This window comes from Alosa sapidissima, chromosome 1 (genome assembly GCF_018492685.1).
Source record: "Alosa sapidissima isolate fAloSap1 chromosome 1, fAloSap1.pri, whole genome shotgun sequence".
In the NCBI taxonomy this organism is placed as follows: Eukaryota; Metazoa; Chordata; class Actinopteri; order Clupeiformes; family Clupeidae; genus Alosa; species Alosa sapidissima.
In genome coordinates, this window is record NC_055957.1 from 15,692,416 (window position 1) to 15,836,594 (window position 144,179).

At 44.1% G+C, this 144,179-nt stretch overlaps 2 protein-coding genes and 2 long non-coding RNA genes across 27 annotated transcripts; 2 read left to right on the forward strand and 2 right to left on the reverse strand.

The window, feature by feature from the left end:
- Positions 1–5,134: 5,134 nt before the first annotated feature.
- LOC121709136 lies at positions 5,135–6,451 on the forward strand. Its single transcript, XR_006031846.1, has 4 exons — positions 5,135–5,335; positions 5,407–5,475; positions 5,557–5,618; positions 5,703–6,451. It is a non-coding gene; the product is annotated as an uncharacterized LOC121709136 (long non-coding RNA).
- A 15,785-nt stretch (positions 6,452–22,236) lies between these two features.
- dlg1b (discs large MAGUK scaffold protein 1b) lies at positions 22,237–112,299 on the reverse strand. 23 transcript variants are annotated; one of them, XM_042097230.1, is made up of 26 exons: positions 111,602–112,299; positions 111,013–111,144; positions 102,447–102,613; positions 72,724–72,888; positions 68,347–68,457; positions 54,997–55,098; positions 54,179–54,232; positions 49,148–49,198; positions 46,286–46,410; positions 45,360–45,529; positions 44,280–44,416; positions 43,975–44,119; positions 39,460–39,586; positions 36,219–36,375; positions 35,409–35,511; positions 32,740–32,854; positions 32,280–32,456; positions 31,363–31,429; positions 28,772–28,871; positions 27,139–27,180; positions 26,026–26,076; positions 25,809–25,910; positions 25,486–25,658; positions 24,968–25,077; positions 24,574–24,665; positions 22,237–24,296 (listed from the first exon to the last, which is right to left on the reverse strand). In XM_042097230.1, the coding sequence occupies exons 1-26, from the start codon at positions 111,618–111,620 to the stop codon at positions 24,190–24,192; spliced, it is 2,901 nt and encodes a 966-aa protein (XP_041953164.1). In that variant the 5' UTR covers positions 111,621–112,299; the 3' UTR covers positions 22,237–24,189. The 23 variants fall into 23 exon arrangements, with proteins under 23 accessions (XP_041953164.1, XP_041953326.1, XP_041953071.1 ...); XM_042097392.1 differs by lacking the exon at positions 28,772–28,871 and adding an exon at positions 28,337–28,370 and having other exon boundaries at positions 54,997–55,101; XM_042097137.1 differs by having other exon boundaries at positions 28,772–28,868; positions 54,997–55,101.
- A 19,338-nt stretch (positions 112,300–131,637) lies between these two features.
- Positions 131,638–135,379, reverse strand: ptmab (prothymosin alpha b). 2 transcript variants are annotated; one of them, XM_042104438.1, is made up of 5 exons: positions 135,226–135,379; positions 132,901–132,966; positions 132,701–132,785; positions 132,415–132,500; positions 131,638–132,311 (listed from the first exon to the last, which is right to left on the reverse strand). In XM_042104438.1, the coding sequence occupies exons 1-5, from the start codon at positions 135,268–135,270 to the stop codon at positions 132,267–132,269; spliced, it is 327 nt and encodes a 108-aa protein (XP_041960372.1). In that variant the 5' UTR covers positions 135,271–135,379; the 3' UTR covers positions 131,638–132,266. The 2 variants fall into 2 exon arrangements, with proteins under 2 accessions (XP_041960372.1, XP_041960363.1); XM_042104429.1 differs by having other exon boundaries at positions 132,415–132,503.
- Positions 135,380–138,723: 3,344 nt separating this feature from the next.
- On the forward strand, positions 138,724–141,847 carry LOC121718971. The gene is made up of 3 exons (XR_006034061.1): positions 138,724–139,053; positions 139,413–139,470; positions 139,790–141,847. It is a non-coding gene; the product is annotated as an uncharacterized LOC121718971 (long non-coding RNA).
- The last annotated feature ends 2,332 nt before the right edge of the window (positions 141,848–144,179 follow it).

Genomic DNA, 144,179 nt, shown 5'->3' on the forward strand with positions numbered 1-144,179 from the left:
AACCCCACACTTTGAGAACCACTGGGCTAATGAATCTCTGGCCACTTGCTAACATCTACCCATTCTGTTATCAACTCAGGCAGACAATCGCCATTAGCTACTAATTATGACCGCCACACAGTCATTGTTTTTCTTTGGATTTGTTTTTTGTCCTGTAATTTTCCCAGGATACTGAAAGACCGGGGTGCACAAAACTTGTTGGGAATGTAGTCCCACAATGATGACACAAAACCATTGTTTTTCGTTTTGATTTGTGTAGGATCATTATGACACCCTCTGAATGCACTGGAATTACGTTCATGGGGTACCATATATAATACATTAATATAAGTGTACATTTAGTGCAGTGGTGGAGGAAGTACTGAAACTCAGTACTTAAGTAATTAAGTACAAATACACAGAGAAATATTTACTTTAGTAAAAGTAAAAGTACCACAATGACAACCCTACTTAAGTAAAAGTAAAAAGTACCTGCTTTTAAATGTACTTTAAGTATTAAAAGTAAAAGTATTTGCATAATGATTTATTCTCTTAATCTATATTCTAAAAGGAAAAATCAGTATGGGCTGTGGCATTTTAATTAGTTTTAGGTTATACTCGACTAGATAGTTTTAAGTTAATGCAATTGTGCTTACCATCTGTGGCCCAGTTTACATTCTGACCTACAATTCTAGAGACTGTAATTCTGGTTATCTACTAGGGTGATCTGCTGAGTAATATCATTCAGCAAAACACGAGAGCCTGGAGTTTAACGGGGTAGACAAGGGAAACGTCGGGTGGATCGTAATGCCAATTATGCTGATTGAACAGAAAAGTTGCTGAGAAAGGTGTCTTTATGATTAAGTTCAGTTTCACTTGCGCAGACGCATTGAATGAGCGCTCACGTTACTACCCCCCAATTGTAGGCTATGCATCTTTATTTAATCACACACAATTAAGGAATATTTCCTAATCTGGAAAATGTTACGTTTTTTCCGGCCACCGGTTCATTAATAGTCTACCATTCATTTGTGCCGCAAATGATCAGACGTGTGACAGAAGCATGGGCATAGCCTGTAACTTCGCTGATCCGCGGATAGCAATCTCATCGGAGAGGAGGCCCTAACGCTGCAGATAACAGACAGAGACAGGCACAGCACACAGTTGCATGTACAGTGTAGCCATGGGTCTGGTGAATATAGCCTACCGAATGCAGATGGCTACAAGCTCACGCTTTGCCTGGTATAGACTAGAAGCTTATGTTTCTAAGAATGCCCGTAGCGCTCCAGAATCTTTGGTAGCAACCCCCCGGTAAAACAAACGTGTTTGTCAGAGAGAGAGAAAAAAACTGATTATAAAATGTATCGTAAAAAGGAACGATGGTGTTGTAGAAATGTAGCGGAGTAAAAGTACAGATAATTGCTGTAAAATGTAACGAAGTAAAAGTCAAAAGTATGCACTATAAATTTTACTTAAGTAAAGTACAAATACGTGGGAAATTTACTTAAGTACAGTAACGAAGTATTTGTACTTCGTTACATTCCACCACTGATTTAGTGACTACACTGCATGCACACAAACACACAAAGATACATGCACACACATGCAGGCACACACACAAACACACACGCAGGCGCACACACACATTAACACACACAAGCACAGACGCAAACACACACAAAAGCACAGACAGACACACACACACAGGTATGCACACATACGCATAAACACACATATAAAACACAAACAAACACAGTAGACATGTAGGCATACACACACATAAACATGTACACGCACGCATGCACACAAACAAACACACACATGCAGGCACACGCACAGAGTTCCTTTGAGAGAATGAGAAAAGCGTAAAGGACAAACATCAGTGCATTACTCCACCAATCAGGCCTTTATGGTAGAGTGGACAGATGAAAGCCATTTTTTGCCGGAAACGCACTTGAACGAGACTCAGACCATGAGAAGTAAAATAATCTGGTCTGATGAAACGAAGACTGAACTATTTGGCCACAATTCCCAACGGTGTGTGTGAAAGAAACCAGGCACTGAGCTGCACTGATGTTTGCCGTCCTTTGCACTTCTCTCATCCTCTTAAAGGAACTTGGATCTCATTCTTAGTGACCATTGGGTCCTTGGTTACCTGTCTGACCAAGGCCCTTCGTCTCAGATTACTCAGTTTGTCTGAGTGGCCAGATCTAGGAAGGGTGTTGGTTGTTCCAAACTTTTCCATTTGAGAATGATGGAAGCGACTGTACTCTTGGGCACATTCAATGCAGCAGAAATGTTCTTGTATCCTTCCCCAGATCTGTGTCCTCACAAATCTGTCTCTCAGGTCTACGGACAATTCTTTCGATTTCGTGGCTTGGTTTTCACTCTGACATATACCATCAACTGTGAGACCTTATATAAAGTGTTGTGTGGCTGTCCTAATAATGTCCATTGAATTAATTTAGACACAAGTGGACTCCAATCAAGTTGTAGAAGCATCTCAAGGACCATTGATAGAAGTAGGATGCACCAGAACAAAGGGTCTGAATACTTATGTAAATGGAATATTTGTGTTTTATTTTTTTATAAATTTACAAAACACTCCAAACACCTGTTGGAGTATTGTGTAGATTGATGTGAAAAAAAAAATGAATTGAATCCATTTTAAGATGAGTCTGAAACATAACAAAATGTGGAAAAAGTGAAGCGCTGTGAATACTTTCTGTATGCACTGTATTTTTGGGGAGAGAATGTGCAAGACTGAGTGGCGGTCATATCTAGTTTATTAAGGTACGGTTTGCGGCCCTTGGGTAACAATGTCAGTGCATACCTCGACAGCTCAACATGCCGCTTTATTAACTGCGCCATTTCTCTGACCCCATGCTGCGTACACACCCAACCTAGGCTCTGGATGATAAAACATTGAAGGGGTCTATTGTAGAGTCCTTATTTCGGAAATCAGAACAGGCTGTCAGTGGCGGATTTAGCAAATTTGGGGCCCAAGGCGAAGGTATGTATGAGCGCCGTGATGGCCGTGATGCCCCTTTGAAAATCAGAGGTTTACAGGCCACGGTGGCGTTGGTGCCCCCTTCTTTCAATATTCTGCTTTGCGTCCTACTAATAGCGATTTTTATTTAGCCTGTGGTCTGTCAAAAAAATCGTAGCATTCACAGCGAAAATTAATTTAGTCTTTTACGCAGTGGAGAACGTGACAGCGCAAGAAAGAAAGTGCGTCACAATTCTTCTCAGTTGAACTACTTGCGAAGTAGCCTACTCATCATCACACAGACATCACAAGTATCACATGAAATAGCTTTTTCTCAGCTTTTAAATGATGTTAGCCGATAATTGCTGTGTTGAACGGTTCGCGAGAAAAGTAAATAATATAATTCAATATAATCATACATTGTACTGAAGGTTTTGCGTCCATGATCTCCCTACCCATTCATCTCTTATACTTCACGAACCCTTCTTTAACACATGACAAACCATATATCAGAATAAACAGAAGACCGATTACCGAACACAAAGGTGTAAAGCAGTTGTACAGTTAACCCAGAGTAATCCAGTTTTGAATTTGCAGTAAATTTCGACATGCATGGATGTCTCCAAATTTGGGCTTTAAGTTTTACAATGTGTTTAAATTGTTCCACATGATTTCATAACGGGCCGAATACAAAATAAATGTTCGCTTAGATATTGGTATATCAGAGGGCAGCTGACTAAGAGTTTGTGCCTTAATGATCACAAAATGCTAAGCATGCATCTAGGCTATTTGAGTTTCTTAAAGCTGAGCTGTGCTTAAATTGTTCAATACATGATTCCATAGCAGGCCAAATATAAAATAAATGTTATATATAGCCAGATATCTGTAATTATTAGATGATCAGATGATTTACAGTTCTATGTAATATGTCATGTTTCATGTTTTTGTAATGTTTCATGCAGTGATGCAGGTCTACTGCAGTGAATAGGCTAAATACAACTTTGATCATTTTTATATGCTACTACTGTATAGTTAACTTTGGCCTTGGTGCCCTGACATGTGGCCTTTGTGCCCCCCACCAAATATGCCCAACTGAAGGCCAAGTGGCCTTGCCCCCAGAATGGTGAAATTCCAAGCCTGCTTACGAGTTATGCCGTAGCTGGATAGCCTAAGACATGCTGTAAAACTCTTTAGATACGGATTTTTCCAAACGTCAATGGGACAAATGAATGGGAATCTTACATCCGGCACCTAACCGCATTTTGGCTGTGGGCGGGACTGTGCAGCTCTATACCACATAGGGAGGGAAAGTGAAAACCAGCGCCCCAAGTGGTTGCGTTCCTATCGAAGAGCAGCTCCAATGTTAAGTCCCATAGACCTATTTTTAAAAAAATATTGTGAAGCCAAATCAGCGATGTTATCCACCAAAATTTTTTTTCAGTGTCCATACAGTAATAATCTTCTAACTGTGAAAATGTCAGACACTATTTTGCCTTACTTAAAAAAATCGAAATTGCTCCTTTTGTTTCATAAACGAACTACAAAAGAAGTCACGTGACTTTACCCTTCGACGTTACTCATGGTAGCATGGTTTGTTTATTAGCCTGGTTAGCATTGACACTTAACACTTACTGTCAGCTCTTCATGTCAGTAGAAGCACAACACCAGTTATCCAGACATAAAGGTTATCACCACGCGGTTTACATCACGTTACGTTATTACAAAAATATGTTAAGCCAGTTAAGCAAATTGCCGTATTGATCAGTTAAAGATTAAGCGCCCAAACCTGTGACGTCACATGCAACTGTAGTCCATTATCACCATGTTACGACAAAAACTCAAAACAATTCAACTGATCCTAAAAATAAGGTATGACCACTTGAAGCAATAGAGGTGACCCCAGTGCCTAACATATGGAAGGCATTAAATTAAGATCCCAATGTTTCTAAAAAAAAAAAATCCCATCCACTCCGCTAAACTCTAGGAACGCAACCACTAGATAGCGATGAGATTACTTCTATAAGCCAGTCGTAACTTTTATAATTGTGGGGCAACGCGATGTAGGCCTAATTCACTAACAAAACTGGCATGAGAGGGGATATTTTCTGACGTTTCAACAACGAAACAGAGTTTGCCATCGTTGTGTAGCCAGTTCACCTTGTTTCTGTCTTTTCCCCATGTCTCCCTGTTTTCCCTACATGTCCCACACTGGCCTGCTCCCGCTAACTAAGGGGGCGTGGTGATTAGTTACACACCGGAGTTCGTTCGCACTGATTACTGGCCGGACAGTATAAAACCACCCAGGTACGAAGAAGCGTTGTAAGCTCTGCCTGTTTAACCCCCTAGCGTGTCGGATTTAGTCATCAGGTATGTTGCAATACTCCCGTTTGCTGCCAGACTAATAACATGGTTTAATCAATGTTTGTCTTCACCTGTAGCTTCGTGGTCACCGGCTAGTCTGCTCCTGCTGCCCGTGTGTTAGACACCATCCCTTATTCATTCTACAGGTATGCACCTATGTTTGTCTTAAATCTCTCGTAGTTTATTTTCTGTTTTGAGTCGTAACACTTTCTCTTGTATGCCTGTAGCTGAACGTGGGTGAGTGCTCCCCATACGGCGCTTTGTGCACTAATCGTAGTTACGAACATAGGTATGTACGATGCTTGCTTTGATGGGTAACTTTTTAGGCGGCAGTAGAAGGCTTTATGTTCAATGTCTTTTCTGTCCTGTCCAGGTAGCGCGGCCTTTTCCATCTACGCGGGGTGCATAGCGTGGGTCGTGCTGCTGTCTTGTCTGTAGTTATTTTATTTTGGTGTAGCCTAATTGTGTGCGGTTTTTCAAGTACGTTCTGTGTTTTTCTTTTTGTGGGCATTAATTTAGTGTCTACGTCTGCCTGTGTTTGGGTTTATTTGGCGTTTATGTCAGCCTGCATGTTGCTTGCCGCATTAGTAGAGAGGAACGGGGCATAAGTGGCATATGCTTCATCCTGGTAACTGCTTAGGTTCTGTCTGGTGCTGGCTGTCATTTGCGTGTGTTTGTATTTCTTTTGTCCTGGTGTGCCTGCATTATCTACCATAACGTCTGTATTGGCTGACTGTATTTTTGCCCCCCCCCCCCCCTCTCCCTTGTGGTGCTGTTTTATTTGTTTGTTTGGCAGATGTGGGGCCCTCTTTGAGGGAGGCTAGTCACCTGGTGGTGGGACCCTGTAGCTGCACATTTGTGGTGTCATTGTTGCTTGCGGTGGGCTGCTGTGTCACTGGTAAGTCACTTTCTTGCAGTGTGTATGCACGTGTGATGGCTGGAACTTAGAACACACCTCCAGTTAGTCTGTCTCCCTCAGGTAAGCCCCCATCTGCTGTATCTTTTTAGCTCCAGTGGAGCCTGGCCCCACTTTAGAAATCACCTGTTCATATTGTATCATAATAAAAGAACAATAATAAATATTTTTGTACTTTCATAACCTCTGACTCGTTTCAGGTATTATTGCAGGACACTCCTCCCCCCCCCCCCCCCCCTTTGGTTATTTAATAAACTTATGATTTGACTGGAATTCACGTTGTCTGCTTGGTGCTTTCGGACCTGTGTCAAACCTTCCTTAGCAAATTCTCTTAAAGAAGTCCCAGGGTACTAAGCCCAGGGTGGCGTAGTCGGGCTACTGGGAGTGGCTTATAGCCTCTCTCTTTCCCTCCTTACTGCTCTGGTCACAGTTGCAAGAAGTAAGCAAATTTGTCGCTAGTCGCTAGATGGCATTTTCTCTTGCTAGGGATGGCCAAAAGTCGCTAAATTGGCAAAACTTTCCCAGACGTCCTTTGTGTTTATCTTTCGCGCAACGCACGTTACAGACTAGTCCATTTCATTGTGGAAGTAGGGGGTGTATGTGTAGGGACATATACCATGAACTGGACATTTTAACTAGCCTACTACGTCAATGTTTTAACGTATTTCTTAAGAATATTATTACAATTTACCATACTTTTGAGGCGTTCATGATGACAAGGGGTTTTTATTTATTTATTTTTTTAGGTTGGTTGGGGGCCCCCCTACTAAGACTACTGGTAGGGGGCCCCAAGCAGCCGCCTACCTATGCCTCTATAGAGTGTCCCAGTGACTTCCGTTTTACTTCCGCTACAAGCCCAGAGGAAAGAAAATGTTAAAATGAGGGCTCCTCTCTTTCTCAATTGTTTCTCCTAGACAATAATGAGATCACAGTGATATAAAAATGAGATTATTGCCTTTTGTCTCCCGCTTCTCAGGTTTGTCTCTGGAGCAAAAGAGTTAAGTTATCTCAGTGTAGACTCCCTTTAATCTACAAATGAGATCTCATCAATATTTTAAATAATGCTCAGTGTTGTCTAATTTATACATCTCATATTTTACTCAGGCTGATCCACCAGAGAGCTCTCTCTGTAAACTCATGCAATTCTCATTTCAGATCTTTTTGGTAAATCTCAGATTAGGCTCCATCAGTTCTGTAAAAGAGATCTCTTCACAAGCTTGAACCGTTCTCATTCTAGTCATCTCAGTTTAGTCCTTTTTTGATTTACAAAAGAGATCTCAGCAAAGGCTTATACAATACTCAGACTTGCTCAATTTATATATCTCATATTTTACTCAGGCTTATCCATCAGAGAGCTCTCTAAGTGAACTAATGTAATGCTCATCCAGACCTATTTGTTTTATAAATTAGTCTGATCTGTAAGAGCTCTAGCTGTTGTACAACAATTCTCAAATGATTTTCATTGGCTTATTTGTTTTAATTGCACATATTTTTAAGTTCACATTTGCAAACAGTAGGCCTAACCATGTGATGTGACCACCACACATGACGATGCTCTGACAGACCTCTGAAGTTCGTCTACAAGTGCTCTCTTTGAGCAAGCATTTTCACTAAAGTCAAGTCAACTGTCAGACTCTGTAGAAGACTTATTTGATCACTTTAATGCAAAAATGGCAAACATTATGGATGACATTGCTCCATTACAATTCAAGAAAGTTAAGGACAAACAGAAAGCACCATGGAGGCAAAATCCAGCAGTTAAACTTCTAAAAAGAGAGTGTAGGAAGACTGAAAGAAAATGGCGTAAATACAAACTTCAGATCCACTATGAAATCCATAAAGAGATGCTCCGCACATATAACTCTGAAATATGCAAAGCAAGACAGTCCTTTTTTTCTAACATTATCAATAGAAGTTCAAATAACACTCGTATTCTATTTTCAACTGTTGATAAATTAACAAATCCCCCCTCACAATTAGCACCTGAACTTCTCTCAACTAATAAATGCAATGAGTTTTCATCTTTTTTTCAAGGTAAATTTGACAAAATCAGACTCAACATATCTGCTCAATTACAAATTCAACAACCTGAACTTCAGCAACAAACAGAGGGAAACTAAACTTAATGTCAGAGTTCAGCTTGATAGACTACGAAACACTTAAAAAAACGGTACAGAATCTCAGCTCTTCCACATGTGTCTTAGACACTCTGCCTACCAATTTCTTCAAAACTGTTTTTCATCTCATAGCGGCGGATGTCCTTCAAATTGTAAATGTATCACTGCTGTCTGGCACTTTTCCTAAGTCACTGAAAACAGCTGTTGTAAAGCCACTTCTCAAGAAGAATAACCTGGATGCCTCCATGCTAAACAATTACAGGCCCATATCCAATCTACCTTTTATTGGCAAAATTATTGAAAAAGTAGTCTTTAATCAATTAACCACCTTCCTAACATCAAATGGGTATTTTGATTACTTTCAGTCTGGTTTTCGGGCAAATCACAGCACTGAAACAGCTCTCATTAAAGTTTCCAATGACATACGCCTAAACACAGATTCAGGTAAAACATCAGTCCTAGTGCTACTGGACCATAGTGCAGCATTTGACACTGTTGATCACAATATTTTACTACACAGGCTAGAACACTGGGTTGGATTTACAGGCATAGTTATCAGCTGGCTAAAATCATATCTACAAGAAAGGAGCTTCTTTGTTGCCATTGGAAACTGTACCTCAACACCAACGTTCTTGACCTGTGGTGTTCCCCAGGGGTCGATCTTAGGGCCACTATTATTCAACCTCTATATGCTCCCACTTGGACAAATCATCCAAAATAACTTGATTTCATATCATAGCTATGCAGATGACACACAAATTTACTTAGCTCTGTCAAACGACTACGGTCCTTTTGAATCTATGTGTCAGTGTATAGAACAAATCAACACCTGGATGTCTCAAAATTTTCTTCAACTGAACAAAGAAAAAACTGAAGTAATTATATTTGGTAAAAAGGAGGAAAGACTTAGGGTTGCCAGTCTCCTTGACACAAAAGGGTTGAAGGCAAAGGATACAGCTAAAAATCTTGGTGTATCAATTGACAGTGATCTAAATTTCAACAGCCACATGAAAGCGACAACTAAATCAGCTTTTTACCACCTCAAAAATATTGCCAGACTCAGAGGGCTGATGTCAAAATATGACTTAGAAAAACTCATTCATGCATTTATCTCCAGCAGGGTTGATTACTGCAATGGACTGTTCACAGGCCTTCATAAAAAGACTATTAAACAGCTTCAGATGATACAAAATGCAGCAGCTAACAAAAACTAAAAGAACTGACCACATTACTCCATTTCTTAAGTCCTTGCACTGGCTTCCAGTAAGTCACAGAATTGACTTTAAAGCTCTATTGCTTGTTTATAAATCAGTAAATGGAGCAGGACCTAAATACCTGTCAGACATGTTTCAGCAGTACACACCTTCGCGTCCTCTCAGGTCCCAGGTGAAAAACCTGCTAGTAAAACCTACTGTTAGAACTAAACATGGTGAAGCAGCTTTTAGCTGCTATGCGGCTCAGCTGTGGAATCAACTTTCGGATGACATCAAAAAGGCCCCAACTGTAGCCAGTTTTAAATCTAGACTTAAGACCAAACTGTGCCGCGTTACAAATTCTGAATCTGCCTTGATAATTATTCTACTTTATCTGTTATTACTTCTTTTTACTACTTTTGCCTTTGTTTTATGTTTTCTTTTATTATGATCTTTACCTTTTATTATTCTTTGACTATATTGCCTTTCTATGCTTTTTATTTGTTATTATTGTTTGGTTTTGTTTATGTAAAGCACATTGAATGACCTCTGTGTATGAAATGCGCTATATAAATAAACTTGACTTGACTTGACTACAAAAAAGCTACCATCTATGCCCATATAAGGAGATCACCTGTTAAATTCTCGTGCAGGGAGACGACGAAATCGGAGACGCAGACGTTTTCCTGAACGCACTTTTGTCTTCAACCTTCAGTAGATATTATAATCAATGGTACGTGAAGGCGGCACAATTTGATTTTTGCTACCCCAGAGCTAACTTGCGACTTGTATCTATCTATCCATCTATCTATCTATCTACAACTAGGCTCCATCCATCCATCCTAATATACAAAGTGGCGATTCTAGACATTTTTAACAAGGGTGGCACTAGTGAGGCACTGATTCAAGGGTGGCATGAGGCAAAACATCCAGATAAACAGAAACAGGCTCAAGATGTGAAATTAGCACAAATACATTAGGGAACCAGATGCAAACACCATACTCATAAATTGAAGGACAAAAAAAAACACAAATACCTTACTCTCACATAAAATGTCTTTGTATTTGAATAAAATTTAATACAAACATATTAAAGTTAATTATCTAAGTTGTCTGTCACTGGGCTATGCTGTTCTAAAACAAATTCCATCATGGGGACATTAACATATAATCAATTTTATTATATTACTGTAAATGAAGATATACAAAATATAATCATCCAAGACATTTCCCTCACTCTATGGCCATCTATTTTTGTAGCTGTTACAATAATTTGACCTGCTTTTTTGTCTATTTGTTTTATTTTCTCAAGAAACTTGAGGTTGGTATGAAGGAGTGTATTGTGTATGTGAGCAATTTCATCTTCCTGAATCTCAATATTATGATCACAACAAGTCTGGGCCAATTATTAATTAAATTTTCACGTGGGGTAACTTGTTGCAGGGCAACCATAACCGGTTCCATGTCTTCAGATTAGATGATTAATCATCAGTTTCTTGAGAACTTTAAAGTTCTCAAGAAACTTGAGGTTGGTATGAAGGAGTGTATTGTGGATGTGTGCAAACATTGTGCACGTGGCACATGGTGCAACTTCTTGCAGAGCAACCACATAACCGGTTCCATGTGTTTGAATTGGATGACTTCCATGTGTTTTAATCGGATGACTAAAGTTCTCAAGAAACTTATCTCCCTGAATCTCAATATTCTGATCACAACAACTCTGGGCAAATTACAAGTCAGCACCAGTGCTGCATTCATTGTTTTGCACTTTTATAATCACATCACCAAAAGTAGGTTATTGGTTTTACCAAAATAATTTGGCACTATTTTTAAACTACAAACCTATAAAGTATTTTGATACAAAATATGATGCGATTTTTTTCCAACTAAATAAAATAAAAATGACAACATACTATTTTGTATTTTACATACATGTATCAGACATACTGCCTATCCCTGGCTGTTGGCTGCAGCAACTCAAGCTAGGTAGTACTGATTGTTTTGTGTTTGTTTTGTGTTTATGTTAGTTTTGATCCAATTTGACAGCTTTGCTATGTTGCCCACCCAAAATTTCTACCAGCCCACCCAAATATAGTAGCCTAGCCTAGGTTAGAACCAGCCCTGCCCTGCATGGAGACATATTTTACGATAATAATGGAGAAAATGTTAGCAAAACTTTAGGTTTTTGTTAACGGAATCTCCCGACCCTCATTCATCTATTTGCGCAACAGCCCACATTCTGCCTTCAATCCAGCGAGACAAGTGAAATAAATGTTTTTTAAAGCTGTCATCGTCATAGGCACGATATTTAGGCTACCTCTGTTAAGCCTACACAAAGTTGCGTATTAAGGAGTATTTCCTGATCGGGGAAACCTTTCGTTCCGCAGTTCAATTGTGCCGCAGGCCAATAAAGGCAAGTGTGTTTGCCACTTACATTTCTGACGTCTGACACTTCACACTGCTGCAAGTGCATCAAGAAAGGTCCCGCCTTACACCATGTTAATGGCCAATCGTAGACTAGGATTTGGGGTGGCACCTGGGGTGGCCAATCGAATCTCAAGGGTGGCCTGTGCCACCCGGAGCCACCCCTCTGGCTCCGTCCCTGTATATATATTATACATACATACATATACATAGCCTAAACATTATGATGCTCCGGACCTTTGCTTGAGGAAATCTTCCGTAACGACCTCGCTGAAGATTAATTGAATACCCCTGGTGTATACTGTATTTTCTGTATTTTGTTTTTGTTCTTGACAATTGTCAGTGTCTCTTGAGTGATCAGAGCTAAATGTTTTGGGCTAACTTAGATGTAATATTGAGTCATTGTCTTTGATTTACCGGATTGACCCTAAAGCACTCCTTGTTTACAAATCACTTAAAAGGACAAATCCGGTATGAATTGATCCATAGCTCTTGTTGGAAATCACTGTGTGCTGTTCATAGGAAAAAGAAAATGTGGCACAGCCAATTCTGAGTTATGGACAGGGAAGTATAGCCCAGAGCCGTATAGAAGTACTTTTGGTATTCCTGACATAATGCAGGGTAGCCGCGGGGTCTTAAAAGTCTTTAAACGGTCTTAAATGTCATGTTCCTTAATTAAGGTCTGAAAAAGTCTTAAATTCCGTTGCCAAAGTCTTAATTTTTTAAACAAAGGTCTTCAATTTGAATTATACTAGCCTGCAAGCAAGGTGAAATGGGGGAAAAAAAACTAGCCTGGCGGGCCATCCTATATCATTGAAATGTATAGTCTGGAATCGAGCCATTCACCTCGCTTAATCCAAGGGGCGGGCAGAGAATTGTCTTTCAAACTGCCTAGGCATGCAATAGGCCAGCGCTACGACCATATCCGTATCCGGTCGGCAAAACGGCAAATACATCCTTCTTCGAAAGGAATGACTTAAGTGCATTGTGTTGCTCAACTTTCAAAGAAAAGCACAAGTATAAGTATAAGTATAAGTATAGTACAGTATAAGTATATATACTCTTTTGATGTGAGGGAAAATTTGGTCTCTGCATTTATCCCAATCCGTGAATTAGTGAAACACACACATCACACAGTGTACACACAGTGAGGTGAAGCAAACACTAATCCCGGCGCAGTGAGCTGCCTGAATCAACAGCGGCGCTCGGGGAGCAGTGAGGGGTTAGGTGCCTTGCTCAAGGGTACTTCAGCTGTGCCTACTGGTCGGGGTTCGAACCGGCAACCCTCCGGTTACAGGTCCGAAGTGCTAACCAGTAGGCCACGGCTGCCCTGTCCAACTCCTCCAAAGTTGACGCCAACACCGATTCAAACAACCGCTCTTCGTTCGCCATAGCCACCTTCCTTGTTGTTCACTGTCGCAGGACTGTCGCCCACCTGTTAAGCCCGCCTTAAGACTCTCTAACAAAATAGAGTGCTGTGATTGGATGACGTCCACGGCGTCAGCCAATAGAAATCCCTATGGTTTGATACTAGACGTACAGGCTGAGCAAATTAATTTGCCGCTGCTAGGGTGCGTCTAGATTTCTAGGCTAGGAAAAAACAATGTGAAAATTCAACAGGGGGTTGATTAACGTCAGAGATCGTCTAATTTAGTGTTGCACGGTACACCGATACTACAAAAGTGTCGCAATAGCTATTAGCAGTTGTCACAATACCTAATTTTATTAGAATCAATACTTTTAAGAATGACCGTGTTCTTGTTTGTGTGCACAAGGCATGCTTCTAGTGCCTCCTCCCCAAGCCTGTGGCTGTGCGTCTTTTCTCCTCACACACATATGCGCAGCTGTCGTGCCATAAACAGCGAGACATGGCTGCTAGTTTAGCTTAAGTGATTCTGTGGTAACACATAATAATAGGCTAATATCAAGTTGATTTGCTCACTTGCACCTCTCAACTCTGTGTTGCTAACCTACCTAGGCTATGAGATGTACGTAGGTCTACTATTGGGTTTAATGTCATTTAGAAATAGGCAGCGCAACCTTTGCAAACTTTTACATCTGGAGAGAGCTCCTTGCTAACTAATTCTGCTAGCTCAGGTCATGTATGCCATTCATAATTAGTGCTAAAATCATTATTGAACATGATCCCTTCTATGAACTTGATAGTTTTTTTTATTTACATTTATTTTATCTAATGACAGACAACAATGAATTGCATCCACATATCCTTATGCATTATTCACTAGCCTAAAACCGTGAGACTGAAGGCTACAGTAATTACTCACGTATTTCTTAAAGTGACAAACACTCAATTACACCTAGGCCTACACACCACATTAAAATTTGCCTAGGTGTAATAGTTTAAAAATAAATATTAAGTATTCAAATGACTAAATATGTTTAGCAATCAAGCAGATTAATAGTAATTATGCAGATTAAAAATACTATACATTAACTGTACACTTTATATGAATTCGAAGGTATATGAAATAGAAACATATGAAATAAGCCATAATTTTCCGTGTGTGTGGAAAGAGTCAAGCAGAATCTAGGATGCCCACTGGTGTGAATGATAACACTATATTTAATATTACTGATGATGTCATGGTGGTCTGGGCCCCCAAATCAAATACATTTTTTAAGAATTATCGAAGAAGTATCGAAATCGCAATTCTTGATGTGGTATCGGTATCAAAACAATAATTTTGGTATCGTGGCAACTACACTAGTCTAATTTCTTAGGATATGCGCAAACAATACTTTGGGTTTTCGCACCGGCAGCAATGAATCAACATAATCAGTCGAAAGGAGAGGACAGCACATCATGGGGAAGTGTTGTTTTAATTGTCATTATGGATTTGATCTGGTGTTTTACAACCGCATAATGGGTGTGATGTAGGTCTTAATTTTCATGTAAGTGGTCTTAAAAAGGTCTTAAAAAATGTCTTATTTGGGGTGGTCAAACCTGGGGAAACCCTGTAATGGAAAGAAGATACCGAAGGCTTTTTTGCCATTTTGAGTCAGCTTTACTTTCTTGTCCATAACTTGTCTAGGTTATGACACATTTTATTGTTCTTTGTCCTTTGGACAGTGCCTGGTGAGCTCGAACAACAAGGCTTTGAATCAGTTTACACCAGATTTGCCCTTCAATGAGACTGTGTGACATGTTCCAGCAATACTCATCACTTAAACCTCACTGATCACAGGAGAAATGTTCCTGTTGAAACCCACTATCAGAACTAAACAAGGCAACGCTGCATTTAGTTGTTATGCGTTCTGACTATGGAGCCAGCTCCCAGATGACAAAAAAAAAATGTCCAAATTACTTTTTTGACATCGGGACTCTGAACTAAACTATTTTCAGATGCCCATTTTTTTTTTTACACTGAATAGGCTTAGTCCAACCAAAACAAGGTTTTGCCTAGTGGTAAGCTGGATAGGGGTTAATCCTAGCCTGACAATACAGTTTACTCACTAGATGAGGTGAGGGAATTCAACAAACTTGTTTAAGCTTGATAAATATGTCAATACAATCTGTTTTTCAATTGGGCAACATATAGCAAATGTGAGTGGTAGCTATCACATCCCCATTCTGTGTTTAAGTGATTAATAAGGTGTGTCTGATCTTTGTACTGTATCAAAATCCCCACAGTTATGAAAGCAGACAGTCAAACAAATGTCTTACTTTGTATTTTTGAGTGGCTCACAAACTAACAATGTTCTATTTTCTGCTCTTCTCTCCCTCCTCCCTTTGGTTGGTTCCACCACCAGGATAAAAGACACAGATTGACCAGCCCACGCTTTCATCCACCATTGTACACAGTATGGCACGCTTTGGCACAAGTTCAGTTTGTTTATGTTATTGTTTATTAGTTCATTTCTCCATGTTGTATGATTTATAGATAGACTTAAATTGTCATTGCAGTTGGTCCGTACAATGCAATTTGCTTGTGCAGCTTTTAAAAATAATACTCACATACACACTCACACACACACACAAAAAAAAAATAAGAATACACATTATGGTGTGTGTCTACCTGTGACGGTAGATCGGTAGTTGTAGACCGCATAAGTGAATGATCGATAAATGAAACGCCTGCATTAAACACTACGCCAAGAACCAGTCACAAATCGGTGAAAGTAACACCTCAATTTGTCATCTAACGTCCATGATCAGTCATACTGATAACGTTATTTTTCAAGCTGACGTAAGTTGATAACATTCACATATTTAAATATAGAATTTAATATTAAAATCGCATGTTTAAACGTGCAGTTAACATTAGGTAGGCAGGGACATTTATTGCACACATATATTTAATTAATTGGTATTACTAGTGTTGTTGAGTGCCTCATTATATGCTTTGTAATATTGTAAAATTGTCTGACTAACTTTATTGTAACTTTCCTTTTTGCAGATAAGGTATGGGTGATGGCTGTATGTACTGGAGGTGGCGGCAAGGAGGTCTCCATTAGTCTGCAAGGGAATGCCTACGTGAAGTGGTTTGGCTGAGGTGGCATGTCCTCCCCCTTTCTCCAAGTTCCCAGACATTCATCTCCCTGACACCACCCACTGTCACTGGATCAACCTGAAGCCCCTTATACATGGGACATGGCACAGCACCACTACGAAACACATGACTTTCAATAACTTGCGTGGCACCAAGATAGGTCTGCTGCTGCTCTGAACCTTCTGTTAACTTGACATCATTCATACTTGAGGCTGTACACATCACTTTGTTTCTATTTTCTTTATTGATGCCACCCAAACTTCAACTTTCTGTATGCCCCTGGACTCACACAAATTGTAAATTGCAATGCGCCATTTAACCAGTGGTGTAGTCTAGTTAGCTGTAGTGGTGGGTATACTGTGAGCATTCCTTGCCTATTTTAAATGGGTATCCATTCTTTCACTTCTGAAATAACATTCAATGTTCTGCATGTAGCCTAGACATAATTAGATTTGGTGTATAGATGTAGCATATTAAAATGCAATTAGGTCGTGCAGACAGTCCGAACTGCACGCTCATGGAGCTGCTTGAGTATCTACCCGGGTCAGTTGAATCAGCCGGGCAGGCCGGTTACGTTGTTATTACATTACATTACATTACATTACATTACATTACATTTGGCTGACGCTTTTTAACCAAAGCGACTAACAACATGGTAAACAGTAAGTTTTAGAACAATTCTCACAATTTTAGGACAGTTTAAAAAACATTAGAGTACAGTAAGAATAAGTGCGTCGGTGAGTGCTGTTTTTAGCAGTTACTTGTCAGTTTAAAACGGCTGGTGAGTGCTAGGATCAGTAAGACTTGTTGTAAGTGTTGCTATGAGAGTAGATGTTCTCTAAAGAGCTGGGTCTTCAGGAGTTTTTTGAAAGTGGAAAAGGATGTCCCTGCCCTTGTAGGAACTGGCAGTGTGTTCAACCAACGAGGGTTATGAGTGCGAGTCAGCCGAATCAGCCGGCTACGTTGTCATGAGTGGATCTTTAGAGCAGCGAGTAACTCCTTGTCAAGGTGAAAAACAAATCCACAACAAAAGCCATGCTTTCACTTCTGAAATAACATGTTCTGCACGCATAGCCTACTTTAAAATGCAATTAGGTCGCGAAGACAGTCCAAAACATTGCAAGCTCTGTATGGAGAGTAGGCTAGCCTACCTGGGTCAGTCAGATCAGCCAGGCGGGCCGGTTACGTTGTTGTTATGAGTGCGAGTCAGCCGAATCAGCCGGCTACGTTGTCATGAGTGGATCTTTAGAGGAGCGAGTAAATCCTCGTCAAGGTTAAAAGAAAATCCACAACAAAAGCCATGCTTTCACTTCTGAAATAACATATATTCTGCACGCATAGCCTACTTTAAAATGCAATTAGGTCGCGAAGACAGTCTGAAACATTGCAAGCTCTGTATGGAGTTACTTGAGTAGGCTAGCCTACCTGGGTCATTTGGATCAGCCGGGCGGACCGGTTACGTTATGTTGTTTTGAGTGCGAGTCAGTCGAATCAGCCGGCTACATTGTCATGAGTGGATCTGTAGACGAGCGAGTAGCCTAATTTCTACTCGTGTCAAGGTGATAATAATGATAGGCCTAATGAGAATAGTAGTAGTAGTAATAATAATAATAATAATAATAATAATAATAATAATAATAACAATAATAATAATTTATTCACTGCAGGGCATTTCTACGTTCCTGTTTCTATGTCTGTGAAAGTCAATTGCTTAGGCTAGGTTAAGACAATAAATAAACAGTCTGGCTCAAACTGCTTTCTTTCACGTGAGTGGGTGGAGGTTTTGATGCTATTATATTAGGCTATTTTATATTATATTATATTATATTATATTATATTAGGCTACCTAACAGTATAGCTATGATTAATAATAATATTAGTTGCCTAGTATTAGCAGTCTATTAGAATAGATTCCTAGTAGCCTACTATTAGTATATAGTAGTGGTAATAAACATTGTAGCAGAGTAGCATTAGACCTAGGCAAACTTTTCTAATGTTAACAAAACAACAACAAATAATTAATTATTATAATATAGGCTACCCTCTCTGTCAATAAGATCAAAGTTTCTGAACATGAGCACCAAAAAGAGGAACAATGTTTGGATGCACTTTGACCAGGAGAGCAAAACTCTAAAGGCTAAATGCAAGTACTGCAAAAACCTGGTTTCAAATCATGGAGGATCCACATCCAACATGAGAAGGCACTTAACGGAATGAAGCACCCCACTGCATTGCTTGAACGTAGGACTGAATTTCTTTGCGATTTAGCAATGCTGACTCAAGTGACTCATTCAACCCGGATCAGTTTAGTGAGTGACTCAGAATAACCCGGATCCTTAAAAGGAATCGAGTTTGACAGGCCTACTGTGAATGAGCTAACGTCACTAGCGCGACTGATGGGTTTGTAGTCGTTGGAATTACGATTTCACAATGTTGTAATTCAATAGTTACGAAACAAACTGCAAATGTCTTTACATGAAAAATTGTCTTTAAAATTGACAAACATCATATGGGTAATTCAAGGCACAAGTCAACCGGGACCAGAAAATAATTTATTTTTCGACATAGACTGGCGTTCAAATTTTTTTGAAAGATAGGTCCCATGGAGGCAAGTGGAAGTGGCGTCACTGGGACACTCTGAGGGTTAAAGCGGAGTAATCAAGTATCTTTGACTCTATGTTAAGACCCCTGCAGGCTGTTAACAGAGAATGTCCGTAGACGGGCTCTGCTGTTAAAGTTTAAGTGTAGCCCAAGGGCGCGGGAAGGGGGTGCTGGGGGTATTTTGCTATATAAAAATATATATTTTTAAATAATTACTAATTCGCTGTCTGACATTATTTATATTTGTGTATGTGAAATGATGAGTCAAATAGCTAAAAAGGGTTATGGATTGGTTGGAATATAGGCTACTAAAAATTAACAGTTATAGAGATCAACGTGAACGTGAGTCAGTTACTGTAAGAACCGTAGCGTGGTTTCAGCTATGTGATAGCCAGAGAATGTCTAATCCGTAAACGGGCTCTGGTGATAGCGATCAAGTGTGTAGGCCTACGACTGATAAAGGCCTACATATTCTATGCGATTTACACGTTCAAAAAAGCATGGATAAGCTGAAAGAAACTTTAATTGTGTTGTACAGTTTTGCAAAATTAATAAATTATAGCTAGTGAAATCATTTCATTAGTCGCTAAGATAGAAATTATTAGGACACATTCTTGCTGTGGAGACGACACACTTTAGGCTATTCAGGAATTATTTGCGAGATCATTGCAGCCTGATTATTAGCCTATATTTAAAGCCAAACATCTCTCGTGTGGTTTTGACGATCAGAAAAGTAATTTTCCTTAGCTAGAGGGCCTACTGAAATAGGCTGATGTCAAGTGCGCTTCTGTGGGGTTAGGGTGGGTGCAGTGGAGTCGGAGTGCTGTCGCGGAACATTGGAATTTGTGGCTGCCCAGGACGTAGATAGATAGATATACTTTATTGATCCCTAAAACTTCTCTCTATCACCCGCACACCGCACTAAAATTATGTATTTAGCAGTCAAAATCCGAAACATGTCCAGGAGGGGAGATCCATGGACATCCATTATTTTTGTTATTCAGCACCCCTGGTCAAAAATAGGTTCCCGCGCGCCTGGTGTAGCCTAAACGTATCTCTAAACAGGCTCTGGTCTAAATACTCAGTTGCATGGACTGTAGGTTGATACACAATCCTAGGCTACAGTTCATGTTTGATCCTGTTGGCAATTGTTTGTTACAACAATCTGATATCTTCACAACAGCACAGAGATGAGCTACACAGTAGCCTACCTTTCAATTGAGCAACCTGCATGCTTTAGCACCATTCTGTAACTAAACAACTTCCTTGGCTTTCCCATGGTGCTTTTCTGCCAGCCTAGCTAACGGCAAAGTACAGAAGCAGCGATACCGTATTCTTTACTAGAAACCGCTATGTACTTTCATGTTGGGGTGAGCAGTAGGCTATGTCATAATTTCAGATGTGAATGAAACATCAATATGCTAAATTTGAATATTGTTTTATGATCACTAAATGATTTTGTGATTTCCACTATTAATAATTTACAATGAAACATTGCAAGTGAAAGGAGTGGTGTTTGCACGACTGACAGCTAGCCCTTGGTGAAACACAAGCAACATATTGTGAAACTGAAATGAAAGTATAATCTCATCACGCTGGTATCTATACCATACTAATACCAACGTTGGTATCGATACTATCTATATTTGGATTGACATGCCCACCCCTAGCAGCAGTAGCCTAGGGAACACAATTACTGATAAAGTATTCCATTTACTTGGGCTGTAACATGCTGTGTCAAAACATATTTTAATATAATGTCAAACACCAAATGCAATTCATGGTTTCCAAATGACCATGACATAAGGTGAGATATGCATGATCATTAAAGCAACACCAAAGAACTTTCCTTGTCGCACGCTATTTGTTTATCCAGCACCGGCTTTGTAAATAACGATGTCCACAGACAAGGTAGAATATGTTGCACGATTTATGAAAGTACGATGTATTGAGACATCAGATGCAAGTCAAATTTGTAGTTTCTTATGTCTCATTCCATCAAACTACAGATCCGCTACCCGATCTGGCAAACTTACATAGTGCGGTTATAGCCGATAAAGGCCGGCAAAGCGAATGCAGAAGTGCCGTTCACCCTGTTACAAGTTGATGAACCACTGAAACGATTTTGGAAACATTATTTTAAAGTACAAAAACTCTTTGGTGTTGCTTTAACAGCAATTAAAACCAGGATCATGAAATAATAAACTTGCTGTGCCTGTTGAGCTCCAGAAATACACTCCAGAAACCAACTGTCCAATTCAATGTTTAAAACCATGATTGTTTATCTTAGCTCTCAGGGGCAGAGAGTGAGAATGAGCCACACAGCCTCGTCTGTCTGGACTGCATCAACTAATTGTTCCCCAACTTTTTCCACTGAAAGCATAGCCTATTTCAGCATGGCAGGGCCAATGCTCAGGGGACTACTGTGTATATCAGGGGCTCGGGCAATGATGTCCAAAAGATGTCCTGAGGTTTACACAGTGATTCACTCCACTCGTTTTTGTCAAAATGTTGACCCAGTTGTCTTCAATTGCATGCAGGTAAGTGCCAATGTCAAAACACAGTGGATGGACACAGATCCTAGTGAAGCCTGGCTAGACAGACACCGATACAGTAACAGAATGCATGGTCACATTGGAGATGGCGTCTGTACACCATGAATGGCTGTCTATGTACCTGCAGTGATTCCAGAGAACAAATCCTCCAGGCTTTGTTTCAGTGTCTGGTCACAGCCTAAGTAGCATGCCAGAGTGGTGCCATCTGGTGAGAGGAACTCCTAGAGGCAGCTGGTCCTGGTGAGGATGTATATTAACCCGGTCACCGGCAGACTCCACCATGCATGCAGTGTGCTGTAGAAATCACAAAGCCATTTAGGATGGAATGTAAATGTAGTCAACAAATGTCAGAGTGCCGCTATTTTAATTATACACAGGGTAAAAATCTCAATCGGTCGGGTACTTCACATAGCGATCGACAACCAAGTCTAACAAAACAACAAACAAAATCATGACAAGTTTTTTTTCATCTCCAGGCTTCACTTGCATGCTGATAATGTTTTGATACGAATAACAACAGGACATTTATGATTCATCAACAAACTGCATTAAAGAGACCCAACAGAAAAGAAGTCACACTGAAACTGAGCTGTATGAGAAAGTTTTTTTTTTTATTTGTTGAATTAGCTGTTCTCCTCTTTTTGATCAATGGAATGAATTAGATCAGTAGGTTATTTACATGTTCCAGTCCCAAAGTGTCCCTAGAAAGTGGAGGTGAGGTGGTAGAAGAGGCAGTCTTAGTATAGAAAACAATCATCTCTGAGAAGACCCGGCAGGGCTTCCTCCGCTGGACGGTTTACAAAACAAAAGAAAAAAATGCAAGAAAGAAAAGAAATGAAAACAAGTCTTTGAATTTCCAGCTTACATGAAGAAGAACCAGCATCACTCCACACCACAGGAAACAACAGCTTTTCCGAGGAAAAGAAAAAAAATCCAACAGCTGAACTCGCCCTTGTATAAAGATGGTTTGCAATGGGTAGGAGTGCAGACAGGAGAAAAAAAATCTTGTCTTTCATTTGCTTTCTTGCACACGAGAAGGACATATACTGTAGCTGTACCGTGGGTGATTCACAGGAGCTGAGACGGAGCCAGAGAGGAGGAGAACTAGCTGCCAGAGTAGCGCTATGTGTGACTGCTTTCTACCCCATACTGAGTTACTGTACCACGAGTCTCCATGACATGCTCTCAAACAGGAACCTTCCTACCTTTCTTTTTTTTTTTTTTTTTTTTTCAATTTTCCTGTTTGTTTTTAGTACACTTAAAAAGAGGGAAAATAAATGACAAAAAGAATTAGGTGGCAAAAGGAAAAAAATATATTCATATTTAAAGATATTTAATTATTTTCCTTGATTATAGGTTTTACAATGTAGAGAAAATAATTCCCATCGTAGTAGTGCTTACATAAATCTCAATATAGACTTTCATTATAACAAAATAGGCAGTTCATGGAGGGCTAAATATCTGTTAAAATCTCATTGTACAATAAATTCTTTCAATGTACTAGAACTATCCGCCCGTGAAACTTGGGACATCCTTTTTAAAAATGGCAGTTCCTTACTTATGCAGATGAATTATGTTCCTAAATGTAACTTGAACAAAAAGTATCGACGTAAGTATAGAGTAATGTAAGACACTGATCAAAGCTTTAGAAAAACCAACTGAGAAACATTCTAACATACACTGTACTTATTTGTTATCACTGTACAGTAGTATGTGAAAAATAAAACAAAATTGCTTCCTTACACAGATACCTTCATAAGGAGCCAATATGAGTATGTGAATACAAGTGTTATAAAGAAAAAAGAAAGAAACAACTGGTAAATGTTCTGAAACTCAAGGGATTACAATGGTAAAACAGACAACAAAGATCAAAAGGTCAAACAGACATGCTCTTAAAGCTATAACGTGCAAAGTTTTGCTCTGTGTATTTCTGAAGGTGTGTGTGTGTGTGTGTGTGTGTGCTCGCGTGTGTGCATGTATGCTGTTTTAGTTTCAAACTTCTTTTCTGTATGACCCAATGCCTGAGACTTGACTTCCATCCACCAATTTAAAAAAAAGAAGAAGAAGAAAAAAAGTTAAATGGTATTTTCTTTTCCATCCTTTAGTGTTTTCCAAAGTACAACTGACCATTTACTTCCTAGAAACTTCCTTAAACATTAAGGAACAGTACCGTTTGAAAAAAAAGAAAACAAAAAGCCCTCTCATTGTAGCTGCTGGTCTGCCTTCCACCCCCCCCCCCCCCTCCTTTTAACAAGCAGGTAGCAGTGATCATGGAATTTAGGGGCGTGGTGTCTGTTGACATACCTACTGTACTGTCAGGGGTGGGGGACACTGAAATGAGGTCACTGTCACAACCTCAGAAGGGACGGGCTAGTGTGTGCTTGTTTGTGTGTGTGTGTGTGTGTGTGTGTGAGCAGTGTGGGGGATGGGAGGGAGTAGAGGTGTCTGGATGTTTCCTGCAGACCAGCTCCTAAAGAAAGTGATCAATAAATTAAACGGAGATAACGTGGGGGAGGGAAAGGATGGAGACGCACTGCCCCCGCTCACAGCTTCTCCTTGGACTGTACCCATATGTATGGCCCAGACTGCTCCTCGATAATCTGCTTCACTTGATCGTAGATCTCCTCCAGCGTGTCCCCTTGGACAATAGCTGGAAGACAGAGAGGGGGGGGTTTGGGGCAGATCAGCATGACTTGGACATTTAAGATTCACCATACACATCTTTTAAGGCTTAACTAGGGGCAAAGGCAAACGCGGCCTCTGTAGACAGGATACTGTGTTGAGTCAGGTTGAGTTTCACACAGGCTTCTCTTTGAAAAAGTGACTAAGAAGTCAGAGCTCCCCCAGCTGTGGCTAGTAGCTGCGGTTGCTGTGTCTGATGTTATGTGGTGGAGCAGCTCAAGTAGACAGCTGCTGGGGTCACTGACCTGTGAAGTGTTCTGTGAATTCCTGTTCCAGTTTGGTGGCTCGGTCAAACGTCTTCCTGCCCTGCTCCTCAGTCAGCCGCTTGTTCATCTCCCTGACAGGGTAGAGGGCACAATGTTTCCAGTCCACCACACACATACAAATGTATATGTACTTTATATACAATCATACACACACAATCACACGCTCTCAGAAAAAGAAAGGAGCCAACCAGTTGACATGCTCAGGTGTAGAACAGCACATAAAATAGAAACAGAACTAGTGCTCACATAATTTGTCAACCATTTAATCTCATTAAAGATCATCACGACATTTATGAGCTAAAACACAAACACGCATCAACAAAACACTTTTTATGACAAAAAAGTTGTTATTGGTTGAGGGGGGCTGACTCACATAATGTTTTCAACTGATTTCGGTTTGATGAAGATAGCGATGGGATAGAGCACTGCCACCTGCAGTCTCTTGATAGCATTGCCCGACACATCGAGGATGCAGTGTTTGCCCTACAGACAGAGGGAGCACAACAGACACATGAATCCCACTCATTCTCACAGTCAGTAGCATCAACTGACATAAGCACACAAGCACATGAATACTACAACTTATTATCATTTGCCCAGTAAATTATTTGCAGTCTTTGGATAAAAGTGTTATGCTAAATAAATAAATGTATCTGTAGTTAAGGTCATAATGAATGCTTCAATATTAACATTTCGTCCAAAAGTCATGCACCACTGAGTGTGTAAGTGTGTGCTACTAATGGTATGGGTACGTTGTTACTGTTGCCAGTCGTGTCACTTGAGGCGTCCAGGATTGTTGTTCAACCTGTGAGTAAGCTTTTTCACACCTCCCCACACTGTCCACCACAGCGATTGGCTGATTCCTCTCTGAGGTCATGCCCTCGGCCTCACCTTCTCGGCCACCTCCCGGACTGACTGCACGCTGGTGCCGTACAGGTGGTTGTTGTACTGGCCCGCCTCGATGAACTTGTGGTCCTGGATGTCCTTCTCCATCTGCTCTCTGGAGATGACGAAGTGGTAGTCTCTGCCGTCCACCTCATAGTCGCGCTTTGGTCGGGTCGTATCTAGCATGCAGAGCGTTGCAAACAAAACCCTTACTTAACCATGAGAGCAATACTGGTTCAAAATTTCAAAGTTCAAAATACTGTGCAAAACGATATAACATAACTGTGAGGGGTTGAGGAAGTAGGGAGATGGCCAATGGAGATACTCACGGGGTACGCAAGAGCCAAATTTGTCCGGGAACTCTGATATCAGGTCATCATTGACGCGGTCTTTCATTGGGCCCAGTATAATTACTGGGCGTGTGTAGTTCACTGGAAAGCAGCATACAGTCAAGTCATTTCTTTTTCCTTCCAGCCCAGTGATAGCTATGGGTAATTATCCACTCATAACAGGAAGCACACATACAGTACAGTCGGAAAGACTCACCTTCTTGTTGACTGACTGGCTCGTACGACAGCACATACTCCTCCTGGCCACCTACAAATACAAATGTAAAAACTATCATAGCTGGAAACCATTGTAGGCTATCTCTAGTTGTTTCACTAAATAGGACTCAGGGACTCGTACACGTCTGGATGTGAAAACACCGGAATCATGCCAGAGATGTGCTCACAGATCAGATTCTCTTTTAAGAGAGCTGGTGCTCCAACATGCATTGCTACAGAGCATACCAGTTTGTTTATCAGTGAACAGCACGTGCAGATATTAGGAATTAGTTCTTTATCCAAAAGTGAATATTAACGTAATTTGCTATTATTTGTTAAAACAGGCTTTGACGGAATTTTTGCATTAGTTGTTAGTCTGGCATGTCATGACATTGGCTAAAAGTTTTTTTTTTATTTCTTTATTACTACACTGTGGAGAAGCTGCGAGTCTGCAAATATTTATTTATTTAGTTATTTTGACTAATTCCATTTAGACTCTCTGTGAAGGCCTTTGGTCCTGCATTGCATAATGCACATTCACAATATAACCGTAATGTTCAATTAACTGGATTCTGAGGCCTAAACTCACATTCATTAAACACATTATGATTTAAGCGCTGATTGGAGCCCTATTCAGACAAAGAGAGAGTGTGGCTTTGAACTGTTGCCCAGTGAGCTGGGCAGGATATTAATTATCCAGCAGAACTATCCTGCTGCCATGGCCAGCCCATGAAAGAGAGAGAAAGAGAGAGACAGGGAGAAGAGAGGAGAAAGAGAGCACTGTTGCTATGGAGACCACAGCCGTGGGCAGGCTATGTGGTGTACTTTTTTTTCCCGTCTGATTGATTTTTCGACTTCTATCAGAGTAGCTGTGTAGTCCTGGGCTTCTAGAACCTTCACTGCTAAACTCACTGCAGATATTTGTTTCTGTTTAGCTACCAAATACACATTCCCAAAGTAATTAGTTTGTAGTAACACTTACATTTGCAATTTATGTGTGTGTGAGAAAGTCATCTTAAAATGTTAGCGCAAACATACGGATAGGAGGCAGGAGAGGAAGAGAAGAGGACAGGATGAAGGGAGGAAATGAATGGGGGGAAACAGAGAGACTTACGGTAACTACTTTCACTATCGCTGGCATTAGAAGTGACATGCTCTGAAATCACAACAAAGGGGGGATGGATGGTAAGCACCAAAACCACAATGATATGCTGACACAATAACCACGCATGAGCTGCGGACCTCCGAGTCAGGACAACCCATGAGGCGCACTACAAAGGCCTGACCAGCAGAGGGCCCTTCACGTGGCCTGCTCCACACTCACTGAGCCCTAGCCTGCTTTAGCAGCTCAATAGCTCTAATCAGACAGGTACAGCACAAGTGCAGGTGTACAGCACTCCTCAAACACTCAATCCTTCATGTCTGTACACAAGAATATCAAAAATACATTCAATACAGTGATGATGATACAGTATATGCCAATCTATTCAGTGTCTAGACAGTGACTCTCTGTTCCAATGACAATGATGCATACTGACTGCTCTAGACTGAGTTGCTGATGAAACTGCATACAGCAGTAATAATTGAACTCACTAGGCTATACATGACCAAGCATATGTCCAAAAAACATGCACCAGCTAATCATTACCCTCACAGTTTGGGTTAGGGTCATGGGTTAGGGTCAGATGGACCAGACTGCCCTATACAAAATATACTCAAAAACATGAATATACACTGGCCACATTTAGGTTAGCTGCACATATTTTTTGCCTTAAAAAACACCAATGGTATGTGTGTGTTGTTTGGAGATTGTGGGCATCATGTTGAACCCTAAGGCCAGCGAGACAAACAGTCTACCCTCCACCAGGACACTCATGAGGCCAGGAGAGAGAAGGAAGAGCACCAGAGAGATGACGAGCAGGAAGAGTGGGCAGGCCTGCCCTTCATCATCCTATAGTGTCAGCAAGAGTTGGTGAAGGGACACCAACCACCACTGAGTGTATTCCAAAGTGCACACGTGTGTGTGTGTGTGTGTGTGCGTGTGCGTGTGTGTGTGTATGTGTGTGGTATGATGTGACACAGAGAGATGCACTGTGGGGAGATGAGCTTAACAGATCTCTAGCTGTTCTGTTGTAGTAGAGAGAGAGAAGGAGAGTGTGATAGAGAGAGAAGGAGAAAGAGGAGAAAGTAAAGAAAAAAAATGAGTGGTGTGGAGTGGTGTGATGAAGGTGGAAGGGTGAGGTTGGGGGTGGGGGGCTTCGGTGCGGTCCCAGATGGAGTTGGGGGTTGGTGGGGTGAGCTGTGAGACTTACTCAGGCCTCTCGAGAGCATGTCGTCTGGGTTCTCCTGTGGAGCGGTCAGCAGAGAGAAGCAAACGGGAGAGAGAACAGACAACCACAAGAGCACACATGTTAAACTGGAGCAGCTTCCTCACAGGGCTGGGGTGGGGGGTAGGAGCAGCTGCGGGTAGCGTACCCACACCCCTCTCTCCACCCCACCTCCAACACAGCGGGCAGGGCCTTCTCAGGACCACGTCACTGCAACACCTCGCTTGTGGTCCTGATACTAGGATGCCCGCTGTGCTTTTGTGGAGAGGGGGAGGAGAGGGGGGCTGATCCCCCCCCCCCGGTCCGGTTCACTACTCCCTGCCTGCTGACCTGGCCTCCCTGTCTCTGCAGCATGCTTGTGACTGAGGTGTGGGGAGGGGTGGGGGTGGGGTCAACAGCAGAGGGCGGTGCTCTACTTACGGTCCACATCGCTGGTTTCCAGCTCGCTCGCCTCCTTGTTCTTGTAGAAAGGGAACTTTCGGGAAAAGAGGTTCTTTTTACGCTTGTCATTGATTGACTGCTGAAGAAGAGAAAAGGGGAAAGGGAGGGAGGGAGGAAGGGGAGGGCAAAAAGAAACAAACAAGGAGGGGGGGGGGGAAGAGGGATGTCTAATGATCGCATGGAGAAAATAAAGATGAAAACCCGTCACCTGAGGCACTGGCTCTAGGACTCCTCCTGCTGGACAAACAGGGACTGGCTACTAGACAGCTCTGTGCTTTGCTTGACTGAATTTGGCTAAAAGTAGGACAGCAACACTAAACTGATATTACATAGTCTCTTGCCTAAGCTTTGGCTCTTGCTGTTATGCCTGTGAAATAGTTCATAGATACTGAAGAGATTAATTAGTTAGTATGAGAGACTGCTGTTGCTGGTGGTCAGTATGACACTACTGTGGCACGTCATGCATTGGTTAAGGTGACCAGTCCAGCCATTAAGCACACTGCCAGGAGAAGGAGCCCAGAGTGTGCAGGATGTGCAAACAAACAAACAAACAAACCAAAACAATAACAACAAGCCATCGTTGCCGTGGCCAGAGGCCTTCAACAGCCTAGACACAGTGATAAGGGAGTAAAGCGGAGTAGAAGAGGAGGTTGAGCAGGTGTAAAAAACTTAATGCTGAGGATTTTTATAGTGGCTGGGGAACAGACTTGCATGCACGTAGGAAGGAAAGGAAAGGTGAGCATGCTTGGGCTAAAGGTGTCACTGTTGGCAAGACAACCGAATTGTGTGGCCGTCACTACCAAATAACATATGGAATGGCAGTGACACTGCAGACAGCAGAAGTGCACACACCATTCCATAACACTGCCCACTCTGTCAAGGTATAGGAGAGGTCAACGCAACGTAACGTTCACGTAGAGAGTGATGGATAGAGAAGAAGTTAAGGAGAGGAAATGTTTTATCTGCAAAAGAGCAGGAGCAAAAGAGCAGACAGAGGAGAAGAGCAGTCCGGCATCAATGGCAAGCGTATCCGTCCTCCTCCGTCTTCCAGTCATGCATGTGGTGGCGCCTCAGTCGGAGGGTTAGGTGGTGTGCGCAGGGAGGGGAGGGGAGGGGAGGGGGTGGAGGGGAGGGAGGGAGGGAGGTCGCTGGAGAGCGGAGCAACCCCCTCAGCTTGTTGTGCTTTTTAAGTGCTGTTACTTAACCGTGAGCCAAATGGGCGCAGCCAGTCGCAACTTGACACACACTCAGCAAATGCATGCTGTTAGGACTGACAGAACCATTCATCTATTAGACTGATTAGTGCGGTAAGTCTGCCTGACTGCTGTGAACTAGGCCAGAAGTAATAGGCAGAGGGGAATACCAGTACTTTTACAAAAAGGTAATCTGTGACATCCTGAATAACAACCGGACAGACATGGGCTCAAGTAGCATGTGTTTGGGTGTCTGGGTGCTCGCTGATGATTGGCTGCTTTTACAGTTTGGTGCTTATGGCTGTTTGTGTAGAGTGATGTGTAAATAATCATCACGGCAAAGTGGAAAGTGCTGACAATGTTTGTGTTTACAGAGATTACAGATTTCCTGGGGAGGCACATACTAATTATAATTCTGAAGGAAGTGAGGTCATCAGAAATCTTGTCTGGGTGGTCTAATATCACTGGGAACAGTTAAAGGGCCAGCTGACTTCTAGCTAGTAATGTGCATTAATAGGCTACCTAAACAGCTGGCTTCTCAGCCATTAAGGGAATGCTTAAGGTCAACATGGCTACAGAGGAACGTAGATCTGGGTCACCAGACATCACTGTCTGGAGATATCCAAGGCCTAATGCTGTGAAACACTGACAGGTTGATGCCTATTTGTTAACCTGTCAAACAGTCAAACTATAAAATACTTTAAAAGTGTTTGATGATTAATGGTGCTGGAACTCTATCATTTGTGTATGTGGCATTTTCCATACTACACTGATATGCTTAGAAACATATCTATATCACTTTCAACACTGTACTGCTGACATAACTACCATCTCACACCATTCTCTACAGTTTGCCACTTTTAAGTATTGCCATGAATCTAACAAGCTAAATAATGTGTATGAAATACACATGCAAAATGCTATTTGTTACCCATGTCTGTCAGTTATCTACATCAAGATTTTGACAGTTATCTACATCGAGATTTATACTTATCAACATAATAACTTACTATTATTCTTCGTCACAACATAACATCTACACAAGGACATAACAGCACTAGCCATTATATGATAATATAGCAGTTTGGTTGTGTGAAAAATAGTAAATAAAAAAAAGCAACTTTTAAATTTGAAATTGTGGATATGTGTGAGAAATTTACTCAAATTGAATTTTACCTTCTTTTCAAAAGCCTGAATTAACTGTTCTCAATGAAATATATATATATATATATATATATATATATCCTGACATAATGTGAACCCTATTTGAAAACAGTTCCTTAATGTACAGTACTGCAACGTATATCCACATGGTCATGGTATAGTGTGGTGCACTAACTGCATGTGAGAACACATACTATGTGTGGAGGGACTCACCCCTTTGTCTCGTGACTTGGCGTTGAACTTGACCGTCTTTAACCGCGCTCTCTCCTTCTTCTCCACTCTGCAGGGGGAGGAGGGAGAGAAGGCACAGGACAGGGTTTCCCATGAGATCGCCTCCATTAAGGTATTTTAATCCCCACAAGCCCCTCTATCACAGGACACAGGACACATATTTCTACAGGTCTATACATCATGGCATTTTACTAAAGAGAGCTGAGCAACATCATCTCAAATCGATTCATTGTAAACATGTAGCGCATTTTTATTTTTTATACAGCAATTTCCTGTGTATTAGCCACATTGTGTATAAACCGCAGGACAGTGTTTTATGCAAGTTAAAAAAAAAAAAAACAACATTCAATATTAATACCATAATAACTGCCCCTGTGTATTAACCTCATAGCTGAATAATCTTTGCAAAATCAATGTATAAACCATGGCTAATAATTGGGAAATTACGGTATATGGTATATGTAAATTTAATTTATTGATGATTGGTGGTTCTATGTAGCTGGTAGGCAGTAAACATACATACATGGCTAGCATCCCTACAGAGGCAACTGCAGCACTGATAAATACTGACAAATAGTTACTAGGCATATTGGAGATTTTGGGGCGTGCATAAGGAACTGGTGCTGTAGATGAACGGTATATTATCTTACAGAGCCCTGAATAAAAGCTAGCATCATGCATTCAAAGTCAAGGTACCCAGTGTACTCTGAGAGGAGTCAACTGCTGACAGGAAAACACAGAGGTGGCAATATACAGCTTTACTTAGAACAGTGTCTGATTGATATTATTATCTGTTTATTAAGTATTGATCTGAATACGTCTTTACATGTCCAGCACCCTAAGCACACAACTTAGCCACGGTTTAGTGCACAGAGAGTGTTTTCAGCATCTAATCGTACCTTCTCTTGCTGGGGATGACCCCGAGCTCCTCCACCTCCCCGTCCAGGGTCACCTGTCGGGCCTGCCACCACTCGTCGTCGGACGCGTTCACCACGTGCAGGATGTCCCCGAACTTAAAGTTGAGGCCCTGGCTGGGCAGCCCAGAGTCCTTGGTTTTGTCATAGTCAAACAGCGCTCTGCAACACACAAACCTCAGTGAGTTAGCACACCAAGCCTCATCACCTACCAGCCGGTGTCCCGACACGTTCAAGGCACAACTTGGAAATGAAGAACAGAAGTAAAAGAGCCCAAACACAGCAGCCATAAGGCATTGCCGTATGTATGAAAGCAAACAGGTATAGTCTTAAAAGGGCAAGTGATGTATGATTAAAGTCCATATGTGGTGCAGTGCACGGTCTTCCGTCTCACTCAGGATGGTGTATACCAACATGTCTGTAGTGGAGAGGGTAAGCATCGTACCGGACGTAGAGCGATCTCTTCTGACTGGTGCGCAGAGAGCCGGAGCCGGAGCTGATGCTGCTGTTCATCATCTGTTCCCGCAGGTCGTGGATCTTGGCCTCGAAGCGGCTGTACTCTGCAGCAACACACACACACACACACACACACACACACACACACACACACACACACACACACACACACACACAAGATGCACACTTTGTCTTCAGACCAATATAGTCTCAGTTCAGATCAGTATGCACACAGCATCACAGAAGTCACCAGAGTCGGCTGTGTCAGTGAGAGTTTGAAAACAGAGGTATGGAAAACGGCTGCAGTGAACATTTTTAATTTAAATCATAAAAAAATACAATAGATCACGTTGCAGATAGTGTGTGTAAACAACACATCTCCATCTCGAGGTGGAAAATGTATTCTGGTCTGTTTATCAGTGAACAGACATGACACCCGCTCATCCATTTTGCAGCGATTCATCTGTGCAACTAGAATGGAACCAGCACCAGAACCGAGGAGGGCCTTTCCACTGCTGCGCTGGCTGCTTGGGGGGGGGGGGGGGGGGGGGGTTCTCTCTCCCCCGTCTCTCGGCGCCTGCGGTCTGCGAGCCAGCGACAAGCGCCCTGGCAGAGGATCTCCTAAGGGTTTTTTTTCCAATGGAAAGAGTGAGCGGACACCGCATGGCTGTAACCTGAGTTGCGGCCACAGGCAGGGAGCACAAGGGCCGCTGATGGAGGGACAGAGTGGAGCCCAGGGGGAGGAGTGGGGGCGAGGGGCGCTCAGGGGGGGGGGGGGGGGCGAGGGGCGTTCAGGGGTGGGGGGGGGGGGGGGGTGAGGGGCGCTCGGGGGGGGGGCGAGGGGCGTTCAGGGGTGGGGGCGAGGGGCATTCAGGGGTGGGGGGGGGCGAGGGGCGCTCAGGGGTGGTGGGTGGTGGTGGGCGCGAGCTAGAGAGAGCCTGATACACCTACAGCACTGTGAGCCCCGAAACGACGGCACTGATGAAAGAATGATGACATCACGCTGTGAAACATGAGAACGTGACGGTGTTGGATTCCCCAGGAGGGCCAAAATAAAAAGAGACATCAAGACAACATCGCAAACAAAGATAAGCCCACCAGGTGCCTCGGAACACCGAACGGGAGAAACAACATTTTTAACATAACTTGCATACAAAGCACAAAAGATGCATGGAAAAAGTGAAAATGTATGTCTACTGATAGGTATGTTTTAAAGACCACAAGAGTCTGTTGCCTCAAGACCAGGAATTGTGGTGATGGGAAAGCATACTGCATATGCCAGTAGTTTAGCTGCTGTAGCTAGATGATGTGAAAAGACCACAGCTTGGCAGAAAGCGCACAAAGCCTAAACCACAGCTTATGAGGCAGACAGCATTTCCACATGCATTCAAATACACTCAGTGTACTACTATACTTTTAAATACTTAACAGAAAACAAAGTCACCTTCCCGAATAGGATATTCCCTTTCAGTCTCGGCATCATCTATAAAACAGTACTTACAGAAGCACCAGGACAGTCGTGTCACAGAAACTCATTGGCTGCCGGTCAGTGGCCAAGCTGGAGCATGTCCATTAGCGTGCCGTGACCGGGAGGACCCCAGCAGGACAGAGAGAGAGTGCAGGAGCCAGACAGGCTGATCACAGCACAGCACAGCACGGCACACACTCACGCTGCAGCGGCAGACTCCTGGACACGCCCTCACCCTACCCTCCTCCTCCTCCTCCTCTCACTCCTCCCCTCTAGCTCTGCTCCCACATTCTTTCTCTACATCTCTCTCTCCATCTCTCTCTCTCTAGCCCTCACTTCACTCTCTGATCTTCTACCTGTCTGTGCAAAAGTCCATCTTACTCTCCCCTGTTTCTCTGCTTGCTTCTCCATCAGTTAAGTCTGTGCTGGTTCTGCTCAGGTCTCAGCAGGTTACAGCAAGGCACATCAAAGGCCAGAGCACACACACAACAGTAGATGTGCACATGCCAGCACACAGACAGGGAATCAGACCTATCAGATCTAACTGATCCTTACTGTACCAATCCTGAAAAGTACTTTAAAAATATGTCCAATAGCAATCACTGATATTTAAAAGAAAGCAGAAACTTTGGGGTTCAGGCTCTTTCTGGCTAAATAATACACATGAACCAAAGGCCTGCCCTGCAGGAAGGTTGAATGCTGTGTTCCGGAGCCTGAAGGTGCATCTCCCACCAGCTGGTAGATGCAGCTGGAGTCAGCATAAACCCCAGCCTGTACTATCTGTGCTGAGGCAGACGCAGGGGACCGCAAACGGGCAGTTTCTGAAGTGAAACTGCTTCAAGCAGGAAGTCTGCGTGCAACATCAAGACAGGCTTTCGTGTCAGCCAGCTCTTGCCTGTCAGCTCCTCTTCTACAGAAACCCAGAGCAAAGCCACAGTCGCGTGCCAAGCGATGACGGCACTGAGGAAGGAGCTGCACCATCCTCTGCCTCGCTTCCACGCTACTGGCTGGCACCTAAGCAACATTACAGCTGACAACATTACAGCTGAGATGCAAATGCTACAGCAAATGCTACAGCATGTTTATTTCCTTGACTGTGTGGTGTGTGCAGTACCTCTCTATTAAGTCATGATGGGAGCAGCATAATGTGAGTGCAGAAGTGGGTGTAGATATACATGTGCTCAACTCACCCTCTGGTCTGTAGTGGGCCACGATAGTGACCGTTTGCCCAGCATTTTTGAGCGCCGCGGCGGCCTGCTCGTGAGTGGCGTCGCACAGGTTCACTCCATTTACCTACAGAACCATGCAACACACACCTTCAACATCACACACAACACACCAAGCTCCAGACCACATTCACACAAGCATGTACATACACACAGAGACTCATAATTTCACCCCTCACAATCTCATGGGATGGGGGAAAGAGTTAAATCTTATTCTAGAGTGAAGACTGTATGTTTACAATAATACCACGAAAACCACTAACTGGCAACTAATGTATGTTGTTTGTTTAACATTTACATTTACGTATACAATCAACAGTAGTACAAAAAGGATTAAAGGGGTGACAAATATACAAACATATAGCAGGAATAGAAACTTCTGATAAACTATACAAGTGTGGGGAGCTGAATTAGTATGTTTATAACATGGATAGTTTATGTTTAGGACAGGTGATGCAATTCAGAGGGAAGTATTGGTTGTGTGTGTGTGTGTGTATGTATGTATGTATGTGTGTGTGTGTGTGTGTGTGTGTATGTATGTATGTATGTATGTATGTATGTATGTGTGTGTGTGTGTATGTATGTATGTATGTATGTATGTATGTATGTGTGTGTGTGTGTATGTATGTATGTGTGTGTGTGTGTGTGTGTGTGTGTATGTATGTATGTATGTATGTATGTGTGTGTGTGTGTGTGTATGTATGTATGTGTGTGTGTGTGTGTGTGTGTGTGTGTGTGTGTGTGTGTTGACGGGGCATTGGGGACATCACTCACAGACACCAGGCGGTCCCCTTTCCTCAGCTCTCCGCAAAGGTCAGCGGGGCCTCCGGCCAGGATGAAGGAGATGAAGATGCCCTCTCCGTCCTCTCCGCCCACGATGTTGAAGCCCAGCCCGGTGGAGCCGCGGTGCAGCACCACCTTACGGGGCTCCCTGCGGGCAGGCGACGGGGGTAGGGGTTAGCGCTTCAGCGGGCACAAAGAGGGCAGACGTGCAAACGCGTCCCGAGACTCTGAGCGACCCCGGTGCCCCTTGGCTCTCGGGCAGAGTACAGGACTACTGCACAGCAACCCCTCTAACCACCTCACAAACACCAGGGAAGCATTCATGACTCCATTTCTGGTCCAGGGAAGCGCATGCAAAAGGGCTGGGCTCCAGAGAGCACCCCGGCTGACAGCATCTCTGTCCTGTAGATGACTACTGATAAGGGCCTCTGTTACATTATTAAAAGTGATTGGGATCTGCGCTGGTTTTTGTTGGCAGTGGTAATCTGTGCTGTTATCTCTTGTCTTCCTGCAGATGAGTTTCCTGTGCTGCAAAATGCCCTTCGCCTGGAGGAGGAATGACAAGGGTGTGTGCAGGATAACAGAGGATGTATCGATCTCCCCAAGAGCTGTTTTTCTTCTGCTCTTTTGACTGCAATTTGTTTTTCCCACTGGTGGCCTCTAGAGGGCAATCTAACGCAGTCAGTGTCACAGCTCTAATAACCACACACACACACACACACACACACACACACACACACACACAATGACCAGAGCCAACCAGACCTACAGAGCACTGCCATCTAAGCCCAGCCAAACAGCGTCACTGTAAAGTCGCAGATTAACTCCCACAAAGTGAGCGATTACGACTGCATGGTGTCATAACCAATGCACAATAATAAAATAAATCTTCTGTGACGTAGAGCCATTTGATCAGTCAATAGGATGCTGGTCTCTGTTTGACGTGTCTAAACACAAGAAAAGTACATGGGAGAGGTCAAAAATGGCCTCACTGTATCCAAATGGATAATTGATTTAATCTTTTTCAACAATCTTATTTGTTCATTTTGGTCAAACTCTCTTAAGTGGCTTGACACCCTGGCAAAATACTATAAATGGACATCCAGTGTGCTTCAGCCAGCCTCATTTTAGGTCTGGTCAGGCTGCCTAGTATGTTGTTTTCATATGCAAGTGAGTGTATCCAACACTAGGATGTGTTTATTTCATTTAGGGATCCGGTGTGACGTCCTTGGAGATTTTGCTTTTTTTTCTGAGCAGAGCAAATCCTCTCATTAAAGTGGATTCCGGGTAGCAAAGTGCTCACAAAACGCATGTCACCCGAGACCAGAAAAAAAGGAGAAAAGAGGGGGAGAAAAGGCCAGAGAGAGAGAGAGAGAGGAGGGGAGAGAGAGAGAGAGAGAGAGAGAGGAGGGGAGAGAGAGAAGAGAGAAATAGATGGACAGACAGATGGATGGGAAGTACTTTTCTCACTAGTGACTGGCCATCTGTCCAAATATTTGCCCACTCTCATCTCTCAACACATCGTGCCACCATGGCACAGCCACATTGAATGAGTGGAGGAGATGAACTCAATTACCTAGCCTTTCCAGAAAAATGATAAGGAAGCGGCACAAAATACTTCAACTTAAACAAGCATGTGGATTTCATAACTGACTCTACAAAGAAACACAAAGACAGACTCAAAACTCCCCTAATAGTTCTCTGCCATCTCCACCACACCCGCCTACGCTATAAAGCATCCTCCACCTGACCATCCCGACCCAGTAGCTCCTGCACCCTGTCTTAGCCGTCCCCAAGCCCACAATAAGCTTGATTAAAATGGTGCCACCTCTGAGCGCTCCCCTCCTCCCGATTTACAACCAGCCCTAAATTGGCATGGAATGGAGTCATGCCTGGCTGGCGAGGGACAGGATGAATGGCATGGCCCGTCGGAGCTCCTATCTCCTCGCCCCTCGCTGCCTTGACTGGTGCCGTCGGCGGCCTGCCACCCACCCCTCCCTCCCTCCCCCACCACCTCGCTCCCAAGGTCCCTGGGCGGAGGAGTGGATTGGGAGCGGAGCCGTAGTTCACTCTGACTGACAGTTCCTCCATTCTATTATCATACGAGGGCAGGCTGCACTGAGGGGCGCTGCGATAAAGAAAAACGGCGCGACCTTGAGCAGGTGCCGGATGCTGCCAGACAAGCAGAGAGGAAGAGGGGGAGAGAGAAAGAGAGAGAGAGGGAGAGAAGCAGAGAAATGAGAGAATGAGAGGGAGAGAAAAAACAGGAAAGTAACAGAGCAAGGGAGAGATGAGCGAGACCAGTAACATTAGAGAAAACAGGGAGATAGAAAAAAAAAGTCAGAGGGAGACAGAGCAAGATAGAGGGGAGGGGGGGGGGGGGGGTCTTTGGGAGCTTAAATTATGGAGCCTCTCCCCTCTGCTGCTGCGTATCTGTAAATCTTTCATAACTTTATCTTGCTTTCCTGCGGTGGTGCCAGGAGCGGAGCGCTGGGTGAGAGGGAGCCATGGGGAGCCGCCCACCCCCCCCTTACACAACCACCACTTTACACAACATCTCCCACAGCCAGAGACACGGGCCGACATGAAAAGCCTTTTAGCAGAACCAGCACCGTGCGCCACGCTGCCACCACCAGCGTCAGGAGTACAGTACAGGACAACCACTCCGAGTACAGGACAACCACTCCGGGTACAGGACAACCACTCCGAGTACAGGACAACCACTCCGAGTACAGGACAACCACTCCGAGTACAGGACAGCCACTCCAAGGAAGCCTGTGGTTCACACTCGAGAAGTACAGCGCAAGATGAAACACGCTTCGCCTGGATTTACGTGTTCCTGCCCGATACAAGAAATGTTACCAAAATGTAAACGTTTCATTAAGTATATCTACACACTACACATTCCATGTCCCTATACTATAAAAGGATAAATAAACGACCAATAAATCTGCTGCTTTGCCCTTAAGGGATTAAATGGAACATGTACGGGGCTCTGCATGAGGACCAGGTGAATATATTTAAATAGATTTAAATGTTTGCTCACCCAGAGTCTGACAAGGACACATGTCTGTTTTGCAGCTAAATACATTTCACTTAGCCATTTTAGTGTATATAATCCTATGGTGGTCAGTGGTCTGTGAAAACGTATGAATTTATCGTATCAGTGCACCATCTTTGTGATCAGGTGTTTCGTGTGTGTGTGTGTGTGTGTGTGTGTGTGTGTGTGTACCTGGTGATGTCGTCATCTCCCAGCATGGCCTTGGGGGTGGGCGAGTAGTGGCCGCTGGCGATGGGAGGCAGGGGCTGGCTCATGTAGCTGGGGGAAGTGATATGGTTCTCCACGTGTTGGGTATAGGCTGAAAGAGAAAAGTGGGAGGAAGGAGAGCAAGAGAGAGCAAGAGAAAGAGAGAGAGAGAGTGAGAGAGAGAGAAAGAGAGAGAGAGAGAGAGAGAGAGAGAGAGAGAGAGAGAGAGAAAAAAAGAGGGAAAGAGAGAGGCTTTACAAAATATCTAAGGTTTATATATATACAGTAGTGCAGTGTTGAACAACAGTTTCAAACATCACACTCCAAATCCAGAGAGGAGGTACATCTAGAAAAAGCAAACACTCCATGCTAATATTAGCGCATCATGTTTAGCTGTGCGACATGTTTGAAGCTCTGGATGTCTGTCATGAGCCTGGCTGGCTCTGTGAAGGCCAGAAAGTGATCCACAGTCTGGATCTGTTCTCACCTCACCCCGTGTGGTCCTGCTCTCCTGTTTCAGACGGCACCCTGGGGGGGCAATACCACCCCCGGAGACCTGACGGCTCTACCCCACACAGGGGCATATCTCTCTCTTTCTACCGGCCCTAAACAAACACAGTCTCCATGACCACACAAATACACGCAGGCATTTCAATGAGAGCTATAAATGTGCCCCCCACCCCCACAAAACCCTTTCTTCTCCCTCTGCCCATTGCTGGTGGTGACTGTGAGACTAACCAGCATTGATGTAACTAGACTACGCAGCCCATTTGCGACGTGATGTAATGATTTTAAGTGGGGCTGGGAGCTTTTCTGGAGGAGGCTGGGGACTCGGTCGCGAGTGGCACTGCGCAACGTGGCACGGCACAGTGACTAAGTGAGCGACGGCTAGCGTGCCACGGTTGCTAACGCACTAGCTCTACCGTTTTCACAGCCCACTGGCTATCTGTGACGCTAGCGCAAGCAGCAGAGAGCCATGGGCCAGCAGATAGCGGAGAAATCAGCATACAGATTAACACTTTTTTTTCCAATTATTAAGATCATCACTTGCTTGATGCTGACGGCACCCTGTTTTTCACACATTTAGTAAGTGAGGGAGCCACGTAGCTTAGCGTGGGAGGTGGTCTGGGACACAGCTGGGAGAGAGGACGTGAGAAACATTTGGGAGGCACTGGTGTGGATACTGAAAGAAAATAAATAAATAAATAAATAAATAAATAAACAAACACCTTCATGACATCAAACTGGCAGCAAAAATAAATGGTAATTTTTGTGCTGCCATCCTTGTGCCATGTAATTACAACCAGTTCTGGTTTGCGTTTTGCCTCGGCTTTGTGGCATTTTCACACATCCTTTGTTTTTCATGGACAACAAAAAAAGAATACAGTATAAAACACTGCTCTGTCCAGTCAATCAAACAGATGGCTAAGCCTGAGCCTGACTGCTTGTACATGGTGATTCCATGGGGTGGCATCGTGGCAGTGGCGAGGGCCAGGCGGAGAGTCATGACTCGAGCCAGCAGAGATCTGTCAGTGACGTGCTGTGCAATGCTGGACTGTGTCGGTCACAGAGCAGGGCTTAGCGAGGACCTCGTTTTACCCGCGGGCAGTCCACCAGGATGGAGGGGGGGAAACAGAAAAGGCTAACAGATGGTGGAATGCACGCTTGCTGCCTGGGCAGGGTTATAAAAAAAAAAATTATAATCTTCCCAGATGAGCGCTCCCTTGAACAATACACTGACTCTATCAATCAGATGGATGTCACGACAGTCAAACTGCACACGTCTGGACTGACAGGAGGCAACAGAAACATTTGTCAAAGTGATACCAAAAATGGCACAAAGACAAAAACACAGCGCATTACATTGGCCAGGTTGGATCAGGGCAAAGCCACTGCATGACTGCAGCATCAAGAGAAAACAATTGCTCACATGGCCATTTATACAGTACCTGTATAAGGGGACATTACAAAGAGGAACTTCACATTGAGGTCATCCAGTGTGATACTTGACTTCACGACTGCCTTCCACATTTCAGTCCAAATTTTCCTCAGTGGTGTTTTTTCCCTTGGTCATTTAGTAAAATGAAAAACTTGACTAGAAAACCAATTCAGACCCAGGGCTCTGACGTTTGGACTTTGCGGCTTTGTGGGCACTGCTCCTCCTTCATGAACCAGGGCTACAGTTGGTCCCTGGGACCTCTGGCCCCAACCATTACGCATATTGCACCCTGCTGTGCATTAGGATATTGCTGCCTTGGATTAGCAATACCAGCACTTCAGCAGCACGTGGTTGGGGACTGTGATTGAATTTGTCCTTTCTCCTTCACGCCTTCCAGCCAGCACTGCGCAACATCCTTGTCTGATGGCAGCAAAGGGCCCTGGTCATTAAGCAAACTAAAGCTAGACGAGGTATCGTTATGATGATGAGCTAGCTACCACGGGGGCAGTGAAATCCTGTCAATTACACAGACATTCACAGGACTCACAGTTACAAACTGGCCTGGATTCAACTTCATGTGTGAAAGCATCTCTCCAGTCTGTACTGCAGTCTATAGTTGTCAGATGTGCATCATGAATCATACATTTTTCTAGCAGAATTTGTGTGACCACAACCCTCAGGTGTTAAAAATCTTCCTTTGATGGTACACAACATGGCACAGAGTCTTCCAGTTTTTGTTGCTGTTGTCATTTGTTTTTGTTTTTTTCCAGTAAAACCTCCAGGCTGCTCCATGAAGATCCACTGCCTTCATCCATTTAATTTCATTATGAAACTGTGTCTAATGCAGTGCCATTATTCTGTGCAAGTCATCATGATCGCTCAAAGAGATCAAAGGAGACCTTGGGTCCCAAACCCAATGTGCATAAAACGAGTTGTGGGCAGCAAGGGCATATTTCTCCCTTTCAAACCACCCTCCCACCCCCGCTTTCAAATCACCCCCCCACCCCTATCCCCTTTCAAACCACACTCCCACCACCTCTTTCACAGAACCAAAGCAGCCACACACTGGAGAATGGACCTTTTATTTTGAAGATGAAAGGTGCCTGATTGGAGTAGTCAGAGGAGTGGTGATGGAGATGATGATGAAGATGAAGATGCTGCTTTCAAACCGCGACTCGCACGTACGTTGGCTAATGAAATAAGAGTGATGCACTCCTTCACGGAATTATTCAAGTCACTAATATACGCACCACTCCGCAGCTGGTGGCAGGGTGAAGGCGGGTATTATGTCGAAGCCATAAATATTAATCTTCATGTCTTGTTTGATTGTTTTGTTTACCACATTGGAAAGTAACGACAAGCTAAAACACCGTCACATCAACGCACTCACTATTCCAAAGCCATTTGTCGTTCACGCCACTCACAACACTCTTACCAACCTCGGTAGATCCTACAGGCCATTTATCTGGCTTTGCTAAATGTACAGCTCTCCCAGGAGACTACGGAATGAGCTTCAATCAGTTACGCAGCCTTACATCACAATAATGAGCAGTATTTCACATGAGTGCCATCATGCCATTCACTATCTTGTCATCTCATTTAGCTTGGTTTACTTTCCTAAGTAAAGAAAATAGGAATGGCTGATGGGTGCTTCTGCTTTATTTGTACACACACACACAATCCAGTCAGCTCCCACGCTGAGTTTGTGTCGATCAGACATGTGTTGATAATCTATGCTAGTCCAAACTGTGCAATGTCAGGAGTGTGTTTATGCCATGAAACTCATGAGCTAATAGAGGTTGAAAAGAGTGACATCCACCTCCACCCTCCCCTGCTGGCAGTTCTGCCTGTCCTAATGGCTGCAGGGGTGGGACCTTCAGACATGAGTAATCGATAACGCTTGTGTGCTCTGCTCGGCATGCGGTTAGTGCTGCCTCGGGCCAGACTGGGAGAGGCCACAGATCAATCAGTGGCCTCAACACTGGCCAATCAGCAGGCTGTAACAGAACCAATCTGACACGCTTGTCAGCACCTACCAGGAAATGCAGTAGAACGCCTGGTCCTGCTGTTTTTTTTTTTGTTTCTGTTTTTCTTTCCTCTCTACAAATCACCACCCCCACAACTGAACTATGGTGACACAGCAGCTCTGGTTTTCTATTCACAGGCATTGGTTTGGATTTTGCTCTCCAAGTACTACTAGGTGCACACCAACAGCATGTGAAGAGGGACCACAATTCATATATTTAAAAAAAAAATAAATAAATAAATAAATTAAAAAAAATCCGGACAGTTAAATTAGAGCTCAACACTTACCTACATTAAACAACATACTTGCACAGCTTGAGTTTAAGATGTATTTTGCGACTGGGAATTAATTGTAATGATGCAAAATTCTCAAATATTCCCTTGACAGATGTCAGATTTGGTTTAGCATGACAGCTGCAGAAAACACCAGAAGCCTTTATTGTGGACTATGGACAGCCTCAGTCTCAAAGACTGCATGTGAGACTGGTAAAGGAGATGGGGGGATGGAACCTGGGGTAGGCGCTACGATCACTCACAGTTGGTGATGTCTGGTGGGGCGAAGCTGTCGTTCATGAAGACACTGTTGGGTTTTGCCACTTTCAAGTAGACCACGTCTGGGGTGTTTTTCAAGGCAGTCACGGCATGCTCATGGGTCACCTCCTCTAGACAGGCGCTATTCACCTACACACACACACACACACACACACACACACACACACACACACGCGCGCGCACACACACACACACAGTGCAAGAAAAGAGAAATTGTTCACAAAACAGTACTTTAGGCAGTTCTGTAAAGCAGTCTGTGAAACGACTGAAAAGAAGAAGCCGCACGTACAGCCAGAAGCTTGTCTCCTATCTGCAGCCTGCCATCTTTGTGCGCGGCTCCTCCCTCTATGATCTTGGTGACGTAAATGCTGTTGTCCCCTGGGATGTGTTGATTACCTACACCGCCTGCTATACTGAAGCCAAGCCCTGAAACAACAAATCCAGACAGACAGACAACTATAAACAGACTATTAACAGACAAAATAATTTGCTTGTTAAAAATGTACTTCAAAAAAAAAATGTATGTCAAAAACAGGCCCCTTTTATGCTGATGATCAAACAGTAGCATAATTACTGCAATCGCAATAGGAAAAACAAACAAACAAAAAAAAGTATGAGCAGGAGCAGCTGCCTAGACAAGACGAAAAGGCAAATCTCTGCAAGGGCCAAGTCCCGGACGACAGATCCCAGCCCTGACACGGACATTAATCTGCAGAGGTGATTTTTTATTGCAGTGTCTTATTAATTATCACATGTGCGTATTGTGTCCTGATTATGTGCCGACACGCATCGCAGCAGGGAATCAGACACAAGCCTGTGCTTTCGGATGACCACTTAATTCGTTTTCAAAGCCACCAAATGGCATGTCTTAAAAAAACAATTTCTGTGTTTCAGCAGATGAGGCATTATCCTCCAGCCTCCTGATGTCCATACTCTGTGTGACAGTCTGTGAGAAAAGATACAGCTTAGCCTTGAGCACAAGTCAGAGACCAGGGCTGGACCTTTATACCCATGTAATGATAAAGCATTGATGTCACTGAGGCCAAAATCCCTTCAACAGTCATTATCCAGTGATGATCCAACTTGAAGACCCCGAGTGTATATAAAATTCCCCCATTTTAAAATTCTATAAAATTCCCCCATTGTTGTTTCACCAGCTGTGTTATTGCTTCAACCAGTGTCTGGTTTAGACAGGAGCTTGGAAACAGAGAGAGAGAGAGGAAGAGGGACAGCGAGAGAGAGAGAGAGAGAGAGAGAGAGAGAGAGAGAGAGAGAGAGAGAGAGGGACAGGGAGAGAGAGAGAGAGAGAAACCCTATTTCTCAACTGGCTCATAGATGACAAGCAAGTGAGAGAGATGTTAGACTGTACCTTTGGGTCCTTTGACCAGCTTGATCTCCACCACCTTGTCGTTGCCCGACTTTCTCCTGCGCACGTATAGTCGTACTAGCGAGCCAGCCTCCTTCAGCGCCTCCACTGCCTTGCTGTGGGTCACGTCACGCACCTCCACCTCGTTCACCCTCAGGATCACATCATTTACCCTGTACCACACACACACACACACACACACACACGTTAAGACTACTACACTCCACTAACCACTAAGATATCCAAGTCGCTCACATGCACACAAATACATGCTAACTCCAAAGGCCTGTTCTATACCACCCTGCACTTGGATACATTTATAGCTATGTATTTACCTATGCACACACACGCTTAATGCACACAGACATATTACTACACACAAATGCACATTAACACACCACCGCACAACACTCATTGCACTCACTCGACCCACTCATCCACCTATCAGCCCTGTGGGCAGCACACCCTGACACAAGCAGAGGAAGTAGAGCAGCGCTGGGCCTGACCTGGCCTGACCCCACGCTGCACTGCTCTGTTGCCACGGTCACCTGCTCCAGCACCTGGGTCTGTTGCTGCTGCCGCTACTGCTCCACTCTGAACTTATCAGGCATTAATGAGCCACTGACAGCTCTCGCAAGCCCTGTTTGTGAGTGTGTGTGTGTCTGTGTCTGTGTCTGTGTGTGACCATGCGTGTGTGTAGTTTTAGCTCAATAGTGAGTGTTTTATGCATAATTATGAGTGCAGTGGTGTTTGTGTCAATAAGCCTGCAGGTGAGTGTAGCTACAGAAACATGCTAAACATGAGTTGGGTGGGTGTCTGGTCCTGTTGTAAAAGCTTCTCTGGGAGCAGAGCAGAGCCTCCCTGCGGTCCTGATGTACTCCCCTAACCCCCCCCCCCCCCCCCAAACACACACACACACACACACACACCGAAGTCTCCCATCCTGCGCTGCCGCCCCCCCGGGGATGACTTTGGTGATGAAGATGCTGGGGTCGTCGCCGATGTGGGGGTTATCCGTTCCCCCTGCAATGCTGAAGCCCAGGCCAGAGTTGCCCTACAAAAAACAAAATCACCATATAAACATACACATACTATATGCATACATATGTGCACACACACACATGTATAACAGGAAAAGGGGCTTTGGTTGTCTGATCTGTCATGATACAAATAATGATAATATAAAATAAATTATATAAATGAAATAATAATAAAAAAAAAAACGTGACTCCAAACTGGGCTAAAGTGTTTAATGGTATATTTCCTTAATTCTACGACAACATGTTTACGAGGACAATCTCTTATTCCAAAGGGAGCAAAATGACTTGGACTGAGCTCTCATTCCAGGTGGTGAAACATCACAGAAAAGCTTCTTGAGCTTTAACGATCAAAGGAGGAGAAATTAGAATGCAGCCCCCCCCCCCATCCCTCGGATGTGTTGAGCTTGAGACCGAGAGGCGCACCCAGCAGCTTGCGGAGCAACATTGTTTATTTATGCGCAGTTAATAATGTGCACTTGAGAGCGCACAGCCGAATTAGGTCACATAGAAGACGATAGCCAAAAGAAGAAAACAAATAGGGAAAAGCGCATCGGCGGGATTAAGACTCAACTGTGTGTGCTAGGAAAGATGCTGCTTTATTTTATTCTTCTCAGAATCCATGTTAGAATCTGTCCACACTTGAAAGTGCTGGCTTGGCTCACATGCCTTTTAGTGAAAAAAAAAAAAAAAATGGTTTGCCGTCATATTGAAATCCTGTCTAAAAGCAGGTGCTCTCGAAAAAAGATCCATCATTCAACAGATGGCTTTCCTTCAAACCACTTAAAAGATGGTTTGTTTTCTCTGGTTTCCTTTATGCTAAATATCCCTACAGTTTGCAGAGATGATATTCATCAGCATGTTTTTTTTTCTCCTGAACTTTCCAATTGGAATAGCATGACGGCAGGGGATTCCCAAACACATGAACATGAGAACTGTCTTTCTGATGTCAGTCCAAACCATCATGTTAAACATTTTTAGTGAAATCCTCTGACATCAAACACGTATACTTTTGCATCCAAGTCTCAGAGTACTCCGAGGACAGATGAAACGGCAGATTAACAACAGCGTCAAAATACCACATCACAGTGATCATGATGTGTCTGTGCTGGCTGGTATGGTCTTTGATATCTTTGCTCTGCAGTAGCTCACTTCTCAAGAAGCTTTGGACAGTAAGACAACAAACTATCATTTTTCCTCTGTACATCACCACAATGTGACGACACGGAACGCTTGTTATTCTGAAGTTCATTCCAAACATTTACAAATTTGCATTTGGTGACTGTTCATTGGTATTTTTAATATGCGGTCCAAAGAGGAGCTGATGCAAGTGAAAGAGGCCATAATTAGGCTGAGAAAAATGAAGCAAAACTATCAGACAGATAGCAGGAACTTTAGGACTGACCAAGTCAACGGTTTGGTACTTAAAAAGAAGTAACACACACTGGTGAGCTCAGCAACGCTAAAAGGCCTGGATGACCATGGAATTCAGATGGTAGCAGAATTCTTTCCATCTAGCCAAGTCAAGGACACTCTTGAAGAGGTAGGCTTATCATTATCAAAGTCTACAATCAAGAGATGCCTACATGAATACAAATAGAGGGTTTACAATAAGGTGCAAACAGAAACTCAAGAACAGTAAGGCCAAATTAGACTAGACCAGAAAACAAAGAACAAGATTCTTTGGACAGATGATTAACTTATACCAGAATGATGGGAAGAGAAAAGCATGGAGAACAAAAGTCTCATGATCCAAAACATACCACATCATCGCTCAAACATTGTGGAGGTAGTGTTATGGCATAGGCATGTATGGTTGTTGGAACAGGCTGCCTATGGAACACTAGTGTTTACTGTGTTTGCTGATAGAAGTAACAGGTCCTGAATTCTGACTGGTATAGAGCTGAGCTCTGCGTTTCTTGGTGTTTTAAGTCTTGTTCTTGTCTTCAAGGCAGCGCTGCCTGGAAGGCGCTATGGTTAAGGTTAGGGTTAGGATAAGGTGCCTTTAAGTCGACAGTGGCAGCGCTGCCTGAAAGACTACGTTGGGGGCATAAAACACCATCGAGCCTACTCTGCACAGAGAATGTTATAGAATGCACTTTTGAAGTCCAACCACTTGATAATTTCTTATTATTACTAATTTGCTTAATGTAGGCTTAACAACTTTTTAAAACGTTTTTTACTGTTAATTTTAACTATTGTAATGTTCATATTCTGTAAGCCGCTTTGGACACTTCCATAACCGTAACCATTTGAAGTCCAACAATTTGACCTTCACACGTGTCTCTGGGATGTGAAGTAAAACCAATTCAGGCGGGTCAGTGCACATATGGCGGTTACCTACTGTTTGGGCAGCCCTGCGGCAATGTGTCGGCTATAGACCCTTTCAACAAGGTAAACACAAACAATGCTTGAACGTTCTATTTGGGCCCCAATCTACTTCCTCTGCATTAAGATAACATATGGAATGTTAAAAAGGAAGTCTTGTGGGGCCAACTATGATGCTGATAATGGAACTCTCTTGAAAGGGTCCACTATGATGCTGATAATGGAACTCTCTTGAAAGGGTCCACTATGATGCTGATAATGGAACTCTCTTGAAAGGGTCCATATAATTGAGGCGCGAGAGGTAATAGGAGAGGAGTCTCATGCCATTTGATGCAGGGGCCCGTGGAGCTGCTCAGAGCATGCACATCAAGCATGTCATTACACAGACGAGGCGAGAAGAGCCCTATAGGAGTCCAGTGGACTTACCCGCTCCAACGTGATCTCCTCATACTCATAATCTGCCTCTGTTCCATTGACCTGAGGGAGGGAGAGAGAGAGAGGGGGAGAGAGAGAGAGAGAGAGAGAGAGAGTCAGTCTTCAGTCACATATCTTGGTCATTTCCAGCAGTTGTAACAAAAACCTGAACCTAGTCCTAGATGAACTAAAGACCACAGTGCACACAGTACACAAACCCCTGACAGCCTGGAGACATGACAACCCCTCCATGTAGACCTGCTGGTGACACTGTGGGCGTGCTGTGCTGTCGGTGGGCTCCAGGTCCTCAGTCTTCCAGCCCAGTGAGCACACAATTTTGGCCAGGCATAGTGGGACCATGGCTTGGCACTGCTAGCATATCCTAGGCTGGCCTACTGGGATGCCACATGACAGTCCACTAAGCCCTGACCAGTACAGGAGGCCCAGGCCAGAGTGTATGAGTGACAGCTGGATCTTTTGTACAGCACCGCTGGGCCATCGATCGTGTTGACAGAGGGACATCCGGCAGTCAGATTCGGAGCCCTGAGGGCTTGACCTTTGCCATTACCCCCCATCCCACCCCACCACACACACACACACACCCACACAGTTCGCAAACCATCTACATCACAAAAAAGCAGCCCAACCACATGGAACACGCCATATAGAACAATCCACTCCACTGCTAGAGTCAAAGAAACCTGTGCTCACGAGTTACTGGAACCAGACGGCCGCACACAACAGTCTACCCACAGCTTTGGCAGATAGCTCCTTAAAAATAGGTCTGCATGTTTTCCATACTTTGAGATCACAGCATTTACAAACAGGGCAGTAAATAGAGTAGAATAAAAAAGTCTACTTCATTTACATAATACAGATAGCTTTACAAAGACTGGTTTATGATGGCTTTTTACTCAACAGTTAATTATAGAGCAGTGAGTATTTTATTACTTCAAGTCCTAAATGCAGTTTTACAGCTATTGCTCTTTCTAACAGCAGTAGGGCTGCATAGTAATTGTTGTGCCAGCCCTGCCTGCTTAAAAAGGCATGTCAGTGGAATTGATTTAGAGAACTAATTCAGGGGATTTTTTTTTTTGGTCGCTGTAATGAAATGAGCATGGCTATTTCAGGCAGGTCTAGCCAGTACTGTATGTGTGTAAGTGTGTGTCTGCACGCGTGTATGTGTGTGCGTGTGTGTGTGTGTGTTTCAGCTTAATCAAGGCCATTATCAGACAGAAAATCAGCTTTAATCGCCGAGTATGGCTGGGTGGCTTTAAGAATGAGTGTGACTGAATGTGATGGGTCAAGCCATGGTCCTGCTGAAAGCCTTTCCCTCAGCCTTACATGGTAGAAGCTCAGCAACACGCACGCAATACACGCACACACACACACAGGGGTTTTGTGTTGGTGTTATTTCCTCCCAAAAAACAAAAATAAACCGAAAGAAAACCAAGCTAAATCTCAATCTGAAAAAATCAAAATATCTACAGGCCTCGTCATTCCAGATGCACCTGTCCCTTACATAATCAGACTGTGCTCAACAAGAGCATGCGTTTTACACTCAATCTCTCGGACATTTTTAATTACACTACATGCAGGCCGCAGGAGTGCATCTACACGCAAAAGTGTACGCTAAACCGATTACACACACGGAGTCCATCTCTGACTTGGCCCTCATTTTTGCTTCAAAGTCACTCTGCTCCAGACGGCTTAAGATGGGGAAAGTTTGTCCCGCGTCTACGAGTGAGTGAAGTGTGACTGAGGACACGCTGACCTCGACTCACCCACACTCCGTCAGAGGCGCTCAGAGGTGCCAGACAGCTGCTCCAGCTGGGGGCTTAATGAAGCAGCGACACTTCTCTGCACACACACACGCACACACACACACACAAGCGCACACACAAACACACAAATAATTACACAAAGTGACCTCAGTAACCTGTGGTTACTCAACAGCAGCACCTCCAGTGGCCCCAGGTTCTGGGCATACCCATCTGCACGGCACTGAACAGACCTCAAGTGCCACAAGTACATGGGCCTGGCAGGGGGAAAAAAACAAGCGAACTCCGAAAACATGAATAATGCACACACATTTTGTTTTAAAACACATCCAAGTGTTCCAAACATGTCTGAGCATTAACATAGTGGGTGTTTTTCTGCCTGAGCTAGCCATTACAGCGTTTAAGCCCCAAATGTGCTTTACACATTCCCAAGCAAACTGACAACTAGGGATGGAACTAAACGTGTATGTGTGTGTGTGTGTGTGTGTGTGTGTGTGTGTGTGTCTTCCACCAGCGCTGCTACTACTGCTGTGTGGCCGCTTTTGGCTGAGTGACACACTGCGGATGCTGCCTGCCTGGTCACAGCAGAAGTCCCAGGTGGAGCAAGAATGCCTGGTAAGGTTAGTGTTCAGGGACAGGAGAGACAGGAGAGAGAGAGAGAGAGAGAGAGAGAGAGAGAGAGAGAGAGAGAGAGAGGGAGAAAGAGAGAGAGAGAGAAAGAGAGAGAGATGGACAGAAAGAAAGAGAGAGAGAGAGAGAGAGAGAAGGGATGCAGGCAGACAGTTGGTGGAAAGGCCCTGGGTGCGACCCCTGAAGGAAGCCTGTGGGCTGGAGGGTTTCCAGGTCACTCGGAGTCTTCATCGGCCCCTACTGTGGGGGTATGGGCCGGGGGGTTGGGATAGGGAAGATGGGGGTGGATCTCTAGCACGTTATGCAACCCAGCGGACAAGCAGGAGAAGTTGTTTTACACTCCTCTGCTCTTGAAACAATGGCCGCACACTAAATGAAATATTCAAATCAACCAGCTTCTGAATATTTACTGAAGCTTCATAAATGCTGCTACTGTACTTGGCCTCCCAAAACAGAGCGACATGGACATGAACAACATGCCATACATACTCCCTTTGACTCACACACACACACACACACACACACACACACTGAACCAACTCTCATCTTTACAGTGGTGGGGCCTCAGAGATACAGAGTTTTCAAAAAAGGAAGGAAGAACTAAGAACAAAAGAGAGAGTGACTCAGGAAAGGAGGAAAGGTGATGGCTATAGGCTATAACAGGGGTTCCCAAACTTTTCCACGACAAGGCCCCCCAAATACCACTAGGTTCTGGCCTACAGTGTGTAAAAATTGCATTTGAAGCTTTCTGCTATATGAGAGATATAACTCTACTATTATTCCCAGTCATTATCATGGAAAATATAATGTTCAGATATGCGACAAATTATTCTAATGGTATTGTATAACAACCCTCATAGTAATAGGTATATTTAAAATTTTTCAAATGTATTTATTTGTTGCTTTTATTTTTCCTTCCAAATTGCTGAGGCCCCCCTGGCACCCCCTCGCGGCCCCGGCCCCCACTTTGAAAACCACTGGGCTATAAGATAAAGACACAGATGAATGGGAAAGGGCCGAAGATGTGGGACTGCGGAAATGTGGCATCCCTCTCCACACACTCACTGTGCACAGCTGATCTCTTAATGCTGCAGACTAAAAGCAGAAGGGTTAGGCAAGGCATGGTTAACTACCGATGAAAGAAGTGGCCCATAGTAAAGCCAGAACATGCACACACTGACACACACACGCACACACACACTGTTCTGCAGTGGAGCAGTGTTGATTGCATAATGCAGGGGTGGGGCCTGATGTACTTAACAGACAGTTGTGTCTGAATTCAGCACCATGGACAGCAGTGAGCAATCAAAGCCCTAAGATCATTTGCTCCTTTTTTTTTTGGTCTACATAGAAAGTATATTAATTTCAGCAATCACTCTTTTCCACTCATTGCCATAAAATCCTGCATTGAAACACTTTTCCAAGTTTAATAATACCTCTTGATTGCTTTTTTTTTTTCAAATTCGCATAATGTTGATGCAGAAAGATACTATTTAATTTTGGCCCAATGGCCCAATTGTGGCTCCAAAATGTGCTACTGCCAGAGGGAACAGAAATGTGCTGATTCACACACCAACTCTCTACCACCCTCCACACTCTCTCCAGCCTAATTAAACACTCCCCCACTGCCAGTCCCCTGAGAGCTTACACTCCATTTGTGAGGCCTGCATTGCTAACGCTAGCGAGATGGGTAGCTACGCCCCTATGAGATGGAAGGGGGGGATTGAGGGGTAACTCCAGCATCTGTGGCCCCCCGCTGGGGCAGATTAACAGCTCAGCCAACCTCTGACCTTTCCTGCTGCCACCTGGGAAATCAGGGTTTTTGCAGGCTCCAACTAGTTAAATTTCATCCTCATATTTTCATATTTTAGACTTTTAGGACCCAGTGGAAACCTTGAACATGAAGGCTAAGGAGGAGGCTGACGCAGACCCATGGTGGCCACCGCTGGCAAAGTTGACCCTCCTCCAACAGACTCCAAGCAAACAAAGTTAACACACACACACACACACACACACACACACACACACACACACACACACACACACACACACAATACAGCCAAACAGACAGGATGCTGCATTCTGAGGATTTAGCAGTGACAATGTTTCACGAAAGCACTCACTCATGTTTGCATGCATACTATCTTTAGCCTGACATTCATACACACACACACACACACACACACACACACACACACACACACACACAATCCACACTTGCAAAGCCAGACACACACACAGACACAACACACCACACACAGACACAACACACCACACACGCACACACACACACACACACACAGACACACCACACACAAATCCACACATTCTCATTCTGACTTGAAATGCTCCAATGATGCAAAAAAGTGAAAATTAAATGTTTGGACAGGAAATGGATTTAACATAACTTTTGTCAATAGAAGCAACCAAGTAAGACTACAGTAAAAGTGAAAATTTCAGCTAATGTCTCTAATGACACCTGAAGGATGAGTCATAACATTTATTCATCTTTTCACGTCCACACACAAGGAGACTGGTCAGTACGACCTGGTCATCCTTTATACATCAAGTCCTACCAGCTGCCAGTCTGAAAGCTGAAATGCTGAGAGCTGAAAGAAGGTGGCACACTTACGTATGGAGCGGAGTCCAGACTCTCTGTGTTCACCACGACAGGGGGCGGATTCGCCTGCACGGAGAAAGGGACAGACAGAACAGAGTGAGACATCGGTGCGATGGAGTTAGTCCCCAGAATCCAAACAAAACAAACAAACTGCCTTCGAAAGCAACCATCCCAAACCCCCCATCCCCCGTAGAACATTCTCCTGAGGGGGTAAGCACCCCTCACATCCCGCCTAAAATCCACCGAGCAGCGCCCTGGACAGGACAAGAGGTCCACTTACTCGCCACATGGCTCTACACACAGCTAGTGCCACTGGCTCTCAGCACAGATTAGCATACGTACGTACATGGCATTTTATACTGCAGAACATGCAATGGTGGAGCATGAATGCTATTAAGTATCCAAATAGCCTAAATTAATCTCTCTCTCTCTCTCTCTCTCTCTCTCTTTCTGCTTCCGTTAGTGCTATTCACTTCCTTTGGCTGGTGTTTTACATGTAACCCCCCCCCCACACACACACTGTATCCATCCCTCCCTCCCTTCATCCCCCCCTCTCTCTTTCTCTCTCTAATCTCTAACTCTGTCAGAGAAGCAGGGAAATGGCAGGGATCAGAAAAGAGGAGAGAGAGAGAGAGAGAGAGAGAGAGAGAGAGAGAGAGAGAGAGAGAGAGAGAGAGAGAGAGAGATAGAGAGAGAGAAGAGACAGGGGGGGATGGCCAACAGAACATGTGCGAGTGAGCATCAGTGGAGTGGAGGGCTGTTGGAGAGGAGAGGAGGAGAGGAGGAGAGGGGAGGAGAGGAGAGGGGAGGAGAGGGGGGAGAAATAAAACCTGCGGTGACGTTGGTGGAGTGATGGCAGCGGCGGGCTCCGCAGGGACAGGCGAGATTGGGATCACAGGGATTATGGGAACGGAGGGTGGGACAGCATCTGTCTGCTGAACAATAGCAGGGGGAGTGGAGAGGTCAAGAGGCACACACACACACACGCATGAACACACACACACACATACATACACACAGAGACACATACATACAGAGAATGAGGGATATGGGTATGGTGGGTGGGTGTGCTTGTGATGATATGGTCATTTGTGTGTGTGTGTGTGTGTGTGTGTGTGTGTGTGTGTGTGTGTGTGTGCGTGTGTGTGTGCGTGTGTGTAAGTGTGTTTACACATAGAGCATGGAGAAATGCAATGTGGCTGTGACAGCTGAAGAAAAACAAAACAATCAATGCAATGAAAACTCAACAGTAACAGAATATACCCCTGGTTCACCAACTGTGCTGTGCGGTGAGAGGCAGCTAAATAACTAAATAAAAATAGACGTACACACACCAAAACACACAACCATGCATTCTGTCGACTCAATCAGAATGAAACACAACCAGGGACAGTGGAGTTCTGCAGATTGATATTTCACAGAAGCACACGGTCTCCTATAGTGGGATGCTAAAAAGAGCTATATCCAGCCATAACACCATTGTAAAGCATCATGTGTGAGCGTGAGTGTGAGCGTGTGTGTGTGTGTGCATGTTTGTGTCTGTAAGGAGGCTGCCACACATCGGTCTTGTGATACTAAGGCCACTAGAGCCTGCAGATCCCTGGCTTTAGGCTGTGCTGGGTCCCATATGGGCCCCCATGTCTGCCACAACCCCCCCCCCCCCCCCCCTCCTGCCCGCCTCGCCCCCCCCGCCCGCCCGCCTCTTCTTCTTTCCTTTTGCTTCCTTCAATAGCACAACTTGCAGAACAAATTCAGAGTATGTATGTCAAATTCAGAGTAATGTGTGTCAATGTATGTCAGCGTGAGCTCCGCGAGCGTATGGCAGCAGGGGATCTGCACAGCCTGATCACAGAGATGGTGCGGTTAGTCGCCCATGCGTCCCCATCAAGTCCATGCGTGCTCAAAAGGAGGAGAAGGACTGCTGAGCTTTGGAACCCATCAGCGCAGCATCATCTGTGTGTCTAAGCACTCACTCATGTTAGGATTGCATGCATACTATATTTAGCCTGACATTCATACACACACACACACACACACACACACACACACACACACACTGTGTGTCTGCTGTACCAGCGCTCTGGGCAGGCGGCCGTCCAGAGGGGAGCGGGTGTGAGAGCACTGGTGACTCCTCACCTGAGCAGGCAGGCACACCTGTGCCAGCTGTGGCCTAATCACAACCGATTCAAATCTACCACGTCGGCGACGGTCTTTTGCATGACACTGCCAACCTATACTGATAGTTTCTGGATGCCAAACAAGAGAGTTCTCTCCAAACACTCAGAGATAAAAGATGCACACAGCTTGATACTCTGCATAGTGAGGTTGTAGTATACAGTACATAAACACAGTCTCTCTCTCTCTCTCACACCCACACAGCTTGCCATTTTCTCCCTTCAGTACGCTCTGCTGCGTGCCCAATCAAGTGTCCCAGGGCATGTGCCCTTAGTGAACAAGCAGAAGTGTTTCAAAGCGCCCGGGATCCTCCCACATATCTGACTGGGTGAACACACACACACACACACACACAATGAGGTCTTCACAAACAATGTCAGGTGCAGTTCATGCGTGAATCCATGAGCTTTCTTAAATAGTAAGCAGGGCATTAAAGACCCAAATGCAAAAGGCACCACGGCGTGCTCACCCACCCACGGTCAGCCGTGAATTCAGTGGAGTGAAGGTGATCCCATGAGATAGCCTTACATTGAGTGGACCAACTTCACAATGCTTATGTGCGTGACTTACTGCCCATAGAGAAGCCAGCGAAACACATACTACTAACTGCCATGGCTGCACGCCAAAGACACAGCACAGCACCGCACAGATCCAACAACACACATGCAGCAATGCAATACAAAAGCTCACACACAGAGGCATACCCTTAAATGCATAAACACACAAACACACAAACACACACACACACACACACACACAGTATAGCCTACAAACAACATTGTGCATCTACGAGGTGTGCAGTGATGCTCCGATTTCAGGGTTTAATTGTTGTTGCACAGCACTCGGGGCCAAGAGGGGAGCAACACAGCAGCAAGGCTAAAATTAGCACACGTCAATAGCATTGACCACGCTCCCAGTTCTGGGAGCCCAGCTCTAAACCTCTAAATTTGGTTTTAATTGGTCTGAACGAGAGTGGACCACACACGGGCACACAATGACAGACAGACATGCTAGATGCAGACAAAATCCATTCCTGTTGATCACAACACTCATTCACTCACACTCACACACACACAGAAAAGCGCCTGGCCTTTAGCCTTGGTCTTAAGTGTGAGTGTACTGAATGCGGAGCAGTGGAGGGTGGGTAGGGTGTGTGTGTGTGTGTGTGTGTGTGTGGGGTGGGGGTGGGGGTGGGGCAATCAAGAGCCTCGGAAAGAAGAGGGAGAGAGGCAATCAGCTGAGCACAGGAACAGAGCAGCTCAACCACATACAGACAGAAGATGACAGAAGTCCCAGGCAAGGGATGCGGATACAGCTAAATGTTTAGAGACAGGGAGAAAGAGGAGAGAAGGAGGCAGCTAGTCAAGTTCTTTACAACCTACACCACAGCATTTGGCCATTACACAGACCCTAAACACCTCATACGATCAAACTAACCCTACACAAAGTGCAAGCATCATTCATGACCATGCTTCAGCTAAGGAGTGCCTGTCATAGTCTGCACCAACCCTTGTTCGGAAGTCCAAAGTTCCTCCGCTTCTCCGTCCAAGACCGGGACTTGCATACTCCTGTACCTGGTCAAAGGAAAGTTTGCCCCAGGGGTAGTCCAGTCGGGCGCCCCCGGGGCCCGTGACTTTGGCGGTGCTCTTGGTGGGGCTCTTCTTGACGCTGTCGCGCAGGTTCATGAACTTGGCGCGGCTCTTGGCCATGGAGGCGGGCAGGGTGGCGGTGCTGTAGCACGCGTGCGGGGCCTGATGGTGGGGCTGGTGCTGCTGCGGTGGCGGCAGCGGCCGCTGGTGCGCCGGATGGAGGGGCTGATGGAGGTGCTGCTGCGGATGCTGATGCTGCGGATGCTGATGCTGCGGATGCTGCTGCTGATGATGATGCTGCTGCTGCTGATGATGCTGCTGCTGCTGCTGGAAGCTCATCTGCTGCTGGAGTTGATACTGCTGATGAAGCTGGTGGAAGTTCGGAAGACGGGGCGCCGTGACGGGACCGGAACCGGGACCAGGGCACGGAGCAGGCCCAGGCTGGTACTGCAAATGCTGGGGACGCAGCATAGTGCCCCCCTTTGGTGGGCAGCCACCTTTGCCCGCGCCCCGGTCGCCTCCCCTCCCTTCCATAGTCTGGCAGGCGTAGTCATGGTTGTTGTAGTAAGTGGTCATGGTTAGCTTGAGGGCCACCAGGGGCAGAGGAGATTATGGATGAAGCCCGGCGAGATGCACAGTCTCTCCTCCGGTGGATGAAATGACTAAATTCACAATTTGAAGAGACGAACAGAAGGAAGAGCAGGTGCAGTGGTAAGGCCAGTTCTTGTTCTGCTGCCTCTTCCGTGGTTTGGGTTGTTATCTCAGCAATGCTGAAGCGGAGCCGGCAGCTGGCTGATTGGTTTATCTCTGCGCGGTGGGTAGCGCTAGCGCGTGCGCGTGCGCTACGTGGCGACGGCAGCAGCGCTGTCAGCAGCCGTGAGAGGCGAGGGAAATCCAGCCGAGCTTCTCAGGCTTCAGTGCCCGTCCCACCACCATGCCTGCACTGCACTGCACTGCACGCTCCGAGCTCTGCGGCTGCCTAGTGTGTGCTCGCTCCCTCGCTCTCCTGCTTACTCAACCCTTTCTCTCTCTCTCTCTCTCTCTCTCTCTCGCTCGCTCGCTCGGTCACTCACTCTCTCATCCCTGCTTCCTATCCCTCTCTCTCTCTCACTCACTCTCTCTCTCCCAACACTCATCCGTTTGCTCCTCTCCCCCCCCTCATCTCTCTGTGTATTCATGCCAATTAGCAAGCTCCAATGGGCCAGAGCACCCCCCCCCCTCTCTGGCATGAATAATCGATGCTAGGCTCCAGTTCAGATAGGAAGCCATATCAGCATCAGTGCACTGACATGCTGGGGGTGGTGGGGGCTCTTGCTACAGGCCTCAAGGGAGATGGGGGGGGGGCGTGTTCTCATATCAATGGTCAAACACAATTTTTTCAGTGTTCTATGGAATAGTATGGTACATGCAGTACACAGCAGAAAGGATACCATGGTAACATGCTTGCAAGCCTTATCCGTGTACAATATCCCTTCCTTCCACACAATCAGAGCTCAGCAGGGGGCTCCCCAATACTTCCTGAGCCAGCATACTTGAGAGTGTCTGGAGAGTTTGCTCAGGCGAATTTTGGATAACGATGAACAGTCATTTGCATGAACTTTGCATTCCATTTTTCCATGAGCGTGTCGAGTGAGATCAATCGGGCCATTAGTGATATTGTTTCCTGCAGAGGACAGATGGCTCCATATGGATGGTCTTTACATTGCTTGAATTATGAATGGAATAAACTGAATAATACACATGGCTAAAAATAGCACCGCTTGCTTTGCCATGACAGTGTGGGGATCTAAGCCTGATTTTCTAAGTGGATTGAGAGGGGACGAGCATCGTAAAGGATCACTGCCCGGGCTGCCTTCGCCTGTCGTCCCTTTGGCACCACGTTGCGCCTACAGGGTCCAGTACCCCCTGTTCATACAACACATACTGTACACACAAGCACACACATGCTCTCATACACATACTGTAAGCTTAGCATACACATGCTCTCATACACCTATTGAGCACAGTCTATTAATGAATTTGGGATGAGGGGAGAGGTAGGCAATGAGATATTTGAGATATTTTATGACTGTGGCAGAGCGAGAGAAAAAATCCTTTCCACTAGACTAAAATGTCTATTTTTTTTATTGAATGCTTTTATTTCAGATGCTTTTGGTAGCTATTAATTGCTATAATTGTTATTTGCAAAATCCTGCTGTGAAACAAAGCTTAGTAGCAAAACACAAGCTGTAAAAAGCAAAATAGGAAAATATAAATGTGAAAAATATTCACAAGCCCGAGCAAAAAGAAAAAAATAAATAAATACACAGAGCTTAGATAAAAAGAGCAATAATACTAAATTCTGCCAGGATTTTGAGAGAATTACGCTCAGATGGGACTGCAGAGCTGTACTGTGTGGAGCCAGCGCCATCTACAGGCATCCCTGGAAGCACACACAAACAAAAAAAAACAGCTTGTAGCATGCAGGTTCAGCTGTTGAAGCTTGTTGATCACTACTGATAAGTAGGCTCTCAGAGTCCAATCATCATTCTTAAGCCAGCATTTGTATAAAAAAGCTAATGATGTCCATTATCTACCTACAATATTGTACGCTACATACCCCATGTCCTCGCACATGCCACTTATAGCAAGAGACACAAACGGTTTTCAGTTCTCATATATCCGAGCAAAGTGACCTCTGTGAATTACATATAGCTTCTACAGTTTTCAAAGTAGATGTAGCCTGTCAATGTCCATTTTGTGTAAGAACATTACCACATTAGTAGTCCAACTGTAAATCCTTTTTCATGCATCGCTCTGGCATTTAACACCAGCAACAGGGGGAAATTAATGGGAAAATAAATCTGGTGATCTATAGACCTTCACTGACAACAGCCACAGTCTCTCAGGAGAACGGCATAGCAACAACAACAATCGCATGGGAGAGCTCTTTCTGCAGTGCTGTATTGCTTCAACACAGCTCAGTCTGTTCCAATTTTGCTACCGGGGAGATTTAAAGGGCAGCTCTTTACCAAACAGTTAACAATCAGCAAAATGCTGGCTGACATCAGCATAAAAACGCTTGTTCTCTTTAAGCATCTACGTCTTTAATTTGATACAACAACCAATGGCATGGCTTTCAATACTTCTGTGAGCAGCTTAAAGAAAAAGTAAATGAAGTATACAGCCTGTTAAATGGTCCTTAGTTGATCCTTAGGTTCTGGTCCTAAGTATTTGTACATAGTGCATAGTTAGATATTCTAACATTGCAGAACTGATCTCGATATGCTAATGTTTTCTTAATGAACACAATGCACAGCATATCTTTTTTCAATCCCTTCTGCTCCACTGAAGCCAGCCATGGCTTTCCCTGATCACAGGTCTGAGCATGTAATCAGGAACGTTACCATGGAGATGATAGCAAGGCAGGCGGAACTATTTGGAACTATAAAAAAAACACAACCACAAGGAACACAAAATCTATCTGGATCAGTATCAAGATTAAAAATCAAGATACTGACAGGCACCGGAGAAAACAAACAGTTTTAAACAACATCCAAAGTTGCACAAGACTTAATTTCAAATCAAAATTGCATGGAGACTTTTGAGCTGCCTCAGAAGCCCCAACTAAAAGCAGGGATGTCATGCTCCTAGCCAGCTGCTGCACTGCACTCCCTCTCTTCTCTGGGTCACCTACACGCTGTTGCTTCCGCACCGGTCTTCCCACTCGCACTCACCTGGCCCCAAACTGAACACACCTGGACCCGGCACCTGAACTCCCACAGCAGGGAACTCCCCCTCCCATCCCAACCCACATCAGCACTCACCTGCGTGGCCCCTGCGGAAATGCAGTCGGTGAACATCCGGAGACGGGAGAGGAGGACCTGCACTCGGTGCCAGCGGGTCTGGTGCTGGTCTGGAGGCTCCTCAGAGCAGCTCCGCACGGAGGCCAACCTCGGCTTTGGTATATAGCCGTGACCCGAGTTAGTGCTGCCGCGGTTGCCCCTGGAGTACAGGGTGTTACCACTGAAGATGTAATTCATGGCCACGTTTGCACTGCCCACATGCACGGACACACACGCACACACACACACCCTTGTTGCAGTGGAAAGCTGGAAGGGATGGGCGACAAACTAGATACCAAGATGCTAACAGTCTGACGGCATTTCCTGAGTGTTTGGAAGAAGAGATCCTGGTCACTGGTTATTCCTTCTGTGAAAGGCTCTGCACTCAGCAATTACAATATTTATTGTTGTTGATTTTCTATCACACTGCTCGGTTAGTCTTTGAAAGCTGAAGCCTCATATTCATAGGCTGTAAAGATACTCACACCGACAATGACATGCATGAGCTATGCAGATGGCCAGTTCCCCTCTGTGTCATGAACCCCAGGGAACAGAAAGATTAAACTCTCTCCCACTGACACGAAGAGCCTCGGCCTCCAGAAATTACACAAATCTTTCTCCAAGAAAACAGGAAGAGAAAAAATGAGTCCCTCCTTAAATAAAAATGAGCAAAAGAGAGATTCCAGAGATAGACATCAGCACAAACCAGGAAGCAATCAAGGCATGTGTTTACAATCCCTGAGTTAGTCTTTTGTCAAGCCACCATAATGCCCATAATCTTCTGGGTTCTAGCATCTTAACAGTAGCAGAAATAAATGCCTTTTGCAAAGCCCATGTTCTGTTCGCTTTCAGGTCCAAATGCAGAATCCTTCCAAAGTATAACAATCCATCCAAGTCCAGATCAAAAAGCAAATACTTGAAAGTCCAATTCAGGTGATTTCATTCGTATGTGAAGCACCTTCTTTCGATAATCCTACAGTGCTGCGGAATCTCTGAGATACTGCAGAATCTCCCACACACATAAAATTTCAAGACCACAAAAAAAAAAATACAGTAAAAATAGATCTAAATAGTTGAGATACGCGCTGCAGGAAACAAGAGCAGAAGGCAGGTGCGCCAATGCCCATACAAGTTCTACGGAATGCCATTCCCGTCACCAGGCACTCCATGTTTTCAGAAACATGCTGGAAAACTCTCCACGGAGAGACAGGAGAAAAAGAAGAGAAAAACAGAAGGAGGTAAGAGAAAGCAAAGGAGTGGGAGAGAAAGATGGAGAGCGAGGGAGAGAGCCGGAGATGTGCCACAGGTGCCGGATGAGTTGGCAGATTTTGTTACGAGCCTCTGCCTCCTCTCCCCCGGGAGCCAACGCCATGGCAACTGCACTCCCATCAAACAGCGCCAGCAGGATTTCCCAGCCAGGCTCTGCCCTCCTCCTGACTATCAGCTCCTGTGGTAAACACTCAGCGCACTTCAGTTCCATTAGCTGCTGCACAGCTTAGTCAGTGGAATCGGGAGTTCTGCAAAAAGGAGAGTCACTTTCAGGGGGAAAAGAAGAAAGCAAACAGCAGCTGTGCACTTTGCCAGGTCTTGCCTGCATTTGGGAAACACCGGGAAGCCACGTCAAGGGAACAGGTGTGTTCAACAGATGCAGAGCATTACATCTGTTGCTTTTGGTACAACTGTAAGTGGTTTGGGACAACACTGGAGCACGCGCCTCCCCCAGACAAACAAACAATAAAACATAACAAAGCAACAGGTCATATCATATCTATTCTGTTCCCAATGCAGTTTGGAGCAACAGCATCTGTAGCCTCTACTGAATGCTCATCACTTACTAAATATGGCAGGCTATCAATAATGCATCAGAAATTCCATGAACAGAACGTGCATATCTGATGAGCCTGCTGTAAGGAGGACGTAGCGCTGCTCTGGACCACTGGGACCACCATGCCCATCATCTTGGTAATAGACAATTAGAGACACAGGGCCACTACCTAAGCAGTGGACAATAAAACCGCAAATGCATTCTGGACTAAATTATTTTGATGGGAAATTAGCAAGCCTCAGTTTTTCCACATTACTGTCAGTGAGGTCTTAAAGCTATAACACTTCCTTAATGTAACCCTATCCATTCACTGTTCAATTGCGAAACAATGGCTAACAAATTAGGACCCTCTCTTGTCGGATCAAGTCCATCTTATGCTGCTAATGTGTTGACAGATAGGGACCTAAGAAAGTCAGAGGGGATTGAGGTTTCTATGCTAGCCTGTCAACGAGAGAGCTCAACAAAGCCCAATTACCATGTTATGCTTGAGAGCCACTGAATACGGTTTACCTCATCAAATTTCATCTCTGGTCAATAACACACCGCTCTGCCAAAGGAACAGCACTGAGGCTGTTGTGCATATCAAGAGACGACTGGGCTATGGGAGTGGGCAATGTTTTCCATGAAACCAGTGCAGAATCCATATGAGCATGTTGGAATTCGCACTACAGGATCAACAGGTAAACAAAATGGATGCTGGCCTGCGATTAACAAGACTAAAGACTAAAGGAAATAAGAAAATGCTTCAGCAGACATCTTGCACTTGCGTAAATGATCTCGCCTATTCAATCACAAAGATCTACAACCAATAAAATGAATTGAGAATGGAGATCTTTTAAATTAACCTGAGTAGAAGAGCTAGTGAATAAAGCTCAAACCTAAGTTTTCACTGTAAGCTCAAAAGCAATGCAGCACATTAATTGAATATAACATTACATCACTAAACAGGACTCCATCATGCACACTGTCATCAACATTAAGATGACAATGTTTGTGTGTAAAGCTTCCTAAACAACAAGCAGACAAGAACATAACAAATGTTAATCTGAACTACTACTACTACTAGTGTGAAGCAGGAGAGCTAAAGCAGCAGGTTTTCTGTGTGTGGGTACGTAAATCTCTGTCAGCATGCGTACATTGTGTTTTTATGTAAGTGTGTGTGTGTGTGTGTGTGTGTGTGTGTGTGTGTGTTAAAAGAGATCGCCCACATGCACGCTGCTGAGCAGCATTCACACACAGACGCTGGTTGCCAGGCGGCAGGACTAAAGGCATCTGTTAGAGCTCGTTTCGCCCGCTAAAGCGGCACAGTCGCGGCGCGTTTCACATGAGACCGCCGCACCGAGAACGCAAGTGTAATGGTGTGCTCGCGCGGCTGCAAGCCTGCCTGTCACCCTGGCGACACCTGACAGAACGAGCAGTCCGGTCGCTCACCGTGCGCCACAGCAATGACGCACCAGCACGCACTCCTGTTTCTGGAGAAATCTACACAGCATAAGACTTTCTCTCTCTCTCTCTCTCTCTCTCTCCCTCGCTCTCTCTGTCTGTCTGTCTCTCTCTCTCTCTCTCCTTCCAACTCTACACGGACAGGGGATTGATTTAATGGACGAATGATAGATTATCAATCCAAAGCCCAGCAGGACCCACCAGACGATGAGGCAGGTACTACATCACTGACGCCAAAGATCGGTAAACAAACAGACACGCGCACCAGAAAAATCCCATCTCCGCTGTCATCAGAATGCCACTCTCTCTCTCTCTCTCTCTCTCTCACACACACACACACAGACACAGAACTGCACACATGCACGGCATATACAACACAAAGGACTCCACTGACTGTGACCTGAACAAATGTGGTCAGTCTGGCTTCCCTAGTCTAGTCTCCCTTCACACACTGAGACTATGTTTACCAGCCGTCTCGGTGGCTGGAGCCTTTAGCGCGTCTCACACACACGCCGTCAGGGAGGAGGAGCTGAGCCTTACCAACAAGTGCAGATGCAGCCTCTTGGTCCTCCTCAGGGTGCCCATGATGCGCCGGCCCATCTTTTTAGCGTACCACACAGAGTTCAGCATCCTGGGCCGACGCCGGTGCTGTTGCCACTGCTGCTGCCGCCGCCGCCGCTGCTGGAGAGTTCACACTCTGGCGATTTCCCACCCCCCCCCCTCCCCCTCCCCCTCCCTCTCCCCGTTCCCAGAACCCCCCCCCCCTCCTCCTCCTCCTCCTCCTCCTCTTCCGCCCCTTCCTACCTCCTCCTCCAGCAGGGGCTTAATGTGCCGATCACTCCCCCCCCCTACCCACCCTCTCCTGCCGCCAGCGTGCTCCTGCCCCTCTACTCCAACCTCATCTACCTACTCACCTCCTACCACCTACAGCAGCATCTCAGAGCCAGCTGTCTGAGTCTGCACTACCAGAGGAGAAATGGCCAAAAAAATGGCCTCTGTTCATGTTCAGATAACCTGCAACGGAGGGCTAGAGAGGGCAAGCAAAGAGAGGGAGAGAGAAAGACAGAGGGAGACAGAGGAAGAAAGAGCGTGGCAGGGGTTTGTCTGACGCACAGACTGCTGCAGGGAGAGCGAGAGAGAGGGAGCAGGAGAAAGAGAGCGAGGAGAGGGAGAGAGAGGGAGAGAGAGAGATAGCTTCACAATTTCCGCATCCCTGAAATGCGGCTTTATTCACCTCCTCCCCTACCCTCTCATGCTCACGCTCACTCTCCCCCTAACTCTTTCTCTGTCTCTCTCTCTCTCTGTCTCTCTCGGCTGACGCGGTTACTGGCACGCTGTTCCAATCACAGCAGAGTCTCAGAGGGCTGTGTGTGTGTGTGTGTGTGTGTGACCGATATGCGAAACGGGACGTTGTAAGGACGCTAAGCCATGAGTAAGGATGCAGGTGCCTGTCTCTGTTCCTCTCCAGGCACTGGAAATGAGTCAGCAAGCGAGGAGAGCAGGAGTCTCACACTGATGATACAGTGCTTTCTGTATGTGTGTGTGTTTGGGTAAGAAAGGAGAGAGAGTGAGACAGAGTGAGAGAGAGAAAGAGAGGGAGAGAAAGAGAGAGAGAGTGTGTGTGTGTGTGTGTATTGTCCTGTGCTCTCCAATTGTCTCTCTCTCTCTCTCTCTCTCTCTCTCTCTCTCTCTCTCTCTCTCTCTCTCTCTCTCTCTGCAGTGGTAGAGGGGAGCCACAGCACCCCAGCCCTCCACACACCATCTGTCCTCTGTTTCTCACTTGGCCCTGTGGCCGGGCCCTTCTCCCGCTCCTACAGCTCGCGCCGCCTCGTCACTCGCACCGCGCCTGGAACTCGGTGCCCAGGCAGGGAGAAGGTGAAGAGAGAGGGAGATGGGCAGTGGAGGGGAAAGCAATAGCCCTGCGCTGACCCTCCGACTGCTGTTACATTCCTGCTCTCTTTGACCTCTTTCCAGAATTGTCTGTCCTTCATCCTCTGTTGTCACCGTTGTTCATTAAGTGTGCATGCATGCGTGTGTGTGTGTGTGTGTGTGTGTGTGTGTGTGTGTGTGTGTGTGAGAGATGGGGGGGGGGGCTGACGTCACTGACGGGAAAGCAGAGGAGATGAGAGTCAAAGAGAGGAAAAGAAAAGAGAGGTGGAAGACGACGGCCGCATCCTTACTCTCTAACATCTTCCAGGAGGAAACGATGCATTCGCTACTTTATCTTTATTATTATTATTATTATTATTATTATTATTATTATTACTACTTATTCATTTGGCTGACACTTTAAACCAAACCAATTTACCAAACCCAATCATTACAATTATAAGTCTCCCTGGTGCAAGTTAGGGTCAAGCGCCTTACACAGGGCCACCACAGGGGCAGCCAGGAATGAAACCCAAAACTTGGCTGGCTACTCCTTCAAACTCGCCTGGCTCCTAAGCCACTACATGACCACGGCCCCATACATCATCCTGTTCCATGCTATTGTTTCAGCTCCTAGGCCTGCTTCCAGGCGGCATGATCAATTAGATATTGTGTGGCTCACTAATTGCTTGTTGCCTGATGTGATAGTCTCTTGCCCATGAAGCCAACATGGAGTCAATTAACTGGCAACCTATGCTCACAGTGTTGTACACATACTGTAGAATAAGAGGAATTGCAACAATCTGCTGCATGCAATCCAACAGATGAAATCTCTTGTGAAAGTCCACTGCGTGTGTGTATTTATGTGTGTGCTTACCCATGTATGTATTTAGATGACAAAATGTGTGACACCCAAATAATCTCAGATATACAAAAAGAAGACCAAATGATGCTGAAAAGCATTTGAAGTGTTCAGACTGGTTTATCAGGCCCCAGCTTTGGGCTGGCTCTGTACTGGACCTCAGAACGCTTCCTCATACGCAGCCTACGTATGGAGCCTACAATGCGCCACACACAGACACCTCCTCTACACAACACAAACACATCAGCCACTCTGTATCAGGTCCAGGCCATTGAGGTCACACACACACACACACACACACACACACACACACACTCTTCATCATCATCATCATCATCAGGAGGAGACAGAGACAGCCAAGTCAGGTGAGGATGAATTGGCACCATTGAGGGTGAACTAATACACACACTACTACAAACATACATACCATGCACAGCGCAATCTAAGTGGGACTCGACACAAATACACAATGGCCATCCTGGCCACTGACTGCAGGTCAGTGGGAGATGCACAGGCCTTAGAAGCGCAGCCTTGTCTAGTCCAGCCGGCACTACGGAGTGCTGCGAAAGCGGAGGCGAGGGGGGTTGGGTTACCTGGAGCGCCACCGGATTGGTGGGGTACGGGGCGGGGAGGGGCAGCGGTGGGCTTTCTCTCTCAGCCCCGAGGGCCGAGGGGCCGTCGAAGATGCACTCCAGGGACTCGACCTACAGGGAGGCATGGAACTCAACCAATCAGGCCACACATCAGCAGCTACGGGAAAAGTATCAACACAGCAGAGAGAGAGTGATAGAGAGTCGGACTGGAGGACGAGATGCAGAGCGAGAGACGGACACAGATAACTTGAGAGACAAAAAAGGACAGGGTGAGAAGTAAGGGGAGAGAGAGAGAGAGAGAGAGAAGGAACCATCCAAAAATAGAAACAAGCAGAAGAAGAGATACTGTGATAGATAACAAGGGGCTGAGCAGAGGCTGTAAAGCCACAAAGGTCGAGTTGAACGGTGGAGCCTTCTAGCAGAGGCCACAGTGCGAAAGCGATCACAAACACACAAACAGTCAGGCAGACACAACGGAGACAACAGGTGAGAGAGAGAGAGAGGATGAGCTCTCAGTCCAACACCAATGAGATGTGCGAGTATGGAATCCCAGCGAGACTTCTCTACAAAGGGAGAAAGTTCTCCTCTTTAACAGAGGAACTGGTTGATCCTACAAAGACATCTAAAAGCAGCGTGTTACAACTAGCAAATCACTATGTTACACTAGAGTGCATTTGTGAGAAAATGCTAAATGTGGCGGAAGATGTGTCTTCAGTAGCTGGAATAGGGAATTGGCTGTTGTGGAGCTAAGTTGTTGTGACGCATTTGTGATCTTTGTCTTTGTATGGCCCTTTGCTTTTCTAAATTCTAAAATATAATTGAAATATTTCTTTGCTTTTTTGTCAGGATGCATTTAAGCGTACATACTGAATGAGAGTAAATGGTGTGACATTTGTACCTGATATTTGCTCACTTAATGATGAACTGTTCATCTGCTGTTACGGTATATCTTTCAACTCCAAATAACCTTTAACTTAAATACAGCACCTTTGGAATGAGTCTGCCACTCACTTCACTTACACTGGTTATTGTGTATTAAAATATTTTGTCCGTTTCCTTCATTGTCTTTCCAGTGTCACCTGAGCCAAAAAGTTGTTGGTTATCCCAAATTTCTCTCCTCATGGCGAAAGTAGCCTGAAAGAAGACGTTTCCTATATTCAACCCATACGGAGCAGGTTTCTTTCTGGGTTTCTGTCGAACTTTATAATGCACATTTGAACTATTTGAACAAGAAATCCTGACGGGAAACAATTGGAATATGCATTCAACGCACACATAAATTAGATTTATTAGAGGGGGGTTAATTAACTCATGATTCACATAAGGTATAACATGATTAAATTTAACGGTAATACTTTTATTCACATTTGCTATATTTTTTTCCCCTGGATGTTTCTGTAAATGTTGCCCTGGCAACCTTATGTTTTGATCCCATAGCCGATCAGAATTATTTCCTAGATTAGGAGTATTCGCACTTTTAACTCGCATAACACTGTGGATGGAAGCACATGTAAATGTGTATATTCTTAAGCCGAATTTTCATAATAGAATTGGCACGTTTTCACAGAGAATATTTCAATGAACTCAATGAATGGAAACCCTGACGTTTGTCTAGATGTCAGCCAGTAGACTGACAAGGCAGTGTAATGAGATAGCTCCCAGCAATTTGCTTACAGTACACTGAGCAGCATTTTAATCCACTTCAGGGCACCTCTTTTTAACAGACTATATCGGTTTAAAGAATCATCTGTAAACGTCTGCCATGCTGAATGCAAGAATGCAAATCTGAATGCAAGACCACTGCACAGGATCCTGATGTACGTGAAATTGCCCATACAACCAGATCCCTAGGAGATGCGGCACTAAAATGGATATAAAGTCCTGACGACAACAAGAACAATGAATGAGTCACTTATGCCACATAATAACAGCACCTAAGAAAGCCTCAATAAAGCCAGCGTACAGACACAGCATCCAAGTAAAGCATAACCTACAGCAGGCAATGGATACATTAGAATGAACAATAAGCAGAGGAATACAGGAATGACAGAGATACTCTCACAAAATGAACCACACATGTGTTTAGCCTTTCGTTGTAGTGGGTGTAATGTAAGTGCATTAAAATGCCAGTGTAAACCAAGTGCAATGACGAATATGAGCCAGAGGATGGCAGTAGAAACCCATCACCAATGATCAACACATGCTTCCAGAGGACTGTGTGCTGCTCTGCGGATGCTCTAAGGAGACCAGGGGGAGTGACTGGGTGGAAAACAAACAAACAGCCACGTCTAACGATCAATCCATCACATTAATCTCCCTGATTCTAATCAACACTCCACCTTCGTCAGCTCCTGCTTAAACAAATGGGCAACTCAATGAAAGACTTGGGACAAAATATCAAGGACAGACTCAATACGGTAAACAGAGTCTTTGCTAATCTAACATGCACGCACACACACACACACAGACACAGACACCCTTGGACACCCACCCTTACACACACACTCACTCACACACAGCATTAAATTGAGTTTGAGTGCGCTATGAAAATGAAAAGATTTCCTTTGTCTTAGCTAAGACAGCACATTAAAGATGTCCTCTAAGCAGAATGGGTGTTTAGCTGGAGGTGGGCCACGTCCTTCGTGATGAGTAGAGCGGAGTAGAGTGGAGTGATGACAGAGAGGTGCTTGAAGAGATGGATAGATAGGAGGTGCCGCGGTGGGTGGAACGGATGGATGGAGTGAGAGAGCGAGGAAGGGCGAGAGGGGACAGGGTGGGGGTGGTCAGTCTGCTGCTGCTGCTGCTAGTGGTTATGAGGGGGCGATGGCGGGGGCCCTGGGGAGTCAACCCTGGCGCGGGCACTGGAGCGTGAGGTGGAGAGAGAATAAATCTGAAGGAGAACGACTGAGAAGGACAGAGCAGAGGAGCCGCTATGGATCATGAGCACTCCCATACAAACACACACACACACAAACAAGCATAAACAACAACACAATGTTGTGCATACACTCAGGCATGTAAGAAGCTTATCACACACACACACACACACATCAACATGCAGGCACAAATGGACAGAGGTTTTCAGAGCACAACCACCGACTTATACAATGTAAACAAACACACATACACGCAATGGCCACTCAATGCACCAACATGACAACAGGTCACCAATCATCTGGTGACCTCTGACCCTCCGTCTCCAGCTGACTGACTCTCTGACTGAGGCTCTTGCACAGGATGTGTAAAATATGGCGATGTCTTGGTCTGATGAAATACCGGTAATACCACAGACAACGTTCTACAGGAACTGACACCATCCCAGCAGCTCAAATCGATAAGCAGCCATGGACTGTGACAACTGAAGAAAACGAATGCTTCTGTTTCCGTAAACAAGACTGATCTGATATCAACCCATCCTGTGTAAAAAGAGCCAAGCTATCACACATGTTAAGATCTCTGTGCAAGGCATAGACTTTCTGTTACCGGTAGCAGCAGCAAGGCGCAGCACTTGCTCCACCAGCTCCAGTTTACATGCAATTGACTGGACTCCTACATAAACATAACTGCAGGCATTAGACTGGAGCCCACCAGAAACCACTAACAGGCACAAGCTTCACCTGCACACAGACAAGACTTGTTCAGCGGATGGAAGCTTCCCTCATTCCCTCAGCGATCATTCTCTAAGGCTATGTGCATTTGCATGGCCTTGCGTGGCACTATACGCTGGGTCCTGCACAAAACAGCTACACACACCAGTAATGGCAGTAATTTAATGCCTACAGGCAGTGGGAAGATCTTACTGTATAAATCTAAAGAGGCACTCACACACACTTACAGAATCAGTGTGTTATGTAATAAACCCTGTACAGTAGTAATAATATTAATAATGTAATACATATTTAATACAGCAAAGCACAGTAGTCACTTGGATTTGCTTTGTCTGTAAATGTCCTGCATGCACACTTAAAGGCCAGATATGAAACTGACCACTGGGCTTTCCCTTCCCTTCATTGCTTTTCCAAAGCTTTCCTCCGGCTCTGGACTGACCCCCTGCAGGGGTACTTGGCAAACCCTTCTGTCAGCATGTGTGTATGGTTATGCGTTTTCCAGTATGACTTCTGTAAGTATGCTCACACATATTTTGGGTGTTGATGGCTTTGCGACTTGACACCAAAAAAGCACAGCACAGCTGGGAAGCACGGGTAGTAATGGCACACACAGGTGTGTATGTGATAAAAAAGGTGTGTGTGTGTGTGTCTGTGTGAGAGACTCTAGTAGACAAACACTGGTGGAGCCTAACCCGAGCCAAGCGAAGCCAAGTGTCCCGTGAAGATCTGGTTCTGGCTCACTGGGCCCGGGTGCAGGGCTCCTCCTTACCTTCAAGGGGGAGATGTGGGCGTGCGCCACGTAGCCGTGAACGTTCTCGATCTGGGAGAGGTTCTTCTCGGCCACCTGGACCAGCTCGGGCCCGGGGCCGTCCTCCGTGAGCTGGGGGGAGCTCTGGTCCTGGGGAGATGTGTCCTCGTCATGGTGCCTGTACTTCTGCAGGGGCGAAGGAGAGAAGGAGAGAGAGGGAGAGACATCGGTCAGGACGCCATAGTGAGTAATATTGGGAGCTGTCTTCAGCACAGGGAAAAGAGACAATATCAGTGGGCATACACTCATACAGTCAGTTCCCTTCGACTGACACAAGGAGACAGATGATTCGCACACTGGCCAGGTGGACCACAGAATATGCAGGTAAGGTGCATTCCTGATTTTGGACATTAAGACTTTCGACACCAAAGATGAGCACATAACACATGTAACATGCTGAATGGGCAGCACAATGTTATCATTTCATTAGTCTCAAAGCAAGTCAAAGCACACAGACACAAGACAAATCAATCAACATATCTTCTCACAACAGGCCCCATTCAATTTCATATGAATCACAGTCATGATGAAAGCTATTGCTAAAAATCATTTATGGTAATCATAGCGCCAATAACAAGAAGCATAGGAAAAATGGATTCATCTTGACATCTTTCAACAGAATGGAAGGGTTTACAAAAGCTGATGCATTCTTCTGAGGAAACCCTTTATGCAAAGGAAACCTACCCTACATTTCAGCACCATACAGCTGCATAGTTCATCAACTATTTGGTAACAAAAGCAATGGTCTTAAGCCAGTCATGCAAACTCTCATTTATTTTACACACTAGACAACACATCCTGTTACTCTGTATGTGAGAGCAAACTTAGTCATTTACTCAGCTGAGTCTCAAACAGCTGGTCAACATGAGTATGAATGTAGGGCTTGTCTGCTATATAGCCATGCTGCACTTAGAAATAAAATGTGAACTTATACAATAGCCTATTATACTTACAAACCATCATCTTGGGAAGATTCTGCAAGTAGTAGAAGGAACAAGCTCCTATACCATTAAATCACCAAGGTGAGTGAATAGTACTGACTTAAACCTTTTCCTTGAATAGGGAGTCTCAAGTTATGACAGTGTAACTCAGGGCTAACTGTAGGCAGGCTTCACTTCCCCATGTTTTGTCTGAGAGAACCAAGCAAAACACTACATCCACACTTGAGGAAACCACTGAAGCAAGGCCAGAGCCGGCAAATATCACACCACTTGTAATTACTGACTTACCACATGCCTGACTGTTTCTAATGGGGCACACATTTACTGCACCACAGACACACACCCACACAGACGTACACAGAGACAGACACAGGAAGCCATAGGCACAGGAAGCCACACACACACACACACACACAAGTAGCCATGTTCTGTAAGGTTAGGCCTTACATACTGTATAAAGACCATCACAGTGTGACACATGTACGCAAACATTAATCACATGTTAGATCATTTGTTGCCACGTTAAGACATCGCTGTACCAGCACTTCAGTATGCGTGCACGGTACTGGAAATAACATACACTTCATCATGACTTTCTTCTGAAATACAACTGTGATGTGAAAAAAAGGAGATGGCTTGAACAGCCTAGCTCTATCTTAAAGAATTAAGGGATACTAACTCTAGAATGATTGGGTTTATTATGTAAAAAATAAAAATTTTATTTAATTAAAAGATAAAAAATTACATGTTACCCTTAAAGACCTTTTTGAACTTTACTAGCTCCTGTTTGAGCTAGTGTGTGTGTGTGTGTGTGTGTGTTTATATAAGACTGTTTACGTATGCTTGCATTAGCGAGAGCATATGTCAGTAAAAGAGTTTATGAGTGAGTGTGATAATGTGTGTGTGTGTGTGTGTGTGTGTGTGTGTGTGTGTGTGTATGCCTTATAGACAACCTTCTTTAAAGCAACACCAAAGAGTTTTTTGTACCTTAAGATAATGTTTCCAAAATCGTTGCAGTGGTTCATCAACTTGTAACAGGGTGAACGGCACTTCTGCATTCGCTTTGCGGCCCTCTATCGGTTATAACTGCACTATGCAAGTTTGCCAGATCGGGTAGCGGGTCTGTAGTTCCATGGAATGAGACATAAGAAACTACGACTTGCATCTGATGTCGCAATACATCGTACTTTCATAAATCGTGCAACATATTCTACCTTGTCTGTGGACATCATTATTTGCAAAGCCGGTGCTGGATAAAACAAATAGCGTGCGTGCAACAGAGGGAAAGTTCTTTGGTGTTGCTTTAATGATCTCATGGGCGTCACCAGCCATCCAGACAGCCTGCACCTGCATATGATTCATTGTCCAATTTCTGTAGCGCATAAAACGCATAAAATGCCCCATCTCTAGCTTGGCTGGCATTGTTGCTGGTGTATGCACTGCATAAATCCACCCTCACAACAGGTCACAGTGAAGGTCTAAGCAAAAGCTTTTAGCAGTATAAGACTCTGTTCACTTCATCAGGGTAAATTCATCAAATTCGGTATGATCCATTAAACTGAACAGAAATCAATAAAGCTAGGTCAGACTGTTCTACTGCCACACAAAAAAGCATCTTAAATCAGGCAGCCTTGTGAAGCAGTCTCATAGTAAACAGGATGAGAGTATTTGACCCCCCTGGTTCATGTTGGCTTGGGCCTGCTAGCCAGATGGCTGGCCTATAGCTTGCAGTGAGCAAGCTTCTATATTGAGGTGCTCTCAGAAGTAACCACCAGTAAGGGGCTTCCTGGAATAAGGGGGGGGGGCTATAAAATTGCGTAACAAAGCTTATCATTATGGCACCGCTTCAGATTAGAGCTTTACTCGCTTCTATGTTATGTGTTCACAGAAGACAATTCAAACATTTTCCTTTCAGAGTCTAAGAGAAACACATGCCTGCTTGTACGCGTACCTTGTACATCTAACTACTTTTTTCTATTCATCACCCTGCAATTAGACTAGCCATCGGAAGTAAAAAAAAATTAACTTCCGTTCCATTGTTTAACTTCAGACCCTCCAATGCAATGCAAAACATTGAGTAATCATGTTAAATAATAGTGATCTAAATATTGACCAAAATAATCATGATTTTTATTAGAGCAGCACTACTATGCGAGCACCTGGTCAAGGTCAAGAACACATCAGCACCCAAGCCATGTGCATAACAAAGGAATGAGAGCAACAATAGCCTACAGTGTTCAAATAAATAATAACAACACTAAAAAATAAGTACTGTCCTGACAGTAATGCTGAGCGGTTACCAAACCAATCATTTCTACTGTATGGCTGAGGAGACACTATTGGCTTCTGTGTTCTCCTGTATGTTTCACACAACAAACCAATAATCATTTGCAGGGACAGGGAGGCATAGCCTTTGAGAAGCAGTGGTGCGCTGATAATGGCACTGACAGACTGCTGTAGACATGTAAACTGGTGGTATTTACAGTAAGTGAACACACTGACACTCACTGTTCTCTGACACACAGTTCCACTGTGCACCCCAGCTGATGTGGGGCTGGATCGTTCTCAAAGTTGTTCTGAGCCAATAAGCTATTATTGATTGGATATGAAATTGTTATTCAAAATAAGTCCAAACCGAGCACGCACATAATCAGACTAATAGAATCTCCAGTGGTGAGGTGCTTCACTCCAAGTGGGAGACCTATTTGCCCATGAAATCATTTTTCAATCAAATATTTTGCTTCATATATGCTCATGCCATCTTCTGATTACATCACTTGTATCCACAGTAAAAGCCTCGTCAGGGCCAATCATCTTGCGGAGAACCTATGCGCCCCTGCTATAGAAATGGAAGCCTTGTGATTAATTTGTACAATTCCACATATGGAAGATAGAGTCCCTCTGAGACCCTATCCAGTGTGTTTCTGAAGAGCTGAGCATCCCCACTAAAAGCATCCTTGGTACTTGCCACTTGCTGAGGGATGCGCCCCTATCTGTCAAGCAGTGGTACACTCTGACGCTGAGAGGTGCATGTAAGCTTGAGTCCTGCTTGCAGTGGTGGAGGACGTGTCATGGTTTCCAAGGCAACCGGTTGATCAGCTTACTGGCAATCTCTCTCCAGGTAGCCGGGCGAGTGAACTCCATGTCTGACATTAGTCTTATTGAAGTGGTTTTCCTCTCTTTGGATTTGCATACATTTGCATGATTGATAGGCTTTCTTACAGACCAGAGCTGGGTGGAGTCGAGGGCGGGGACAGCAGACCGGTGAAAACGCTCCTCCAGGGGTGCAGGGTGGACACTCTCCTCACGTCACTGCACACAAACAGCACGGCAAGATGGACATGTGGGTTGCAGTGCATAGCCTTACGCGTTTGACCTTGTGCTGATGTACTGCACTAAAATATGCATAGATCTGTCTCTCCACATAGACTCTTTTGACAGAGCTGTGGGTTTCTGAAGGTCAGCCAGGAGGGTTTTTAAGTTAACAGGTGAGGCCTCTGTATGGCCTCTGAATAAAGGCAATCTGGCACTCTACTAATGGCTTCCCGGGAGGAGGATTAATAGAGCATGGGTTTTTAATGTAATGATGTGATATTATGACACATGTAGAATCACTAAGGATACCATCTAAGGCTGTCCATCTAAAGACAGCACAGTTAAAGCACTTGTTTAATGAGGTCCTGGGAGCTGCTCTAGGCTTCCTGGAAAAAAAATGTCCGCTGTCATTTGGTTTCTAGTCTTCTGTCTACACACTGGTCAAGTCATCCAGAATGACAAAACAAAACAAACCATAAACCTCCATGGTTTGCTCTGTTGTGCACCAAGGCCTGAAGGGAGTCGGTGGTCAGATTATATCTCCGCATTAACGTGAAAAAGGGAGTGCTGTCTCATACAAACTGAAAATCATGCAGATAAAGCATCCAGTTAAATCTCTGCCAGCAGATAAAGATCCCATTCTAAATCCAAAATGTGCTTTTTAATTACCCCTCAAGTAAAACAGAAAATAAGTGAACAAAGGCATGGACCAGGCCAGCTCATTTCAAATTCAACTTGTAGGCCGCCACAGAAGACCATTTAATCAAAACGGATAATAAAAACATGAGCATCATGTTCCAAGGGTCAGAATTAAAGCCGAATTAAATTAATGTGACACCACCTGCCCTGGCTCCATTAAGGGCTGGAATACACACAAAAAACATCTTAGTGCTCAGTCACCGTGCTCACTCACAGACTGGACTCCTAATGGACTCGCGGCAGGAATAACAAAGCCAACTGTATGCTTGACAGCATCCCAACACGGCTGGGTTTTCATCGAAATCACTCTAAATGCCTACCCCTCAGAGGCAGTGATGACATTATTGGGCAGCACAGCATTGCGGACCTCACTTGCTCTACGTCACTTATCTTACTGTACATCTAGCTGGGCAACAGTTCCCTTAACAGACAGAGGGCAGGAGCAATGCCAGGCCAACACACTGGGCAGGCATTCTTTATGGTGTTTAGTAATCACTGTGTAATCTACGAGAAATCCCCCTTGTGATCTCCATAGGCTAAGCTGCTTTTAACACTTTATCACTCTGCAATCAGTGGAGGAATGAAGTTAGCTTTGCCAGGACGAGGGCCTCCTGTTGCAGATTGCATTGAAAGCCCTCTTCTTCTTCTTCTTCTTCTTGACATCCTAAAGAAGTTTCCACATTTAGCCAAAGCAGCGTGACTGATGGGGCATTAGACCTCGGTCTCCTCGTGGACGGCAAAGCCAGGCATGGCCTCCGCTCCGAATAGCTGCAGCCCCCTTCGCCCTCCCGGACCCCAGTACAGCATGAATGGCTGGTTCTGTCAAGGGCTGATTAAGTTAGTGTGATTTAGCGGCCGATGACGTGGGGACCTGCCACTGCTTGCTGATTACTACATTAAATCTCCCGAGTCAACTTAACCCCTCACATGAGCACTGGGCGGACCAGGCTGGGCTCCATGGCCTTTAACCTACTAAACAGATGGGGTGGACATTGGAGAACCGGACACTTACCCTTTCTCTTCAACGCTTTGGCCGGGGGGGGGGGGGTATTCAATCAGATCTCTTTCGCTACCCACCACCAGCTGTTAGCAGCTAGCATAAAAGCTTGGATTTAAAACAGAACTTTGAGGGAGGTTCACTGACCTCTGAATGGCATGTAAACAGGGCAAACATGAATAGTTGTTTTCCCAAAACCAGAAGTAAATAGCATGTTACCACGTCCCATTTCCCCGTTTGACACTCTGGTGGCAGACATGTCGCTGGCTACTGCAGGACTGAAGCAGATGCACAAAAGGGAGCCTGCATTAGTATCTTTCTCTCTCCCTCTCAAATCAACTGGGATCAGAGAATTAAAGCTGGAGGCCAGCTATGCTTCCTGCACGGCTGCCAGCCATTGGTGAACACGATTCATGTTAACCCAGTTCCACACTACACTGGCACTGGGCTGCAGAAAAAAATGCTTATTAAGCAGTGCACAAAGACAGAGCAGATATTTGCACTTTTTCGTATGTTAGTAAATGTGTCTGCATGGGAGTAAACACCTAGTAAGTGTAATCATGGTAACACTTTAGTTTAGGAAACTATGTGTATGTATTAATGCTCAACAATCGTTCACATAGCATAGCCACAGTATAGCCTTAGTGGGTCGCTAACAAGAGAACCAGCCCTGCAACTTCGAGTATCTACGGTAAGTAAAGTAAGTAAGTATCTACGGTAAGTAAAGTCAAGTAACACATCTCGCGAGAATCGTGAAACATTACCTTGTCAGTAGATATGGCTCCTTTAATACAGACCTTATTGAGTCCTAGTACATACAAATATTAATTGTTAATTAATGGTTCTGTAAAATAACATGCTACCGTACTCATTTACATCAGGAAGTTTTAATGTACACAGACAAATCAACCAATCCTCTCATCATCCCATCAATATAGTGGTCCAGAAAGGAAGGAACTGGAGTAGGAACGTTGAGGGCTGAGGGTTTTAGGGGTATAAGAAAATATTGAAATACTGGAGTATCGTAAGATCATGTCTTGTGATGCGGTTTCCATTCTCAAAACACACTCCTTTGATTTTTAATTAGTAGTTAACATATAACGACTGGCAGACAGTGGTTTCTTTTGTGTTGTGTTTAAACCTCCGACCGCTGTATACAAGCATGATAATCCATCCTCAGCCATTTGACTCCAGGGTTACAATGCCTGTGTATGGTACTGTGATTAAATGCAAATGCAGATCCTGCTGATCTGACTGTATACAAAATAAACACTTCGACTCCAATTTTATAAATGTGCCAGTGTGTTCTTCATACTATGACAATTTCCTCCAAAAAATATGTTTAATATTTAAAATAATTGCAATATAGCGGCTTGCAAACAGTATTGCAATACATTGCAATATATTGAATTATGATCCCATATTGTACTGCCACATTCTTGCCAATAAAAAGCCCTATTCAGTATTATACTATATATAGCCTAATACAACAGGGTAACGTGCTTAAAGTATGGATGACTAAAGAAAGCCCTGCAGCGCTTATGGCATTGTTAAATCCATGCATCATGCAGGAAAATGAGGGGAGAGCACAGCCATCGCCAAACTCCTTGTCCTCCCCTCTTTCCACCCACTCTGCCATCCAAAAGCTGCTAAAAATAGGCCTGTGTATCTGCCAAGCGTGTCCTGGGAGAGAAGGACAATCGACTAAGATATTAGGAACAGAGCTTTTGACACCATGTCCTGGCCCCTTCTTTGCACTTCACTGCTAATCACCACTGATATTGAAAATCTTTTTTTTTTTTTTTTTTTTTTTTTTTTTTTTTTAAAGCAGCATTTCCAATTTATGCAAATTCCTTAGCACCAGTGTATGGTGCTTTCATTCTAGTGAATCTCTAGTAGGCGAAATGCTATTGTGTAATGCCAACATTAGTCTAGTTTAAATTGAGGTTCAATTCTTAGTATCCTCTACTCTGAACTACATGACCACACAATTAGGCCAAAACCATTAAAATGGTTCCAACTGTGCATCTGTGTTGGCAGCAGTTGTGTAATAGCATTGATGAAATGACTGCAGCCTCCGACTAGGGCTTTAGTTCGGAGCGTGCAAATCTGAATGAAATGGTCTGAACGGTCACAACAGGCCAACGTGAGCGAGTCATAGGCCAGACACTTTACAGTCCACAAAGATTAAAGATGAATACTAATTGAAACACAATCCAGGGTGAGGCAGATGAAGCCTAATCCCCCCCCCCCCCCCCCTCAGGCCTAAGGATCCAGTGGTGCCGGGGTTAATACTAGATCCTGCATGATCCCTCGGTCATACGGTAGCAGTCAGAGGTAATCATACACTGGATAACAGAGGCTGTCTCCAGTCCACAGACTGCCACATTCCCACCACAGCATTCCCACTGCTATCCTGACACCGCCAAGTCTTACAGCGGTTGCCAAAGAGGAGTCCGAGACTCAACTATCAGGATATGGGACTAGTGACCAAAAGTTCAAAACAGTAAAACACACTTGAAGATGGCTATTGGCTATGGAGACTGTGAAAGGAGCAGGCCTTTTATTTGCTGTCTAAAATATCCTCAAAAGCAGTCTGTGAAATGTGAAATGTTTTTAGTTAGAAAAACCATTTAGCATGTCCAATGATATGAAAACCTCATCCCAATATATAATATAATCAGAGGCCTGAGGTACAAAAGAAATGTGGCCTTACCTTACGGCATACACACATGCAGTTTGCACTGGTCATCGCTTGCCAAGACTCACAGTGTAAAAGTGACTGAAGCGTGAAACATGAGAGATAATGTAACCTCAGCTCCACTGGCATATATAACCCACAGCCATGACCCATTCCTATTAAGCCCAAGGGCTTTACCCCTGGGCCCGTGCTAATATAATGATTGCAATCTGAGTGAATGCAGATTAGTGAAGAGGACACTATTAACTACTGTGGCAAGACAGATACAGGACAGTGACTGATGTGATTGGACCAGAACATGTGAGCAAGGACTCAGGCTCTCTTGCAATCCATACAGTACATTACACAAGCTACAGTAACTCTAAATGATGAAGATGTTCCTAGGAAATGTACAGGAAACAGTAAAGCAAAGGTAATACCTTTGGGTCAATATTATAAGTTATGATTGGACATGTTGTGATGATCTGAGTGGGTTTTGAAACAAACAAGAGAGAGTACATAAGCAGAGAACAGAGGAACAGACAACTAAAGCAAGGAAAGATTAATCAAATCTGGTGTAGTGTTTGTCTAGGGCTTGGAAGGAAGTAGGTGGATGTGGGAGTCTAGCTGGGGATTAAATTACAACAAGCTGTGAAACTGCACACGTACACAAACACACACACACACACACACACACACACACACACACACACAGAGAAACTGGACAATATCCCTCACTGGCCACCTCCACTACTCAACTACAGGGCTCCAGAAAAGGAAATATCCTACACCTAGAGAACGCACACGCTAACGTCACATCACCATTCACGTCAGACTCCCACCCTAGGTGAATAAGCCACAAGAGCTCTTCAGCAGGCAAGAACACTGAAACACAAGAGCTCTTCAGCAACTCCCCTCTCTCTCTTCAGCAGGCAAGAACACTGAAACACGTGTTTATCACACAAGAGCATCACCAACTTATTCTGAGAGGATGTCGTCTTTCTCTCCCTCTCCGAGTTCACACCTCGCTAGATTAAAATAAAAGGTAATATATATGTTAATTTAAAGGATGTGTGGAGGTGTGTCATCAATGGTTATTTTGTCGATTGGCTGAAAGCCCTCATCACAATTCAGCTGCTTCCACTTTTGCTACTTTTAGAGGTGAGACAAGTGAAGTGTCGGCTTCACTTACCCGATTTAAAAAGTGTCAAACCAGTCATATAAACTTTTGTACTTTCCAAAGATGCATAACAGAAAAAAAACAGTAGTAACACTACAGTATAAAGACAGTAGAGACTATACAAACTGAAATGCACACATAGTGCTGAACAAAGTCTCCAGTCAAGCCTTTTGGTTTCCAGTAAAACAACCAAACACAACAATCAACAATAAAGGACACAAATAGAAGTTATTACATATCCATGCTGATTATGTGCTTGATAAGTCCAAAACTTTAAAGGAGTGAAGGACAGAGAGAGAGCACTTGGATGAAAATCTCAGACAGCAATATATTAACTAGCAACCACTCTACATAGCCAGAGGGACCCTGCAAACCGGCTTTCCCAGTTCCAAGCCCCCAGACCCACCTTGCATCCGAACATGAGCGAGATGGTGCTGTTGGTGCAGGCTACTTTACAGTGGCACAGCATGGGCGAGAAGCAGTCCACGTTGCCAATGCTGGGCGACATCCTGTCAGCGGCCTGCCGGGGGCAGCTCAGGCGCTCGGCCAGCGAGGAGCCTGAGACGCGGCGGCGATTCCGCTGCCTGCTCCGGCCGCGCCGCTTGCCCGGCGCCGACCCCGACCCCCCTGCCGCCGCCGCAGCCCCCCCGCCACTGCCACCGCTGCCGCCACCGACACAACCGAACCTGCCGCCACCCCCGACTCCTCGGCTGCTGCCACCGCTGCCGCCACCACCGCTGCTGCTGCTGCTGCTGCCCGCTCTCACCATCCACCCTCATTACTCGCCTCACTCCATCACACGGGGGAGATGCCAGCCGCTCGGCTTCCCTCATCCAGCGAGCCCGGGCCCTTCCCCCCAGCACCTGCGCTGGCAGGCTGGCCCTCCTCCTCCTCCTCCTCCTTCGCCGCCTGCTCCTCCTGCTCCTCCTCTACCGGTCAGTTGTCCACCGGAGCCTCAGCCTATCCTGCTATCCTGTCCTCCGCTTGGTCCCGGCTGGGCGCTCGGCACTGGCCGCTTCTGGCTTCTGTGGAGACGGATTCTGTGTCCCTTAATATTTCGTCCTTCTGCTTGTTGAGGGTTGCGTGTGTCTGAATGTGTATGAGTGTGTGTGTGTGTGTGTGTGTGTGTCACAGAGTCCTGTCACTGCTGTCAGTTACGGTAGAGGTGTTTGGTGAGGAGGCCCCTCTGGAGCCATGCTGAGTGTCTAGTGTGTGTGTGTGTGTATGCCCTATGAAAGGCTCTTCTTTAAAGACTCTCTTCCTCTCTCTTCAGCAGCTCTGTCCTGCCGTTTGCTGTTTGCTGCTTCTCCTCCAAGAGAACAGAATGAGAAAACGAGGGAGAGAAATGGAGAGAGAGCGAGAGGGGGATAGAGAGAGAGAGAGAGAGAGAGAGAGAGAGAGAGAGAGAGAGAGAGAGAGAGAGAGAGCGAGAGCTAGCCGACGGGAGCAGGCAGACCGGAGACTGCCACAGCGAGCACGCAGGGATGAGCACCGAGGTGAACAAGGGAAGAGGAGGAGGAGGAGGAGAGGGGGAGGAGGGAGGGGAAAGCTGTTGCAGCGCGTGGGGCTTATCACACGGCTCTGTCAGAGCACAGCAGAGTCGCTCTCACTCAGCGTGGGTGAGCAACGTCAGAGAGAGAGAGAGAGAGAGAGAGAGAGACGGGCAGAGGTAGAAAAAAGGGGTTAATAAGGGTAGGAAGCTTGGAGGTCTTAGAGAGAGAGATGGAGAGAGAGAGAAAGAGACAGAGACCCCTGAGGGAAGGCTGGACTCTGAGGAGGAGGGATAATGGAGTGATTTGCTGTATGTTTACATGGAGAAGAGAGAGAGAGCAGCCAGAGAAGACGGAGGGGAGGGAGGGAGTGCACCCCAACCAGCCAATCCCCTCAGTCAGCAAGCGCAGCCAGCCGATTGGTCAGCCTGGACATGACCTTTTGACGCTGTTCTCTCCCAAACAGAAGCTATGCCCACGCACTCAGAAATATACACATATACTTATAAATGTTGTTTTCCATACAGAGTAGAAACTAGGCAAACACACATACAAATGATGCAGGCTCAAACATACATAAACTGTATATGCACAAAGCCTCAAGGGTCTGTCTCTGACACACGCAGAGAGGGAGGAAGGAGGAGAGAGGGAGAGAGAGAGAGAGAGAGATGCACACTATGATAAACACAAGAGAAGCAGGCGGGTGACAGCTCTCCCACAGATGGAATATGTCTGCCATCCCCAGCCTCTCTTGTGTGCTGAGCTGCCCGTGTTCTGCTCTGCTGGGGAGCGGGACTGTAGCCCTGAGCTGACAGTCAGAGTCCTGAGCATACACACACACTACACACACACAGGGTGAGGGCTGGGGGAAGGGCAGGGGGCATCTCCACATGATGACTTTGCTTCAGGAAACTTCAGTAGCCAGGCTCAATGGGGGGAACAGCATGCAAGAGTATGCTAATCTAAGCCAGCGCTGGCACCCTATCTTTCTCTCGCACTACATTTCCCACTCCATCACCCACTTTTCTCTCTCTCTCTATCACCATTTTACACTCATTCACCTTTCACTGGCATTGGACTCCACAGACTGTTCTTGTTTTCCTTTTCTGTGTCCCTGACCACTGTGCTACGTGTACTGTAGCTTCTCCCACAGACCGCAGACAGCAAGCGAGCCCAGAGCAGGTCCGTGACCTTGACTTCCCGGCTGCAATTCAGACGCAGAGGCTTGGTGCTGCTCCCCCGGAACGGTCCAGTGTTTCCCCTGGCCCTCCTCCTCAGAGAAGGTAAGTGATGTCCGCAAAGGTACACTAGGGACCGAGCCACACAAGATTTGTCATCATCAGATATTGTATACAAGGCTCTGTGCAGATGTCTTTGTGCACACTCCAGTTTTCTGTGACTGCTGCACCACTGGCCACCGCGCTTACGCAAGGGCACCAACTGCGCATGGACAGAACCTAAGCCGTAAGTATAATAAGAATCACTACGTTTCTGTGTGAGTGTCTGCAAAAACATAGCCATAGTCCTGACACACACACACACACACACACACACACACCAAACAGAGACTGGGCATGAGGCTCACAAACTCCATACTGAATCTGCCTGAAAGGAAAAGTATGTTGTGTGTTGAGCCCCCAGGCACTGACAGGAGACAACCAGCATGACGTTCATCCAAAGGTGTTAGCAAGTCTCTGTATTAGCAAGTCTCTGTATTAGCATATTCATATGTGCAATTTTGACACACAGTACCAGCCCACATGAGGTGAGTCCACGCTGACTCACTGCATCTCATTGTGGGGAACTAGGAGAGATTCACACAAAGCTTTTCTCTTTGCTGGGCCAGTTGTATTTCCACTGTGGGCATCATGTGCGTATTTGTGTGTGTGTGTGTGACTGATGGCAGCGGTGGCTGGCCACTCTGTTAGAGGAATGGGGTCAGATGGTTAGACGGTCGTGCAGCCTGGTTCGGCTGTTAGCACTAATTAGCCCATTTCCTGTTCGCTCGGCTGTCTGACTGCCGCACAATCAAAGCCTGAGTCACATCCCACTGCCTCCATCAGTCCCACGCTCTGCACATGCATTGTGGACGTGGACACACACACACACACACACACACACACACGTTACTTGAATTACAGAAACTTAAACATACTTAAGCTCCATGTACATTGCGATGTACATCATAATCAAATGAAACACTAACATTTGACACACAACTGCACTTCTGTCACACACACACACACACATTAACACAAATGTGTGAGTGCAAACTGTAAGCATGTGTGTTTGTGTGTCCAATCCCAGTGTTTGCTAGCTATCTACTCTGTGCCTGCTGTCCATACACAGAGAAGGACATGTGATCAGTAGCTCCCCAGTGTTTAACCTTGGGGTAGCACTTGATTGGCCTGACAGTATGGCCGTTACCGGGAGCTAAAATGTGTTGAGGCAACAATAATTTGTCCCTGAAACTCTGGCTGTGGAGATCACAAAATAAACCAATACACTTTGCCTGTCAGCAACAAGTGGAGGTTCTTATAACATACAAACACACACACTATAAAGACAGTCAAAGATTCATCAAGGGAATACCATTAGTAAAGGAAGGGGGAGCGAGAGAGAGAGAGAGACGCAGTATGAATCCTCTGACGAGCATGAGACGGAGAGCTAATGACTTCACAGCCATGCGAATGTGACCATCTGCACTTCCTGCTCTGCATCTCGAGGCGTCCTCATCCACCTGTTCCTGTTGTCTCATAAAAAAAAAAGAACACTCGGCCCACAGATACCTCCTCCCACGGTCATCTCACAGCCATCTGACCATCTGACCAGTACCAACTCTTCATTTCCAGTTACATCCACAGCTGAAAGGAATGCACACAGGCTGCAGGTGTCTCCATTAGGCTGAAGCTGGTGCTCTGACTGAGGGACTTCTGTAGCGGTCGATCACAGTGGACAGTAGGTTAATCAGCCTTACTTCTTCAAGCCCTTCTATCGGTCAGCACTCTTAACAAAGACCCTTTGTATAGGCTTGGTGCGACGTTTGTACATTATGTGCATTATATTTTATAGATGGATATTACACACATTATGTGCACCATGCGCAATGGAAATGACTCCTTCTAACAACTACTTATTCTCAAACACGACAAAGAACACAGCCAGAACAGACCCGGGGACTCCACCACCATCATCGCACTTCCTCAGGTAGAATGGGCCAGAGGGCTGATGGGAAAACTGAGGGTGCCTACATAGACTTTCGAGACCTCAGAATGCATGAATATGGGGGACAAGAGCAACTTTTGTCCTTTGTTGCATTCCTGTCATGAACCAGCTGGGTTCTCATTTGTGCTGAATTCACAGGCTGTGGTGAGACAATGAGCCTGCCTACCTATCTAAAGAGTCACTCGCCAAGCAACACCTGGTGGTAACACCATCAGCCATCAGCCCTGCAGGGGAGGAGGCAGGCGATGGCTGGCGTGGGTGTGAATTCCGATGGCTCAGAGTGTCAAGGCCCAGAAGCATTACGAGCTCTGATTTGGCATACAGCAGTAGCGGGGTAGTGTGAGCTGGCTCCTCCACTCAGCTGGGATGGGCCTGGGTGAACTGACTACATTCCAGTGGCTCTACAGGGATGGTGCAGTGACCTCTGATCCTCCTCTGGTTGCGCCCACCGTAAAACCTCTGCTGAAGGTGCAGGGGGCAGCTCAGAGGAGGATGGGGGTGGAGGTTGGGGGGAGGTGGTGGGTGGGTGGGGTGCTGCACTGCCCTCTGTCCCTTCTCATCACGGCAGACTGGTCTCATTAGCAGTAATTACACTCATGTAACGCACGACATCCCCTCATTGTAGAGCGAGAGCAGGCATGCATGCACGCACACACACACACGCACACGCACACACACACACACACACACACACACACACACACACACACACACACACACACACACACACACACACACACTTGAACAAACACACAAACAGAGAGACGCAACCTTTCCCCCGTCCACACTCGCAGGCCTCCCACACACTGACAGCCAGCTCTCCTCTGGGCCCCTGGGCAAGCCAGAAGGGAAGGGAAGTGGCCAGAAGTGACCACTGATAAACACAGCACCACCTGGTGGTACATCTGTAAACCACAGTTTTTAGAGAGGGCATCTGTGGATGTCTCTGCCCTGCTGCTCTGCTCTCCATGGAGTCAGCAGTTCTACCCACAGCCAGACATTTTGGTCACTAGATACTCCACAGTTGTCTGATCAATAGTTGGAAGGCTGGCTTCAAATCCCAAGTTCCATTTGAGAAACTTCTGACTGACGCCCCAGGTAATAAAAAAACAGTACAACCTGCAATGTAATGCTACTCATCTGTTTGAACCAGCTGCAATACTTTAAATGGCCAGATGAGGGCAGCACTGGCATATAGAAAAGCCCATCCCGAGCATCCCCTAAGCTATGCTTGATTAAATGCAACCCCTCAGTCATCTTTAAATGATGACAATGAATCCACACTGCCCTTTGGGGCTTTAAAACAATCCAATCACTGCGGGATTATGCAAATGTTCAAGTACTGCACGACTTCTGATGGATTTGTGCATTTGGAGGCGAGCGCTGGGGCTGGGAGCAGCACGAGCACTGCTGAGGGTAGCACTACGTGTCTAGAATCGGGAGTGCAACAAATTGGTGGAACTCCTCTATTTTCAAGCCACCCACTGTAAAAACGAGTTACACCGCAGAGGGTCTGTGCATGCTTGGGATGGCAGAGGACTGAAAAAACAGGAGTCGCTTCAACTTCACCTTCGAAAAGTTCACCCAGGCATTTCATTCGTGCGCCACATCAGTCATCTGCCTCCCTGCATGTGTGGGGGGGGGGGGCACAGATGGGCAGTTTGACCGGAGGGCTTTTGCCCAGGCCAGTCTGCGGCTGAGAGGACGAGCACGGCACAGGCCTGTCATCAGGTTGCGCGAGGCCAGGGGAGCCGAGCCAAGCCAGCCGCTGGCCTCAGAGGGCAAATGAGTCTGCAGTCTGTTGTGCTCTGCGGCCGCCATGGCGACTGCTGCTGGTGGTACTGCTGGCAGTGCCGCTTCTGCCTCGCCCACCCCACTCACCCACCCCTCTCTTCATAGCAGGGATGCCTGCTGCATGGGCTGAAACTGGATCTGTGTTATTTTAATGGCAACATGCAAACTTCAAAGCACTGGTGGTGCCAGCAGTGGACACGGCCAGGTGCCAAACGCACGCACATGCACGCGCGCGCACACACACGCACGCGCAAACACACACACGCGCAAGCAAACACACACACACACACACACACACACACACACACACACACACACACACACACACACACACACACACGTACACACAGGTACACACAGACACAGACACAGACACAGACAGACACACACACACAGAGAGGTGGGAAGGATCAGAGAGACTGAGAGAGGAGAACAGGATGGAGGGAGTACTTGCACAGCTCCTGTTTTTTAGATGACCAAAAGCACATGCAATAGCATAGTAGATCCAGTGAGGGGGAAATAACCCATAACAACACCAGGGACCACACCTGAGTTTCCTGACTTGAGAACCCCCTGAAAAACACATACAAGTGGCCACGCGGCTAGCTCACCAATGGTCTCTACTACACACTTCAAACACCTCAGACAGACACTTCAGACAGCGTAGTAACATCTGAGCTTCCCCAACAGCCTCCTTCATTTTCACATGACTTTAGCTTTGTCTACTGAGACCCGCATCACTCCCTCTAATTCCCCCCCCCCCCCCCACAACCACACACCACCCCCCGCACACACTAACTTTTTTACATGCTTCTCACAAGGGCTACAGCGCAATAAATCAGGCCCCTCAGAAACAAGACAATGTGACCAAAGAATGTCACTGTGGACCACACCCAGCCGACTCAATCTCTCAAAAAGGCAGAGAGGAACTCAAAAAGAGCAGAAAGGGAAACTCTCACACTCACACTCAGAAAGTCAGGCCAATTTATACACCCTTTTCAAGGTAACATAACGACAGCAGTGGGCTGGGAAGTGCTCGGAAGCAGAAAATGCTGCACTTAATAGCCCCACGTGAATATCTCTCATCTTTATGGGGCTCTGTACAGCTAACGGTGAATTCTGGTCACCAACGTTTCAGTTCTGGTTGTTGTTACTGCACCACCTTAGCTAGATGAAGATGGAGAATGCATAGTAAAACTTCAATGTCTCCTTGCTTCTCCTGTGTGTGTGTGTGTGTGTGTGTGAGTGTGAGTGTGAGTGTGCGCATGTGCTCGGGGGTGGTGGTGGTGGTGTGAATTAGTCTCCTGTGACTACAGCACTGCGCTTTCACAGCACGAGCCCCACCCTACAGCAACACTGCTTATCCGGCCAAATGGATATGCAGTGTTTACATTCGACTGATAACATGCCACAAGACTAGGGTGGCGAGGCTATCAATCTAACCTAATAACTGTACAAAGCTTTTGACAGCCCATTTGTAATCACAATATTGTCCAGGTTAACATCACAGCACAGGGAACATCTAAATACTTCAGGACTAAAATAGTCTCTGTTAATCTGACCAGTACAGATATAGCCTAGCTAGTCTGCATGACTCAGGGAGAATGTTTGAAAAGGGCTCCTCTTGTCCAGAGCTAGCAGTGTTGTCAGAGTTGAGACTGTCTGCCTGACCACAGCTCAAAACAAGTGCAGCTAATCTATGTGTAGTGGTCTGGGCACTGCGCTCCATTTTGTCGTTGCCCAAACGGATCACCCTGCACGAAAGGGTGCTCCCACCAGACAGCTCGCAGGGGTGGGAGGACTGCAGCGGCATTCTGGACGTCTCAGGATGCACGACGGGGGTACAGTTTCTTCCCCCCCTCTCTCCCTCTACTCTCTCTCTCTCTTTCTCTCCCCCTCTCCCTCTCCCTCTCTCCTGAATGCATAATTCAATGCCGAAGCCCTGCATAGAGCCCTAGTGCAGCAGATATGACAGCAAGCAGTAAAATATGCAGCGGGCCAGGAACTCTGAAGTCAGGAATACCAATGCTGCACGAGGAGGTCTTAAGAGAGCAAGGGATGGAACTAAACCCTCATACCAGCCCATAAACACAGCCAGACTCGGCCTCCAACCAGCTGCAGGACACGGAGTAAGATGTCCCGTTTCAAAGGTTCATACAGGACACCAGCTTGTGTTCAGAAACAGTCAGACAGCAGTGGAAGTTAATCTGACACATTGTGATGAAGCTCAAAAAGATCACTGCGTTTGAAGCTGTGAGATTGCATCATTGCTTGATGCTGTGAAACATACAGTCTAACTGCCAGAACATGAAGGTACACCCTGTCTACTAGTTAGAACTGCCTCTAGTCTCAGTACGCCATGACTGATCTAGTCTGTGTAATTTGTTTTTAAGTGTTTGCCAGCCTGTGACGGGACACAAGGTAAGGTTCTGTCTTGGACCAGGGCTCAGTGGCTGCACCACAAACAGACACTCAGGAGCTACAGGCATAGATTGAAGGCCTTATATTGCTAGCAGCAATAGCATAACAAAACTCAAAGCAAAGACCAGTAATCACATTGTCCTTATAGTACTCCAACTTAGTCTTCTAAGCTCCAGCTCACCTCCTGCATGTCTAATCCCTTGAAAGCGCATTCTAATGACTCTTCCCCTCACCTGGGCCTGTGGCAGGCCGCTGCCCAGTACACCCAGGCTGCCTGTCTGCTGAGGAGGCCAACGGGAGGTCTGTGGGAGAGGGGGATGCTCCCTGTCGGTCACAAGCTACACAAGACAGGGGAGCCAGTCTTTTAAAGTGTGTTGTAGCCTACCTGTTGAAAAGTTTAACGACAAAGAAAATGCTAGGATTGCAACAATTATATTTCTAATTGAGTAGTTGGCAACTATGTTGGTAATTGATCAACTGGTTTGTGTTATTTCTCAAGGATAATGCCTCAAAATTCCCTGATTGCAGCTTCTTAAACATTCATATTTTCAGCTTTACTTACTCCTTTACGACAGTAAACTAAACATCTTTGGCGTGTGGACAAAGAAAGGCAGTTGAGGACTATTTTGGTGACTGACAATATATTGATCTAACATATGATCAATTATTTGATAAAATAAATCAACAGATTAATCGACTATGAAAATAATTGCTAGTAGCAGCCCTACAACAAGCTATTCCCTCAGCTCATTTTTCCAGATCTCACACAAATTATGAGCATGACTAATTGAATAAATAACCAAGAGTTGCTGGCGGGTCCATGAAAAGTACCCTGTACTAATGTGATGGCAAATAGGAAGAAACCGCATCGGGAGATTCTGACAAAAGATTTAGTTTTCTACACAAAGAGGGAACTTTGTGCAAGCTGCCTCCTTAGCCAATACTTCATCTCAAGTTACATCAGTATACATAGACCTATTACAATGAGTATATTAATATCCTCCACGACTCAAAACTATCTGTAAACTAGATGTACCGCATAGCAGTACAAAATATGACTGCTGCTCAGTCCTGCACATTCTCTCCACAGAGATAAAGAAAAAACGTTTACAACTCCTCTATGACCGTGCTAGCACTAGTGGCGATCATTATGATTAGGAGGAAAAGGTTGACTGAGATGTAGCCTGCTTATGAAAACTCTGAATGCATGCCAGGACAGGACAGGAGCTCGCCAAACCAATCCTGATACAGCACACTCCACCAGCCAGACAGCTGAAACATTGCATTGCTATACTGTGCACTGTGTAAAATACACAGACCTGCGACCTGGTTGACACAGACAGACTGAATCTTCAGCGTGAAATGAACTGCAGGCAGCGACAGTGCAGAGTGTTCGCTATGTATGTGTGTGTGTGTGTGTATGTGTGTGTGTGTGTGTGTGTGTGTATATATGTATGTATGTATGTGTGTGTGTGTGTGTGTGTGTGCGTGTATTAAGACATCGCCGCCTCTGGGGAGAGGGACTGGGAGGCATCCAAACCCGTCCCTTGAGTGACCCCATCGCATACTGAAAGACCTCGCACGGCACAATACTGGACTGGAGCTACGACGTCACTCCACGCCACAGCGCCCAAAGCAGAAAGCATCAGCTGAAAATTGAACTGGAACACTTACGCGAGGCAAAGCACTGAGTGATGTGCAATGGAGCCGGGCTGTCTTGTGCTCAGTCGTACCCTCAAGACTGAGGCTGAGCTGGATCCTAGCTCATTGTGGCAGAGCCTTTAGAAAATACAGGGCTTGCATACTATGTGTGCCTGGAACCGTAAAGCTCTTAACATCAAGTATCCTCTGCAGAAAAAAAACAATAATATTGACCCTCTTCTCCTCCGACCACCTAATGCGAAAAGAAACACAAAGGGTGGGGGGGGGGGGGTAGTTCTGAGAGGTCATTGTGTCTGGTCATTGGCCACAGCTGACTGTGATGGAATGGAGTTGGAGGAAATACACACACCAAAAAAAAAAAAAAACTCTGGTAAGGCAGTCACTTGTGTGTGACCTACTATGAATTAGTAAATGTTTAGCTGTTCGCAAAGCCTGTGTTTCTCTACAAGTCTGAGCAGCAATAGTGGTCAACACAGAGACACGTCATGTGAAGTCATAGAAAAACTGTCCCATAAAATAACACACAGAAAATCACTTAGGGCTCCCTCGAGCAAATCATCCTAGCGTAATTTGGCCGATGCCCCCAGAGAAGAAACTGCATTTATGGCACATTAGGATGCGAGAGTCGATTTTTCAGTCAAATGAAGTCACCAGGACGGTCATTCATCTGAATGTGGAGCTTTGTTCAAAACTGTTAGAATATTACATGGTGACCTGTGCAAAAAGCCCGAGGAAGAAGAGGAAACATGCGGGGAGGAAGAAACCACAATCTGATCGTTTAGACAGTCACACACTGTACATAAAGGTTGATGACGTCACTACTCCTCCAGATTTGAAGTCCTGACCACACGGAGAGGGGCCAAGGCAGGCCAACCTCTGGAGACGCTGTTAAATAAATCAAGTCAGTTCCGCCCGTGCCCTGCTGACCGGGCTTCCTATGTGTGCACTGTAGGGATGGACAGGGAAGCCTGCTACTCTCGCCTGCCAGGACAGAGAGAGAGAGAGAGGGAGAGAGGGAGGGGAGAGGAGGGGGCAGAGCGCTGGGCTTGGCATGGCTTGACATGGATGGAGGTCCACGGGGCTCTGCTGTGCGCCCCGGAGCAGGCCTTCACCGGGGGGGGGGGGGGGCGTAGCCATGCGTGTGCAGAAAGCATCCAGTCACAACGCTCACCACTGGAGCCCATCTGCCAGCCGAATGCCAGCCTGACATGTGTGCACACTGCATCGGCAGGGGTGGGTAGGAAAGAGGAGTGGGAAGACAGGAAGATGAAGGGAAACCAGCAGGGATGAGACACATGGCAGAAGAAAGCGACAGAGTAGGGAAAAGTGATGGCGAGAGAAAGATAATCATGAGCATAAGCATGAGCATTTGAAGAGTGGTTAAAAAGAAATCTCTATTGACCAGCTCCATCACACACAGTAACACTAGGATAGTAGTCAGAGTGGTCCAAAAACACAACAAATTTCCCCCCAGATTGTTCTATTAGTTATCTGTTCGTGCAATTTGTGATGTGCATTCAAAACAGGGAAGCAAATGGGGTACATGAAGGAACATTTGGTAAATATATTATTCTGTAATCCTTGGTTAGTACCTGAATAATTACGGCAACATGCACAGTACTGGGGGGGGAGGGAGGGATTAAGAAGGCAAAGTTTCGCAAATCATGCACGCATTTATGGATTTTGCTAAAATTGCTCTTGGCAGAGTCGTACTCATCATACAGCAGGATGCAGTACACTACAGTCTAGGCAGTGCTTTGCACAACGTCTCTCCAAGAGATTCTGTTGGTTTGCACCGACATCACTGAAAAACTAAACAAATTTTGATGAGGATTTGGGAGGGGATCACTCTTCTACATAAGACCAAATCGTTTTTTTTTAGCTTGTTTTGCCTGTGTGGTTTATGACAAGAGATCTCTTTACTCTCTTTTCTTCACTTTCACATGTGAACATTTGTAACGACATTTATAACCCTAATGCTGTAATGAAGCACAGTAAGACATAAGATGGCATGCCATTGACTAAGAGAAAGCGAAGTTCATGGCTGCAGTCATACTAGTACAAGTACGAGCCCACAACAATGTTGCCGGATTAAACCAGTCCAATGCAACAGTCAATAACAGAGTGCTGGCCTGGAAGATGCTGGGCAACCATCACCACCTCCTCTCTGCAGCAGCTGATGATTCATCTTCAGACCAACCTGTGCAGGGAAAGACTTCAGACAAAAAGGCAAAGGGTTCCGACACGTATCATTATGGGCAGGAGAGAAGGGGGTGAGGAAGGAAGAATAGAGGGTGGCACCTCCGGCTATGGGCGCAAGCGGGCGCAAGCGGGCTCCACGCGAGTCATCAGGAGGACAGCCTGTTCTGAAACACATTACTGCTAATGAGTCATCAAGGGCCACTGGGTTTCTGAAGACCCCTGCGGCAAGCCCCAACGACATGGGCTACTAAAATATGGCCATTTGCATTCAGCAGTAATAAATGAAGCCAATAGCGCTGCACAGCACAGACACATAGATTGTGTATGAGTGTGTATGTGTATGCGCGTGTGAGACTAATCAGGGATTACAGGATGTGACCTCAGCATCGACAGCTTCTCTCGCTCAGCACGCTATTTTTCTGCAAAGGTGGCAAAGTTGGCACCTACGAGGGAATGTGTGATCACTGCAAATGAGTACACAGGCTGTCCCCTTCTGTGCGCACACACACACACAAGCATACACACACACACACACACACACACACACACACACACACACACAAACACACACACAGACACAAGCACACACACAAACACTAATTCACTCTGGTTACTGCACTTTGGTCAAGCAGGCCCACCCTGCCTGCTTTTCCCACCACTTCTGAAATATAAAGAAAATGTTTCTATAATCTGTGGGGGGCTTAAGCTCTTGTCCACATCTTACACAAATAAAGCTGCACCATAAATCATAAATTGCCTTGCCTATGAGAAAACAGAGAAGGCTTTGGGGCAAAACACATGTCACTGGTGTCTATTTTAAACCCCGAAAAACCCGGCATGAGGGAGGAAAAACTTCAGCTACACAGACGGACGCAAACACAGGAAATGGGAACACGGCATGTAAACCGTCTCCAAGGCACCAGAGTGTGGTGTCATCCCACCTGGAGGGAGAAACTGATGAATATGAAATGTGGCTGTGGCGTTACTCGGAGCAAGGGCTCTACAGGAACCCCATCTTTAAAAAGTTAGCGAAGTAGCAGGTGTGCTCTGTTTCAGCATCAGCAGCCACCTTGTCCAACATACAGTGTTAGCAGATTTGCCACAACGGGAAGAAAACACATGCCCCCAAAAATGTTTTGATTTATGCCCTAGTCTTGGCTCAGGAAGAAATTGCATAGCAGACAATTGTGAATCATTCAGAAAAAGAAATAATGCACAGTGAGAAAAAGGAAGGGGGGGCGTTTTGTTTTTGAAGCACATGGAAAATAAGCCGTCATCATGATCCTGATGACACTTAGGATGATTACATTTCCTTTAGTTAAAATCCCTATGTCAAAGTACTGCAAAGAATCGGGATAGAATGGAACCGGAATCACACCATATGACAACCTTAATAAGCTCTACTTCTCATCAATCCGTTGGCTACTTTGCGAGCTAAGAGGACTGGACCTTACCTTTGTAGTAACAATGCATATGCAATCCATCCTTCCGTATCGGCTAGACTCACGCTCAGCATTTCATTTCGCACCTTTGTGGCTGCGGTCAGGACGACAGTGTATCCGAACATAAATACATCAACAACGCTGTCCCAGTCGTAACGGGGGTATGGGGAACTACATCTTAGCACTTCTTATGTCAACCCTCCTTCCAATATCCGTAAAGTTCATGAAATGCGAGTACGACGCAACTGCCAACTCGTATAAGATGATGCCGGGAGCGCGTGGAGAGTTTACAGCGTCGGGGAGCGCACTGCTCCAGACCATGCAAATTCCAATTCAGCGACATGTGCAATTATGCTTGCGTTCTTTTATTAACCCGTCACAGCGGGCTCCCGCTGCAGGAAAATACAGCATGGGTGGAAAACTATGATTAAAAGTGCGCTTAAAAACTGATGCTGAAATAATGCAATTCTGTGCTGTAGTGGTAGAGTATACTTATTCCATTTAATTGCACGTGGCAAATCTAAATAACAGAATATTTCTTCTTCTTCATTCATATATCAAGCGCGACAATTACTCCACCTGATTCCATTTCCAATATTAGAGTGGTTTTATCAACAATATTAATAACCTATCTTCCCGGATTGGTCGAAGATTTGTCGTTATCTCCTAGTCATGGTTTGAGCGATACATTTTTGAAAGCACTTGCTTACGTGAGACAAACTACAAATCAGGAGATTAATGTACTCTACACATCGTTTCTGGCAATAATCGGTAAGTGCAAACAGGCTGTGAGTGTCACAGTAAATCCTTGAGAGGTACAAGACTTAAAGCATAGTGCCTCTGCGCACTGTTAAGTGAGCCACAGACTGTAGGCAACGTCGAGACGCATCAGTTAGGACCCGATTACTTTCCCAGCATCACCAAATACAAAGTGATGCGCTGTTTCTGACCGTGTTCACTTGCACCAGGGAAAGGCAATCTGCCCCCCCATCTGCCGATATCAATCCAATACCTCTCTGGAATGCATGTTAGAAAGGCAGCAATAGGTTAAGGCAGCATTCCCAAAATATGTACAAATGCCTATTCCTGCAAATGTGGTTTATTATGCCCATTTTACAGTTTCATGAAGACAAAGATGCAAATGTCCACAAATAAGCAGATAACTAACATCAAGGGGGGGTATTTATAAACATCACCACTGTATTCAACATGCAATAACAACTTCACTTCTACTGTACTGTGGCTGATCTCTTGGTCATAGCATATTTGCCATGTTAGCAATTAGCAATTGGTCATGGGGGTAAGGGTTGGGGGGAAAGGAGGCTTTTTTTACTTGAGATCATTACAACTTAATGGTTTCCATTAATCCATATATTTGACTGACTGACTAGGCATTCTCATCAAATTGCCCATTGACATGTTTGTAGTTTATCATCACAGCAAGTGGTGGGGAAACATAGTAAGCACAGCCTTCATATACTGTAAAATCCCTTCATCAAAGCAGCACAGTGTGGAGAGATGCCCCGTAAAGACTGGCCCGCTGTGAGAGACTACATCACACTGAAGTGCAGCACACATAAATATTTTATTTGTGTAGATTCAGTGATTAGACTTCAACCTCACAGCCCATCCCTCTTGCTTCAGAAGACCCATGCTTAGACAAAACTGCTCAGAACACATCCTTTTTTTTTGCTGAGGCCTCCTCCTTGAGCAAGGGGGGAGGGGGGGGTATTTATCATGTGTCAGAGTTTGCATTTCTCAAACTTCCTTGTGCAAACTTTCTTTTAAAGCAAAATAAGGTGGGTATGTGCAGAAGGATGGCCTGGCAGGAAATATGCAGTGAGGCAGTGGAGCATGAAGAGGCTTCCTGAAAGCTGCTCCCTTCTCATATTGATGACCACACGCTTCTTGACTTTGTGTTTCCATGGTGGCCACCGTATCACACAGACACACATACACAGAGCAGACAAACACTTCAGCAGACAGAAATATAAATAAATAAACAAACAAACAAACAAACAAACAAACAAACAAACAAACAAACACACACACACATGTATGCATGCATACAAAAATGAGTACTTCCACAACCACTTTTCCACATAAAAAATACCTCATGAAATTAGCTGTAGAATCCAATTATATAGCAATAGGGACATAGAAATCGCAAATAGGAATCTTGCAGCTGCCAACAAACTCTGTGCCTCTCCCTTGCTACTTGACAACATAAAACAAAGCCTCACGTTTGGGCCTCTCCACACAACAACTTTGTTTCAGTGTAACATGGAGCTTGCGGGCTCTTTTGCAGCTCGTCACTGCTCTGCTCTGTCTTGGAGAAACTTGTGCAGGCTAAAATAACCGCTGACCACCCGAGGAGGCAGCCTGGGCATGACTAACACTGCAAATGGCTGGTTTTTCAAAAAGGAACAAAAAGAACGTTGAGTTCAGTGGGAGGGATTTAAGCCCTTTCAGACAGCTTCATGTGCAAGCACAAATCTGTGCGCCATTCAAAAGACTGCAGACCATAATGTGAACAGGCCATTCATTCATTCATTAACATACATACCCACCCCTCCTCCCAACATCAACCAACGTAAAATAGACTGTGATCCAACCCATGTTAGCAGTTTGAACATGATGAGTTATGAGTTAATAAAACAAACGAGAAACCATACTGAGGTAACATCCACCAACAGAAAGATATAAATAATCCATATCACCAGCCAACACAGGACATCACAACAAAAATAAAAACAAACATCACAATGACTGATGGCGTCCCCATTCTCCAAAACAAAACCACAGTCCAAAGCTAAACAACAAGACCTGCAAGCCCAGCCCAGGTAAATGAAGAGCAACACTGATATATGAGCCACAGACAGGGTCCCATGTTCCAGGCAAAGAGGTAATGGAGGGGGTGTGGAGTGGGATCCAGGCATGCGGTGGGGGACATTGCCCCACCCCCACCCATAGGGAGAGGTCCCCAGCGGTACAGCACAGTACTTACTTGGTCCAACTCTGAGGGAGACGCTCGAGCTTTAGCAAGCACGTGTAGTATTTCATTAAGAAGGGGAGAGTCCTGTCACAATGATTTGTTGATTTTTTTGTTTTTTTTTTAGGAAAAGAAGAAGAGAAGAGAAGGTTAATTCTAAAACGTGTCTACCCAACAGATGATGGCTTGATAGTTCTTATTAATATTTCTTTCTTTTTACATATCGTTTTAATTAAAATGCACCACAATGCTTGAGCAATGAAAATCTCAACTTGATATCCCTTGTGTTTAGAAACAGTGGAGTGGCGAGTGAATGCAGAAAGAAGACGAGTCGAGCAGCTGGTCAGGTCACTGGACTGATGGTATGTATCTTATTAGTCACAATGACATGGGTTAATGGTGATTGAGATTCAGATGTGGTTCAATGTCACGACCACAGAGGGAGCGGAGTGGACTATCCCCGTTTAAAAGAACGCATCATCATCATCATCATCATCAGCGGGCTGCGAACGCTCTGTGGGCCCACGTGCAATCTTAATCCTGGGCACTCAATCAGAGGATAAAAAGTAATGAGCAGAGTGACTCACACACAGACTTCCAACAGTGATAATCTCTGTAATGAGACACTTGTTGATGTAGGGACTTGTGATAATGCATTTGTGATGTTGTCCCAGCGCATGACTAATGTTCGTGCCTAGCATTACGAGTGGGGTCAGCATGATAACGGGATGCACTTCCCACTGCAACACATTCCTTCTTTTGAACCTCTCCACACCTCTCCTCTGGAAAAAAACATTATTAAGACCAGCTGTGGGAGGTGGATCGCTGCGTGCATCCCGGAATGGCCTCATAGCTCTGGAGTGGGGAGCAGCACTCTGGGCCCATGCAAGCCAGGAACCAATTAAATAGACCAGTGACTAGCATGAACTCTCTCGGCTGGTAGTAAGACCTTCTGTTGAGAGCTCCACTCATCCTGTGCACCCAAGTAACCACGACTTGAGTAATCAGATTAGGCAGCTGCAGATAACCTGCCAAATCCATTTCATCCAGGTTTATGCACCTCAGAAGAAGCCAGAGAGCAAAAAGCCCAGTGTGTCATACTCGCTAGCCTCCATCGCTCTTTCAGGAGGACAGAGCGGAGCTTTCTCCAGGTCATATATCTGCATTCTGTCCTCCACAGCCTGACAGGAATTTACGACGACTCGGCACACTCATTGTCCAAGCAGGACTGAGTAACACAAGCTGCCTTTTTACAAGTGGAGAATTACAACGTAAAGGCCCTCAAGTTCATATGGTCACGCTATAACACTGGCATCTAAAGATCAAGATGGTAATAACCTTCTAAATACCATTGAAGGCAATGTGTTGTTTAAAAGATGGCCCCCATTTAGAAGGAACCATTTTTGAAGGTTGGCAAATGTTGATAGTCATGTTTGTAGGCCTACTTTATAGTTAATTTTGAAAAAAAGCGGTAGTTTTGTCATTTTGTCAGATAGTTTCCCTGTCCTTTGGTGGATAGAGAATAAAAGGTCCTTGTGGTCATAATTTTATCGTTTGTTGAGCGCCATGGAGTGAGGTGGTGACAGGAGATTTCTCTGTCTGTTCTATCCTAGAGTTTGAGCATCATTGTCCACCAAGTTCCTGCCACCTCTGCCAAACAACAGCATGCTAATCTCCTCCCAATTCTAGTATGAACCAGGGGGAGGTGTGCTGCCACACATCCAGGAAGCTATTAAATCAACAGTAAATCTATTTGGCTCATTTTGAGAGAAATATACTTTGGACCTCCAACATTTCAGCTGTATGTTAGCATGCACGTGAAAATGACATGTTAACTCATGAAGATGAACATGCTCTCACTCCCAACAGTCCAAGCCGTACCGACTCCATGACAATATGAAAATCAAGTGGATTAGAGGCACATGAGCCTCAGGCTCTAAAGCGGTTTCCAACCCAACCAGCAACAAAGCAGCTTTAATGCCTTCCACTGTGTTGCTCTCGAGCCATCATTACCATATTTCCCTGTCTTCCAGGGTAAACAAACACCTTCTAACAGGGATGGTAAACTATCAGAAGAGCTCAGTGCCATTACAGCACTGAAGCTGACAAATATTGAGCATTACCTTGAACAAAGAGTCATGCATGTGACTACGATAAGGCAAGAAATGTGATAGAATGCATTTTCAATACTTTTGAAAAGTGTTATAGTGTTTTCAAAAGTATTCAGACCCGGCATGGTGTGGATGTTCCACTGATATGAGACAGAGGATGTTGTTACATGGACAAATCGATTTTTTCAAGTACCTGCCTTCCCATTCATCAAAATCTTGATGACATTTCAGGTTTAAACTCACTTTATGCCACATATCTCCTTCATAGGCCATGAGGTATCATCTTTCAACAGCATGCAACTTTCACTGGCATGCTAAGTTTCCATCCTAAAAGCTGTGACAAGTAATGCAGTCTTTGCCGTTCCCACAATTGAGCACAGTGGAAGTGCTACTCTTCCTGTTGATGTCTTATACATGAAAAGTAACTAAACGCAACAGGCAGAGAATTCTGTTAGTTCTGAATCTTCACATTTGTTACTGACCAGTCCTGTATGAATGACCAGTCTCATGCATAACCTGAGTGAGAATCCTACCTCTATGCTGGTGCTAAGGCTGCTGGGTAGGGTGTCGGAGGTCACCGTTGTGCTTTGAAAACTGGGAAAGTCCCACAGGTTGACTGGGGGCATCACTTCCACAGCCTTCACTGGCTCCACACATTTCTGGTGATCCAATAAGGTCACTTCGTAGAATTCCTGGATATCTGCAAGAATCAGTCAGGAACAGGCATGACAACAACTTCACATTTGAACACAAACTTACCGTATGCTAGACACAGTAATAAAAATGCTATACTCATACACTTGTAACAATAACACCCGAGCTACACCAGGTCCACCACTGAAGCGCTGCGTTCACAAAGCGTAAAAATAGTTTTAGAAAACTGGTCTAAGTTTTTTGAACGTAAGTGCCACTATCACGTCTGGTGTAGCCAGTGATGGCAGTCCACTGATTACAGTGGAAGCTAACTGTTGCAGCAGACGCAACGCGAACAAAACACTTCAGTTATGTGTCCAGTGTGGCCTCCCTGTTAGAACTCAGATAGCTTAACTGAAAGAAAATGATAAATGAAAGCATCCCTGCTCCCAATAACTTTTCTTGAGACATTTTCAAAATAATGCACCGGTCTGAAAATATACATTTCTTGTAATGACAATGGTGGGATACCATCTGAGAACAGAGAGAACAGTTCCATTTTCACACAAAGAAATGCATGACCATAAGACTCAATTCAAATGAGAGTTTAACTAATATTGCTAGTAGTTATGCAGAACAGGTGGGCACGGGTCATACCGCTACAAATTTCATTTAGGAATCAGTCCATGGTATGGTGCATAAATCAGTCTTTGATTACGGCAACTTCTCACCTCTACATTCTTTTCAGTAGTGACACGGTGACAACTGGTAAATTGGAACCAAACAGGCTATAAATACTATTTAACTTAATATTACAAACACAAACCTGAGCCTTAAGCAGAGGTCAAACTAGGCCTCCGTATCCCATTCACTCAAATTACAATTCATGATCATGGAGTAAAAAAAATTCAAAGCTGAATACCGGTAGTTCAACATCAAAAATTAATACCAAGACAGTTGAATGATACCCATTCTTATTTTTAAATATTTATTCATACTTTTACCAGTCCAGCAGTGCACAGGGTTCCACTAATAATGCACAGTGTGATAAGTCACGTGCAATCTGTATAGTCATTTGCTTAAGCTAACCTTGTCACACAACACTTAGTACACTAGTATTACATGCAGCTAAAGATTGGAACTTAGTTGTAAGTCTTATCATTCTGAATCATTTTCTTACACAATTTTCACAGATCAGAGACCCTCTTCTATGAAATCTCTAGGGTATAAGAATATCAGTGGTAGCTATTGGTAGTAGATAGATGTCCCCCTGAACATCTATAAATACACATCCCTGAGTAAACTCTAAAGATTAGATGTGTGTGGGGCTTGTAGTGGGGTGGCTGCGTTGGCTTTAAAAGGTCGTTTACAGCTGTTTCAGGGTTCATCGGGTTACAATCACGCATGGCATGGAGGACAAGTCCATAGTCTCACGTGAACTGCACCTAACTAGTTTGGTGGTAGTAAACATACAGCATTTAAACGTTAGTCAGGTCAGATGCACATCTAGAATCGATGAAAAGAAAAAAAACATTGATAAATGACTGGAGGGTAGCCAAGTCATGGGATTTCAAATAGGCCTCTGCAGCAATGTCTTTCATAATGAGATATTCCATTGATTTCTGCATCTTATCTGCATGCTGAGTGAGAACTATTCTAGAATCACTTTTTTTCACTCAGTCAATGAGAATATTGCTGACTCACTGGTTATCAAGAGATTGGGGCGAATGTGGGAGAATTTCACAGTTAACTAGCAATAGAAAATGAGTGCTCCTAATTCAAGGCTGGTTGTGCCTAGCAGCCTAGTGGAACGTTGTAAACAGAGTAAGAAACAGCAGACCGACAGAGTTCTTCCATCCATGCATGGCAGAGGTTGGGTGACAGAGCTCAAAATAAGTGGGCGATCACATGGGCCCCTGTCGCGGGGTTAATCAGAGTAAATATTTTTATAATACACGATGGAGGGGGTGATTCCCACCTCTCCGGTTTCGCTTTGAAAGGCTGGGGCTGGGGACACTGTCTCCCTCTTCAAGGGTTTACAGCAGGACGAAACTGAAGATGCCAGATTATTTTTGTCACCCTTACTCTGAATGGAAATGGCTGGGTGACACCCGGCCATATCATAGTGCCTGGTGTGGTGTAAAGTAAGCGAATCACAGTAAAAGATTGCTGACTAAACATCCACATGATGCTCAAGAAGTTACACACTCAGTATTTTCTTCAGACCATTGTGATTTTTGGTGAACTGTGATTTTTGGTGAGCTTCAAGGAAAACTATTTCTACCAGAAGTTAAAAACTGAGAGAAACTTGATTTCACAATTAATTGCCAATTCAACCAGCCATGGCTAAAATTCAGTCAAGTTCCAAACAGTCCAATAATCTGGGAGTGGCGGGTGCAAAAAAAAAAAAAATGCAGAAAAATGAGGGCCCGTATCCACAACGCATCAGTAGCTCCTGAGTCGCTGATTTAGCAGAAATGGGCATGTCAGTCTTAACTTTGGGATTCCTAATATTCTGGATTAAGAGTAGGCCTAATTCGCAAAGATTAAAAGGTTGTTCTTAATACTATGAGAACTAAAAAGCAATGTTTTGGAGAGCAAATTAGGAAGATCTTATAACAGACCGTCCCAAATGTGATATGCAACTGCAATTACTGAAACCAAATTAAATTCTAGGCTACATTAACATTTTATTGTAGAATGTTACTCGTATATCATAAACATGTATTTGAAGAACTGTTTGAATCTGTGGATGGGATGCTCCATTTGTATCCATCATTTATTGTCTATTTATTCATTAATCAGTCTTTGCAGCCCTTGGTCTGCAAAGCACATACCCACTAACCAACACAGATCTAGGCCATCACCCATCAACCACTCAAAGGCTCACATCAATCAATCAAATCTTTAAAAGCAAACTTGTGCATGAGAGTTGACATCAACATCAAAGTTGACATAGCTTTGCAGTCCTTCTCTTATCTTAGGAGTTAGTGAAAGAGTAAAAGAGAAAACTTACAAACTTTAAGTGCAACACTTAAATGTACAGTAAAATGCATTGTGTTGTGAAAATAGACTCATATTTTCATTGGAGGTCAAAGTCTGTCATTCTATTCCATCTTTCAAATACATTGTACAGTAGGGTAAAATGAGTCACACTACCCTAAACTTCTTGGAGCATCTGAATCAGTTTAGCCTGAATATGTCGGAAACCACATGTGAAAATATAGAGGCAAGACAGTCTTGACAGGACTACAGGGCCAGCAGAGAGTGAGGAGTCGTCCAGTAGCATTCCTACGAGAGCAAACACAGCCGTATGCCCCCATGTCACTAGACTGTAAACCCAACACACATGGCCCTTCAATCAAATCTCCTCCAGACCACTGCACAGCTGACGTCTGCTCAGCGGTACCTGTCTGTCCACTGGCATTTCGAGAAGGGAACGACAAATACGCACATGTTGGGACGGGAGCAATGTAATAACAGCGTGAATCAGCTCTGTCGATTTAATCTCGTCTCAGGGGTAAATCAGATGCATGGCATCAAAAGAGGTTATGATTCAGGCAAACTATAAATATGCCTCAAATCTACAACTGGCCAGACTTACAGGGAGGTTTAGTGGAGAGTGCTGGTGTGTTTAAAAATCGCTTTATTTCCAGAATAATCCGTGTGTCTGTCATGGGCCGCCGGACGCTGCCCTGGTGAGGTCTAAAAGGTCACCAAAGGTGCAGAAATGCTCTTAACGTGAGAAAACAGTCAAATTAAACAAAACAGAAAGGTGAAATAAGATACGGGCATGTTTACGAAGCAAAATAAATGTGTCTTGACAGACCAAACAGAAAGAGACCAAGTCAAAAACTAGAAAATGTAATTTCGAGGAAATTACCAGTGCATGAAAATATAAACATACTGTATATTAACATAAAATGCCAAACAAACTTTTATTTGGAAACAGTTGGCAGGAGTCATAGTTGATAACAACTGACAGTTGAAATGGCTGAACAGTTAAATAGTTGAGTAGTTTAAATAGTTAAATTATTTAATAGTGAATTATTGTAGTGAGGACATTTATTTTGAAACAGTTGTGGGCAGAGGAAATATTAGTCTTAAGAGAGCCAGATTGTAGGCTTAAAGCCTGAGACAGAGTATATAGTTTAAAAGTTGAATGTAGATAGTGTAATGGATGTTGATAGACAGAAAGTTGAATGGATGTTGATAGGCAGATTGTTTAATGGATGTTGATGGATAGTTTAATGGGTGGATGAGTGAATGGTTTGAAGAGGATGAATGGATAGAAAGTTGGATGGAATGTGCCTTATATCCTTGTAGAATGGAGAGACACAGAGTTGGCCTAGTTAAGCAGCTGGAAGTTGATACAGGTGCAAATCAAGTTAATTAGTCCATTGTGATGTCATAGTGCTAATGTAAAGTCTATGGGGGAAAAATAAGTTTGTTTTTTGTTAATATCTCAAAAAGTATAAAGTTTACAAAAGTGAAAAATACATTTCTCAAGTGTCCTTTTCAAGACCTACGTTACAAAGTTTGAACGAAGTTTCTACGTTAAACGGTTGAAGCTGAATTAGACGCAGAAATTTGAGAGGAAGAGGAAGAAGAAGAAGAAGAAGAAGAAGAAGAAGAGGAAGAGGAAGAAGAAGAAGAAGAAGAAGAAGAAGAGAACAGTGTATTGCTTTCATGCACTGTAATAATCTCCATGTGAAACCTTATGTTGTTGAAGCCCTCAAAACAAATGGGCGTTGCTCCAGGACCACGACATGTGAAGTCAACGGAGGAGAAGTCCAGTGATGCAGCTGATATCAAATGAAAGCGGAGTAAAACGAGCCAGCAGGAGAATGCAATGGGATGTAACAGGATGAGGATGTCAGATTAGACAAAGTGTTGAGGGCCATCAGCCCCACACAATCCAGATAACAAAAGCCCGAGCAGCGTCACCTGTGCACAAACAGGAGGAGTGACAATGCGCCGGCGTGGGAGAGCAAATCAGTCCCATCATCGTCCTCTAGTCTGTGCCGTCTCTGATGCCAGCTTCATGTGTTGATCACATTTCAGCGATTAGGCAAACAATAATAGATGGGGCCCGGAGACAGTGGACGGGTCAGCAACGCAACAGAGTAAAGGAGAAGTGGGTATAGATGGGACAAAAACAATTAAATAAGACTCTGTATGGAAGTTTGTTTTAAACACACTGTGCATTTTCAGTAGTAGTAAATGCCGATAAATGTATCCACAGAAATAACGATGCCAGCACTGAAATTAAATTAGACATCACAATTAGCTAAAACCTACCCATTTGGACACTTGCCAGCCTGACATCAGAGAGCATAAAAATCACATATGGCAAACTGCACTCAACAGTCTACTTAAAAGGGCAACTTGATTATGAGGCACACTTAATGCTCAGCTATGAGGACAACGCATCTATCGTCCTAATCAGCGTCCCCCATAACCCCAACCTGTTTACCCCCATTACACCCCACCCACACTCTTCACTCTACTGAGTCAGTATAGGAGGCCAAGATGTGAATATGTTCCAATTTAATTTATTATTCTTATTCATCCAGCTACCTGAACTTGGAGGGGTTATCACTTGTTACTCTACACCAGTCACCACCACATAAAGAGGGTGCAAACAGAAATGCATGTGAGCGACTTCACACTTCTAGAGTCTCCTCCTGGTTTGAGGGGGCAGTTGATGTTACAAATCAGAGCCCTCTTCAGAAGCACAGTGTCTTTAGGGTAAGTCAGAGACGGCGTGAGTGTCCCGAGACTGAACAGCATGCCCTGACTGCATACAGCCCGCCGAGCCAGGCCAACTCTCAGTACAGGTACTTCCATGTTCCGCCCTTCCTTCCTTCCTCGACGAGCCAGTCACAACAAGTGGTGAGGTTATCTGTTGTGGCTGCGGCCCAGGTCTCTGATAGGTTCATGTTCGCCGTGCTAGCACAGGGGAGCCGACTGTGGCAAGACCCTCCTCACACAGAGCACTGTATTGATGTCAGACAAAATGGGCCTCTGTCGCCAAGGGTTACCATTACCGCATTCCACAGAGCCTGACTATACTCCGTGGCCCCGGGACAGACAGTGGCCACCCGATCTTTCCCAAGCACAGAGCACTCACTATTCACGAGTCCTTGTGCTACACAGTGCTGAGTTATGCAAACAGTCATTCTGTGATATGACTGAACATAACAAACTAAAGTCTAAAGTTCTGCTCCTGTGACATCCCGTCTGAATCTTCCACTGATTTGGCAAGTGACTGAACTGTTGGTGCTTTTTCTAGGAGGAGTGTTTGAAAGCACCGGTTTCTTTTTTCACTGTTCCAATTATAATGACTAGTGGAATTGAGGGCCTGCAAAAAAGCTAACCATATAGAGCGAGCCAGTGAAATTAAAGGCCTGTGCAGCTGTGCCAATGTGAGTTTGCTTAGAAGGAAACGACTTAAATTTGTTATTTTTTTCCCCCCCTAGCATGGCACAATCTGATTAAAGAATGATTTTGTGCAGCTTTCAAGCGGCAAGTAAAAAAGATTTAAGGGCATTATTTTCAGCATCAGTTCGGTTTCAGTCCAGTAACGTCATTCCCTCCATCACTGATATGCATGTGCTTGAAGTCGAACCTGGCGTATCCTCCGAGCCAAATATAGACGAGAGTAGCAAGCAGGCAGACAGGCAGGAGGGGAGGCAGGCAGGCAGGCAGAGGAAGACTTGCTCTGCTCCTGTTAACTCTTATTCTTGTTACGCAGGGAGAGGGAGGGAGAGAGAGAGAGCGAGAGAGAGAGAGAGAGAGAGAGAGAGATCAGTGAGATCCACTGGTCATGGAGTCAGACTGCAGTGCTGAGTCTGACTTCTGTTGCTGCTGCTGCTGCCACCACTGCAGCTCTCTGGGTGAAAATGCCATAAATCATCAGTGCTGGGGGATTAGGACTTGGGTAATCATGTCAACAGACAGATTACATTGTGTTTGTCCCTTCGTGTACACATCTTGGGGTAAGAGTCGAATTGGAAAACTGTCATTCAAATTCGTTTTTCATTAGTGACCATCTAATGCAGCGGGGGGCGCGTGTGTAAACAGCTCCCACAAAGTGTATGGCGCTTTTTTTTAGGTGGGGCAGAGGGGGGGGGGGGGGTATGTACAGTAAGCATGTCCTGTGTACACAACAGTTTGTGTGCGTGTGTGTGGCAGTATGCATGCATGTGACCATGTTTGCAATGTGGCATGGCTTCACATGTCATAAACCTAACTGGCAAGGTGTCAAGTCCACCATAATGCAGCAGTTAAACTGCCTGCAAAAAAGTCATGGAGTGAATCACACTGTCTATCTGCCAAAAGACCAAAAGTACAATGGGAAACGTGCAAATGCTATAAGTAGACTACTAACATGTTCTAAACTAGCCATACGCATCTGTTACCAACACAGCACAGGTTTTTCTCCCAAATTAACTCGACAATATATGACATTTTTAAGTCACATTTGAAGGTCATTCATGTGAGTACTTTCAAGTGTAGGAAAATCGACAAGAGAGGCTTATACCTAGATAGATAGATAGATACTTTATTGATCCCCAGGGGAAATTCAAGTTCCTTATTCAAATTCAACCTTAACTTGAAGATACTAAGACATGCTGGCAGACTGCCAAATAAACTCCTGTGAAACTCAAACAGGACTTTCAACATTCTTCCTGGCTCGTTGGTCTCCATGTTTTGTTTGCTGTCAGTTAGTCTGCAAGGAGAAACTCTAGCCTTGTTTCCCAGGGATTACTCCTGCTTCTTACACAGCAGACGCCCATCATAAGGGCATGTTTACCTTTGCTTATACTAACAAATAATCTACAAACTATCTTTCAGCTACAAAGCTAAAACTTCACCAAATAAAGGAAGCCATCCTATCGAAACTGCACAAAACTGAGAAAGATCAACACAACAAAAAATTAGCAAGGATAATGTATTTCTTGTAATGTATAACTTGTGCCACCTTTTAACACTGTGACATCTTTGATAAATGAAGACACAACCAGGCTCTCCTACACTGATTAGGCTAAATGCTGGTGATGCAACTAAAACTGTGATTAGAGTAAAGGGCATCTCTCACTAAGCACAGGAAGACTAGAAATGCAAAGATCCTGGGATGGGGGACTTTATTACCTTACATCCTAGTGTGATCGTCTGTGACTTCCACATATGCCTGGGAGTAAGGATCCATAGACAAAGGAGCACTAGATGGTAACTAGATAATAGGCCTACACTTCAAAAGTAATGGCATAGGTTCTCAACAATTCCCTGATTTTCAGCACTTGTAGGCTACAGAAACCGAGACAGTTACTCAGAGCAAGACTGGTATCCCCGTTTTAAACTTCCTTCATTAAGACAAGAGGAAGCCTATTGACTAGGTAGCCTACCCCACCAAGGTTCATTTAGAAATGAATGAGCAAAAGCATTTTAGAGATAATGTACCTATAAGTGCCTGAAAGAGGTTACTCTGGAAGATGTCGATAACCCTTTGGATGGAGTGTCTCAGTTGTCTGTCCTCTGTGTTGTTCAGTTTCGTCCGATATTCTTCCAGGAGCATGAGAGCTCGCTGTGCGTCTAGAGAACAACCACAAAAGTTTGTTAGCTGCAGCACTTGGGAGGCGTAGGCTACATACAAGGCCAACACCAACCTTACAGCCTTTTCCTTCAGCTGCGATCAAACATGAGACAGTCAGTGATAGGAATGTATCAATTCTGTTTTTCAGTTCTGTAAACATTAGGCATCTGTAGAAGCCAGAAGTTGATTTACTTGAAACAGTCACGAATACACATCATGTTAAAATCACAGCTGTAGCCTATCGTCTGACTCGACAACTGTAATATCACTGTGAGACCAGGTATACGTCTCGTGCTAAATATACATCTCTCTGCAGACTTCTCGACTATGACCACATGCACGGTCACTGGCTAGGGAAGAGTTATAACTGGGTGGTCCCAATTGCTACATTTTCAGCAGTAGTGTAACCGTTCTCGGCTGAGTTTGCGACAATTGTATTACTGAAGGACCACTTACCTTTTTTTCGCACGGGCATGATTAGGCTGAATTGAGCCAAAATGTATCCAGCTAGCGGACCAGGCGCTGATCCGAATGTTAACACACACGACTACCTCCTGTTTCTGGGCGTCCAACCCTAGTGTCAAGGGGTAACTGAAGTGCCTTTTGCATGTAACCTGCGGATTTCACTTAGAATAGCGATAGTTCAAACAGATCGCTACGGAATAAAAAGAACCGCCACACTGGGTGGGCGCCCAGGTCCCCGCTAAACACAACAGCCACCAGCGGTACCACCACGAACCAACTAGCAGCTGCACTTCTTGAACCTGACAGCGTTGAAAAAGGGACGCCACGACACCACATATGCAATAGTAAGTCCTCTTCGTAAAGGGTCCGGACAGTTCTTCAGTTCCATTCAAGGCCGACGAACACTTCCATTCAACCGCCAAGATCCATGTTTACTTTGTGCAATGCTAATTTTGCTCGCACTAAGAATAATTTGAGATTTTGCCGTCACTGACTGCCAGAGGATTTACAAAACTCAAAATTGCAAATCCAGTTCAGTGGCACATACAAAATTGGATCCGTTGTTTCGCGATTATAATCCTCACTTCCGCAGTCGTCCTTTCGGTCCCCCCTCTGAAATGAAAGATTGTTTTCCCTCACGTCAAACTTCTTCGTTATCTCCTCCTCTTTTTTTCTTCCTATGTGTCAGAAATTCCAAACTTTCCTCCAAAATGGCGTCCTAGGGCTGGAAATGTAACACGTGACCCCAAACCCAACCCTTGACCACCCAATCATGGGACAGTGTTACCCTACCTTTCAGCTTAGGGAAGGTGAGACTAAGGAGTTTCTTAAAGGAGACAAACATGAGCAGGATATGAGTTCGGGACATTCGGTTAATAATGCTTAGCTATACTTCAAACACGGGGAAATACAGGCGCTAAGATTGGATCCTTTCCCAAATTGGCTACTTAAGCAAATTGCTGATAAAGTTGTGACAGACGAAGGCATGTTTTATTCTTAGTAGCAAGCCTGTGTAAATTGCAGTTGCATGAAATAATGAGGGACTTATTGTGATAGAACGACGAAACAACTGTATTTTAGGATAGGCCTAATGTAATTTTCCCTCTGCCAGCTTAATGTTTTTTCAAGATAGGCCTACTCACATGATGTAGCCTTGGCTAGCCTAGGCGTTGACATACCCTAAGAGTAGACCTTAGGTTACAACCTAAATCTGACAAACCCAAAGCATGGAATAAATTCATAGCATAGGTGAGTCAAGAATAGGATATTTAATAAAAAGTAAACACCATACTTATAAGTCTATGAGTAGGCTAGGCTGAACGCACAATTATTATTATTCACATTAGCCTAAATATATTTTCACTATTTATTATTTTCCAAGGCAATCTTGGTTTTGATCATCTAATCATTGTCCTATCATGAAAGAAATAGAAGAACAGTCTTTTGTTGTTTGCTTCAAATGACAATCAAGATGAGATTGAGTCATTTTGACACACACACAAAAATCTATAAAGTGAGGTGCAGTCATCCACTGTATCATCTATATTCCTGGCATAAAGTCGTTCATTTTTAATAAGAACCTTTAATATAACCCAGATCCACTACCCCTCAAGAGTTACTGAATGGTCACCTGAACTGTCTTTTTGTAGGTTAGAGACTTGGTCGGAGGTCTATAACGTTTACCTGGCATGTGGCTATCGCATGCCATATAAAAAATACTTTCATCCCAATAGTGCATAGACACAAACAACTAAAGCCCTGGCCCAGATTGGAAAGCAGTGGTAAAAGAGTGTTATATTTTTAGATGCTCATGTTTTATGAATAACCCTCCCTGAACGACTGGGTCTATGCTTGGGTAAAGTGAGCAATCCTTGCATTGTACCAAACCACCATACTGCTGCCAAAATTCTTTGCTATTTTATTGAAAACTGAGTGAATATCTGGAGCTGAAGTCTAGACTGAGCAAGGGCTCACTGTTTTCATCGTATTTCGTCCATAAATGAACCACAAGCACAGCACAATTAATTACTTTCTGAATATCATTCTATAGGCATTATTGCTATTTAATTGGAAGTGTTTACATGGAGGAGAATCTCTAATGTAATTTTTACATTGTTTAATGGCAGTCGTAAATCACATTAGAGAATCCATCATTTGTCAGAACTATCTGGCCTGCTTCAAAATTAATATGATGATAGCAGATGTAGTTTTATCCCTCTCATGTGATAAAACTGTACATAATTAATCTTGGCATAAATCTGGGCTTTGGCAACCACACGTTTTAATGTGTGGTCGCATTTGTCAGCCACAAGGCAAGCCAGACTGCCTGAGCGGTATTAACAGGGGTCTCAGAGCACTATTGGCAGCATCATTGTTGTTTCTCTTCACTGCTTTTGGTGAGTTTGCATTTGTGCAAAGAACCTATTCATGGCAAAATCATGACATGGTTTTATTTATCTTTTACTCATTTAAGTCCCCACAGTATGTTACCATGGGGACTTAAATACTAGTGTAAATAAGCTGTTCAACCTATGTGACAGACTGCATATTCAGCAATTTTAAGGAATTAGAATTACAGCAGACCAAACTTGCTTCACATAACACACATTTCTTATGCGGTTTTAAAATTGTATTTCTGTCCCAAAATTGTTTATAAATTGAGTTGTTGAGTTGCCGGCACACAATAAATAGATTACATATAACTTATTAATCTAGTTCAACTATGTAAAAACTGGGAAAAATAAATCACACAACCCAATTCTTACTGCTTGCACTCATTTGAACACATTAGCATAGACAAATATTGAAAGGCAATTAATCAATCATGACACTAATTTTAACTTGTTTAATTTGGAAGCAAACTTGTGAAACCCACGTACTGAATCAGCTGTTATTATTTTTTTTATCTATTTGTGTTTGGTATGCACATTCCCACAGAGTTGCAATGATATTAATGTCATTGATAAAATGTTTGAATGGGCACAATGGTACAATGGCACTATTTCAAGCGCACAACAGTTGACAAGAGCTGTGGCAAGTCTGCTTGTCTGTGGAACCAGAAGGGATTTCCTTGTAATCTACTCAAGCCCCTTGGTTCTTGGAGCACAAGAGATGACAGTCCGGGGCTGGGGCTTAAAGTGTTGTGAATGGCCAGATGGTGCTATCAAATCCTACCTTACATCATAAAATAAGTCTGTTAATTTAATCCTGTCCATAGCAAGTATTAATACACAAGAAGGCAAACCTTATCCACCTCTTACTTGGAGCTGATTGAATGAAGATGTGAAAGTTATGAGTATTTCTCTTGACACATCACAGAGAGGAGACACAGAATAATGGCTTTGTCTCAAGGAATGGATGTTGTGGAAATGTATCAGGTGCATTGCAAAAATATGAAATGTAATATGCCATTTACAGATTTACACCATTCTGTTATACTTGATAGTGATTTGTCAGGAAATGCAACAGTGCCATTTAATCAAGTCATTGAAGATTTTAACAACTCAACTGAGGAGTCCAAGGATATTTTCCACTATTTTTTGCATTAGTCTACCATATGGGGGAGAAACCCAATCATAATACAACACTCCAAGTTCATGCTTTAATGAAAACGCAGTCCACAAACCGGAATGCTATTCTAGTGTTTTCTGATGAAATAGCCATTTGATCCTGTTTGGTATTGTGAACACAGACACATAAGTTATTGATAATTAGCATAGACCTCAATGTATATCGTTTACAATTATGATGAAAACAATGCTGTTCTTGTAATGCTTGGGCATGGAGCTTTACAATAAGCTGTCTTCACTTGATTGCCACTCAATTTCAACTAATCCCTGCCTTGCAAAGATAATCTAAAACAATGGCTTTAACTAGCTGCTTATTCTAAGGGATTAATCCTGAAATGGCACACATCAAACAATAAAGCAAATAGACAAGTGTGAAACGTCCAGATTAGCTGTAAACAGCCAGACACCTGCTGTGGCTTTAGCTGGGGGATAATAACTCAACACGCTTAATGGAGTCCATTGCTATCACTTACATACCCATCTAGTGTGGTACCCATGATGGCCATCCTGTGACATTTTCAAGCAATACTGTACATTGAATCTTAGTGTGCACTGCTCGGGACTGCAGTTGTGAGAGAGAAGCATCAGTGCAGTGGCTAACAGTAGACACTCGCTGTGACACTCTTTGCCATTAAATGAGGATGTTCACAGCAAACAGGCCATGGAAAGTCACTCTTCCCCCATACTCTAACCACTGTGACAAAGACGGTAATTTCCTTGTTAAGTCTGATTGGTTTAGTTTTGTGCAGGTCCTTCCCAGACTCAAAGCAATATCACAGTCTTTACTCATTGTAGCATTGTCTTATTATTACCCACATATTCACCCACACATGCATGCATGCAGACAGACTATCCCTATCTTTAGCAGTTGCTGCAGGGTGGTCTGTTCTCTGCTCCGTATGTAGAATCCCGCCTGGTCTGGATTACATGGGTTTAACAGCATAGGTGCAAAAAAGACCAGGGGAAATATGAGCAGCAGGTCTATTACAGCATATTTGGGATGACCAGATGCTCGTAGAGTCACTCATCATTTTGTTTATAGATAATCTGTCTCCCTGTGTTTGGGTGCATGTGTGTGTGTGTGTGTGTGTTTTTCTCCAGCCTGTACAGGAGCCATGTGACATTTCATTAATAGAATGCCCATACACATGTAGTGCCCTTTCTGTGTCTGTCTGTGGCCATATGTCATCAACCTCCCACCCTCACCCACCCCTTGCCTGAATCTGGTTGGCAGTTGCTCTGCCAGCCTGTGATAGCTTAGGTATGAGCTACACCAGGCACGTAACTGAAGCGTTCCGTTCGCGACGCGTAAAATACATTTTAGATGAATGGTCTATTTTTTTCGAATGTACGCCCCACTGTCACGTCTGGTGTAGATACTTCCAATGATTATAATGGAAGCTAATTGTTGCAGCAGACGCAACGCGAACGGAACGCTTCAGTTACGCGCCTGGTGTAGCTCAGCCCTTAGTCCACACACTAAGTGTAAACAGATAAATGGCATGTGTGAAATTCCAGTCATTGCTGAAATTCTTGCGTAACCGAGAAGACTCCTCCATGGCCCTTGAGGTCATCCCATTCTCCTCTGATAGGGTCATTGTTTTCAGCACAGACCAGAGAATAAGGGCGAGGTGGTGAGACCAAGGGGGCAACTGAATGCTGACACATGGGAACAACAAATACTTTGATATAGTAATATGATTATATAAAACATGTAAATATGGGTTTACAATAAGTGAGTAAAATCATTTTTATTTGACATAATCATATACCTTATATTTCATCTTTAATTTGTTTTTTTTTAATAGTGTGTATGTGTGTGTGTGTGTGTGTGTGTGTGTGTGTGTGCGCGCATATGCATGTGTGTGTGTGTGTGTGTGTGTTTAGACTTCTAACCATACAGGTAAGGGAGAGGCTAAAAATAACCACAATAACTAAATTTAGACTGAGCTTCTAGAGCTGAGCTTCTTTTCATTGTCAGGCAACACTACACTAAATTTAGTATCATCATGACTCAATTTTCATTCATCTTCTTATGTTGTTTTCTGTAACCAATATGCTCTTTCACATTATGTTTTTTACTGATTGGTTGTTTTGTTCTACATGATATCAGCCAGAGGGACCCATGTCTCACATCTACACTAATCAGAAATGACAATGGGAGCCAACAGCTCACTATTCAGAACACGCATCGCCTTGCAATTAGATCACTAAAATTGGAGTTGCATTGTCAGTCGAAAGGATGTCATTGATTCTGGAGGCAATTAAATAAATAATCCGCACCGAGATGATTCCAACACGCATACTTTCAATTATGGACATATCAGTGTGGATTGCCAGCTGATGACCTTTCTATTGGCAGAGGAGGAGAGGGAGAGAGAGCATGCGGAAACTGCCAACTCAGGCTACGTGTCTCGGCAGACTCCAGCTACAGAAGTAGCTTTGCTGGATAATCCGCGAGGAAAGACAGGCAAATCCCATTCAAGATCCCACAGTGTGATTCCAGTCGACCCAGGCGTTACAATTTGGGCGTTCACTGGGCCAGCATGGCCCTGACCACATCCCTTAGGAGGAGAAGGAGCCGCCATGCCGCCCAGTGCACCCACCAGTGGAGACTCGGGGAGCTCTCGGTGAATAGGCCCTGATCATAAGGCCGCCTCCGCCCTGCAAAGGGACGCACACAGAGTTGTGGTGTCTGGTTGCACCTGAAAAGAGTGAATGTGAAGGAAGCAAAGACAATGACTGTGCAGAATTTCTGGGAAACACAGTTTGCTTTCTCTCTCTGTCTCTGTCTCTGTCTCTCTCTCTCTCTCTCTCTCTCTCTCTCTCTCTCTCTCTCTCTCATACACACACACACATATAGGAACACACAGACAGGCACATACACACTGACATCACTACTTTTCTTTCACACATACATGCTCGATTTTGACTCTTATTCCTGTCTTTTACTCCTCACTTAGGGATGCACTAATGCACAAACACACACACATCAAAACACACCCTTATGATGCGCTTTCCGTCCTCCAAGCACCTAACATGCACTCACCCACATGCAAAACATGGTAACACTGCCACCGGAGCCTCTTTGGCTGTGTCCCAGACAGCACAAAAGCTCTTTGAGTTCCTGAAAGAGAGCTCAACTCAGCTCAGCTTGGCCCAGGGGACGGGCCTGACTGCAGCTCACAGAGAGAGGGAGGGAGAGAGAGACGGAGACGGGCAGAGAGAGGGAGTAGAGAGAGAGAGGGAGAGAGAACTGGGCCTCCACTCTTCACTCACTCACCCCTTCCCGTACAAACACCCACACACACACACACACATTACCTCTCATGCAGAGAGAAACTTTCTCTCTATTTCTCTCTCTCAGTTTCTCATGCATACACACATACACACTACACCAAAAGCACATAATTACTCACTAGGCCAAAACATTTAACCCCAAAACACGGAAACACACCAAAGACTTTCAGACATACTGACATACTGTCATTTTCCCACACTCAAAATCCAAAATATGATAATGATCAGGCAAAATATCCATGCATGCTTGCACACATGTACAAACATGCATTAGGATCCACTCACAGTTGATTCACATTTACCCCCCATCGCCCCCTCTTCCATATATGTACCTATCTTGGAAGTAATACACCTATAGTCTAGTAAGATATAATTATGACATTAAAGATTAAATATAAGATCATGTATAAGATATAACACTCTTTTTTCTTGAAACACCTGATTGGTTCAGATATTGAGTTCCATTCCGTTTGGTGGTTTGTTTCACTCCGCCCTCCACGTGCTGGGTCAGGGGCTGAGATAGTGGAGATGTAATGTGCTGTTTGTTTATCGGCATGCAGTAAACAAACCTTTGCTGCTCACTGGGGGTGGTCAGTGGTGACCATATGGCAGACCTGCAGTCGACGGAGAGAATCTGTGAATACACCGAGTGTCAGAGGATCTGATGGGGGTGTGAATGGAGTGGGCGTTTCCTGAGTCACCTTGAGCACAACAAACAAACAAAAAGCACTTTAGCAGCCATGTGAGAAGCCTCAGCTGAGCTCTCCACTGAGAGATAACCAACTCGCATGTGCAGCTTCTCCTGCTTGGACCCCATATTCATCCATGTGGAGGTTCCCACTCTGTAACATCCCATGAAGTGTTTCTGAATACACAATACTTTACTGTTATATCAGTTTAGTAACAGTGTGTGAAAGCAAATCCATGCTCTTTTTACCTGATGCACACTGTACATGCCATTTATATATGAAAGCATGCTTTGGAGGTCTGCGCTGAGGGTATAATGACAGGGCCAAATGCAGACAGGGCTTGCCACTTCGCCACTTCTCTTGTGTCAGCCTACAGGAGCAATAATCAGTCAGTCAGGGGCTAGCAAAATGATAACACAGCATGTGCTTCAACAGTGACAAAAGCATTAGTGGTGAACTGCTAGTATTGCTGTTTCCCATGTATGCTTCCTGAGCACCGAACATGTGTATAAAACAGAGTGTGTGTGTGTGTGTGTGTGTGTGCACCACTGCTGAATGTGCACACTTTCCCCTTGGCAAGCTGCTCTCCCATGTTTCTGTTGTTCGGATTGTTGGTGTGTATTTCTGCAAGGCAGAACACAGCTCTGTCTGAGGCGGCTTTGTAAGTGCCGAGCTGTCCTCACTGTTTCCTGTGTGTAAGCAAGCAGCATGACAATCTCCACTTTAAATACATGGATTTCTTTGATGTTCCTTAGTTATGCTAATCTTTCTGTCCCTCCTACCACTCCCCCACCCTACCCGTTTCTCTCTTTCTGTCTCTCTCTTTATGTGTCTGTCTCTCCATCTTTCAATAAAGAGCAAAGACAGCTTTCAAAAGGTACCCACCCCTGGCTAGTCTCCAACACTATTGAAGAGGAGTGCCTTTGATGTTTGGAAAATGAAAGTGATTGTTGTTTATATTTTTATTATTAAATTCCATTCTGACAAAGTCAGCTGTCCTTAATCACAACATAAAGCCTTTTAGCAGCAGCCAGACATCTCATCCTACAGTAGCATCTCTGAAAGCCATGCTGATAAACCCCCGGGAGGTGAGAGATGAGCGCTCGCCTGTCTGGCCTTGCTTGAGCTGTTTGACAGGGGCTGTAGGCGGTTTAGTAGGTGCCTTCCTCCCACAAAGCAAAGCTGATTACCTGAGGCTGAGAGGTCCAGAGATCCCCACTCAACTCTAGCCACCATTCATATCATGCCAAGAGCATTCTTTCACCTCCAAGACGCTCCACACTTGGCCCAGGCACTGAGGTAGAGAGGAACCACTAGATGCTGGCTGAGTGATGATTTGAGTGTTTTATAGTTTTATCTTCCACATCCACACCTCTTTCAATGACAAGGGGGTTGACAGACATAGGTTCTATAATATAGGTAATAGGACTAGGAAGACACTAGTGGGGCTGCAGCAGTATATTGCTATTATAGAATAAGTCCAGGATAAGTCCAGGATATCATGCATTTGCTTAACCTTTAAACACTGTTTGTTGCTTCCCCCCTTAATTTACTGTCCGTGGTCAAATTCGACCGGACAGTTTTAACTGCTCTTATTTTAACATTAATACCAATAAAAATGACAAAAAGTATTTTTACCTCTATGGTATGATGATTATGATATCCTTGTGGAAAAAAAATATTGGCGTGTTTTTTTTTCTTTTTAAAAATGTACACTTTAACCATAATAATAATATTTTTTTATATATATATTTTTTTAAGATTTGTTGCCTCAAGGCAACATTGTACCATAATGGTAAAAAGTAAAATAATTCCTATTTTTAAGAATTAAAGCTAACATTAATTTAAAACACCTTTCTGTGTAACATAACACTAGAACAAAAGTATCTGTTTTTCAATGCATTACAAGTCTCATACTTAACAAAAATCTAATTCTAAAATCTAATTTTAAATTAAGTTGTTGCTTAATTGTTGCATATTTTACAGATATGAAGTTATAATGAAAATATAATCAAAATCACTGTTATTTACTAGTTAAAAGCTCCATAAATCTCCCCAAACATTCTCAGGTATAAACATACACACACAAGCACCCACACACATCCATGAGTTGTGTGCACATACACCCATGTATACCCATGTGTGTGTACTGATGCACACTCATGCACACACACATAACAACATCCACTTTCCCTATGAGACCTGCACCTGACTTTCTGAAAGTTTGGTAAGCAATTTCTCTTAAAAGAGAAACACAGGGAATAGGCCTACACTGTAGCAAATAGAGGGATCAGTCAGGTCTCAAACTTGGGGCTACGGAGTAGCAAGTGTGTAGCTTGACCGCAACACCAAAAGCCATGGATGTTGGTATAGTCAGGGCACATACTCAACCATAGTGCTGGCATTCTGTAAAACTTCATAAAGCACACTCATGTACTTCACACCAAACCAGATTTTGTTCAAATCTACACACCTATGGCTACTGGAAAAATGTAAGGTGCATTTATCAGATGTTATTTCGAAGTATTAAAAAACACTGTTGTTTTAGAATTTTCGAACGAAAGGGTTGGTAATTGGTGCTTTTACGATTACGATACATCTTTACTTATCAATAAAGCTTGCTAATATTTTTTCTTGATGATTTACTGGAAGTAAGGTACTGAAAAATGCAATTTTTGTAAGGGAAAATGTGGCGTCGCAAGACACCTGCACAGTCCCTGAATGAGGAAGCAAAATGACGGCCTATGAGTCATGTGACTTCTTTCTTGCAGTTGCATTGGATAGTACTGGAGTTCCCACCCCTGCTTAAGAATTATCCAATCAAATGGATGTTTCATTTTGTTTAAACAAGCCAAATTAGTGTGTGTGTGTGTGTGTGTGTGTGTGTTTGTTTGTGTGTGTGAGTGGGAGTACATGTGTGTGTGTGTGTGTCTGTTTGTGGGTGGGTGTGTTCCTGTGAATATGTGTGTGCATGCATGTGTGTGTGAACATTGGTGGTTCACATGCAGAAGTGGCAACATGACAACATTAACTGACAACATGAACTGTGTGTGTGTGTGTGTGTGTGTGTGTGTGTAGGTGTGTATGTTTCTGTGTGTGCGTGCATGCATCTGCGTGCGAACATTGAGATGGGTTCCTATAATTTACACAAGATTGATTTGTTTGGCAGGTGTGGTTCTCATTGGGGGAGAAGTACATTAGTTCAAGAATAGAAAACACTGGGCTCCCATAATTTACTCTAAGTTTTATAAGTATGATTCATGTGTAGAATAGGCAAACAAGCACTGGAAAGTTGTAGGAGTGTGTGTATGGAGATATCTTTCATCTCTTGGATGAAAATTTTACTCCCACCTATGGCTGTAATTTTTGACCGTAAACAAAAAAAGTGTGACCAAGTTCAATAAATCATTCAAAATACAAAGAAATTAGTCACAACGAATTGCATGTGTTGCCTTTTGTGAAGGATATCATAAGGTCTTGAGGCAATCTGATGAAAAATGCCATAGTTATGGTACAGCGAATGTGTTAGGTTAATACGTATTAAAAAACTGAATGGACCTAATATTGGCTGCCAAAGGAGGAAGCATATCCAACATGTTTGTTCATATTTGAGAACACCATCTTAAACCAACTCCAACCATTATGCACTCTCAAAACAATTGTCAACGTATCAACTCCTGTCTAAATCTGTGCTTCAAATTGGGAAGCCTATGGCTTACAAACACCATATACAGTACCATGATCATACCATGATACTACTGCAAACCGTGAGACCATTATCATAGAAAAGTTTTCATAATATTGCAACTCAACAAGTGAGTCTAAATGTGTCCATTTAATAAAGTAACTTCTTGGGTGTGAAATGTTTATGTCAGCTTGATGGAAGATTTTAAATATGATTGGTTTTAATTAGCACACCACCCCACAAAAAACAAACAAAAATCCTATCCTATGTGCACACTCTGTGACAGTGTGGCCAGATTAGCCTTAGTGCCTGCTCCTCCGGTAGGGTAAGGTAGGTTCAAGGGAATTAGGATGAAAGGGCAAGAGTTGACGCCCTGGAGGTGAGTGCAGTTCGGTGAAAAACAAAAGCAAGGTGTGGAGAGTGCACCGCCCAGCGGGTGCAGCGAGGTAGTAGACTCCACGCCAGCATCGTTATATGGATCTGATAATTAGCACACTTAGCAGGGCTAATGAGTGAGTAAAGCTGATGACTGAGCTGGCTCAGAGAGTGAGTGCACGCACAGCAAAAAACAGGCCAGGGCATTAGGTGAAGTCCTGTACATGGACCCTTTCAAGAGAGTTCCATTATCAGCATCATAGTTGGCCCCACAAGACTTCCTTTTTAACATTCCATATGTTATCTTAATGCAGATGAAGTAGATTGGGGCCCAAATAGAATGTTCAAGCATTGTTTTTGTTTACCTTGTTGAAAGGGTCCATATATGTGTAAGCTTTATGTGTATGGAGCACCAAGGGACAGAGAGAGAAAGAAAGACAAATGGATAGAGAGAGAAAGAGAGAGAAAGAAATGTAGAGAGAAAAAGAGAGAGAAAGAGAGGTAGAGAGAGAAAGAGAGAGGTAGGGAGAGAAAGAGAGGTAGAGAGAGAAAGAGAGAGGTAGGGAGAGAGAGAAAGAGAGGTAGAGAGAAAGAGAAAGATTCTGCATCGGCTGTCTTAATGTAGATGTAATGAAGAGGTTGAGAGTCTGCTCCATGCCTTTATATCCAGGGCTGTATGGAGGCTAAACACAAGTAAAAGCAGTTTATCCACCTCTGATATTTCAGAAATAGAGTTTATCCACCTCTTATTAGAGTTTATCCACCTCTCAAAAGTGTTTATTAATATAGTTTATTAATACCACTGGTATTGTTATAAACATTGGACAATAACCTCCACCATCATCTTATTTCACCACTACACCCCTATTTATAACCTTATAGTCCTTTCAGCCTTGACTCCTGTTGTCCTGTAATACACTTCTGGTTGGACTCCCTGCTGTGGACCTGGATGAGTAACAGTTGGTAAAGAATGCTGCGCCCTGAGAAACCTGGGCCAGGAATTTTGACATCATCATCTTCTCCTATCAGGTTTACAATGGCCTCCAATGAAATTGCACATCAACTTGTGTGTGCTAACAGTGGGCTATCTGTTTGACCTCTTCACAGTGTGTTCTCCTCTTGGATCTGATCTGCTCTTATTTCCAGGCATGATGAGAAAACTCAGCAGGTGGTAGAGCTGTGGTTTTGAGAGCAACATTTTTATGGAGTCAACTTCCAGGGTTTTTATGAGTCTCAAATGTAATTGCAAAGCTGAAAACTAAATTAAAAGCACACTGTGCCAGTTATCATGACCACAAGTTACATTAGTAACAAAACTCATGTCTTACCTGTGTTGTTCCTTTCCCTTTCTTTTATTCACTGGCTTAAAATATGCATTATCTTACGCATGCTATTTTTAAATTATATTTATGTAATTTTTGTATGATATTTTGTGAATTTGTTATGTCACTTTGTTTATGCTTCCTTATTCTGTTTTGGCTTTTTTTTTTGGCTGCTTTAAGGCTATTTGAGAAATTAAATGGACAAGACTTGTATACTATTGCAGAATAAGGCTCCATAAATCTGCCCTGTCCCACCCGCACTCACTCATAGAAAGGGCTGGTTTGCAAAACAGTGGCGACTTCAAATTCAGCATGTGCTGAGTCAGCCTGTTGCCTGCACCGCCACAGAGCTCATGCCATGCCTTGACCCACTGCACACAGGTCACCATTGTTGATTAAATGCTCACGAGGAGGCACTCACACACACACACACACACACACACACACACACACACACACACACACACACACACACACACACACACACACACTGGGCATCTGTGTCAACAAAAAAAAGAACGGACAATAAGAGACAGCACTGTGACATCATGTGACATTCCCGAATCAATGTGTGACTAGTTAGATGGAGACATTGATTCAACTCATGCACTGATACCAGGGTCTGCAAGTCACCCGGCTCTGAAAAGCATGGCTCCACAGTGGAACTGTCATAGCTAGTTTCACACTAAACACAACACGCCTGACCATCCTGTCATCAATGCCTGAACTTTTCACTTACATTACAACACATGCAGTCATCTCAAGCTGAACTTGAGAAAAATAAAAACATTTTTGTAACAATCATGACAACGTAACATCATCTCAGTGTGACCATTCCATAAAGACTAGCGAATGTAGAGAATTCAGAAAATTCAATATTCACTATCATCAGTAATGAAATCATCATTAGCCCCTATGCAATTCATTAGGAAACTATTACTGGGCTCCTCTATATCTGGGGAGATGTATATCCAGATTTGAAAAGAGATTTAGCATGCTTTTGACAAAGGCACAAAGTAGAACAGTATTCTATCCTTGAATGCACTGTGAATTTTCAACTGAGACACAGTGGAGGCTTTCTGTGGGTAAAGACATCATGGCCTTAGCCTTTGTAATGCCATCAGGTGGGCTCTGGGACCAAAGTCTATCTGGCACTCCTCCAGAGGTGACGTGGCCTCTGCAATGCACAACTTTGGTTTTGTAGAGTCCAACTGATGCTCCAGTTCCCTGACGACTCCCTCAGTCGCCCTGTTGACCGCCTTCCGGAACCTCACCTCTTGTGGTGATTGAGCAAGATATGTGTCATCGGGAGTCAGAGTTTGTGTCAGGAATGCAGCTGTCAGTGATATCTGTACACCACCTCCTAACATTTTCTCAGACAAGTTCTACAACAGTGAAAATGCTTCAAGTACATAAAACAGTGTACATGAAAGGTCTGACTTTGAAATGTCTATAGGACATCTCCAATCCTGGTCACTTAGTGCCACATAGTTGTCTTTGTGTATGCGCTTTCTTTCATTTCACTGATCTACCCACAACTCTGGCACACGTGACCGTGGGCCTCACGTAGGAGTCTGACCTTTGTGACAGGCTGGTCTGCCATGTCTTAGCGCCACTGATGCCACACATCACATCTCACCCACACACACACACACACACACACACACACACACACACCACACACACATACACTCGCACACACCCACACACACACACACACACACACTCGCACACACACACAAACACACACACACACACACTTGCACACTCGCACACACACACACACACACACACACACACACACACACACACAGAGACATGCACACAAACAAATATGTGCCCTCTGCCTGTTCAGGAACAGCAGAGGCTCTCCATTATGCAGACAGGGGTTGACTGCGAGTTGACAGCCAGACTGAATATCCAACTTCTGTTTGTGTCCCGCCAGAGCAACCCCCCCCCCCCCACCCCTCTCTCTCTCTCCCAGCCCTAACAGACTGGTTGTCAGATCTGCCCCAGAGTCCACAGCTACCTGGGCCACCACTGACACAGTGACACTGACAACTGTGACGAGTCTCTCGCAGACAGCAAGGCTTGGTTTGTATGCATTCCACACACACACAGGCTGCCAGACGCTGAGTTACATTTCAATGTTTAATGCTCTCAGTCACTGAGTGTGAGGAATGATCCCATACACAGGGTTCTGAGTTACACAACATGTCATGCAGCTATCTAATAAGGTTGCAGATGAAGCAATTTGCCTACTGTTAATAAAAGTAACTGAAGCAAATGGGAAGCATCTGCATCTACAACAAAGGCAGAATTTCAGATTTTTTTTGTCCTCTGCGAAAAAGGAGATAAGAGACATCTGTTGGCCACATGCTGGAATCTCTCTAAAAATAACTCAGACAGTGCAGAAGCCTTGTGTTCTGGATGAGACCAGTGTGATCAAGCATTCTCTCTCATCCAAAGGAATTTGGCCGAGCGCTAATTTTTTTCTCTCTCTTTTTAGGACTCTCACCCAGAACCTTCATGTGTCCCAGCGCATTGATGATGCAAACTGCAAACTGACTGCTGGGTGTCGACACGTCAGAGAGGAAGCAGAGCCTGCCGTAGGTCAGAATCCGAGCTGCACTTCCTCTTGTGGGGATTTCTAGAAAAGTCTCCACTTTTCTTTCCCCATACCCCCCCCCCCCCCCCCCTTTTTAGGTAACACTCTCTTTTGGTGTAAAGGTATGGTTCATATTTGACCCAGGGGGCAGCTAACCACCAACCCGAAAGACTGTCTTGGTTTACAGAGCTAACCACCAACCCTGAAAGACTGTCTTGGTTTACAGAGAAGTGGAGTTCATTTTTGGAATGTTCATTCACATGGTTGGTTTATTCGAAAAAATCGAAAGCATCAATCAGAATTTTTTGACAGATCACATTTTGAGCAGGTCAACCTTTTAGCCAAATGCAACATCTAAAGTAACTTACATTAGTAGAAACTTGAGTTGACTTCTCTTCATAGTGGTAGGTCTACTGTAGCCTATACATCTGTAAATGATGTGCTTGATTCAGAACACTTTTTTCCTAGAGCTTGTTTAAGGAAAGAGTGACCTGGGTTTTTCCTTCCTTTACCTGAAGTTCACTGACTTATAAAGGTGTCCCTCCCCTATGCTGACACCTGTTGATTTTGACTGATACAATGCTGCCCTTTAGTGATGCAGGGCATCATGCAGCACTCCAGAGGAAAATAGCTGCAATACGGTGTAACTCTGCCCTCTAGTGGTCATCTGCTTGTACTATGCAAATTGAAGGAAATAATTTGTTTTACACTTAATTACACTTAAGGCAGTATTTGACACACACCTTAAACATATGACTCATCAGAATCTGATGTTTAGATTAAATGTAGCTGAACTTAGCTTGTAAAGGTATACGGTAACATAGGTGTACAGTTATTTTGGTGTTGATACCTTTAATACCCCTCAAAAGGTGAAATATCACTACAGGTATTTAGAACAGTGGTTCTCAATGTGAGGTCCGCGACCCATAGCCAAGGGGTCCGCAAAATAATTTGAATAATTAGCTTGAAATGATAAGGCTGAGGTTTATCATTTTTAGAGTAAAGTTGAGCAGCCTCATATGTATGTTGGTCAGGCTTTCCCCCCTGCACTGACTGCGCCAACTTCCCCTGCACTAACTCCATGACAGCTGCAATACCAGATGCAGCAAAATACTCCACATCAACATAGAAACAATCAATACAATCAGTATATGCTTATGATTGTTTTTCATTTCAGACATAATTTTACCCTTCTCTTTGTACCACTTTCATTTCAAAACCATACTTTTCATTGGCATTCCCTATTGTGATGATGGCAGCAAATATGAGAACCTAAGAGCTACTCAGAGGGGTTTGCCTATCGAGACAACACATGATGCAACCAACACACCATGTCCCTCAGCAGTAGTGGTTGCTAGGTGAGGCCTGTGTTGTTCGCCGTGTGTTCAGTGGAGCCTTGAGTAACAATGAGCCTTGGAGAGAGGGTGGGTGGGGTTGTCAGTAAATGAAGAGGGGGGCCGCATAGTAATAGTGGGGGGGGGGGTGGGGGGGGTAAACAGCAGGTTCTACCCCAGTGCCCCTGCCCCCACCAACTCCTTCCTGAGGCCCTTTTTTGCATGGGGTAGAGCTGTTAGTGTCTTTGTATTCAATAGGGAGAAGGCCACCTGCGTTTGAACACAGCTTTTTAAAAGCACCAATAAAAAGGCCTCAGATTGTTTTGTTTTTTTCATTTTGTATTCTTTGAAGTGATGGACTGAGAGTTAAAAAAAATTGAAAATAGGATTGCATTTGAAATTTATTACAAAGAGCCGAGCAAAGAGTTTAAGACACTTAAATGAAATACTGATTGACGTGATGGCGCATTAGACTATGTGAGAATATGTAAAAATTGCATGAAATGTAATGTTTCTATAGATTTTATATATTCTGGAGTTTTATTTTTCTTGGTATATTTCTAAAACTGTGCCATACAGTCTCTTGCGAGCATTTTAGTTGGTTATGTGACTTACATGCAATATCATCATTCACCACTGAGAGGCAGACAAGACCTTATTTAAAATGGGCAACAGCCATCAGAGCAGATGGCTTGTTTTCATTGCCTCCGAAGTCAACGTCGAGGCGCTACACGGTTTCGCTCTCCTGTGAACATGACACACGGTTACAATCACGCAGACGGGGTCATACAACACCCAGTAAATGTTTCATAACTCGGCCTACTCAAAATTCTGCTGGTAAGAAATAAAAGCTCGATGCATATGCTTATGACCTTATTTGTGTGTAAATAGTAGGCTAGCCTATATTTGTAATACACTTATTTTTCGAGTATTTTTGGTCAAGCCCTGGATATCATGCAATATAGCCTATGCTTGAATTATGATGAACTGCATTTATAGACTTGTTGGTTATCAAGTTATTTTAAAATAGGATGCTGAACTGGATTGTATGATAGTGATTTTGTAAAACCCTGATGACACTGTTGTTGGTAAAACCCTGACACTGTTGGGTGTTTGGGGGCATATAGCCTATATAAAGGTGTTCGTTTTGAAAGTGAATTTCTTCTCCTGCTTTGCATTGCCTCTTCCTTCCCCTCTGAAAGTCACATGGCAGTTTAACAGTGATCATTCACACCACCACACACCCTCGCTCTCTGCGTCTAACTGCCTCTAAGTGTGTCAAATGTGCGCATGAAACTGCCAACTGAGACAGTTTGAGAAGCAAAATAAAGGAAGAGGAAAATGAAAGCACTCTGACACCCGTGAAAAGGACCAAACACGCTGCCGTAGTCTCTGGGTGAGTCAGGTATAGCTTAGCCTTAGTGGATTCACAATTGTGGTAACAGTTGGCCTGTTTTGCTTTCAGAGCCAGTGATGCTGCGTATTTGACTTCCCGCCAACTTTCAATGGTTTCATATCTAAAAAGGTGACATTGCCTTGTTATACCAGTTCCCTCGCACTCCCTTTTACCTTGAGTGAACTATTAAGACAAACCTGCTTGCCATGACCTGTTAGTGGAAGTGTGTGTTGTAGCCGCCACAGAGTAAAGCATCGGGGCTGTGCTGAGTTTTGGGGGGGGAGTGGCAAGAGAGCTCTGCCCTCTGCCTCCACAGCAGACCAGTTTAAACTTGACCCAGACAGTTAAGCCCCAAAACTCTGACGGGGAGATATATCCAATAAGCTTCCCCTTCCACTGTAGCTATGCCAGGTCAACAACCCCCCAGCGCAACGCAATCCCCGCCCAACTACCGCCACTCCCCTGAGTCGTCCACTCCTACTATGCAAACATCACAGATGTATCTGTTCTGGATTTTTACACAGAGGACAGCAGAGACTAGGCATCAGCATGGACATTAGCCCACCTTCAGGTGAAGTGAGACACACAGGATGAAAGTAATTTTAAAGTTTACCGGCTCAGATCCAGAGGAAATCATGTATTTTGACTGAAGCAGCCTGTAAAGCTTGCAAAGCACATCTTCTTTAGATTTGTATGACAGTATTTTGCACCATCATTTTGCTACGCTAATGCAACTTTGCTGTAAACTCTCAGCTTGTGGGCTGCCTGTTTATAGGAGTTCTCAGGCCTGGCACACAAATACCTGATTTTTTGTTCTACAACACACCCATACATCTCCATAGTGGCAAGCATGCAACGATTAATGGACAACAAAAGATCTAGATTTTACTTTCTCATTGTGTAAACACAGGGACACAGGTTTGGATGACTAGTCTAGGTAGGCCAATTCATATGCTTCTGAGGAGAGATGGAATCGCCAGACTGTGAGGACTTCACAGCTGCACAGAACAGCAGCCAACACCCCCACCCCCCACCACCACCCCCATACGGCAGCCGGATGCAGGTTGCCATCTCATCTAACGCAGTGTGTTTGTAAGCTGTTTAAAGTTCCAGGAACAACACATTTGTTCTGTTTCAATAAGTGACAGTGTTGTTATTGCTGAAGAACAGCAGCAATCAATCCAGATTCAATGAGTGGCAGATACCGTTAAAATGTGCCAGTGTACCTTTAACAGGAGTAAGTGACAACTGTTTGTAGGGTTAGACATCAAGCCCACTCATATACTTCTCTCCGGTTGGCTTGTCTAAGAGGAGTGCTCTGGAAAGTATCTAAAAAGTTATTGCAGTACTAATATAATAATAAATAATATAATCAAGACAATACTTTTGTTTATAAACATAGTATACATGTTGTTACAACATGTAAAATGACTTACACATCCATGCATGGACTTAATTTTTAAAGGTAGAGGTGAGGGAATATCTACACACACACACTATGAAAATGCATTAATCCCAACAGATTAAAACCTAAAAATAAAATGTGAACATGGAATTCCATGTGAAGAACTGTAGCCAGGAGAATTCTAAAAGGAAGTTGTAAGAACTAGCACCATGCCTCCAAGACAACTCAAAGTTTGCCAAGACTGGACCTTCTCCACTCTTCATCTTCCAGACAGTACTTGAAGTGATGAGAAAAACACCAGCCACAATACTCCCTTTTTAAAAAAGGTCAACATCTTGTACAACTCACAAAATAAAAGGTTTATTGTTGAACAACAAACTTCACACATACATTAAAAAGGACCGGGTTAAACAAAAACTGCTGACAAAAAAAGAACACAAAACAAGAAAAGTAACTCCTTTTCTTTGGCCCAACCCCTCTCATACAAACAAAAAAAAAACTAGTTATGGTGCAACTAGTTATGGTACAACAAAAAGGTTCATACATAAAATTTACTGGAATGCTCTGAATTCAATGCTGATTTGTACATGTTCTGTTGAAACTGAGACATGGTCAAACAAGGTATATTTCATACAGAAGCACCGATTTGGTCACAGGAGATCATGATAAAGTGGCTGACCTCATAACAATATGTACAAAAATATAAAATGTAAATAAAAATACAAACAAATTTCAGTTTTATGTTTGCCGTTCAGAATGTCGAGACACTTGTTGGAATCTGTCGTGGTTCTCCCTGGAGAAAAATTTGCAGTCGGGTTGATTGAGCACGGATGGTGAACTTGCTTGATGATGACCATGTTTTCATGTTTTTTTTTTTTTATTTTAATGTTTTATGTCTTTTCTGAGTTCTGTCCTCAAGCCCAACCGTGGAACTGAAGAGGCTTCGAACAGTTCAGCGGGACGGAAGAGCGCTTCAGTCGTCGTCATCAGTTTTCTGCTTCTTGGGGTCTACTTCATCCTGTTGAAGGAAAGTGACAAATATGTTTTAAGTCAAACAATGAGGTGAGGCCCTGCAACTTGAAATATCTTCATTCAGGTTATGTTCAGTGAATGTCCCCTACCTCATCATCTTCATCATCGTCATCATCATCTGCTGCTCGTTTTGTGCCACCACCAAGGTCATCATCATCGTCATCGTCTTCCTCATCTCCTTGAAGGAAAGAATACAAAATCTTAGGCAATCCTCAACAATGATTACTTTTGAGACTATCTACTTCAATTCTATCCATTTAAAAAAAAGTGTTTCTCTTGACATTTTCATATTGTATCTTTACAGCCAGGATGAACATTTGCCAAAACTAAATATTGCAAAAGTTAATGCATCACATCGAAAACATTTATACATACCCTCTCCGTCTTCATCCTCGTCCTCTTCATCCACTTCCTCATCATCCTCATCATCTACCTCTGGCTCGCCATTCTCCTCATTCTCCTTTTAGGGAAAAAGTAACTAACTTACTAATGGGATGGTTTCCATTCACCATTTGACCTTAAAAATGAATTTGGTTTACAAGTCCAGGATACTGAACATATCCAAAGGACCTCACCTTTCCATTGGTAGCAGCATCCTTTCCATTCTCCTTCTCTTCCAAGAGCTTCTTCTCTTTCAAATCCTGTGAAAAACACAAACACAAAAAATCCCCATGGGTCTTGAGTAAGGCTGACGGTGTACAAGAGGGTATAACCAAACTATTTCTTTGTGTATCATTACAAGTTAAAGGAAGGGATAATACGCTGCAATTATTCTCGATTTAGACCTAATCTGTGACGTTGATAACACGCCCCCTCCACACGAGGAGGGCGGGGGAGGAATCTCACACAACAGGGACTCTCCTTATTGGCTAGGAAGGCTGTTTGCCTGGTGCCACTCAATGCTTCAATTCCGATTCCCGCCTACTTCAACCGAGCTTAATGCTTTGTAATCTGATACCTTGATATTGAGATACCATGGGTATTGTAGTTCGGAGAGTTTTGTGAGCACCATATGCTTATACGAAGACACGCCCGGGGAAAACACTGCAACTCCCAGCGTACCCGAATAATTTATTTAAATACCACAACGGGGCACTCTGATGCAGAACCAGCAAGAGGTTGATTGAGAACGAGCTCCGAAACAATGGGACCAAAGCATGGCCGCACAAACTTGCGACCTAAATAAACGCGCCCATATAAGACGCGCAGACAACATTTAATTTAAATCACTCGAGCAGGCTACCCAAAACAACTTTATATTAAACGATCGAAGCCTGGCCTAATAATGAAAAAGCTTTCAAGGTGACAACACATCTTCTATTTATAGCGTGGTATATTCATATGCGGACCAAATGGTTTTAATCAATTCTTTTATAGCCTATAGCTTAATCTTTAGCCTTTAAGCCGTTTATAAGCTCCCTCGCGTGGTGCCGTCTCTTTGAATTAGCCAACAATACAGTGGGTCCTACATAAGTACTCTTAACTTGAGTGAATAAATGATTTATATAGCCATTTAAATTATGGGTTATCGTATGTCGGAAAAGGTATGTCGTGACTTCTGTTAATTTGGATATTTATTGATTAAGCCTACCCATTATCGTTCCGCTACGAGACAACATTTCGCTTCGAGCAGCTGGTTACTCAAGGGTTAATGTTTAGTTGATAAGGTCATTTTTGATATAGCCCACCCGCTGAGACAAGAGGTACTATTACGAAAATAGCACTCGCGACTCGGCTGTTTTACGCGTTCAGGTTTGTGGTGATTAGCGTCCTTCCTCAGATATCGCACAGGTCACATTTACAATCTTATTTTATTCGCAGTAGTGTACAGTTCCCCTTCTAAACTGGTTTGGCTCAAATAAATCGGACGTAGGCTACACTGTGAAGTTCAAGCAATTGCGCATGTAGTCCAAAAACCTGATTTCCGTTCATCTTTTTTCTGTTTTATTAAAAGCACTCATCAGTTAAGAGATATGCGCTCCAGCGGAGCCTTCAGGCTCCAGTTCCGATTCATTCTGTAATTGTCAGGCATCCTAATGGTGTAGCCACACGAATAGCGCTACGAAGCTGTGAAATGTGATTGTGCTATGGCTACGGCGCAAACGAATGTTACCGTGCTTTAAATTAACCGATGTTGGGTACCATTTACAGACATCTACATCAAAGCCGAAATGCCCAAGTCAAAACGAATGAGTATGAGGGGGATGAGAGCGCATCAATCATGTCAAGGCTGTGGGCTTCAGTCACGGCCGGGGAAAACCGGCAAAAGTTGTCCATCTTTCCAAGCATCGCGGCTTTTCGAGTTAACAGCCGTATTTATTCCAAATAATGCCATAATTCTGGCAGTGTACATATACATTCTCGTGACCGATAGTCAAAACAGTGCCGACAGCCGAAATTACAACAGCAATAGGCTCCTAGTCTCGATGCTGGAAACAGTTTGACAAAGAACAGCTACACGCCGTCTCAATCATAACGCTATTATAATTCATATTCGCGGCAATCAAGGGCAGGCCTAAATCACATAAACACACAAGAAGTACATCTGACAAGACTGAAATCAGCAGCGTTGCTGTTTAAGAACACCCGACACGCTTGTATAAACAAAGAACCCGCGCAGACTGTTACACTACGGACAATGAAAGCAAGCGAATGGGTTGTACGCTATGTCAGGAGCAAGATAGTTACAATGAATAAATAGACCATTAGACTGTTTAAATGACTTAAGCGCAAAACTGCGTTCTCTCCATGAATCTCGAAGCCAAATGTGACTGAAAATTCGCAAGTATCCTCTCCAGTTTATCGCAATTATAGAATAGGGCTCGGATAAAATCTGTGTTACGGAACCCTTCAAAATTCCTCTATTTGAGGAAAAACCGATATTGTGTTAGAAGCCTTACCTTGGCGGAGATTTCAGTTGCGGAGTCTACTTTTGTGTCTGCCATGGCTTATGTTAAATTTTAGTATGATACAGGACACCGAAAACAAAAGTATAATCCACAAGCAACCCGCTGTAGATCACTGTTAATGTGGCCGTGCTTTCAGCATGCGATGGAGGAGGCTTTAATATAGATTAGTGGGCGGGGTGGAAAGGCAGTGAGATCTACATGGTTGGTCAGAAATCCCAAATAGGTGTGTTTCGTACGCGTTGAAGTGGAACAATGGATAGTGTTTCCAAACCAAGATGACACACCTCTCTCAACAATCTCCTTCGCGTTTGACCGTTGCCAAAGACGTAGCTCAATAGTTAAAACAAATTTCCACTTCACCAATATCTAGACCCAATTTCCACTTGAATTGGTGAGACTATTTCGACAAAGACTTCCAAAAGTCATCGAATGCCAGTTTGCACTGCATTTAAGCAGCAACCAATAATAACACATTAACGATGTCACGTCTATTTGTAATGATTGGTGTCACAATTTAACCAAAACTATTCTTGAAGAGTGAGCTCGCGTCAAGTAGTTGGAGATAGTTTGCGGTCAATTCAGAAATCACTAACTATGGTATTTACAACGGAAATTGTGTATATGTATAAAAACACTCCGTGGGCTACGCGGAAGGCGCGTACTTTTTATCCAGTCTTCACCAGACTACAGCCCCTCCCCTTTCCGTCAATTTGGAATGAAAGTCTCCTCGATGCGTAAAATGCAGCCCACGGGCGCAGGAAAGTCATAGTTACAACCAGCAGCCGTAATACAGATGCGTTACTCACAACCACACTATTCCTTGCTGTAAGCCTAAAGCAAGGCAAAAACAAGAAAGGGGTCAAAACGTTCGTATCTTTTAATTAAAGTAAAATAATTTACATATCGTTTTCGATACGTTAAAACACGCGAGTGAGTAGCGATTAGCCTACTAGACGACAATGAACCTAAAGGGCCAAATTAAGCTTAGGCAGATCTAATTGATAATTGTCCTAGCAGTAGGCTACATATGGCGCGGACAAAGCACTTGATGCAACCGGTTCAGACCAAGGGGGAGGAGATAGAAGCACTCTTCATCATAACCTACATTCAAATTTTACTTCGGTGACGGTATGTTTTCATCCCCCACCTTTGATTGGTGGGAAAATCGAGTAAACGGAGATTTGACGCTTTGCGCACTGCTATTGGGTAGAATGTACATCAACCAAAAGGGGACCTACAGTAGCCCGTAAATCCTGGAAACTGGATCTGTACATGGCTCAGACGTGACAAGTCTGACAAGTGGAGATTTTAGTTTGAGGTCAGTGTCCGTGTTTTGCTCCTAATTTTAACCCAATAAAAGGATAACGAGAAGTGTTTCTAAATCATCGTTATTGCGCGGACCTACCAACAACCACACTAACGCATATTAATGGATCAGAGGGTAAAAGCATAAGCTATCGGCTTTACAGCAAGGGCATAATGTTTCCTGCTGCGAATGCACAGGTGAAGAGCAAACCAGGTGTGCCTAATTTCAAATTAGTATGTAAAAACACAATACGACTTTTGGCAAGGTGTGAGTCGGCTTCCCAGAATCATAGCATCTGTCTCTTGTTCTGTCTCATACTGATACATACTCACATACCCACATACACACACCGACTTAGTCACATAGTCTAAATCTGACTAAATAGTGGAGTAGATTACAAATTGTAACCTTTCTTTTTGAGTCTCACAAAATGTCTTGACAGCGACCAAACTGCATGCACCAAAGAAAATGGCAATATATTAAACTTTCTAAAATACTTAGATATAGGTCACTGATAGTAAATGCATTTTAGACAAGAGAGGTGTTCCTTGCTATAGGTAGGGGATTTCCTACAGCAGCCAATCAACAACCATTTACCGTCCAAAACAGAATCACCAACAAAGTGCGTTTGTTGAATTAGGCCCAAGACACTTCCAGAAGGCTTATGAGTGGTGTCTGGCATGCCAGACCCATCCCCACCACACTCATGATGGGTTTTCTACCAACAAATAGGCTACCAACAGATTCTTTGGTCATTCCTCTTAGTTGCTGTGGCCATTCATGATCCGATCAGCAACACATCCAAACAAAATGTGAACCCTTTATGAGGGTCCCAACAAATACCAACAAGTACCAACAGGTTCTTTGGTCATAATAAATCAATCAAACAATAAATGTCCATCTTATCTTCAATTATGAACCAGTGTGTAAATGCCCTGCATTCCAACCTCTCCTTCTTGCCATGCAATGCCCATGGGCAGTCTGACTCGTGCAAGAAATGCTACAACACACAGAACACTTCCTCATGAGTAGGCAATGAACAACCACGCATATGAGAAGCTGTCACTCTGATGGAGTTGAAGAACCTGCAGAGTTGCAGAGATTACCCACATCTCAACCACACCACACCACACCACACCGTGGGACGGGTCTGCCAGGGAGATGGAGGAGGTGTGAACAGCCCATGCTGCAAGTTCACTGGCCAGATGCAAGGAGCATTTTCAGTCTCACCCATGTTCTCATACAGACCAGTGCTGTATCACACATGCCATTGTGTGTGTGTGTGTGTGTGTTTGTGATCTTTATGACTTATACTTTATAAACCTTGTAACCAGTGGATTAAGAAGATTGTAAATTGTTTAGTGGTTTTCAGTGTTTTACACATACGGTGGGCGGTGGTAGTGTAGTGGTTAAGGAACTGGGCTAGCGTGCAGTAGCCTGAAAGTTGTCGGTTCAATTCCCGGCTTCCACCGTTGTGCCCTTGAGCAAGGCACTTAACCCCAAGTTGCTCCGGGGACAATGTAATCCCTTGTAATATAGTTGACATATGTAAGTCGCTTTGGCTAAAAATGCGTCAGCCAAATGTAATGTAATGTAATGTAACATACAGACAGGTAGGGGTGCACAGGATTAGATGTATGTAAATCTCATGTACACAGTAAGTATGGGTTCACATCTGTGTTTTTCATCTCATGAAGAGGAAGCAGAAAGTTTGAGAGATGGAGCTATCTGTTGACTACTTCCTTTTAAATGGCTGGTAAGTTGAAGGGGTTCATCATCGTCAAATCTTCATAATTAAAATGAAGATCTTACACAGAAATAATCTAAACATTACATGAGAGTGAGGCAGAGGGAAAGAGAGAGAGAGAGAGAAAGAGAGAGAGAGAAAGAGAGAGAGAGAGAGAGAAAGAGAGAGAGAGAGTAAATATTGCAGGAGGAAGGTTGTCACTGGTATGTGCCAAGTAGAGGACCTTGAATGAAACAGCCAACTCCTGTGTGTGGACATAACGTTCAACATTTTACGTCCCCCCCCCCCCCTCCCCTTTTTCAAACATCAGTGAACAGTATGCGGGAGCCATTGTTTTCATTAACACCTTATAGAAATCCGATACTGTTTTTCTTTAAAGGATTATTATCATATAACCATTATACATTACAATTTAATTCAAATAATACATTTACAGTAAAACTAGTATAACAGCATACATGTCTGTCACATGACATCTAATATAGCCTACAGTGTGTGTGTGTGTGGGGGGGGGGGGGGCTCCTGGGAAGATAACGGCATGTTTGTGAGACTACAACCAGTTGAGTTGAGCACTTGGCTTGGCAGTTTAGGCAGGGTGGGTGGATCCATAAATGAGTTTAGAAATGAGTAATAACACACTATGATACCTCTACCTCATGTTGTTTTCTACACCTCTGAACAGAGAGTTATAGGGATCAAGGATGGGATCATTCATATGGCAAAGCATCAATCAGAGCAACTGCACCCATCCTCCTCCCGGTGTTTGGTAAGAAAAGGGCATCACAATCTTATCATATGTATCAAAGTTATCCAGGTTTTGCATTATGAAGACTTTCAACTATATTGTTGCAGTGCCAGTAAAATACCAGAGTAATGAAATGCAGTTTTACATCTAACCAGAAGTGCAAAGTAGATTAAGGCAATATTTATAGGTTATACAAATAGTTTTTATACATATTTGACAGTGAATCGCAACTCTTGTCAGTACAATTGCAAGTATCACGTAATGTATTACCCATGCTAATGACTCAAAGGATATGTTTTCGAACGTATTAAACATCACTGTTTACCTTAGATGCCATACCCACTACTAAAACATGGAACTTTACTCCTTTGCTCTTTCAGCTCATTCCAGACGTGAAGGTAGGAATGTGGATACATGTTTTGTCAAAAACCCCTTGAGGTAAGGAAGGTAGAGAACAGGGATGACAGCTGATAAACTTTTGTGCTTGTTCAGTATCTTGATGCGAGTTAATTCAAATTCCCAGTGTTTGCTGTTAATGATTAACTGTCCCTGTATTTTATATTCAGAAAAGTGCCACGGTAGCCATTTTCATAGCATACTCAGAATTTTTTATGTGGGCACGTGGACTTTTTGTAGTAGGACGTTATTCTTTACAGGCCATCCTATGACACACTTTGAGCAGACATGCTCCTTCAAACTTGGTCACATTATTGTAGAACTAAAACCTACCCACTGTTGTGTTTGTTTCTCATATCAGTGGCTTACAGGATGAACTGCGAGACCACATTTAGTCAGCCCGTCAGAGCTGGCATCCTGAATCATGTTTGTTATTCAGAGGTATGCATCATTCTGAAATGGAGGGAAAATACCTCAAGTGGAGGAGTGTCTAGATGGCGCTGAAGTTCACTGTGTGAGACGAGGGGAAAACCAGCATGTGGCCAGCTCAACATATAAAACCACAGAAGTCACAGAGCTAATTCAGTTAGTGGTTAGTAGCCAGAGACTTCCCAAACACACCCAAACACAGACAGTGGCATTCCAGCTGCACTTGAAGAATCTCTCTTCACTCTGCTGTTGTTGCATTTAAGGTAAGGCCATATGTTTACTTCAAGTAAATGATTGTCACACGCTTATTCTGTGGTTAAATGATCATTACTGTCAGGCGTAGGATGTGAAACTTCACTTTCAAACCATAGCGCCTTGATTTTCTCAACAAGAATAATCTGTAACTGAGAGATACAATTTGGTGCATATTGGCATTATAAATCTTGTAATGTGCATTACTTTCCCATATTTTCAAATGTGTCATCGCTTACTTAAAAATCTTAAAGAGAGATGTCAAAAACGATGTCAGTGAAAGATTGTAATTTCAAAAGAGCCAATTAAATGTTAAGTGTAACCCTGATGTGAAATGTTTCTCAAATGTCAGATCTGATAATGTATTTTTAGGAGATAGTGATCTCAGAAATACATTATTTATGGGATTTTTGGGGAGAAATTCAAAAGTGCCTGTATGAAAGGACTGTGGAGGTCAACCTAACACAAATGCAAAAATAAAATGTCTGTAGATTGTTGAAACAGGTGTGGCCTATTCTTGATGGGCTGGGAGATAAGCTGAGACATAGCGGTGATGCTTGGAGCTGAGACATAGCGGTGATGCTTGGAGCTGGACAGCTGGTTGCAGCTCCATCTTCCACTGGGCAGGTCTGATATGGTACAGACCCGAGATCCCATTATCCTCTTGACTGGATCACATCTGTCCTCTCTTACTCTCTGGTTCACCTTAACAACCTATGTATCAGAGATACAATTGAGCCCCACTTTATCTAAATGTGATCACACCTAACACACCATGGGAAGCTGTTTCCTCATTATGGCAGTAAACGCATACATGTGAATGAAATTGACATATATGCCACAATTCTTGTATTTCTATTTTTTCCTTAAGGGCACAAATCATTGATGTTTCATAAACCAGTCATTGTTTGTGATGTCAACAAGACTCCATGCAGTATTTGCCTCAGAGGAAGAGTAGAGCTTCACACGTGTATTTCAGTGGTCTGCTGGGGATTTATGTTATAACCAGGAACAGTGAATTACCAAATGCAGGAGCTGAAAGGGAAGTGTCTACGCCAAGCTATTTCTCTGTTTCTAAATACATACTTCCTGGATCACACATTTGCTGACATTATACATTTCGAACTGTTCTAAAAGAGTGTGGGACACATTTTAAAGTTGGGTATTTACAAAATACAATACAATTTTTGGTACTGTAATAATTTCACCAGTTTGCCTCAGATTACTATGTCATAGGTATTGCTGCACCCTCCTCAGCTGTGGTTAAGTGAATATGGCTCTGGCATCTGAATATGGCATTCTGCATCGGCCTTTTGCACTGTCATTAAGCCGACATATTGAACCCAAAACACAATAAGTGACTGGCAGAGGAGGGGTTTGGTGCGAAGGATTAACACTGTTATGTACTGTTTGAGTGAATGAAATGCACCATTGTCCTGGTGTTTAAAGAAAATCCTAGTTACTCTGTATGGTTAGACCAAGTTCTCAACTCGATGCCTTTATTCACTATTACACAGAGAAATCAAGTGGACTAGTGTGTGTGATTACTCTCTAATCAGCTAATTGAAGCCCAAATACAGTATTATACTTAAGAGATCATCATCAAAACAATAATTTATACAGGAAGAGAAAAATACTGGTGGTTTAATGTTCTATGCTTGTAGTTTTGTATCACAAACCCAGAGTATGCAGACACTCACACCCTCTCACTCATTCTCTCTCTCTCTCTCTCTCTCTCTCTCTCTCTCTCTCTCTCTCTCTCTCACACACACACCAGTGTTGGGAGTAATGCATTAAAAAAGTAATGTAATTACAGTAATGCATTGCTTTTTGCTGTAATGCAGTAATGTAAGGCATTACCAATACAATTTCAGTAATATTTTACTCGGTACAATTCTCAGTAACTGAAGTTACTTTGCTTTTTAATCCAAAATTGAGAAATGCTCAATTAGCACCAGAGAAGATTATCCAAGAATTAAAAAAAGTCATCTATGCTGGTCCTGGAATTTGATTGCCTTGTTTAGAGAAAGGGAATTTGAGTTATCTCTGCCATTCATGCAACAGATCTAACATGGTTAGGCTATACTTCTCATTTCAAGCAGTGAGAATAACTAAAATGTTGCTTTTACAGACAAAGATCGTAGCCATTATTCTCAAACTATTTGCATTAAGTCTACACCACTGTAAGTGGAAGGAAAGGCAACCAGCAATGATGAGAACCATTTAAAGTCAACATACAATTTCACTATGGCTATATTTTACGATATTAAGTTGTGAGCGACCTTTGGCCTTTGGGGCCTACATTGTCCCATGAGCCATAACTGCAACCATTATATTGTTCTTTTGTTAGCCTTAAGCCTAGCTCAGTCATTATGCCATACCACATCACCTCCTGCCATGTAATGAGCTGCATTGAACACATGAAGATCTATTGAGAACACCAAATCCATATATTTTCTGTTATTTTGGTGAAAGTAATGTAAACGTAGTGTAATGCCTTACAATTCAAAGACAGTAATATTGTAATGTAACAAATTACTTTGAGATGACAGTAACAACTAATAAATAATGCATTACGCTTTTAAAGTAACTTGCCCAACACTGACACACACACACATACACACACACACACACACACACACACACACACACACACACACACACACACACACACACACGGAGTGAGGTCACTATGTAGCAGATGTCATCCTCAGGACCAAGTGCTCTAGCCTTTTACACCTGTTTAAATATTCATCAGGTCACTTAGGGAGGTATATTGGACTCCTTTTCACCAAACACTAATTACCACATCATCTTTAGGTATGGCTGCTCTCTGACATAAACATCCAGAAATCATGTTTTTTTGCCATCATATCAGTTATGAGGAGATCTTTAGGTGTCATCTGATCATGGGGCCGCACCTCCTACATATTTGTCTACAACATCGGTCAGTATCATGCCACATTTGAAGTGAAATCATGCCACAGTATCATGCCACAAGTTGAAGTGAAAGAAATCGTAATTTGTTGAGCAAAATTAGTAAATGGTTAAAGGCTGTGCTGACCCAACTTTTTTGTCCATTGCCAAAAAAAGTTAATGGTTTTCTATCAACTCCAGCTGGAATGGGGGTGGTGCTTCAAGTGAACTTGTGATGTGAGACTTTGATCACTGGTTTACCCTGAATGAAACCCAAATTAAACAAACTGTCTTCATCACAGGAACTCCAAAAAAGGTTTATGGCATTTAGCAGAGCAACTGGACAATTGCTGTTCAGGCCCAAAGTTCTAGTTCTGTGAAGATTGCTCAATTATTTTGTCTTTGATAAATAAACAAACTGCCATGGCAAATTGGCAATGCCATTTTTTGTTGTTCGTCATAGGATGGGAGAGTTCCAATCGCAAATGTTAGTCTCTGAGCAGCAAGTGTAGCTCTGTGGAGGTTGCAAATCTGATAAACCCAGCAGGCTTCTAGATAGAAAGCTCAGATTTGTTTAGAAAGCCTGAAAGGAGGGAGAAGACAGAGCCTCAATTTTAAACCCTCTGGTACCCCCTTGTGGTGATACTGGATAAGACATATCCACAGTGGCAAAGGCACACCACCAAAAATCCTTAACTTTTAATGATATACAAGTGGTTGGACTGGTTAAGCAGGCAATGTGTTTTTTTATGCATTGCCTACTATTCACATGTCACAGTGACTGATATTATTTAATACCCATCTGAGAATTTTTGAAACATGTAAAAAGGGACACATAACAATGTTGGGCAAATGTTTCTCCGATTAGTTATTGTTACAAATAATGGTAATTAATAGTAATAACAGTAATTAATATCAGTGATTATGGAATTGGAATCCTATGACTACAGGCCAGTAACTTACATGTATGTTCATCATATCATCATCATCTGTAATTTGTTTAACACATTGCCAATCGAGTATAGAGATTACTATATTACAAATTAAATTATTGTTTTAAGCATGTTTAATTTAAGTGGACAGAAAAATCAGAGGTTTGTAGCACTTACTGCCATCTAGTGTCTTGAGATATAGTCTGCCTCTCTCTCCCTCTC

Excerpts from the sequence above, each read along its gene's own strand:
- dlg1b (XM_042097051.1), bottom strand. Across the intron at positions 49,199-54,178 it reads GTCTGGACTCCGCTCCATAC|GTCAATGGAACAGAGGCAGA; the intron begins GTAAGTGTGCCA and ends TCCCTCCCTCAG. Across the intron at positions 32,855-35,408 it reads GGCCCACTACAGACCAGAGG|AGTACAGCCGCTTCGAGGCC; the intron begins GTGAGTTGAGCA and ends GTGTTGCTGCAG.
- ptmab (XM_042104429.1), bottom strand. The coding sequence starts at position 135,270 with ATGGCAGACACAAAAGTAGACTCCGCAACTGAAATCTCCGCCAAG. Across the intron at positions 132,967-135,225 it reads CAACTGAAATCTCCGCCAAG|GATTTGAAAGAGAAGAAGCT; the intron begins GTAAGGCTTCTA and ends TGTTTTTCACAG. Across the intron at positions 132,312-132,414 it reads ACGATGATGAAGATGATGAG|GATGAAGTAGACCCCAAGAA; the intron begins GTAGGGGACATT and ends TTCCTTCAACAG.